The sequence below is a fragment of the Ipomoea nil genome, unplaced genomic scaffold (assembly GCF_001879475.1).
Source record: "Ipomoea nil cultivar Tokyo-kokei standard unplaced genomic scaffold, Asagao_1.1 scaffold1421, whole genome shotgun sequence".
NCBI lineage: Eukaryota > Viridiplantae > Streptophyta > Magnoliopsida > Solanales > Convolvulaceae > Ipomoea > Ipomoea nil.
Genome location: NW_017617849.1, coordinates 4,475,494 through 4,582,500, shown reverse-complemented (window position 1 = coordinate 4,582,500; position 107,007 = coordinate 4,475,494). Strand labels below are relative to the sequence as shown.

The 107,007-nt window shown below is 35.1% G+C and overlaps 14 protein-coding genes and 1 non-coding gene across 20 annotated transcripts; 7 read left to right on the top strand and 8 right to left on the bottom strand.

Moving 5' to 3' along the window:
- The first annotated feature begins 1,867 nt into the window (after nt 1–1,867).
- On the top strand, nt 1,868–5,236 carry LOC109188307. The gene is made up of 6 exons (XM_019338929.1): nt 1,868–2,687; nt 2,836–3,056; nt 3,313–3,532; nt 4,125–4,210; nt 4,384–4,475; nt 4,582–5,236. Exons 1-6 carry the CDS (start codon nt 2,598–2,600, stop codon nt 4,821–4,823), a joined length of 951 nt encoding a protein of 316 aa, XP_019194474.1. The 5' UTR covers nt 1,868–2,597; the 3' UTR covers nt 4,824–5,236.
- A 4,113-nt stretch (nt 5,237–9,349) lies between these two features.
- LOC109188309 (ELMO domain-containing protein A) lies at nt 9,350–13,379 on the bottom strand. 4 transcript variants are annotated; one of them, XM_019338932.1, is made up of 10 exons: nt 13,060–13,379; nt 11,749–11,851; nt 11,111–11,220; nt 10,905–10,973; nt 10,713–10,828; nt 10,428–10,482; nt 10,184–10,304; nt 10,060–10,107; nt 9,873–9,976; nt 9,350–9,711 (listed from the first exon to the last, which is right to left on the bottom strand). In XM_019338932.1, exons 3-10 carry the CDS (start codon nt 11,210–11,212, stop codon nt 9,616–9,618), a joined length of 711 nt encoding a protein of 236 aa, XP_019194477.1. In that variant the 5' UTR covers nt 11,213–11,220; nt 11,749–11,851; nt 13,060–13,379; the 3' UTR covers nt 9,350–9,615. The 4 variants fall into 4 exon arrangements, with proteins under 4 accessions (XP_019194477.1, XP_019194478.1, XP_019194475.1 ...); XM_019338933.1 differs by having other exon boundaries at nt 11,777–11,851; XM_019338930.1 differs by lacking the exon at nt 13,060–13,379 and adding an exon at nt 12,502–12,868.
- A 607-nt stretch (nt 13,380–13,986) lies between these two features.
- LOC109188311 (protein EPIDERMAL PATTERNING FACTOR 1) lies at nt 13,987–15,417 on the bottom strand. The gene is made up of 2 exons (XM_019338936.1): nt 14,869–15,417; nt 13,987–14,430 (listed from the first exon to the last, which is right to left on the bottom strand). Exons 1-2 carry the CDS (start codon nt 14,960–14,962, stop codon nt 14,180–14,182), a joined length of 345 nt encoding a protein of 114 aa, XP_019194481.1. The 5' UTR covers nt 14,963–15,417; the 3' UTR covers nt 13,987–14,179.
- A 4,392-nt stretch (nt 15,418–19,809) lies between these two features.
- Nucleotides 19,810–20,835, top strand: LOC109188310. The gene has a single exon (XM_019338935.1). The coding sequence runs from the start codon at nt 20,098–20,100 to the stop codon at nt 20,734–20,736; it is 639 nt and encodes a 212-aa protein (XP_019194480.1). The 5' UTR covers nt 19,810–20,097; the 3' UTR covers nt 20,737–20,835.
- Nucleotides 20,836–31,753: 10,918 nt separating this feature from the next.
- LOC109187241 (ethylene-responsive transcription factor ERF054) lies at nt 31,754–33,436 on the top strand. Its single transcript, XM_019337393.1, has one exon. The coding sequence runs from the start codon at nt 31,815–31,817 to the stop codon at nt 32,955–32,957; it is 1,143 nt and encodes a 380-aa protein (XP_019192938.1). The 5' UTR covers nt 31,754–31,814; the 3' UTR covers nt 32,958–33,436.
- Nucleotides 33,437–35,966: 2,530 nt separating this feature from the next.
- LOC109187984 (protochlorophyllide reductase) lies at nt 35,967–38,222 on the top strand. The gene is made up of 5 exons (XM_019338436.1): nt 35,967–36,116; nt 36,205–36,291; nt 36,740–37,265; nt 37,356–37,714; nt 37,794–38,222. Exons 1-5 carry the CDS (start codon nt 36,063–36,065, stop codon nt 37,947–37,949), a joined length of 1,182 nt encoding a protein of 393 aa, XP_019193981.1. The 5' UTR covers nt 35,967–36,062; the 3' UTR covers nt 37,950–38,222.
- Nucleotides 38,223–38,575: 353 nt separating this feature from the next.
- On the bottom strand, nt 38,576–42,047 carry LOC109187983 (protein STABILIZED1). The gene has a single exon (XM_019338435.1). It carries the CDS (start codon nt 41,850–41,852, stop codon nt 38,790–38,792), a length of 3,063 nt encoding a protein of 1,020 aa, XP_019193980.1. The 5' UTR covers nt 41,853–42,047; the 3' UTR covers nt 38,576–38,789.
- A 2,188-nt stretch (nt 42,048–44,235) lies between these two features.
- LOC109188047 (clathrin light chain 2-like) lies at nt 44,236–46,234 on the top strand. Its single transcript, XM_019338537.1, has 3 exons — nt 44,236–45,021; nt 45,095–45,248; nt 45,577–46,234. Exons 1-3 carry the CDS (start codon nt 44,558–44,560, stop codon nt 46,105–46,107), a joined length of 1,149 nt encoding a protein of 382 aa, XP_019194082.1. The 5' UTR covers nt 44,236–44,557; the 3' UTR covers nt 46,108–46,234.
- Nucleotides 46,235–46,939: 705 nt separating this feature from the next.
- On the bottom strand, nt 46,940–49,077 carry LOC109188048 (expansin-B3). The gene is made up of 4 exons (XM_019338538.1): nt 48,791–49,077; nt 48,400–48,700; nt 47,803–47,932; nt 46,940–47,455 (listed from the first exon to the last, which is right to left on the bottom strand). The coding sequence occupies exons 1-4, from the start codon at nt 48,939–48,941 to the stop codon at nt 47,249–47,251; spliced, it is 789 nt and encodes a 262-aa protein (XP_019194083.1). The 5' UTR covers nt 48,942–49,077; the 3' UTR covers nt 46,940–47,248.
- Nucleotides 49,078–52,620: 3,543 nt separating this feature from the next.
- Nucleotides 52,621–54,866, bottom strand: LOC109188049 (tetraspanin-19-like). Its single transcript, XM_019338539.1, has 5 exons — nt 54,578–54,866; nt 54,212–54,311; nt 53,403–53,483; nt 53,215–53,319; nt 52,621–52,812 (listed from the first exon to the last, which is right to left on the bottom strand). Exons 1-5 carry the CDS (start codon nt 54,727–54,729, stop codon nt 52,648–52,650), a joined length of 603 nt encoding a protein of 200 aa, XP_019194084.1. The 5' UTR covers nt 54,730–54,866; the 3' UTR covers nt 52,621–52,647.
- A 2,366-nt stretch (nt 54,867–57,232) lies between these two features.
- TRNAV-UAC lies at nt 57,233–57,305 on the top strand. The gene has a single exon. It is a non-coding gene; the product is annotated as a tRNA-Val (tRNA).
- An 81-nt stretch (nt 57,306–57,386) lies between these two features.
- On the bottom strand, nt 57,387–59,055 carry LOC109188050 (putative ribosomal-protein-alanine acetyltransferase). The gene is made up of 2 exons (XM_019338540.1): nt 58,711–59,055; nt 57,387–57,662 (listed from the first exon to the last, which is right to left on the bottom strand). The coding sequence occupies exons 1-2, from the start codon at nt 58,949–58,951 to the stop codon at nt 57,433–57,435; spliced, it is 471 nt and encodes a 156-aa protein (XP_019194085.1). The 5' UTR covers nt 58,952–59,055; the 3' UTR covers nt 57,387–57,432.
- Nucleotides 59,056–59,446: 391 nt separating this feature from the next.
- LOC109188045 (protein ACCELERATED CELL DEATH 6-like) lies at nt 59,447–61,608 on the bottom strand. The gene is made up of 3 exons (XM_019338535.1): nt 60,943–61,608; nt 60,325–60,860; nt 59,447–60,253 (listed from the first exon to the last, which is right to left on the bottom strand). The coding sequence occupies exons 1-3, from the start codon at nt 61,586–61,588 to the stop codon at nt 59,603–59,605; spliced, it is 1,833 nt and encodes a 610-aa protein (XP_019194080.1). The 5' UTR covers nt 61,589–61,608; the 3' UTR covers nt 59,447–59,602.
- Nucleotides 61,609–74,972: 13,364 nt separating this feature from the next.
- On the top strand, nt 74,973–78,217 carry LOC109188046. The gene is made up of 4 exons (XM_019338536.1): nt 74,973–76,895; nt 77,091–77,345; nt 77,503–77,622; nt 77,789–78,217. The coding sequence occupies exons 1-4, from the start codon at nt 75,774–75,776 to the stop codon at nt 77,837–77,839; spliced, it is 1,548 nt and encodes a 515-aa protein (XP_019194081.1). The 5' UTR covers nt 74,973–75,773; the 3' UTR covers nt 77,840–78,217.
- Nucleotides 78,218–92,232: 14,015 nt separating this feature from the next.
- Nucleotides 92,233–94,672, bottom strand: LOC109188306 (E3 ubiquitin-protein ligase RMA1H1-like). 3 transcript variants are annotated; one of them, XM_019338926.1, is made up of 2 exons: nt 94,375–94,672; nt 92,233–93,253 (listed from the first exon to the last, which is right to left on the bottom strand). In XM_019338926.1, the coding sequence occupies exon 2, from the start codon at nt 93,240–93,242 to the stop codon at nt 92,475–92,477; it is 768 nt and encodes a 255-aa protein (XP_019194471.1). In that variant the 5' UTR covers nt 93,243–93,253; nt 94,375–94,672; the 3' UTR covers nt 92,233–92,474. The 3 variants fall into 3 exon arrangements, with proteins under 3 accessions (XP_019194471.1, XP_019194472.1, XP_019194473.1); XM_019338927.1 differs by lacking the exon at nt 94,375–94,672 and adding an exon at nt 94,177–94,327; XM_019338928.1 differs by lacking the exon at nt 94,375–94,672 and adding an exon at nt 94,199–94,327.
- Between the last annotated feature and the right edge of the window lie 12,335 nt (nt 94,673–107,007).

Below are 107,007 nucleotides of genomic sequence, written 5' to 3'. Positions count from 1 at the left end.
GGGAATTTAAATTCCAATGTTTGGTTGACAAGAATAGAATTACCGAGAATTTCAATTCCAATGTTTGGTATACATGGGAATTGAAAGGGAATAAGTAGTATAATGTCCAAAATATCCATTGTTGTTGTCAAGCATTAATTTTAAGTTAAAAGATGGAGGAGTAATTTTGACTCATCACTATCTTTTTTTCTTCTTAAAATCTCAGGAATTAAAATATCGAGGGGGGGGGGGGGGGAATGGGATTTTAATTCCATAAAAATGGGGGAATTGCAATTTCTTTCAACCAAACAAGGGAATTTTGTGGCCTTTGGAAATATGTGAGAATTAAGTGGGAAGATAATTTAAAATCTCCAACCAAACACCCTGTAAGAGTCAAAATAGTCATTAAACTGTACACAAAATTAAAATTAGACCATCAAATTAAAAAATTTAAAAATTTAAAAATTTAAAAACTTAAAAATTTAAAAATTAAAAATAAAAGCAATTGACTATCTTAACAAGCCACCATTTTGTAATTGGACCAAAATATACAAACTAACAATCAACCGGGAGGACCAGTAACTTTTGGTCTAATTGCACAAATTTGAGTGATTAAGTTAATTGTATTTCTTGAATTAGATGATCTAATTACATTTTTGTGTGTAATTGAATGACTTATTTGACTTTTATTTCTATAATTAAATTTTGGATTTTCAGGGGAAAAAATATGAGAACAATGGTTGCTCCATCGTTTCACTTAACCAAAAAGAAAAAAAAAAGTATTATCCAAAGTGGAACCACAAGATAAAAGTTAAAAATAAATTGTATTTGGATATAAACACAAAACATAGCTTTCAACGCTGCAAATTTGGAAGAGACATGATGAACAGAGCTGGGTCCTCCCTCCATCAGCCCAGAAAGAGCACAAAATTATATTGTGTGTACATTGCACATTAACATTCTATTCACAGAGTTATCCCAAAAATTAAACCCTGGATTTCTTTGTCTAATTGTCTTAACAACAACAACAAAAACCAAGAAACTTATCCTTAATACGATAAAAAGAAAATTATAGATTGGAGTCAGAAGTCACAACTGAATATTGCATTAATATATTGTACATTAATATTCATATGTTAGTATATATTAATATACATTTAAGTATCTTGATTGAGTCTATCGTATTTGGTCTTCCTAATACAGTTTACATCTAATATACAGTAACTATATATTTCATTTGAGGTGATTTTACACAATACTAATTATAATTAATTAATTTAACTGTTATGGAGTGATTGGTCAACAAGAATATAATTGTTTTGGAATTGAAATTCCTAGAATTTGAGGAAAACTTTAATGTTATTTGGTTTATGGGAAAATGGGTTTCATGGAATTTGAATTCCACAAATTGGAGGAAAATATCTTTGGTATTTTATTTTTTAATTTTATGGGGAAGAAATGTTAATTAATGAGACAAAATTACTATTGTGCATATTTGTTAATTATTATTGTGTGGGATTATGTTAGTCTTTGTACATATTATTCATTGAATCAATGTTTAAATAAAATAACTAATAAAATTAATATTTTCAGTAAAATTTAAATTATGTATTCTTCAAAATTATTTTACCCGATCTAAACAATTGTGAGTTTTGATTGATGTGGATTTTATGTAGACTAATTTATGGTCTATTCAATCAAAAATTTTAACACTTTAAATAATTGAGTTTTATGGAATATTTTTAACACTTTTCGCAGAACAATAAGGTTGAAACATATTTATCGCAACATTCTGTGTTGTGAAAAAAAAAAAAAAATCACGAAATTCCGTAGAGAAAAGCGATCATCGGCCCAGGAAGAATTGAAGAGAGTGTATTCGCGTGGAGTAAACGTACTTCAGAAGTTTAAATACTCTCTCTTTCTCTCTCTCTCTCGCATTCTCTTTCTTCTCTCATAGATTGCGCAAAATTCGCGGTGTCATTTTCCCGGAAAAACTCAGACGACACGGTTGAGCTTCCATTGTATTCGAAGACAAGTCTTTCATTTTTCTCCAGCTTGAGTTATCTTCAAGGGAAAATTTGGGTTTCACTGTGCGGCCTTCTGACTTGTGGGTTCAGTTCAGATAATCTTGCCGGAATATTGGGTTTCCGATCGCCGGGATGTCGTTTCAACTCACTGACTAGAGAGCGACGCTAGGGATTACTCTTTTTTTTTTTTTTAATTTGTTTCTTTTTAAACTTAAAGCGAAGAGTTGCGGTTTTTGGTAAATAGTTTTCCAATATATATTTAATATATATATATTACCAAAAAAAAAAAAAAAAAAACTAGCTTCTTCTCATTTTCTCTCGTCGTCATGTATATAGACTGATAGAATCCCGTAATTTTCTCGTTCACTTTCTCTTCCTTGGCCAATAATTTTTTTTTCCTAATTTTTCCTCGCCCGTTTTTGAGGTCCTCTTCTTCGTGTCCTCTGTTCTTTCTTTTGGTTTCCTCTGTTTTGCAGAGCTTGAAGAGAGAGAAATTGCGTCTCTCTCTCTCTCTCTCGCTCGCTCTTTCTCTCTCATATTCTGCGCCTTTCTTCTTTGTAATTATCGCGTGTGGTTTCTCGCTCAAGATTCATGGCAGTGGACAGGGGCTCAATGGAATCAAACCTCGGCAGCTTTCTGGATTGCACCACCCCCGCAGTTTCTTCTCAGTTTTTAGCCAAGGTTTGGTTTCTATCTCAAACTACCCCACCTCTAAATGGAAATCCAAAATGCCCAATTAATTATTTTTTTTTTTAAATTCTGGGATTTCATGTTTGAACATGTGTTTCAATTGTCATATGTCTTATGTTTGAATATGATTGGTTTGCAGGGTGAGATTAGGAACTTTAATAGGCTTTGGCTTCCATGGGACAGAGAGAGGGTTGAATACTTTACATTGGCTGATCTTTGGAGTTGTTATGATGAATGGAGTGTTTATGGTGCTGGGGTTCCTATCAGATTGAACAATCATGAAACTTTAGTTCAGTATTTTGTGCCTTACCTCTCTGCAATTCAAATATTTACCAGCACTTCCTCTGTAAATTGTCTAAGGTAAATACTTCCCTTCCTTATAATTTCCATTTCTGTGTCTAGTTTTCTACGTTTTCTTGTTGTTTGATGAAAGGTCTGAGTATAAACGTATATCACCAGAACACCCCCATTTGAGTAGGTCAAAACAGATTATTCAGCTTTGTGCTAGATGTGATGGTTAGAAATGGTTCATTTCTTAGTGAGAGAATTGTGATCAGTTCAGTTTTTCCAAAGAGGGATTTTGGATTTGGCTGATTCTGTATGTATTTTATCATAGGGACGAGAGTGATTCTGCCTGTGAGACGAGGGATTCGTTTAGTGATTCGTTCAGTGATGAAAGCGAGAGTGAAAAGCTCTCTAGATGGGATGGTTGTTCCTCTGAAGATGGTTTGTATGAGCAGGATGGCCTCTGGCAATTGAATGATAGATTGGGCTACCTTTACTTCCAGTATTTCGAGCAATCTGGTCCCTATGGAAGAGTTCCTCTCATGGATAAGGTATGCCTTTCCCGGTTTTGTATTGATTGTATTACATTTTAAAGCTGATTTCTTTTTTGGCTTTCGTATTGTTATCTGCTTTCCCCTTTTATTCAAGTCTGTGATTTATGCGGTTATGTGTAGTTTTCTTAAGATGTGCAAAGCAAGAATGGGAATTCCAGAATAGTGTACTAATCGTGCAATTTCATAGTAATCTAATATCATAAGCTAGTGATAAAGATTTGCAAGATGAATTATAAAATACTTATTCTACTATATTTGGTTTCAACTCTATAATTAACTTGTCTGGTATGCTCTCTTCTAGCTAGCTTTTGAGACTCCCTCTTTGAATCCTGCTTTTTTTTTTCCGTATCTTTTTGGAGGGGGGTGGGGAGGTTGGGGCGGTGTGGGGAATTCCATAAATGATAAAAAGTCATCATTCTTGTGCTTGATGGGATTTCTTTTAATGCTCATAGGCATATTTGATGTTTTATATGTTTTCTTAGCTAAGGGACGGCACTATATGAGGCATGATATTCTTATCCATACCGTGTTATTTTGTTGTTTTTAGGTCAATCTCACAATTTTTTTTTGTTTTTGTTTTTGTTTTCAGATTAGTAGCTTAGCCCAACGGTACCCTGGATTAATGTCACTAAGAAGTGTAGATCTTTCTCCTGCTAGTTGGATGGCAGTTGCTTGGTATGTTATCTTTCTTTCTTTTGTTCTTTCTCTGAGGCATAAAACAGAGATATCTGTTAGATGGAGATGATTTGTGTAACGAAAAGTGGTGTTAATTAAAAGAAATTGGTTAAAGGGAATAAATTAAAGGCAAGATTGTGTGACATAACTTTATTGATGTGAAAAATATTCAGGTACCCTATATATCACATTCCCATGGGAAGAACCATTAAGGACTTGTCCACCTGCTTTCTTACGTTCCACACCCTTTCCTCTTCTTTTCAAGGTATTATTCATTTTTGAGAATTGGCTATTTATTCACCTTTGCTTATATTCCTTGGGCCTTCATTTTCAAAAATATTATTCTTGTGTAAACTGTTGAAAAAATCCAGATATGGACGTCGAAGATGACTTGGGGAATGGCATTAAAAAGTCGAAGGCACAAGGTGCCATCTCTCTCCCACCGTTTGGCCTAGCATCTTATAAGATGCAAGGGGATGTTTGGGTCTCCGACAAGAGTGGTAGGGACCAAGAGAGGATGGTGTCACTATTGAGCGTAGCAGATTCGTGGCTAAAGCAATTGGGGGTCCAACACCATGATTTTAACTACTTCATGGGCATGCGCCATGGCTGAGGACAAAGCTGCAGGCCAGGCAAGACGAACTGACTGACTTTTTAGAAGCCTCGTTTCGGCTTTTCCCTTTTTGGTTTTGTTTTTGCTTGAAAGTAGTACATATGGCCATCGTCGTTGGGGTTAGGTTTTTACTGCAGGCGATCTTTTTTTTTTTTTCTTCTTTTTTTTTTTTCTTCTTTTTTTTTTTTTTTTTGGTTCTTCTGTTACTGTATTCGCAAGCTAAGCTAAGCTTACTGTTTATCAAACTTAGGGTTTAAGGTCTGGGAATGTTGTGTATATAGGGATGAAGACTTATGTAATATGTTTGAGATGGACAGAGAGAGGCAATTTGGCCATGACTTTGATGTTGTAGTGGTGCACTGAGATTGTGACAATGACAACTTTTGTAATTGAGCCCCCCCAGCATTAATTCACCCCAAATGCTTGCACTGCACGCTTTTGCAACCAACTTCTCTGTTTCTCTTCCTTTAAGCTTCCCTTTTTTCCATTTCCATCTCTATCTTGTTTTAGGTAAATTGGTTTCATGTGTGGTGTTTGCAATTTTAGCATGATCACCTTTCCCCTGCCGTCAAACACGCCGTGTATCCTTTGCATGTTGCTAGCATGCACTATGCTTGAATTGGTGCGTGTGGCCCCTTGTAAAGTGCTGGTTTTGGGACCTTTCTTTACAAATTCGTCTATAAACAAAACCTTAAATTTGCAAGGTTTGTATATAAAAACTCATTTCCCTCTCTCACTCAGAGTCCTTACACCCCGACTGACAGGATAAATGGGTAAATCATAGTGTGACTGAACAACTCATTAGGTGGGGAGACTAACGGCTAGTGCCTTGACTACTAAGACTCAATCCTGTGTCCTTATTCACAATTTATTAGTATTCAAGAAGTACAATTAAGTTGGAGAATTTTAACCTTTAACTACAATTTAAAAAAGTTGAATGTAACATTTATTGTGATGCTCATAGTGTCATACATAGATGAAGAAGGGTGGGGCCCCTTCGTTTGACGAATGTTTAACGTACGTAGTCTTCTTCATTAAAGGGGCGCGTTTGGTTTCATGGTACGGCGTACAAAACTACAAATACACACTCCGTGTCCGGAGTTGTTATAAGAGTTAGGTGTAATTAATTAGTTTGGATAATTTACCTTTTTTTTTTTTTTTTTTTTTTTTTTATTTAATGAAAATCATTCACCATACAACATGATAGCATATCATTTGTATTTAACTAAGAAGTAAAAAAAAAAATAATAATAATGCGATTTGTTTGACTAATTCATGAGAATCTGTGAATAAAAAAATTCTATTACCCTGATGAAAGATTTTGGTGTCTGTAATTTTATTCAATTAAATTAATGCAATTACAAGAATTCCCATTTTCAGGGCTCTTTTAGTTATTACTTAATTGAGATTAGCGTCTAATATGCTAATCATCCTTAATTCGTGAACGATTGGTAGTTTCTTAACTTTAGCGTAACCTACTCGGTCAGAAACAAACACCATTAACCTAATCTTACATCATTTTGGTATTAATTAATGACTTGTCTAATTCCCAACTTTACCAACTTAGTACTTTGATTGCAACAACAAATATATTTATTATGTATTTTATAGTTATTGAACTTTTTAAAGGTGTATATTGACATTTGTGACTTTTATATAATGTATACGAATAGTTTGTACCAAATATTATGAGAACAAATGTTGACAATATTCAATACAACTGAAATAGTATATAAGATTGTACTCTGTATACAAAAAAATTGGTGTTAATTGATGTAGTAAAAAATCTATTGAGATTTATGTTTAATTGTCGTATTTGATATTTGAGTGTGTTTATGTGCCCATACGTGTATTAATTAATTAATTAAAAGATATTTTTTTTGAAAAGAATTTTTTTTATTAAATTAATAAAAGTCTACATCCAAAACATGAAAACTAGAAGAAAAAGAGACCCCAAAACAGTTTACACAATTAGACTTAGACAAAGTGTCCCTAGTTAATAGATGGGTAACTTTGTTCGCAAACCGTTTAATAAAAGATATAAAATGCATTGAATGAAGGGGAAGTGATAATGTTTGAATAGGGACATGTAACATGACACAAGTGATCTCAAAAGTGCAACCACTAACCATATTGGACCAGGGTAGGAAGACTTTCAGCTGCAAACAAACCCTAACACCGCCACACTACACCCACATGGGCATGCTATCCATTTCTTTCTTTTATGTTTCAGTCAAACTTTTGATTTACACAAAAAATTATAGTCGTTATCTGAAAGTGTAACTTTGATAAAATTCACATTATAACATTAACTGAAAAAATACAAGACAAAATCAAACTAAGTTACTCATATCTGACTAATTCATATTAAATCAAGAATGTTAATAAACAATTTTAATAGAATCAAACTTGAAAATTTGTGATTATTAAATGGACTGTTTGACCAAGTTAATTGGGTTGCCCCGTGTTTCAGTCATTTCAGTAAACCGTGGCTCGTGAAGATTGGTTGTATTCCACTTCATTTAATTTGCTTAGCTAATCCAGCTACAAACAACCATATGGATTTTGTAACCCACTTGGATATCAGATTAGGTTGACAATTGACTCAATACAACTTTTTTTTTTAAAAAAAAAATAAAAAATAAAAATATCTTTTCTGGGAAGGGGTGGCTGATGAACACAACCACCAAATCATCCAATAATACTATTAAATTCTTACCTAAAACATGAGATTTTATTTCATATGAAAAACCCGTGCATTGAATTAAGTACACACGTATTTGATACCTTAACTATAAATTTATTTACCACTTTAGACGTTTAATACTATTATGGGGTATAATTAGTTCACGAATACTCATTCTTAATATATGGTGCGAGTGTTAAATATTAAAATTCACTTTAAAAAATACATAAATATTTATTTGGTCATGAGACCGTCATCATCTTGATCATATATCTATTTTTAATTTTTGTTTATATAGAAAAAACACGTAGGGTGTAACAAATTATGACGGCATAGGCATGCATCGAGCGAGGTTGAATGTGAACGCATGGATTTTAGTTTGGCGATTGCGGCACCACTAAATGCCTATTGGCCACTGGACTTTAGCACTGACCATTAGTGAACACTGTGGCACATGGGAGTATTAGGTTGAGGTGTTTATTTATTTATTTTTAATCACTGCAATTTGTTTTAATTTACAACAATACAATAATAAAAGAAAAATACTTTTAGTAACTGAATTGTAGAATAATAATAAACTTGTTCTCATATTGTGGGTATAGTGTTATTACTTTTAATTGTTAATAAGTTGTTAGTGAAGTAATGTTTTTGTCCCTTTGTAAGAAGTAATATTAAAAATTGTTCGTATTTTTCAAATACTATTGACTAATAGTAACATTGATGCCCTAGGCCCTAGCTTCATACTGATAATATGCAGAAATTTAATGCGTTGACCGTCTCTGATCTGTAACCTGAAACAATCACCTTGCTAATGATCTGAGTCATAGATTGCATGCCATCGTTAGTTGAATGGGAAGGGATTACGTACAGGAAGCCATTTCGGAAGCATCGAATATAATCCTTTCCGTGCGTGGGCTTTCTTGAATGCGAAGCCATAGCCACCTTCTTTAGCTTAGGTGCGTTAGCCTGCATGGACTTAGCTTAATGGTTCAATAGATTATATTTGAGAGAAGAGATCAAAGTTTAAACGTCAACGCTAGTATAGATATTATACTCAAAGTAAGTAGATTTCTTGTGCGCATGGACATTTGGTCCTGTCTGATAAGCCATTGAGTCTGTGATTTACATTTTCAAGGTGCGTGGTTTGTGTACTTAAAGTCAGTGGTTTGTGATCAAGTGCTTTGTTTGTGTGCTTAAGATGCATACGTGGTTTGTGTACTTAAGGTGCACTATATGCTTAAGGTGCGTCAACTGCACAACCGCACGGAAAGCCTTCCCTGCACCTGAACCCTTCCCAATATATATTTATATGCATAAAATACAGTACAAAAACAACCAATAATATAAATATGGGACACATTTGTGTGAAATTGTCTCAGGAATCTTTATCTGTGAGATAAACCGGGTCAATATAAAAATGTAATACTAATTAGGAATGAAGTGTTTAATTTGTTACTTAGGAAAATGTAACTTATATGTGAGGGAGTGAATATTAGGAAGTGAAATCCATAGTCAATATAACTCACTCTTTTAGGGATAGAGTTCTACTACATGTATTCCAAATTCCATTCCTCATTTTTTACTCCATAATATGACAAACAAGAATATGATATTTTTATCATGTGATATCCCAAAAAAGGCATCTACATCAAAAATTTATGAGATAGATCAGAGTAGAAGTTGAGAGTAAGAAGTGAGAGTACGTATAATATTTACTCGCTATTACAATTGGACCAAACTTTTATGGGGAGATATGGTTGGGGTTGTGGACTAATGGTGGTGTGGTGTGCAGTAGTATAGAGAGAAAATTAAAGCAGACATGCCAAGAGATGAGATGAAGTTGGGTAGCACAAAAAGAATTGAACATAATAAATATTATTAAGATTAACATTCAAAGCTCAAAATCTGCAGACTCAACTTCATTCTTTCATACACTGCAGCATCAAATCCCCCAAATTTCACATTCACAATCCTCAAATAACAACTATCTTTCCTGCTGTTTTGTTGCTCATAATTACACCATCTCCAGATCGCATATCTTCAGATTCAATTTGTGAGACTCACTTCGCTTTTGTTTCTTTTTCACTTTCCCCTTCATGCAGAGACTTACATCAGGTTGAAGGCTGGTAAATCGGTTATCTTCCGTATGTCCTCTAGAGACAATTCTCTCTCCAATTGAATCCTCGTTATTTGCAAAACTTCCTGGGAAAATACACAAAAACTCTTAACCAAACACAGGTAGATTAGCTAATGACCCGACTCCTGTGTGGTATCAGAATCATGCTCCACCTACTCAACCACCGCCTTTCGGGGCTACACTCTATTTGTATATATATATTAATGAGAGAGAGAGAGAGAGTTACATTGAATTCCATATATGAAGCATGCATAGCCAGCCATTGTGCATCCAACAAAGCAAATGCTATACAATAAAGGACATCAAATGCCTCTTCATCATCTGCAGGTGCTTGTAATACAATTGTTTCAAAAACAGATCAATTCCTGCCCGCTGTTTACAAAATCAAACTAGTCTCGGGAGTAAACACTTACCTGCTAATAATTTAACAAAATTAATGCCCGGAAGACATCTCGGTTTTTCTGCAACAAAAAACACTAAGGGTAAAAATCCAAAATATATGAATGAGCATTGTCATAAGATCGATCATGTAGATACCTGAGCTTAAGTCCAGCATCTGAATCAACATAAACGAAACATTAATCCCAGCAACTGCAAAAGGGTACTCCCATGTTGCCCTGGTTCCAATTTGCTTGAAAAGTAGCCTATGGAAACAATCCTTCATTTTGAACTTCATACTATCAGTTTAAAGTTAAACACTCTGCAACTTAAGCTATCATATAAGACGATAGTTATCTTATGGAACACTCTTTGCTCCTCCCAACAGCTGTAAAAACCTTACCGGATAATTTCTTGCAAAGAACAGTAAATTCTCGAGTGAAAGAAAACCACAACCCCTGATATCCAGAAAATTTAATAAATAACGCTATTCATCTGAGGACTGCAGTTAATCATAGCTTTAGAAATGAATGCATAATCGTTGAATATGAATGCATTTCTAGTCACTTCTTTAACCGTATTTTGAATGAAAAACGTTCCAGGAACACAGAAACCGTATTTTGAAGTAATAATCACCTGGAAGAAAATTAAGGGGAGGGGGGATTAGGACTCAAAGAATTAGACATACCTGAAATCGGTTGCTGGGTTAGATCCTTGCCAACCCATATCCTTCCATTGCTCAGAGACTAGGCCATTAAGCTCAACATCTGGAAATGACAAATTCCACAAGGCTAGAAGCGCTTCCTGAAATGGGAATTTAATGAGCAGAAGCCCCCGAGTAAGTAAGAAAATAAATTGGAATGAGTTTTTGTGGTAATACTTGATGATCAGGCTGAGACTCATCAAAAGCTACTCCTAATCTTTCTTGTAGCTTCTGAAGACTTTCCTCCTGTGATGAATACAAAAGCTCTCTCTCAAGGCAAAGAAAGAAGAAGGCATATAACATAAGATATGAAAAAGAATGGCAATTTTGTATTTTGCATATATAATCCCATTCAACTATTCAAGAAGGCAATAATATTCTACCTCATCAGGAGTTAGAATATAGTCAAAAAATTTGTCACTTCCAAACCGTTTAATGCCCGAGCGGCTGAGAATTCCTCCTATCCATGCTCGTGGTCCAACCATAGCATTAGCTACAGCCAAAAAAAAAAAAAGAAGAAGAAGAAGAAGCTGAAAATGAGGGTGAAACTGTAACATTAAGTCATAAAGATTAAAGTAGGAGCTCCCTTAGAAAAATAAACAGCAGATTCCAAGTTCAAGTAGGCCATTTCTGTTTCAAGAGTGATTTATCAAATATACTCCAACTATTTTGAGCTGAAACTCATTGATAGATAAGTAGAAATTCCCAAATTTCTATAACCTATTTCTCTTTAAAGAGTGATTAAAGATCAAACACGCTCCAGTTATTACAAGCCACTCATAAAGAATCAGGCCTTACAAATTTACAATCCAACATTTTTTCCAAGAATCCTAAGGAAATAGTGCAATACCAAGACCCAAGAACTACTTGAAAATGTTAACGCAAGATAGTGTGACATCAAATAAGCAGAGATAACAATAAAAACAAAAGTAATATATTAATATACTTTGAAGTAATGATAATAATAGAGATATATGGGTAAGAGAACTATCCTAAAAGAGTATCAACAATATGCACTCACTAAAACACTGGGCTAACTGTGATATTACGTGAGCAGAATTATCCGACCACGCTGATTCTGCATCTTCCTTCCTTCTGTCCCAATAAAGTTCATCCTCATCAACCTGAATTCATTATACTCTGTTAGCAAAGTAGGCATGTGACTCTGATTTGGTTTGAATATGATTTTAAATTATTGTTATAAGTAGTTCAGATATGAGCTGCTAGAACTTCAGTGCTTCTAGTAAATTTCATAATTTTAAAGTTAGAAATCTGAAGTGGAAAATGGAAAAAAAAAAAACAATAAGCATCCAGCAAGAACCTCTGGACGAGTTAATGAATAAGTATAGGAATAGAAGAATGAATGCAAAAGAAGATTAATGAAATATTCAGCAATGATAGAAAAGTTGTAATCATTTTTAGCCAGAAGGGAGAAAGATACGAGAATGATCACGGTTAATCACTTTCCCTTGCAAGAAGATATGAACGAAAGGAAATTATATGTTTATACACAAAATCCTAAAACTTCAGAAGGAATTCAAATTCTTTATTCTTACACAATGTGCAACACCCACATCACCGTATATCTATTTCTAGAGCAGACAAAGGCAGGCAGCAGAATATGATTCAATCTGTCTTACGAAGAACGAATAGTGTGTAAAGCCAAAGCATTATCAGCTTCAGCAATGAGTATTGTCTTAAACTGACGTTAATCAACGTGGTTAAGCAAAGGGAGAAGTTGAGAAACATAAGAACACAAGTAGGAACAGCTTACTCTGTGGAGAAAGGCACAAGAGAGCATGCATTGCCTAAGCCTTAGCCTCATTAGAACAGGAAAATGTGAGGGATAGGATTTTCCCCGCGGTTCCAAACGCAGGGGGGGTAAAAGGTAAAGCCAACATGTTTGATGAAAAGTCACCCAAATGATTGCCCCACCCCATGCTTTGTTTCATACAATTCAACCTCTCATCATTCTCTCATCTCAATTACCTACAATTCAACCTCCCATCATTCCATACATCTATTTCTCTCTCCACACGCCCAACCAAAAAGGAACAATTTTTACTAAAATCCATATGGAATGGGAGATTGATAGCGTAATCCAAGGCCACTTTTTGCTGCACTTCATTCACAAAGAGGAAAAAAGATAACTTTTTTTTTTTTTTTTTTTTTTTTAATTTTGGAATTCCAATTCATGAGCTTGCATAAAACATGAAAAAGGAAAGAACATATGTGTTGTATCATCATCTTAACAAAACACCCAAAAAAAAGAAAAAAAAAAAAAGAAATCAGAAAGTGATATATGAAAAAGGAAAGAAAAGCAGAGCAGTACCTCTTATGGCATTCATGTCTAACAGGAGGAAATGGTGAGGGTTGGAAGAAGAAAGGAAATGCTGACGGTGGTGGAGGAAAGGGATGGGCAGGGCCCACAATGAGGAATTGTTGGGGCCAAAACCGGCGGAGGGAGAAGAGGTGCAGAAAACGGATGGCGGTGGTGGCGAGGGACATCCGAGCAGAGGGAATACAACGAAAGAGAAAAGGGAGTATGCATGCTGGGCACATACTGCCCTGCCTTTGAACACCATCCATGTTGCACAAAACGCGCGCTATTCCTACCATTCCCATTTCCGGACCTAAATACCAAAACCAGCCATCCACTTCTACCATATAATTCAATTTTGAGACAAGAATAAGGTATTCTAGGATACCACCATAACATTATTAAACTGTTACAAAATAGAGATTAATAATACTTTATTACCATTTAAAAAAATGATTATATCAAATATTGATGGATCTCAGCTATGCTTAGCTCCCAGGGTCACCCCATCCGGGATTGCTGAAAGTCAAGCACGCTCAATCACAGAATTCTATAGTAGCTGGTTGTCATATCCTACTTAATTAAAATCAATTGGACATCAAAGTTAACATTTTAAAAAATAAAAATAAATTTTAAACTAATTATTTTTTATTTGGAACCAAACCAGGTGATTCTAGACTGCCACTTTCCTATTTTATCAAATTGGAACCGGAACCATTTGGGCCATGGTTCAATTTTTACAGTGTACGGTTCAAACCGAATTAACCATGATCATCCTACTTGTTCAATTTGTTGGTGTGATAATCACAATATTTCAAATCTATGGATTATTTAGCTCTTAGGATTATTACCCCGTCACATATTACTTGAATTATATGAATTGGGTTGATAAATAAATAAATAAAACAAGTTGCAATAAGACATGCATCATCTATCCGATCCTTTAATTTGGCGTTTATATTATAAGAACATAAATTAAACTTGGTACACTAACGTAACATGGAAATACACATGCATGCAGTAGTTTAATTTATTGAAACTACGTACACCGTACCCAACCTAGCCGCTACGCCTACGTAATTAATTAGCTAGCTAGCTATATGTCACGTACAAAAAGTGACAGAAACCGCGATTAAGGAATGGGATAGGACTTGTTGTGGCACATGCATTTGTACGCCATGGGACAAGTCTCAGCTTCTTCCAGAGTGGAGCAGACGAAGCTAACCATCACTAGTCTACAAGGGTGGCACGATCCACATGCGTGAGAGCAGTCTGGCAATCTTGATCCCGCTATCGCTAGCGTATCTCCTCTTTTCTGCATCATCATCGTCGTCTCCCCTCCAACTTCCGCCGCCGATGACTCCTCGCCGCCGTGCCTCTCATCTGCATATATATATAAATTAAACCACAAATGTTCAACATCCACCAAAATCCTATCTTTGTCTATATAGATGCTCATGAACTGCTGCATGTCCATGCATCCATCATACACTGCTGGAAATTATGGAATTTCCGACTAACTGAAAGTGATCCGAAAGCCTTCTTTCGACCACTTTTTGGTATTCGAAAAAATTTTTGTTGCTATTTTCGACCACTTTTTGCTTTCGAGAGGTGATCGGAAATTCCATAATTTCAAGTGGTGATATTAAGTAAGAAAATTAAAGAAGTGGAGCCTATTGACCGAGTCAGCTGTGACTAACCTAAACTGGTCATTTGCTCATTGGGATTACAGGCTAAGTTTACCTAATTCACACCTCAGATAGTGGCTATAGGTTTCTCCAGACACTCAATAAATAAATAAAGAAGTCTATTGTAACTTACTTGGGTTGAACTTTCCGATAAGCCTAGCAGGCATGGCAAATGGGGAAAAAAGGAGAAGAATGATGATGAGAAGAGTAGCAGCGCAGCCCTTCATGGCAACTTGAGTTAATTATATATATATGGCAACTTGCGCTGTTAAGTTGTTGATCATAAACGGAAGCTATATATGGCGGAGGAAGCTAGCTAGCAGCACAACAATGGAAGAAATGCACGGATATATAAATATACGGAGTGTGTATATATATATATATATATATATATATGAATTGAAAGAGAAAAGTAGCTAGAGCAGATGAATTGACGCAGATCACAGGGAGGAAGAAGGTCACATGAAAGAGGGTGAGAAGGTGCAGACATCACAGGGGGAGTGAGCTCGAAGCTATGGTGATCATGCCATGTATTAGTATACCCTGCCCTCTTCACACACTTTACACAGTAAAATTTTGTGAGAGGATAATAAAATGCAGAAAACGGAAGAATTTACTGCGGACGATAAAGATGTAGAGCTTCTTTCCGTGATCGAGTTGGGAGAAAGCAGCCTAGCTAGGTAATTACATATATAGCTTTAAATGCCATTATATTGCCATCCAATATTTATATAATATATGCTACCTTTAGTTTGTGTGAGTCCAATAAATGTTTACCACCTTAGCTTTAACAAAGTCATATGTGTGTGTCTTCCCTGCCACGTGATGTATTTACGCATCTGCCCAATGTACATAACTCCCACTACTCATATATAAGTCTGGTTGATCCAACAATTAACTTGATAATCATAAGACATTAAGTTTAATTTGACGGAGACTAATTATAAGTAATTTAGACTAATTTACTTTCTTGGGTCGAAAGTACAAGTTTAAACTCATTACCGTTACTAAGTATTTAATATTCATTATTGTTTTGATTTCAATGTTTGAACTAAAAACACCTTAAATCTCATCAGTTTTTAAAGTTATCCAAAATGATAGATGGTCTCCCGATCAAGAAGTATAATTCCTGCTACGTAGATTAATAGTAACATGACACGTAAAGTAGACAATTCCTACAACAAACTAATTGAGTTGTTTCATGAAGATACATACGCTACGTAAAATTAACAGGAAAGCCAGAAATGAATAAATGCTTCAAAGGTGAAAATGAAATGAATAGAGGCCCATCCGGCCGCGCCGTACGTAGGACTGTAGGAGCAGCGGCTGTTGCGGAACCCTGAACGTCGTATACAAAGGTGGGTCCCCAGACAATTAAGCTAGCTGCGGGCAAATTATATCGTGCACCGCGGTGCATAATCGATTATGCACTACGCATTAAAACGATGTCGTTTTGTTTAATGAAAAGAAACTGCATCCGTTTTCCGCTGTTCCGCACCCTTCCGCAAAAAGTAACTATGTTATTCAGTTTCATTTTGCATACACTGCAGTTTTAGTTAAAAAAAACTACAGTTTCATTTCGATATAACTACAGTTTCATTCGATATTTATAGACTCAAATATGTTAAAATGTTATTTAATTTTATTTTATATACACTTTTATTAAACACAACTACATGATCATTTTGATATACTTACAGCTTCATTGTACAATATACACTCAAATATGTGAAATGTTATTCAGTTTAATTTTATATACACTGCAGTTTCATTTCACCACAACTACAGTATCATTTTGATATAACTGCAATTTCATTTGATAATATAAAAATAATACGTAAGACAATGTCGGTTTAGATATACTGTATTGTCAATTGGTAATTAACATACAAAAAATACGCGATACGTTAAAACTAACATACGGCGCGCCGTTTCATTACTTAAAAAAACGGCGTCGTTTTGGCCGCGGTGCATGTGCACCACGGTCCACGACATAACAACCGCGAAGCTAGCTGCGCGGTTGGACTTACCAAGTTACCCATTATATTATTGTCCATTGAATATGTATAGTAGTTCTTCTGTTGAAGTTCATGCATGAAAGCAAATAATGGTCATGCCCGCCTGGGGATATGAATGTAACCCACACCACATTAGAAAAAAAAAAATGAATTACTTATTGTGTCACATAAGATGATGATGATAAAGAATTTTTGGTCCTTATAGCATGATTTAGATGTGAGATTTGTAGGAAATGTTCATTAGTTTATGTCTAGACATTGAAATATTTATTGTATAGGCAATTATAATGAGCTTATCCGCCCGAACAAACTTAACAAAATTTGAGTCTTTTTAGATTAAGTCGACATTCATGATGTGATAATGGACGAGGCTGGAGTCTTCGATCATATTTTTTATTGAGTTGGTGTGGAGATGTTTAGAGAGAGAATCCTCTCCGGCCTTAAGATATAAACTGTTAATAAATTATGATTGAATAAACACAATATAGATAAGGAATCAGTGGAGATGTTTAGACAGAGAATTCCCCCTCCTCAAGATTACGTTTTTCTTCTTTTATAGATGGTTTTCTAGTTATTGGCTCAGTTTGGTAAAATATTGGCGTATAGGCCAATTTTAACTTATTTGATTACTATTAATTGTTTGATTTAGTTAAAATATCAATACAAGTGTTTGGCTAATTAACTTTTTGCAACTCCAAAATGCTAAAATTCAAAAAGCTATTCTAAACAACTTTTTCAATTAGCTTTTTCATAAAAGAAATTATACGAAACAGCTATCAACTAACAGCTAATTTACCAAACACTTTTCTACCGTTAACAGCCAACAAATATTTACCAAACAGGACCATTGTTGGATATATGGAATTATGGATGTAATTTAGTAGGATATAAAATCGGTAGCAGGGTAGAATAAATTAAACTGAAATGTTATAAATCTATAACTCCTTATAGTTTTCATGATGACTAATCTATCAATTGAGCATACAAAGTTGCATTACTCCAATGAGATTGTGCATCTTATTAATTCATATATCAATTCGAAAAAACATTATGATATCAAACCTTAGTTAATTTGCTCGTTTTTCATATCCGTATTAAAATAATCCACCATGCAGTTACCCATATTTAACGAACAATTCTCTGCCTAATTAGAAGCTTCAATTCAACTTTGACCACATAACCATTGACATTAATAACAAATTAAAGGAAATATGTATTTTTAGTCTACCGTTTGGTTCTAACCGTGTATGACCTCATGGATAGATCTAGCAGGTTTGATTTTTGGTGAGACCACTGGGTATGACCTCATGGATCGTCTGAAATGGTGTCAAAATACTTCTTTTATTTAAAGTAAAACTAAAGAGATTTATGCTATCTTATTCACATTTTATACGATTTGGCAGGTTGGATTATACTGTACTGTTCATTATATTGCATATAAGTGTAGACGGCAAACTTTTCTCCAGCCGCCATAAGTGGAAGGAAAGTTAAAGAAACAAGAAAATCCCAACCACAGTCAAACCTTAATTGTTTAGACAACATTCGAAACAAAACGACATGCATATATAAAGATTTCATTGTTCCCGGCCACATATATTGAGCAATGGAAACTCTAGTGAAAAGCAGCACGCCGTTACATTTCAGTCGGAGAGTTGATTCCTACGAGCCGTTGGATCAGATTGTAAGGGGAGATGAAGATGAATCTGGAAGAGGGAAAGAGAGCAGTGGTGATGATGATGATGATGGAAGTGGTAGCCGGAGATCGGTATCGGGAAAGATGAAGAGTCGCCGGCAAAGCCCCATCATCGCGTGGACTTCCTTGAGCTATCGGCGTGAACGGGCCAGGAAGCGGCTGATTTTCCTTCGAGGCTATAAGTTGCAGTCGTCGTCGGTGAGGTCGAGGACGGTTAGGTTGAGGAAAGTGGTGGTTAGAGTGATCAGAACGGCTCTGGTTAAGGTTGTGTCTTTCATGAGGCGTTGTAATACCAGGTCTGCAGGTATTAGGGTTATTGGTTCGCCTGCTCGTGTTTTTAGGTGTTGTTAATTCCATCTTCTTAATAATGTACATTATTTTAATATCCATGTATTTGATTTGATCTCATTGCTGGAATGTTCATTCAAATCTACCAGGATGTATGCATTGTTTGTTCCTTTTATTCATTGTTTGTTCCTGGGCAAAGTGAATATATTTAGTATATAGAATAATTTGTTGGGACCCGGTAGCCAAATGGATGGAATGGATCTGGGCCAACTTAAAAATGAGCCCAGATGGTCTATGTGCAGGGGTGATTGGGTCTGGGCTGGAATTGGGTTAATGGGTACCGGGCCAATTTAACAATAGTCTAAATCAATATATCAATCATATATCCAGTTGTTATATTGTGGACCGCAATGCATAATCGATTATGCACCGCACATCAAAACAGTGTCGTTTCTTTAAATAAAGAAATGACGCGTTGTTAGTGTTAACAGAGTGACACTACAGTGTATCTAAACCAATACTGCCTCACGTATTATTTTTATATTATCAAATGAAACTGCAGTTATATTAAAATGATACTGTAGTTGTGGTGAAATGAAACTGTAGTAGTGAAACTGGATAACATTTCACATATTTGAGTGTATATTGTACAATAAAGCTGTAATTATATCTAAATGATCATGTAGTTGTGTTTTAATTAAACTATAGTGTATATAAAATAAAATTAAATAACATTTTCACATATTTGAGTGTATAAATATTGAATGAAACTGTAGTTATATCGAAATGAAATTGTAGTTGTGTTGAACTGTACTGAAACTGCAGTGTATACAAAATGAAACTGAAGAACAGAGTTATCTTTTGCGGAACGGCACGAAACGGATGCCGTTTCTTTTCATTAAATAAAACGACGTTGTTTTGATGCGCGGTGCATGATATAATTTGCCCATATGTATATCACTGTTGTTCTAGTGTAATTTACTTTTATTGTGTGGTTGGTATGTAAATCTATTTTTGGAACCTTAAGCCAACATTCAAGTAAATATGGTATACACTCTTTAACCAAACATATGTAAAGATGAGATATATCGTTGAGGAATGTAACCCATTCTGTTTCTATCTTTATTTCCACCGGTGATATATATATACCTCCTGCAAAATAATAATCACCCTCTGCTTCATATTTGGTGGTGGATTAGCCCAACAAATTCATCACCATCATATCATTTGCACGTACCACACAAAATCAAACCGCCATGCATGCATGCATGTATGTCCCCTGGCCTTAATTACCAAGCTTCAATTCATTAATCTCTTCCTTGCCTGCGCTGCCGGAAGTTAAAACGGAAGGGATATCGGAGCCATGCCGCCTCCTCACCGCCGCAACGTCCCCAGATCGTACCAACCCAAGAAATCATCGACGAGTTGCTGCTGCAAATGCATATGCTGCTGCTGCTGCTTTCTCCTCATCTTCATCCTCGTCCTGGGCGGCTTGGCTTTCTACCTCTACCACGTTTACAAGCCCAAGATGCCGGCGTACACGGTGGAGGGCATGGACGTGAAGGACTTCGACGTGAAGGATGATTTTAGCCTGACAACGGATTTGCTGGTGCGCGTGAAGGCCGAAAACCCTAACGCCCATGTGGGATTCGTGTACCACAAGAACAGCTCCGTCGTCGTCACTTATACCGGCTCCGTTCTCTCCTCCGGCGAGCTGCCTCATTTCACCCAGGAGCCCTTGAACACGACGGTAATGGTGATCGAGATGAGGGGGGAAAGCGAGTTCGGGTCGGATCTCCAGAAGGCGCTTCAAGAGAACAAGAAAACGGGGAGAATACCGCTGCTTGTGAAGGTGGAAGCGCCGGTGAGCATCGTAATGGAGAAGTTAGAATCCAGGGAATTCGTCGTTTATGTCAACTGCTCTCTCGTCGTCGACAATCTCCAGCTGGGGAAGAAGGTCGGAATCGTTGAATCCGAGTACAGCTTTGATGTTAAATTCTAATCATATCCGCCGTGTTACGTTAGTTAATTAGTTTCTAATCAATCTGGATGGCTTACCTGCTTAATTAATTAATTATATTATATTGGTTGAATTATTGAATTGAAGAAGCTAAGGATTCCATCTCAAGCTACGTTATTTCCTAATTAATTAATACCAATACCCCCATATACTATATATACATGTCCATTATGCAGATTTAATTTAGTACCATACATAATAATTACGGATCCGAGTAATATATAAATTTCCAATTTTTTTTTTTTTGAACTGCTTTTTTTTTTTTTTTTTTTTAAAGTAAGAATCTTGTTTATTAACGGCAAACAACCCGAGGGGAGGCAAAACATATAAGATCATACAATAAAGCCAGTTTAGCCTTTTCCGACAAAGAATTAACGGAAGTAAAAAGCCTAGGGGAAGAAATTAAACACTTAGACCCGCCGTTCCAAGACCATCCGCCACTTGGTTGGCCTCGCGATAAACATGTCTGATTGTAGAGCCGCATGAACTCAGACAAGAGCGAATGAAGAGCACCGCATGTTCGATTCGCCATGGAATCTTGGAAATCTCGGACCCCGACAAAGTAGCAAGGGCTAGAGAGTCCACCTCCACCACGAACGGAATTTTGACAAAAGCGGTACACCAGTAGAAAGCACGCTAAAGAGATAAAGCTTCGGCTTCCAAAGCCGACGAGGCCTCCATACGAAAGCAAAGCCCCACTATAAGGCTCCCGCGAGAAATTTCTACTTTTTTGTACGTAAAAATTTCATGCATAATATGAAGTATGAACCTAGCTAGCTAGCTTCCATGCATGTTGTATTGCATGTTAATTTGGTCTTACCAACTAATTAATGATTCTGGGTTCTACTACGTTACTTTTAAATTCTGCTCTTTCACTTTTATCTCTGATGTAGCAGATAAATATAAACTTTTTCTATCAAACGAGTCTCAAAAAAAAAATGTCTATATTTGAAAGTTGGAGTAGAACTTGAAAGTCCACATAACTAGTAATTTCTGATTAATATAATATCAGGTGGTTATTATTGCCTTTCTGAATTGAATATATGATTGACCCGACAGCTGCAGGCAGCCAATTGCAAAACTAGCTAGCCAGCATTATGAAGTTAAAATTGATTATATGTCAAACATTTTAATTCGTCCGTTAATCTACATTGAGGCTCTCTGCCTCTCTTGACAATAGTTCAAAAATTGAAAGTTTAGGGTATGGTATTAGAACTCGGGTGCTTAGAGTCAAGCACTTACTCCATTAGAGAATTAGTTAACTCGTTAATTAGAAGTATTGAAAGCCAAAGTATTGTATGAATATATATTTGACTAGTGTCGTCTATATTGGATTTATCACTGATCTTACTTTAAAAATTAATGAAAGAGATAAATCATAATCTATACTTTTTTTTTATCCTAGATTTGCATCCTGCATCGCAAGTATAAACAGAGATTCTATGACGGACTGCAATCCTATCGGATAGCAATAATTAATTTCAGTAAAACCTCTTATATGGTCATTAACGATTCACTTATTTATTCATGCATATCAAACCGACCAATCGGATTACGTACGTTATTACCTCTTTTATTATTAATTTATCCCTTCCAGTCATTCAATCCACAGGATTTTTGACGAAAACTACTTTTAAGCACGTCAACCTATGACGGATGAACACATCAAACTTTATCGCTCAAACAAATTAATTTTTTAAGACAACCTATTCGAGTTGATCGAGCAATTAATTACATTGGTCAGGGCTAGCCCTGGTCATGTTCGATCAAGGCGACGACACAAGCCCCCAATTTTATTTTATTTTTATAAAAATATTTTATGTATAAGTTATTATTTTTAGAATCCATAGATTGATTTTAATTGTACTTGAAAATAAAATTTTAGAAAGAATTGACATCGAAATTTTGGTGAATAATTTTGTATTTAAATATGTATGAAAATGTCATTTTTAAATTAAATTTTGAATTTTATTTTTTCTTTGTTAAATTTTTATGCATATAGTTGGACAAAATTTTTTTATTACATTTTTATTTGTTGTCACATAATACAATTAACTTAAAGTCCAAATTGATTTATTGGACTCAATTATTTCAGTTATATAGATTTTCTAGATCAAGACTTCTATCCTTATCTTTAAGATTTTTTTTTTTAATTATGTTTCTTACTTTTATAAATAGAGATTTATATGTATCATTATATCGAAATCTATATGTTAAAAAAATCTCTCTCCCTTATATTCGTCTCTCTATTATTGTCTGTTTTTCTCGTTTTACTCTATTATATTTAGATTGCATCTTGGAACAAAAACTATTAAACTATTAGACTGGGCCCTTATTTTTAATGGGACCCTAATGTTGAACTTTGTTTTGGTCCTTTACCAATTAGGGTTACAAGGTGAAACTCTCCCAAAAACGACTTTTCTAATAATAGTTGCTGCTAATTTTTCCGTAAGTTAAATTAATTAATAAAAAATCTCATAATCAAACAGCGTAAATATGTGACTCTACATATCATACAAGGTCACAAATGTAATCGCTATCCGTTATATTTAAAAATAATAATAAACCTCATCACTCAAATCAAGTTTGCCCAAAGTGCGTGCTGGTTAATGTGGGATTAATTAAAGTACAATAAAATGTCACGTTAGTGTTGGAACGACATACATGGCATAATCAAACATCATTAGTTGAAGTGAAAGGTTTGAATTCGACTATATATATATGAGAAAGTCACATCAATTGGAGGCAATAATTGAAACCTAGCTTCTTGTTCTTATCTGCATTCTGCTGTATATATACTTAATTAGAATTGAATAATGGTTCCGTAATTGTTAATTAAACATGTATGCTCCAAGTTCGTGGTAGAAGACTAAGGGTGGTAATGCTGCAAATTTAATTTAAATTTAAATTAATTAATTAATTAATTAACTAATGTATTATTATCAGTTGCTTTCACTGGGAAATATCTAGCCTGCAGACAAGCTATATTTTATATCGATTATTCACCTGGGATAAATTATGGTTTAATTAAATATATTTCGAGGTCAACGTACAGCTGCTCTTCGATCAACTGAGGTTGTTTTTCTTCGGACTTGTATTTTTATTTGTTGTAGTTGTCTGTCAGTGCTGTTTGATATTTTTTTTAAAATTATTTATATATAGCTGCATTGAACTCAATATAATAGTACATTATATTCATCACAAGGGAAATAAATTAAATATCCACTAATACTTATAGATTATTTGCTTTTCCTTGCATGCGTTTTTGGAAATATGATGTGGTTCTGCAGTTTAATGCCGTAAAGGTAGGGTTGATTGAAAAAAACAGATTAACATTTATAATTCTTCCAAAAAGCTGAATCTCAACCCTAAGGGTTAACATTTATCCTATATATAATAAAACTATTTGGTCTTGTGAAAATTGAATGTTGCATTTAATTTTCACAAGACCATATGGCTTTAAGATGTGAAAGTCTTGTGAAAATTAAATGGGCTTTAAGATGTGAAAATTAAATGTTGCATTTAATAATATTTAATTTTCACAAGACCATATGCAGGGACGGAGCCAGAAATTATGTTGATTGGGCGGGGGGGGGGGGGGGGGGGGGGCAAAGAAGTAGGGCTGGATTCAGTGGTGAATTCGGGAATTTTTTTCGGTGGGAGCAAAAAATTAAAAGAAAAGAGAAATTTTTTTTTTTAAAAAAATGAAACACTTAAGTATAACAATAAATATTGTTGGATATAGCGAAAATAAAACATATTAAAATTTTATAAAAATATTTATAACAAAATATGAAACATAATTAATTTGATAAAACAATTCAAATATAAAACACATTATAAATTACACATCCCATTATTAATATAAAGAAAGTTATATATACATCCCATTATTAATATAAAAAAAAGTGATATATACATCTCATTATTATTATAAAAAAGAAAGACATCTCATTATTAATATATATGTATGGAGGCCAAAATTTAATTGTGTTGAAGCAAAGATGTAGAAGATTGTGACATTGCATTAATATAAAAAAAGTGATATATACATCTCATTATTATTATTATAAAAAAAAAAAAAGACATCTCATTATTAGTATATATGGATGTCAAAATTTAATTGTGTTGAAGCAAAGATGTAGAAAGTTGTGACCATGCTAATATAAGGACTCACACCCAAGCCATTTTTAAATCCAAACGCACCTCTTACCACCTTGTCTACTAAAGCTTTTGATTACATAATCTGTTCTGTAATAGTTATACTTATAATGTACTGTATATACATATATATATATATATATATATATATATATATATATATATATATATATATATATATATATATATATATATATAAAGGCTATATATAGGGTAAGGGTGGGGGTCGGGTGAGGGGAGGCAGCTGCCCCCCCTTTGCCTCCGTCCCTGACCATATGACTTTAAGATGTGAAAATTAGATGGCTTTAAGAAGCATGCATGCAACTCCAAAGTCCATATGTTTGAAATTAATATATAGCATAGCTATGTGACTTAATATTTAAGATTGTTGATGTGCATATTGAGAACTACGGTGACAAAGATGCGTTATTCGTGGATTCATCGGATACTATCCAACAACACTCTCCAACTTAATTGACGTGAAGTAGGCTTAGTAATATTAAGATTATATTCTCGAATTATTAGTTCTCATCTTTTATTGATTACACACTTAATTCGATAGTATTTGGAAGAAAAAATCAATGTTCTAACTAAGATTGTGATTTTGGTCTTTAAAGGTCAATTGTATATTGCTACATCTAGAGTTAGAAATCTCAAAGGTCTAAAAATTTTGATCCGTGGTGACTCTAAAATTGCAATTCAATTACTATCAGTTTACTAAGTTTTTAAAAATTTATAATATTAAATACTATGTACTAAATTTTTAATATAGTTTAAGACATGTAGTAATCACCCACCTTAGCTTAAATATTATTTTAATTGTAAATATATTTATGTTCATAATTTTATCATAGGAATTCACACATAATAATTATTAAATAACAAAAATTTTATATATGAATAAACATCATATAGTGTATATTTTTATAACATATTTTTCGTGCATCGCACGGGACAAATACTAGTAATTATATATATATATATATATATATATATATATATATATATATATATATATATATATATATATATATATATATATATTAAGATGAGAATTGAATTCGAATGCCAAAGGGGCAAAGACTTTATGATTAAGTGGCATGACTCTCAGATAAGAGGTCACAAGTTCGAATCCTAATTGGGGTATTACTACTTTCGATAAACTGTCATCTTGACCTTGACCCTGTATCACGGAAGAACATGAAGTGACTCACCCAGATTAGTGTCAAATTTTCTTTGAATAATTTCGAATGTCAAATGGAGGGTATTGGGGTATGAATCAGAGAGTTAAAGGTAGGCAACCCGGAGAAATGGAAAGATTAGAGGAACATGCAATGCATGTTTGGATGGTCAAATGATGTTTTAATATATAGTTAGTTGGACCACTTCAAATATCTGGGGAGCGGCTATTGTTGTTTGTGGCATTATATTCAATATAATTAATGAAGCGTTTGTTGTTGACAAATTAAACAGGCAGGCTCAGCTCGCATCCGCCGGCCTGACACTTTCATGCATGCTTTGCTTTGAATCATTATTCCATTTTGAAGAGATTTCATAGGTTGGTAAACTTTTGTCTTTGGTCATCAAGAAAAAAGAACCCTCCCATCCTCTTTCTTCTTCCCCATGCATACCTCTATTTAGTTGCATCTCCTTGAGAGTTGAGACACCACACCCATTTCTATCTCAATCACAATCATGCAAAATGTGCTAACTAGGGTGGTGGTCAAATAGGTAGTGTAGCATCACTTTCGTACCTGATCGAAGTAAAGTTCAATTTTTGTCAATACTTTATCAACCTGTACATGATTTTTATGGTGTGATTTACCTTTAACTGCGTAGGTGGTGATGACTGAAATAAAAGGACTATAAAGTCAGTGAGTCGAGTGAACTGTGAAAGGACTTTAATACCAGTAAATCGAGAGTCGCTTGCTGACTCGAGTAAAAGATTGTAATCTTGGTGGGTCGAGGCTGACTTGCTTGCAAACTCATTGACTGTTTCAATTGGACCAAAGGTTCAAAGAAGCTAGCAAATAGAGAAAGCAACAACCTAGATGGAGGAATATATAGGATGCCAGATGTGTGGCAATACGAGGATGCACCAACTAAATTCATAACGATTTGATACGAAAAAAAAGATGGGAAGTTTGAAACAGTTGAGAACATTATAATGGATGATAGATACGTGAAGATATTTATGGAGAAAGAGAAGTGGCTTTTGTATTGGGGTGCCGGGTGGGGTCAAAGTACTGTATTATTGTTGATAGAGGGGGGGATGAAGTAAAAATTGTAGGGAAGAAAAATGAATGAAGCGACCGGTGGACCACCGACACGTGCCGATTCCCACCGACCCTCACAGAAAATGGTTTGACTTTTCGCAGCAAGTCGTTAACTATTTCTATTGCTTCGCCGAAAGTAGTGGCCTACGTGTATATTCATATTCTAATTCCATACTTTTGTATTTCCTATTTCCCATTTCAATTCTTTCGTTTTATCTTATAGTATCTCAAAAATTATAATATTTTCTAATTCCCACTCAACTACTTGCGCCATTTCTGGTTTAAATATACTTCATATATTACTATTCAATTTTATTTTAAATAAAAACTAATAAAATTCTACTTTCACTCGATAATAGGGTGAATGTTCGAATTCATCATGATAAATAAGAAAATATTAGTCTTGAGAACTACATAATATAACACTACAACGGATCGGAAGATTATTAGCACGCTATAAAATTAAATACGTGTTGTTCTTGACTTGTCTCGAGTGACTAAGAACCTTTTATTATTATTATTATTATTATTATTATTATTATTATTATTATTATTATTATTACTTTGTCATTTTACACCTTCTGATGATATATTTACCATAGAGTTTATGTTGATATTGTATGTCAATAAACACCGACAAAATTATATTACTTTCTATTTTGATTTATAAAAAAAATGTCTCAAATTTTAGAGAATGATTTATCACCAGTTCTTAGGGTTAAGATCACATTAAAAGAAAGGGGGTGAGGGGGTGGAGAATACAATTTTAGCCTCTCAATTGTTTCTTGCAAGCGGTTTTAGTTCCTAACTTTTTACCATTGCAATATACACCCCTAACTCTTTAAAGAAGTTGCAGTTTTAACCCCTAAAGCAAAAACAAAAAATTTATGGGTATTTTAGTATTTTTTAAAATATTTTTTCTTTAATTATAATCTTGTTTAGTCTAGATATTTCATTTGTAAAATAAACAACATGATTTTAACATAGTTATGTAGGAAAAATATGGACGATGTGCCAAAATTGAAATTTAGCGAACAATGTTTTCAAATTTTATAAAGGACACAGATAATAAAATTTTAAAATATTCATGTACTGAGAAAAATTTTAATAGAATTTAATAGTTTTGCTGCTCTAATAGTTAAAAATGCAACTTTTTTGAAAAGATAAGGGTGTTTAATGTCATGGTAAAAAGTTAGGGACTAAAATCGCTAACAATGAACCATTCATGGACAAAAATTGCATTTTTCATGTTAAGTCAATGTCAATAATTTAAAAAATACACTTCATATGATAATTGTGGCCTATTATTATTAGTAATTTATAATAAAAAAGTGCTAATTGCATTGTATATTGAATTCGATGAATTATTTGAAACTTTTTTAATTCAAAAGTGTAATTGTAATTTTTAAAATGATTTAAGAACTTATTTCACAATTTATATCTAATACAAAACTATTATTTATGAACACACCCAAAGTTGGGTTTGACTTTGACCTTTGGCAGACTTCGTCAACCGCCCAATAATTAATCGCCACGTTTGTTGTACGGATCAGCGATCGCTATATACAGAAGCAAAATCTATATACACAGCCCTGTCCATACAGTGTCGTTGCTTCGCATTTCACCAAAGCAAGAAGCCAAGAAGCAGCTTTTTATATTTACGCCTTGGTTCGTGGAAATTGTTATTGAAAAGGATTTGAATTCAAATTTAATTGAAAATAAATTATTTAAAATATTAATTTTAGTTTGTAGAAAATAAATTGTTAAAAATAATTAATATTTAAATGTCTTAATATATATGTGTGGCCCTTCCGTGGAGATTATTAAGTATATCTTATATTGTTGAAAATGAAGCCATTTTGATTTTTGGAGGCCCTTAAATGAATATTATGTTGCATATAATATCTTTATTGAACAAGTCATTTAAATTCGAGGGCTATGGAATATATAAAATATTTTATTTTATCAAATGTATCCAAAATAAAAAATAAAAAAATATCAAACATAAAAAATGCAATGCATTAAAAATGAAATAACAAGTTTCTTGTAACACTCCAAAAAAAATTTAAAAACTAAAAAAAAAAAAAATATGTACCAAAAAATTGATGTCAATATATTACTATAATTTCTTACAAAGAAATGAGTATAATAAATTAATAATGGGACATCAATATAATTAATTAATTAATTAATCTAACAAGGTTAAATTTTATCTTCAATGTATAGTTTACGATAAATATAACAATATTTCAACCTAAAAAAGAAAGAAAAAAATGCACAAAAATCGTAAGGAAAAAGAAGTATGGAGTGCAATACACATGGAAGGTTAGAGTGGAAGCTAAGCTACGGAAACATAGAAAGAAGCCGTGTGGGACCAATAAAGCAGAAGAACCCACCAACCATAAGGACATTTCAGATGCTTCTAAATCTTTTTCTGCCTTCCTATATGGGATTTTTATCAAATAGGAAACTGTGCGAAAAAAAATTATAAATTAATTAGAGTTATCTATTTAGTAAAATTTAACAGTTTTAAAATAAGGAGGGAAGAAACAAATGAAGTGATAATTTTTAAATAATTCAAATTTTAAAATATAATTAGTAACACAATGAATTACATTTAGCAACATTATAGAATGCATTTCGTGATATGTAACAGAGTGGAATGATTTATCATTGAGAGTTTGTGATTTAGTTTTTATTGTATAGTTAAGACTTTAGAGTTTAAATTTTTTATTTGATTTAGAAGTTCATTTTATAATTTAGTAACTATTGTTATAATTTAGAAGTAAACACAGCAATAGTATAAAGTGTAATTTTTTTTAAGTTTAGTTTATTATTTAAATATTTAATATTTAATATTTAATATTTATGATTTAACTTTGTGTTTACCTTTTTAGCTTAGTATTATGAATTCATCAATAGATGAACTCTATAGTGTTTACTAATGCGTTTTATAGTATTATTATTTGTACTTTAAAGTTTAAATTATTTATAAAAATGTCATTGTATTTTTTCTCAAATTGCTACAGATCAACTATATCTTTTTAGATGGATGACTTTAATTGTTCAAGGGGAGTGGTTCTCATAAGAGTGCATCCATACACACACACATAATGTGCACGGTTTTTATAATAATGTGACAGTATCTATGTGTATACAACATCACACCAACACCCTTTGAAGAGTTGCCCAAAACGGGCTCTACTAGATTAATCCGACTTTTTAGAGTGCGGGTATATAAGCAAAAAATAAAATAATGTGGCATGATATCCTAAAATATTTAATTTTAATAGATTACATTATATTAAATATATAATTTGAAGAAGAATTTCTATTTAAAAAATAAAAATTGAAATGATTTTTTTCATCTAACCATAATTATTCCAAAAGACTGAACCCCAAACCGACAGAGCATTCCATGACTCAACTGAACATGAACCAAGAGGTTAAACCGGTGCTCACTGCACACAAGGAACCCCCCCACACTGCCGCCGGTGAGACTCAATCCCTGGTCATTATTCCAAAGTTTCACCTCTATGACCAGTTGAGCTACCCATGCGGGCATCTAACCATAATTCTTTATACATTAGGACGTCATATTATAAGTTTTAAGATAATTGCATTTCTAAAATTTGAATCACATGTGTTTGGTTGGAGGGAGGAAATTATGTAGGAAAGGAATTGCAATTTGATGGGAGATGAATTACCGGGAATAAAGTGAGAATTTAAATTCCCGTGTTTGGTTTATAGGAATATAATTACTGAGAATTTTAATTCCAATGTTTGGTATACATGAGAATTGAAAGGGTATAAGTAGTATAAATCCAAAATGCCTCTTGTTGTTATGGGCATCAATTTTAAGTAAAAAAAAAAAAAAAAAAAAAAGAGGAAGGAGTAATTTTGTTTCATGATTACATTTTTTTTCTTCCTAAAATTCAGGGAATTAAAATTTCACAGAGACATGAGATTTTAATTCCATGAAAATAAAAAAATTGCAATTCTGTAGAATTATAATTTCTTCAACAACTAAATTAAAGAATTTAGTGAACTTTAGAATTAGGTGGTAATGAAATTTAAATTCTTTCCAACTAAACGCTCAGTTAAAGTTTTAGTTAAGCAAAATGAAATGATTTTTATTTGAGAAAAAACTTATCCCCTATGATAACGAGAACAGGACAAGATTAGATATTTCCAAAAGAAATAGTTGAGAAAGTTTTTCACCCTTATATAGCCTCGTTAGCTTGTTCCTCTCCCTATTTCTTATCAAACTAAACAACAGAGTCCCCTGTTTCTTCTTCCGCAGCTTTCTTTCCATTCATCTACAAACATCAAATTGAATTTTGTTCTCTACTGGATACCTTCGACGCCGTTCGCTCGCTCGCTCTCAGCTCCTCAATATTATCTCTCCGCTCTCTCTTAATTCTTGATTTCAATTAGCTTTTCTTTCTCTGTTTCTAAAAGTTTTTAGTTTTGACACGCCAAGATCTTGACTTCAGATTTTTAAAACCAAATTAAGATCTGGGCTTTAAAGATTTTTTGTTCTTAAACTTTGATTTCTTTTTTTCCCTTCAATTTTTGATTTTCTGGGAAAAATTGTGTGAATTGAAGAGAGCGAGCGGCGAAATGGCTGCCACGAAGGACAGGGGAAAGTCGAAGAAGGCTATGGAGGAAGAGGCGGATTGGGAGAGAGATGAAGGCAGGGAGTTTGAGAGGCAACAATGGAGGCCAGTTTTAGAAGAAGCTTCCATGTCTGATAGGCCACTCAAGAAGATCAGAAGTCCAGACCACCAATCTTCATCATCCATGGCCTGTCCTCCTCCTCCTCCGTCGTCATCATCGTCTTCCTATTCCAATTCGGGCCCTGTTTTTCCTTTCGCCTTCGATGGAACCCAGCAATCCATGGAGAGTTTACGGCAATTAGGATCCGTTCCTCTGTTACAGCCGCAGTATCAGCAGCAGATGATCTCATTCTCTCCTCAGCAGCAGCAGAGTTTCGGTTACCCGCCGTATTTCGCCGGGAACTTGGCGCCGTCGCAGCAGCAGCAGCAGCTGATGCAGTACTGGAACGACAGTTTGAATTTGAGCCCGAGAGGGAGGATGCTTATGAGCAGGTTCGGGCACCGCCCGCCGGTGCAGCCGCTGAATACTACGAAGCTCTACAGGGGAGTGCGGCAGAGACATTGGGGGAAATGGGTGGCGGAGATTCGTCTCCCCAGAAACCGGACACGTCTCTGGCTAGGCACCTTCGACACGGCGGAGGACGCCGCCATGGCCTACGACCGAGAGGCGTATAAGCTGAGAGGGGAGAATGCTCGCCTCAATTTCCCCCAGCTCTTTCTCGGCAAAGACAGAGGAGGAGGAGGAGGAGCTTCCACGGCGCCCAGTTCGGCTTCTTCGTCTCCGACCACCCCCAGCAAGAGATTAGCTTCGTCTTTATCATCGAAGGTGCAGTGTGAAGAAGATGATGTGAAGAAATTGGCGGCGACTCAAGAGGAGGAGTCGAGCGAGGTGACCGGAAGCGATGAAGTTCAAGAAAACGTGGAGAGCGCATCATCGGAATTGGTGTGGAATGAAATGGCGGAAGCTTGGTTGAATGCAATGCCGGCGGGTTGGGGTCCAACCAGTCCGGTATGGGATGATTTAGACGCCACCAATTCTCTCATGTTACCCTCTAATCTTCCATTTTCCGATCCCGATCAACAAAACCACGCAACTTCTCCATCTTCATGCCCCATGAGACCTTTCTTTCCCAATGATCAAGACTAAACTTTCTCAGCTCACCATATATTTCTTCTCAAATCTCACTGGTTGTGGGTTTTTCATGGAACAACCTGTGATTCATCATCTCTCGGCTTCATTCTTAGCCTTTATTTGCATTCCTCAATCCTCATGCCATCTGCAAAAAAGCTGCGTATTAAAGGCTTTTCGCAATGGCTAATTTCATGCTTCATGTTTTTCACTTTTGTCGCATATCATTACTACACACTTCAGTTCTTCATTTCATTATGTTTTAGCTGTTTATGAACACTTAGCAGTTGTGAATTGTGATCACACTACTATATCAGAAGCTTAGGATCAGCTTTGAGGGAGACGCTTTTATGATCTTCTTCTCAATCGATTCCTACATCACCACCACTTCTTCTTCTTCTTCTTTTTTTTAATTTCTGTACATTTTGGTATGGTTTCTGGGATCACAGTGTATTGTAATGTTTCTCTTGTTTTCTGCAATTATATGGTTTTTGTGTATAACATAGACCTATTAACTTATTGGTTTGAATTGATTAATTATAGATAACATATACTATTTTATCTCTGATCATTTGTAGACTAGGTTAGAATATAAAGTTTCATCACATACACACTTGGAAAATAGGTTACATGTATATTTTTTTATTTATACGAAAGAGGATACCCAATTGCATCAAATTGTCTTCACTAAGGCTTGAACTTATCACTTCACATATAGGGGAGCAACATGGTACCATTGAACTACAAGGTCCTTGGTACATGTGTGTATATAATACACACACACATATATATATATATAAAGAATTAAGTAGAAATGAGAACCTTTAAAAGTTTGTGTATTATAGATTATGTGCAAGAAATATATTTACAACTTCCCAAAATAAACATGCCCATAAAGTTTACAAAAAGGTGTTCAAAATTGACTAAATAAAAAGGTTTTAAGGAACAAATTAAGTGGTTGTTTAATTCAATAAGTTAATAGTATTTGAACTTTTAAGAGCCAATTGAGTTATATCTGTCAGATTTATTCATTATATAATGAGTTTGAACTTATTTGTTCTGTTATAAATACTAATGTATAAATTTTTAAGAAGTTTAACATTACTAAAATATATTTAACTATTTATTCCCTATTAAAACTTTAAAATAAACATAAGTGAGAGTATTTTACATTTAAAGACTATACAATCAAGATTGTGATTTTGGAAAGTATGGACATCCCTATAACTTTGCATTTCCCAAAGTATTTCAGAACATTTTGGGAGGAATCTTATAACGCTTATCTTCTTGGAAATGGTTGTTGTTAGCATCACTCCAAAGCTTAGTGAGTTTCAGTACTAAATTCTGCAGCATAAACAAAGTAGAGTAAGTGGTGTAGTAATCCCATAAGTAGCACACCTTTCTTGTTTATTAATTATTTTAATCCTCTCAAATTAAGTATAATAATGGAGATAACATTTTGGTTAGGCAAAAGGTGGGGCCACTCACCGGCCTATTAGATCATCTTAATTTCTTAATTGGAACGTCACAATATGGATCAGTGCAGTCTGTGATACTGAAAATGACATTATATATGTGCTTATATTATCAACACTTAAATTAAAGCAAAAACCTCATTTTTTTTAGTATTGTTATACTGTATATTTAATCTATCAATTATTCGTGGATATTAATATAATCTTAAACTTTTAAAATTTTAACTATGTAATGTTTCGGTCCTTAAATAGTTAAACCTAATGCCGCAATAATAATTGAGAATCATGTGATTAAAAGTGTTATTTTCTATTGATTGAATGTCAATTATCTCAATTGTTTTCTATTGCAGTTTACACTCTGTGTAGTAGAGACGTAGAATTTACACCGTGCACATTCTCAAACAACGGCGACAATTTCTCTCTGTCATCCAGAATAAATAAATAAATAAATAAATGCTAAATATCTTTTTTTTTTTAAAGAAGAAAATGCTAAATATATTAATGTTGTGGTTGAATCATAATCCCTGGATTACGGTAACTGGTCTTATCTTTAGACCTAAAGCATGCTCAACATTGATGCCATGGTGTGGCGGGCCGGCGGCTGCCTTTTGATTTTTTGTTTTTTTAATTTTTGAGAACAAATAATAAAATAGTAGAAAGTCAAATTTATCATGAATTATAATAATTGCAATGGTCACGCAGAAATATATAAATGTTGACTTTGTTTGCAATGTGACACTAATTGTGTTTTTTTTTTTTTTAATAAAAAAAACCTAGGATATAATACATATAATGAGCTAAATTTTAATGTTAACAAATTCAAAAGTCATCCGGAATGTTAGGAAATTATATTAATTAGGATAGTATATATGTTCATCTCCTTCTCATTTAGGGTACATATGAGAATTGAGAATAACGAGATTTAAACGTAAATCTATTTATTGAAAAGTAGTGTAGCTCACGGCCAAATTATAACCGCGTTCATACATAAATAAATAAATAACAAAACAAATTAAAAAAAAAATGAGGAGAGTTGTGCATATAGCAGAACCATCCAAGAACTAGAAAGCAGTTATGTCCACATCTCATTAGTTGAGTGTTCATTATCAAGCTTGGTTAAAGAGATTCAATTGCAATATATATATATATATATATATATATATATATATATATATATATATATATATAAATTATGACTACTTGATAAAATTGCAATAATAATTTATTTGGGGCATATTGTATTTTTTAAAAAACAAAAATTATAAAAATCTTGGTTAATAATGATAAATTAGTTGTTTTCTGGGCTTAACATGTGGGTCTGGGAATGGGCTCTAGCATGGGCCTGAATCTGATCCTCCAGGCCCAGGGCCCAGATCACAGCTACAATGGTATACACTATTTCAGCCAACCCCTAAAAATATCAAAGAGAATCCAAAACTCAAAATTTGATTGGATGAGAAAGATGACATTCCATTACTAGTAGATGACCATCTTATCCCCACCCCTACCCCACATCCACCACCCTGTTCCTATCCCAACAATTATTCAGAACTGGCTAAAACTGGGACACACAGACAGACTAAAAAGGATTTTTTCCCCATTTCCAGACATTTACAAAAGATTTCTTTGGTGTAGTAAAGCTCTAATAATGGCACTCCAATCAGCTTCTTTTCTCCCCTCTGCTCTCTCCATTCACAAAGAGGTATTCTACTATTCTGCAGTTTCTAAGCTCTAACTCTCACTAACCATTTCTTGATAAAGCTTAGATTTTTGGACTAATTTTTACACAGGGTAAATCTTTGAAGGAGACAACCTTTTATGGAGTTGCATTGCCATGCAACCCTAAAGCTCAATTTAGCCATTCTTCTTGCACCAAGGTAAAGTTCTTGACATGGCTTCTGTCAATTTCAATCTGCATACTATAATTGGCAATTGGCATTTACTGTAATTTTCTAGTGTAAATTACATTCTGGGTGTGGGTAAATCCAATGAATTAGTCTATTTCAGAAGGAGAAAGAGCTGCTGAAGTCATAAATTAGTTCCAAGAATCTATGTTGCTAATGTTAATCATTGATAATATAATAAACCCAGATTTTGGCTTCATTTAGTTGATAGGGGCATCTGTCAACATATAGAGATTGCATACTAAAGTGGTACACCAAATTGAAGCATGTGCTATATCTCAACTAAAAGCCTAAGCTGATAAGCAACATGTATGGCTCTGATACCAAATTGAAGCATGTACTCCATCTCAACTAAAAGTCTAAGCTGATAGTTTGGATTGTACATTAATGACTATATGCTCAACACACCATAACATTGTAGGAATGGGGAAGGAAGTTAGTAGTTGGACCTGTAAGAGCACAAACTGCTGTAACTACTCCAGTCCAGTCTATACCAGAAGAGAAGAAGACATTGAGGAAAGGCTGTGTGATCATCACGGGAGCCTCCTCGGGTTTAGGACTAGCGACTGCGAAGGCTCTTGCTGAAACGGGGAAGTGGCATGTGATCATGGCGTGCAGGAATTTTCTGAAGGCTGAGACGGCTGCTAAAAAAGCCGGGATGCCAAAAGAGAACTACACGGTTATGCACCTCGACCTTGCTTCACTTGACAGTGTTCGCCAATTTGTAGACACCTTCAGGCGTTCCGAGAGGCCACTTGACGTGCTGGTCTGTAATGCTGCTGTCTACTTCCCCACTGCCAAAGAGCCGACATTTACTGCTGAAGGGTTTGAGCTTAGCGTTGGGACTAACCACCTCGGGCATTTCCTGCTTTCAAGGTTGTTGCTGGATGATCTGAAGCAATCAGATTATCCACAAAAGCGGCTCATAATTGTTGGCTCCATCACAGGTACTAATCTACTCTCATCATTTTCTGATTAGTAGATAGTCTGCAATGGAAGGGATTCAAAATCAGAACTTGGCATCAATTTTCAAACAGGAAACACAAACACGTTGGCTGGAAACGTGCCACCAAAAGCTAATCTTGGAGATCTAAGGGGACTAAAAGGGGGGTTGAATGGAACCCAAAGTTCACCCATGATAGACGGGGGAGAATTTGATGGCGCAAAGGCCTACAAAGATAGCAAAGTCTGCAACATGCTTACCATGCAAGAATTCCACAGGCGTTACCATGAGGAGACTGGCGTCGCCTTTGCTTCCCTCTACCCCGGGTGCATTGCTGAAACCGGCCTGTTTAGGGAACACATTCCCTTGTTCAGGCTCCTCTTCCCTCCCTTCCAGAAATACATCACAAAAGGATATGTATCAGAAGACGAGGCTGGAAAAAGACTAGCACAGGTTAGTAAAGAAATCACAATGCATTTTTTTTTTGTCTTCTGCTTCTTATGAGAAACTAATTCACCTACATTGATTTCAGGTAGTAAGTGATCCAAGTTTATCAAAATCGGGCGTCTACTGGAGCTGGAATTCTAACTCTTCCTCGTTCGAGAACAGGCTCTCTAAAGAAGCTAGCGATGCAGAGAAAGCAAGAAAACTATGGGAGGTAAGCGAGAAACTTGTTGGATTGGCTTAAATGCTACCCAGAGCAGGATATGAGCTAGCCAAGACACCCATATTTCAGAAACTACAGATACCAAGGAAAACTGAGAAATAGCTCAATTATAAGTCTAGCTTAATACTGTAAGGTCCCTTGTATGCAATTTTTCAGGAGTTTTAAGAGAGTTTCTAGCTTTCCTAGCTTGTGTGGAAGGCTATTAGTTTGTCTACTTCAGATAGTTGCCTGGTATATTTTGTGTAGCATCAGCAGATACAAATCAAAATAATATCCTATCAACAAAATTAATTACACTTGGAGCAATCCTAACCAACTTGGTCGAGCCTGTTGGTTTGATAACCACAAAATTCTAAATTCGACTTTCAGAGAGAGTAGCCTATTCACCTTGTTGGTTTCAGCCAATTAGCTATGGACAACCTTGGCTGATTTACCTTCTTGTGATTCTTAGGGTGCCTTCGAGTTCTCCTTAGTACCCAAAAATAAATTTTAAAAAATCAACTAGACTTGCAGAAGTGTTTATCATGCAAGAAATTACGGCATCAAATGAACAGACAAAATGGAGTTAGGAGTAATCCATTCTCAGTAATGAACTTTAGAAGTATCAACAATCCATCAATGAAACATCAAGATCAAAGAAGTACAAGAAATTGAAAGTAGTCCAATGCAATTCATCCACACTGCCAACATTGCGCCTGCTCATAGAATAGAAAGCAAAGGCAAAGGTCCACTCGTGTTCACACATGAAGATATAGATTGATGAGCAAAATTTAATACCTGAAAGAAATAAACCACTTGTACTTGCTATTTAAATGTCAACTAGATAATAGATCACAGAAAAACTATCAAAGTTACAGTAGACTATGGTTCATTGATCTCAGCAGCATTCTCTTCCTTCTTTAGGGCAGCTACCACTTGACGCAGGATTTCATCTGTTGGCTTGTGAGAGTTCTCCACAGACTTAGCAATTGCTTGCCATTTTTCACCATGTTTTGGCTCCGCTGCAACACATTTCCGTAATACATCGTTCCGTCCATCTTCGGAACCAAACTGCTCCTCGAATCTGTAAAACAAAGCCCAGAAATCACCAATATCTGGTGCAAGAGTGACAGCTCTGCTGAACCAACTCCTAGCTTTGTCAACCTTCCTGTCATTCCAGAATAACTTTGCAATGGCAGCAAGGACATAGGGATCCTGGTTGCACTTTTTATAAGCATCTGCACTTGTGGATCTTCGCTGTGGACGAGGTGCCATCTCAATTGAAGCAGCCAATAGTATACCACTGGTTGGGCACTCTTGTAATGCCTTTGCCATCAAAACATCAGCTTCCTTCTTGTAGCTATGCCGAGCCTCAGCCCGCACTGCAGCAAGCCAGAGTTCAGGATTCTTTGGGTTCTTTTTCCTGGCCATCGTAAGAACTGCTCGAGCTTTACTCAGCCCATTCATCCTCTCCTCCAATTTTGCAAGGGATAGCCACAACGGAATGCAATCAGGGCAGTGCTTCAAACCAGACTCGTATGTACTCTTTGCCTGCTCCAAATTGCCAAGTCGTTCTTCAAGTTGGCCAAGCATCAACCAGAGTTTGAAGAAAGCAGGGAATCTTTTCAGCCCTTCATCAAGCAGCATTTTCTCTTCCTCAACATTTCCTAGTTCTCTCTCAACTATGGCAGATTTCATCCAAACACGCTGGGCATGAGGTATCCTATCCCGAGCCTTAGCAAGCAGTTTTCTAGCTCTCTCAGTCTCCTTGTTCTCAAACTCAAGCTTAAATGCAGCAAGCCAAATCTCTTCAGAATCAGGTATTGCAGCAAACGCTTCCTCAAGAATTGCCCTAGCTGCAGGTACATCACCAGCAAGCCACTTCTCTTTGGCACCCATTAACCATAGAACCTCAGCATTTGGAATATAAGTAACTGCTTTACGAAGGAGAGCATCGAGACTTTCCCTGGTGCCATGGCTTTTCTCCAGTTGTGCTGCTTTAAGCCAGATGCTCTTCTTTGTTCTGAAGACGGTAAGGGCATGAGAGTATATTTGCCTTGCCGTCTCAATGGAACCCCTCTTTTTGCACTCTTCAGCATCAGCAACCCAGGTCCTTTTCCTATCTTCTTCTTCCACTCCAAGCCCAACAGTATTACTAATTATAGCCTGGCAGGTCAGAACAGAACCAGCTCTTTCACAAGCCTCAGCTTCCTTCATCCAAACTTCACGATCAATTTCCAAGCCTTCTCTCTGCAAGGCCCTAATACCTCTTTCTATAATTTTTGCTACAGTAGCAGTATTCCCATTAGCTTCCTCCAACCTTGCTGCAGTGATCCAAATAGCAGGTTCCTTAGAAAGCTTCTCTCTTGCCTTATTAAGTACCTTCTTAGCATTTTCATAGGTCTCCAACTTAGCAAGAGCAAGCCATAACTCCACATGCAATGGACAGCATTCAACGGCCCTCTGAAGCAAAAGTCTAGCATCCTCCTCGTTGGCCAACTCCACAACAGCTTTCCAAAGCCTCACTGAATCAGGGATATGCTCTAACCCTTTCCTCAAAACACGACTTTTATTCACGTCATCTTCCTCTAACTTGGCAGCCTGCAGCCACAACTTCACTGAGGTTGGATTCACCTTGACACCACTCGCAATAACTGCCTTTGCCTCACTAGGACTTGCCAGCCGGCATGCTTCCAACCATACATCCTCACTCTTAGGGCACTCTTCACAACCTTTTTTAATTAATTGTCTCGCAGCCTGCAGCTTACCAGCAACCTCCTCCAATCTCGCAGCTGCAATCCAACCTGGTGGGTGCTTAGGATTTGTCTGAGTAACAGATTTAAGCAACAATCGAGCCTTCTTTATATCTGAAATCTCAGCATCACTAGTGATTTTCATACTCTTTAAGTCAGTCAAGTAACCCTTTGGATCCACCACTGTCTGCCCAGTAACTGAGTCCAAAATTCGATCCAACCTCACTGACAACACAGTACCCCTCCCTTCACCCATAGCAGTCAAGTCTGCAACTGGGGTTTGAGACCATGGCGTTTCAGTCCCACCCACTGCCCTACTCTTTGGATCCAAAGCTGAGACATGCTCTTTCTCTTGCTTTGCCTTCTCCAAAAGGGTATCAGGAACGGGCACAAAACTCTCAAATCTTTTCTTTTTATTCCTCAAAGAATAATCTCCAATCTCAGGTATACTCTCCCACTCCTGATTTGACAATGTGTGCAGCTTTCTCTTTAAATCTGCAAACTGTTCAGTAATCTTAGGGTTTGAAGCACGATACTTTTCAATTTCCTGCTTAAGCCTAGCTTCTCTCCTATCTTTCCTCCTCGAATCCATTCTCTTATCAATAGCCTCCCAAATTGCATCGGCTTCCTTGTCATCCTCATCATATTCTGCTGATGCAAACAACCCAACATCATTTCCTTCAAACTCATCAAACTTCTGATTCTCATCATACCCCTTGTCATCACTCTCATCCTCTTCATCTTCTTCACCGCCTCCCTTCCCCCGGCCACGACCAACCCCTGTGGCTGCAGCACCGCCAATGGCCGATCTATCCGGAAGATCTGGGGCAGCTCTAGCCGGCCCAATATCAGACCTGGTGGTGAAACCAGTGGCACCACGACCAAGCCCGGCGACATAATTGGCAGGAGGTTTGGTACTAAGAAAATCAAGCCTGGTCTTGGGTGGCACAGGTGCCTGCATCCCGCCAAGCAGAGGGACATGTAGGGTTAGCGTGGAATTGGGAGAAACACCGAGATGGGAGATGGGGACGGCGCCGTCGATGAGGCGGCGGCAGCCGAGGAAGAGTCGTTGACTGGGGAGGGGTATGTGGTAAGTTTCATGGATTTTGAGGGTCAGTGATTGAAGAGTGGTTGTGGAGGGGTTTACATCTAGAGCTAGGGTTCCATTATCGGGAGTTTTTATGAAAACCATTTCTGAGAAATTGAAATAGGAATTCGAAGGAAAAGAGAGTACGAAATGAAAGAGATTTAACCTGAGAATCAGTCCTTCAAAGTTCAAAACCAGGGGAAGAAGCACTGCCTTCACAGCTTCACACCGCTGCTCCTCCTTTCGGCTTTCGCAGTTTCGTAGATTTTACACCGCCTTCACGGCAAAACAAGACTTTTTTTTTTTATTTTTTATTTTTATTTTTTTTGGGAGGAGGTGAGGGGTTAAGGGCAAAAATACTCTATGGGAATGCAATTGATTTTTTTCAACTTAAAAAAAGTTCCAAATAAACATTTTAAGAATAATGGTCAAATAGGTTATTGAATTAAACACAATAATATAATTAGGCCACTAAATTTAAAAAACTTATAATTAAATCTCTAAACTAACCATTTTATGTAATTAGTCTAATTTATAGATTTTTCAGGTTTCTAGCAAGTCACACTAATTTAAAATATTTTTTTTAACTTAAAATTAAAATAATAATAATAAGATCAGAGTCTTCGTCTCCGGTCATAGAGTTCATGGCCGGAGACGAAGAAGGTTTCTTCGTCACCTTCTTCGTCTCCGGCGGAGACGATCTGGTTTATTATTATTATTAATTTTAAATAATTATTTTGAATAATAATTTTTAAAATAAAGGTGACCTCCTAGAAAGTTGAAAACCCTACAAATTGAATTAATTGCATGAAAATGATTAGTTTAGAGATCTAATTGCATTATTGTGTGCAGTTCGATAACCTATTTGACCCTTATTCCAATATTTTAACTTGTAAAAATATAATTAATACATATTTATAAAAACACTCTTGGAAGTCTAAAGTGGCTCATAAGTCATAATTAACATATATCTTTACATGCATCTTTAAATGAAGACAAAAATAAAAGATAAAAAAATTTGAGCATAATCTCCACTCTCTAATCGAAGATTGATTATCTCTGAGTGAGATTGTCAATCGGGATTGAGACCTTTGATTTTGTTCTTCTTATTAAATTATCTATCATATTTGTTATCCAGATAATATGTTTACCAATATTTATATCAAGCAATAAGTTATTTGGCGTATGTTGCAATATTTTATAATGTTTTATGTTTTATTAATTCAGTAGTCTAATTATATATTTGCATATGATTCAGCATCTTATTTGATCATTTTTTTTTTTTTGCACTTTTGATGTTTTCACAGTAAGCATGGTTATATGTCTGCACGAGCTTAGCTCAATGGTTTTAGTGGACAATATTTGGGAGAAGAGACTAAGATTTAAACATCAGCGGCGACAGTGTGGGAATTATGTCCAAAGTAATTATATATATTCATATTTTGGTCTTTAATTATATGTCAATATTATAAGATGTTACTTTTAATTTTTTTTATGTTCAAAAATATAATTTGATTTTACCAAATTGAAAGCATTGTTAATTTGGTGTCATTTAACAATTAGACATAATAATTTATTTTATCACATTTAACAATGTAATAATTTATGAATATTAATTACATGACTCTATAAATACCAATTTGGAAGAGTTTTGAATTGTGCTAATCTATTTTTCATAATATCTTTTCACATTTTACTCTAAGTAATAATTCAAAATGTTTATTATAGATCTCACATTACATGACTCTATAAATACCAATTTGGAGGAGTTTTGAATTGTGCTAATCCATTTCTCATAGTATCCTTTCACATGTTACTGTAAGTAATAATTCAAAATGTTTATTATAGATCTCACTTTTGAAGAAATTCAAGTGATAGTCTCCAATTAGATATCGACAATCTCCATGCAAGACTGCCATTTTTATTTTATTTTTTTGAATGGAGACTGATGCGTGGGTGGGGGTAGTTAATCTGAAATCGCCAAACGTGTTTTTCTATTTTTTTTTATTTGTTTATAAAGAGTGATTTGAGTAAGTTGCTACCATATTTTGTGAATGCGAAGGGGTTGCAATTTTAAATAAGCTAGAGAATTACACATTGTTGTCGATTTATCTTTTGTCTTGCAGTTTATACGTTTGTCTTTTAACGATTTATGTTGGTTAACCTTTGATTTATGAAGTTATAAATCAATATAAACTTTTGTTTTGTTTGTAAACTCCAATTAGATTTTTTTTCCATATAATATATCATATTAGATGTTTATTGTAATTTATATGAAACAACTAGTTATTTGGTATGCATTATATGATTTTACAATGCTCAATGATACGATTCAATTATTAATATTATTTTTAATTCAGTGGTCTAATTACATTCTCTCGATTTAATAATCTATTTAATGGATTATTTTTCCTTCATTTTTATAATATAAAATATGGCTAAAATGACGACCTTTTATTAAGACACATGCAATTTAAAAGATACAATTTAAATTACATGTTTGATTATACCATATATTATAACTACATATTATAAATCCCAAAAAATATTTTATTACCTTGTGTAAATTGACACCTAGCATTTTCCTCACATACATGTAGTGAAAAGTTTTGGTCAACGATATGGCAAGATTAACACGTGGATAAGAAGTAACCTCAGTGCTGACATCTTTCTTGTTCAACAAAACTGAACTGCGAAAACGGATCGAGTTTTCTTCGATTCATCATGCGTTTTTTAGGATCTCGCCAATGTTTCATGTATTCATCATTCAAATCTGTTCGTACGAGGCATGAGTGGTAGAGGGAGACGGAATGGATTCGTTCGATGAGAGCTACGGGACGGCGGAAGGCGACGTCATCCACCCCGCCGCTTCACGCCCCTTCGACGATGACGGTTACATTGCCTATGATCCTCGACTTCAATCGCAGCGCTACGAATTCGACGTTCCGCCAGCGCCGGAGGACGACGACGGCGGCGGTATCCATAATCCGCCGCCGCCGCCGCCGAACGATTACTTCGGCGGCGATAGCATGCAGTCGCCTGAGAGTTACGGCTTCGTAGCTTCTGTCAATCAGGAGTACTCGCCGTCGCCATTCGAAGCCTCGCCGCAGCCGCCGCAGGATTCTCATGCGGCCAATGTCCATTCCAAGCCTTACGATATCGGAGCTGATTCTGAGGGCCTCTTCAGCTCCGCCGCCAGCGGCGACATTGGTCCCCTGCTTCCTGACCCTAGCCAGATGAGGGAGGAAGGAGCCGCATTTCGCGAGTGGCGCCGGTGAGTTTCTCTAGCCATTCGGAAAGCTAGCATTAATGGTTGAATAACAAGTGAATGTAGTTTTAATTTGCAGTCAAAATGCAATATTTCTTGAGGAGAAGGAAAAGAAGGAAAAGGAAATGAGGAATCAGATTATCCATGAAGCAAATGAATACATCCGAACATTTTACGAGAAAAGGAAGCAAAATGGTGAGACCACCAAAGCACACAATCGAGAAAGTGAAAAGGTATATAAATAATGACCTTATTTGATAACATAGTTAGCTTATCACTCAATTTTGACGTGTTTTAACTAATTAATCTTTTGTAGTAATTTATTGTTTTAAAACTGACAAAATCATTTTACATGTAATCAATTATCAGCTAAAAATTAATTTATCAAACATCTTTTTTACAATCAGCTGTTATCAAGTAGTCAAACCCATTAACACAATCAGCTAACAGCTATTTACCAAACATCCCAATATCTTAATGGTCTGCTTCCACCTGCATATCATGCGGGAATTGAATGTGTTCTTACTTTATTAAGTTGATGAGAACATTTTGTACGTGCAGCTGTATCTGGCGAACCAAGAGAAATTCCATAAAGAAGCTGATAAACAATACTGGAAGGCGATCGCAGAGCTAGTACCTCGGGAGATAGCTAACATAGAGAAAAGGGGACGAAAGAAGGAAGAAGAAAGGAAACCTGGAATCACTGTGATTCAAGGTCCAAAGCCTGGGAAGGCAGCTGATCTATCCAGAATGCGTCAAATTTTCCAGAAGCTCAAGGTAAAGCCCCCACCGCATATGATACCTCCGCCTCCTCCCAAGGATGGGAAAGACGACGCCAATAAGGAAACAACAAAGAATGCAAAAGACGGCAATAATAAGGAAACAACAAAGGATTCAAAAGATGAAGCCAATAAGGATGGAAAAGGTACAAATGAGGCGAAGAAGGACGATAAAGTTGTGACACAACCTGATGACAAGCCCGTCGTTGAAGCACCTAAAACGGAGATACCTGCAGGTTCTGGTTCTGGTTCAAGTGAAGGTGAGAAAGAAAAGAAAGTTGACACTGATCCAGCCTCCTCGCATGCGTCATAAGTTTTTTTTTTCTGATCTTCTTCTTTTCTAGATACTCACTCGTTTTGATTTTCACTTCATTCATGTTAATTAGCTCCTAGCATTACAACCAGGTGGAGAAATAAGATAAGAGTTTTAATTTGTTTCTCAAGTTGTTTAGTGTAATGACGACAAAAGATTTGATCCAATCACGATCTGATCGATCTCCAGTTGTTTATGTCTTATCCCAGAAAATTAAAGCTAAGGGACCTCAGCTCCTGGATCATATATATTCACTATAGGGTTCACGAGAGGGAATTGAATTATATTCTCTCCATTATTCCTGGAAGATTTGCACACATGGCAACTCACATGGAGAGAACAGTAGTTTAGTTACGTTGTTGCCAAAGCCAAAAGATACGATATATAATTAGCTGCAGCCGTTGGGACCGCTACAACGTGCGGTGGGGCAAAACCATTTTCTTATTAGTCAAAAGTTTAATAAACTACAAACACTTTGCATGTGACTGGATGAACTCACTCACCACTACCAACATTCATAGCTTCTGTCATCTCTGTCCCCTCCCCTGCAAATCAACCACACCCCATTTATCACTAATTCTTTCTTACTACTCCCTACTATTCAAGATTAAACCAATTTTCATACAGTCAAATTGTACCTAGCTGACACGAAAAAACCCAGACAAGTTGGTCAGACTAACTTGAAAATTCTAATGTTTACGTTCTCAGTCAGAACAGCTATTAATTTTCTTGGTTTGAGCTAATTAGAATAGTACATGTGATTACGTGACACAAATGTAATAAACAAGACAAGGACCCACAACAATACACTGCTTGTTTCCGTTGGTATATATAACAAAGAACAAGGGAAACAGTGGATAACATTCATTAGTCCAAAAACAAGAGGACCCACAACCTTAACTCTCACCCAACAAACAACTGTAACTGTACGTGGTACGTACTATAGCTGGTAAACAACACATGATGATCAGAGCGCTCACTCTCCTTTGGAGAGGGCTACTGTAAATTAAAACGTACATTAACCAGTAAAAAAAAGGGGGGGCATTGGATTCTTCTTTAATGCTCTCCAATGGCGACCCTTTCTTCAAAAACAACAAATACAGACCCACCCATAATGGCAAATTAAACACTTTTGGATATATCATATGTGGAAGTTAAGGCGAGAAGTGTAAGTGGCCTTTGGAGACCAGTTCCTGGGAATCACATCTCTTGCAGACAGGAGCCTTCCGGTTGAGAGTGTGGTTAGCTTTACTGAGAATGGTCCCTGTAAAGCCCCTCCCCCTTGACCATTAATCACCCAGTTGGCTCCCCATATATGCGTCATCTCCAGCCACTCATTAGACATCGCCTGCCAAAAGTTCCCCACGACAAAACCAATCAATTAACACTACGTTGAATTGAATCTCACAACATTGTACTTTAATTTCTACAGTAACACACGACACAATAATCAATTGGTTGGAAAGATAAAGTGAGATAAAAAGGAACGGAGGAAAGTATGTAGTGCGTGCAAAAGAAAGATGGCAATATTCTTTTTAAGTATCAAAGTAGGGCAATTGAATCTTTTTATGTTCGCGCTTTGTCGGGATTCCTTCTAAACCTTCATTAACCTCCCCAAATTTTCGGATTTCTGCACATATTAACTCCGACCATTTCTTGATTTCTCCTACGAAAAAAAAGTCAAACATTTTTTACCTGTCTGATGTGCATGGATCCAACATCGCCATCTCCATCCTCAAATTCCACCAAGAGCGAAAGCCAGAAATCTGTCGAGCCCTCGTTCACTTTGAAGGCAATATCCTTTCCAGGATACTTGCACGGTGTCCTACATCGCCCAATTTATTACAAGTACACAATTAATATAAAAATTTGTAAGTTCCCATGAAATACCAAGTTAAAAAGGTGGTCAACGGTCACAGCACAGCTACTTTTAAGCAAACCAAGAAACAGTTAAAAAAGAAACATTTTGACCAACGAAATTTCTTAACTAAATGGGTAATTGTTTCAGGGAAGACAAACAAAAACTAAAATGGGAACTAGAAATTTGTTTAGTAAAAAGTAATTGAGCTAAAAATTACTAGCACAGTACTGTTAAATATGTCGTTTTCAGTGTTCCGAAGCTTCAGAAAACCTTAAAAAATAGAATTTTATTTTTACCACTAGGTTAATTAAGTTACTATGTGTACACACAGGAGGCGGACAAGACAGGAAAAAGAGAGGACAGTTAAAAAGTAAGTGTACAGAATGAACAGGAATAGGAAGGAGCATTGACTAAAAAGTAAGAGTACCCACCGGCGGTAAATGACGGGGATTTCACCGCGGTTACGGAGGCTGCCGCCGTTGCCGGTGACGGCCATGCGGCCGAAAGCGGCGCCGCTGAGGTCGAAATGCACTCTGTCATTGGCGCACCCAGGACACTCGTCAGTGATAATTACCGTCACTGCCCTTCTCGAGCATATGGACCTGTCCAGACACTTGACCTTGTAGCAGGCGCCGCAGCCTTCGCCGCCCTTGAACAGCACCGGGCTCACCGCCCCCACCCTCGCCCTGAACGGCTTCACATCCACCATTGTCCCGTACCCGCACGCGCCTCCTGCTCCCCCCCAAATTAACCACTTTCCACATCAAAATTTTACCCAACACATACATTGTATTAATTATTAACCAAGGTTGAGGAATTTACCATCACTGCCGTCACCTTCAGGGCTGCCGTACCAAGTGGCGGCGGCGGGATACCAATGTGGGTCCTCCACCCGTCGGAGAGGGCCGGCGGCGGCCACCAAAACCACCGCCAAAAAGCAGGTGGCGGCAAAACGAAAATGCCGACCTCCCATGATGTTTTGGTGGGAAATGTAGGTTATAGAAAACCGGTATATACGTATATACGTAGTGTATGTATAGGCGGGAGAGGAGAGAGAGAGGGGGAAAGCTCTGTTTGTGCCGACAGTAAGTGTTAGAGAGTCGGAACAGAGCCTACGAAGACCGAGGCTTCCGATACCATTATATAATAAAAGAAAACAGAGAAAAGCTTGATACTACTTTTGTGACCATGTGGCCCTTGGACACTTATTTTATTCACGATAGTGCCACTATCTTTTTTATTTTTTTATTTTTTCCTTGGACCCCACCGACAGTTAAGGCGTTAAATCCGCGACCCCTTGGTCTTGGGTTCAATCTCAATGCTCAACTGTCGATGCCCGAGGGCATACGGGTCATTACACCCAATCATAATACTATACCGTTATTCTTGTTTGGCTCTGCATTTTTATTTTGTTGTGTTTGTATAATTGTAGATTGTAGATTGGTGTGAATGGACAAGTCTGTTTTTGTTGACTTATTTGTATATTTCCATTTTTTTTTTGCGAGTTTTGAGATCAACAAAAATGAATGGCGAAGATGGTGTTTGTAGTGATTCTAAATCTTTTTAAAAATTAGAGAAAAATGTAACTTTGATTCTTTAATGGTTAATTTTTAGTTGTTTTAATTTCTAATTATAATAAATGAATAGATGTCATCATTAATGTAGATAATTCAGATTGAATTGGTTGAATAGTTAATTTGATAACATTCAGTCTTAAAATTACACTTTCATGCTCAACAATTGTAATAAATAAAAAGTAGGAAAATCTTTAACTTAAAATGCTCCCTTTTTTTTTCTTCTCTTTTGAGATTTTAGTTGAGCAATGATTGTTGACTTGCGACCATGTGCTCTAATTTTCCCAACCAACACTACATTCATCTTTGTTAGGTGATTCCGCAGTATAATAAAACATTCTGCTAATGTTTTGCTACCAAAAAAGACTGATTTGAGCACACTTTTCTTCTTCCAATTTTGGCTGGTAATGGAAATTCACCATTACATGAGAGTATGTATTATATAGATCTCGCTCTTGAGAGGTTAATTGTACTATAAAGATTTTTTGTAACAGACTTGACATGGAATGTGCTGGTAGAACTTGTGATCTTCAAATAAAAGAGTCATATTTTACTCATTCAATTATTATTTTCGGAGTTTTCTTTTTCTTCTTATCCCAAAAGGTTGAATTCCAAACTCCAAGGGGCTCACATTCCAGTCCGACACAGCATTTGGGATGATGTAAATCACAATGACTCAGCAGACGAGACCAAATGTCGATGGGCACAAGGGATCTGTCCACTTTGGTCTCTTCTCCCAAAGATTGCCTACTAAACCATCGAGTTTTTTTTTTTCTTCTTCTTTAATTGTTTGAGGAGGGAGGCTGTCCTGCTACTCTGCATCTTTCACCAAAATAAAATTGATGCAGTAACGCACCCTGTGTGCCCATTTCAAAAAGGCAACACTAAAATGGGGTATTTATTTTCCTGCAAAAATTAAGGCATGATTGCATGAATGGCGCATTTCATATCAGAGGAGATGTCAACATGTTGTCAAAAAGAAAAAGAAAAAAAAGAGAGTAAATATATTATATACATCGTGAAAAGCTCCAAAAGTAAATAATCTTTGAAATAGAACATAGATGTAGACACAAAATAATTATTTACTTTTAAAAAAATAATTGAGAATTGGAATTATTTGGAATACTTTAAATAATTGATGGCCGGATATGTTTGGTGCGTTGGACGTCGAGGCAAAGACATGTCTCACATTTGCACCATATCCTATAAATCCAAATAATTTCCATTCAAAATAATTAAAACTACAGATTTTTTTTCCTTAAAAAAAATCTTCATTAAAATGCATGTGAATTGAACATGAATTGTGCATAATGGTGGCCTCAATCCAACTCATTTGGGATAGGATTAGGCTTGGGCATGGTTGACCCCAATTTGATTATATGTTGAAATTATCTTGCATTATTTCGATTGTCACATTTAATCATATAATATAATATATAGGTTCTATTTAATATGTTTAGTTAGAAAACTGAGAATGTTAAGTTGAATGATATGAGCTCAACTGTTTCATGAAATTAGTTGTTCAATAAACTAAAAATGTAAAAAAGACCATCAAACTCATAAAATTTTTGAATTAATGATATTTAATTTTCACCAATAACTTTGCAGTTTTAATTTGTCAATTGTGACCGATTTGAGGCTAAATATAAGCCGTCTGAATTCAATTTATATTTTCATTTGATGTATGACAAATCATAAATAATTGCACGGAAATTTACTATTGGAGAAACTTTCAAAAAAAAAAAAAACAAAACAAAACAAATAAATAATTTATAATAAGAAAAATAGTAAAAGGCAACAATAAATCAGATATATAATCTGATACTTTGTATTTTAGTAACACGAATGGGAAGTCTTCTCTGTCAGCAAGTGTAGCATGCCATGTGACCACTTGCCACATATCTACCATTGCAGTCATCAATAATCCTCTCCTTAATTGTACCACCATTTTTATCTTATCAACAATTTGAATTTCTAAATTCGAATTTCTTTGCATTGCCATTTGAAAATTTGTGAGAATCGTGATGGTTTAGAACACTAACTTTGACAAAAATAAATTTTAAGGCAGTTCAAAAAATTCTTAATTTAAAAAACAATTTAAAAAAATCTGAATATGAACACAATTTAAAGTACAGAGCTTGAGAACTTTTACACAATAGAATCTAGATCTCACTAGTTAGATTCAAATTAAATTGTAATTAACTAATAATGCTGGTAGACAGTGGATTGCACACGCCCCTCCCATGACCTTTAGCATGACTCTAATACCAAATTGAAGTATGTGCTCCATCTCAACTAAAAGTCTAAGCTGATAGTTAGATTGCATATTAATGTTATATACTCCACAGGAGAGATTAGTATAATGACAAAATCATAAAGGTAGAGTGGCAACACTGCACCGTTGATTAAGGTTCCCTAATTACGTTTAACTTCCAACTATCATATTAATTGATAGGAACTGTTCACAAAAACAGCTTAGATTAGCACTAAAACATAATTAAACTCAGCCCACCACATTTAGACACGTACTAAACTCAGTCAAAAAAGCAGCGGAATCAAATCTCAGTATTTAATTTTGTGCAGACAAACAATGATTTTAAAGCCCTTTTCCCATAATCACGTCTGGTTATTCTCTGGTAGTTTAATCAACCAACCACACCTCTGGGCTCTGGACAAAACCTTTCACTTCCATTCACCTTTGAGCAGAAACAATGATTATAATACTTCCCAGTGAGCTTTCCAGGTAACATACACCACAATAATGTAAAGTGGTCATTATGGGTTCCAATTACAGATTTATGGTCTGTACTCTTTTGGGTAAAGCTATATCAAGACAATGGTGAAAAGCTTGTCGTTTCATAAAGCGCAGCACCAATCTTCAACTGCATCATAATGATTCGGGGCGAGTTCTAACTCGACCAATATGATGATATTATATAACAGTTAAAACAAAATGATGATGATGATGAAAAATACATACCAACTTAAGCTAATACATAGTATGCCATAGAAACTGGACATCCTTTTTTATTTTCATGTCTCTGCAGTTCCTGATGATCATATTCTTACTAAATTTACCTTGCTGTTAATCCCGATATTAAAGAGTCATGCTTGCTTGGATCCACAGGCAGGGTCGATATCAATAACATGAGAAGGTTGAGCAACATAATTTTCCAAGAGTGGGGCTATATCCAGAGCATAATCTTGACGGCCCTCAAGGTATCCGGGTTCAAGGGCTTTCAAAATCAGTGCCAGCGATGCACACACTGCCTGCATGTGGAAAATAATTCAAGAAACATTATTTTTTAGGCATTAAATTGTTTTGAAAAAGAAAAAAGAAGGAAATTGACAGACATGACAAGAAACAGGCTTCTATAAATGAATTCTCAAAGGGGAAGCTCAGTGTGTAGTCCATGTGACAAGATAAAGAAGTTGATATGAAAGTAGGGATAACTTTATTTCTTTTTGTGTGTTTCAATATACTATATTTAGTACCAGTTTCATTCTTTCTTTCTTAATCAATCAAGGCAGTACAGATATTAATCTTGTTATAATCTTTCTACTTCCTGATAATATACGAGAATTGATACACAGTATTAATATCAATCAACAGACACTAACAGAAGCTAAAACATGTGGTGATGTGTCTGTGTGTTTCAGGGAGAGAGATACCGGGACAGTCACTGCTAACAGGCCAATCCATTTGCATATCTCGTAGTTATCTTCAATAAAATCTTTGATCTTATCAATGTTCCCAGTTGTGTCCTTTGGAAAGCCCTGGTTTAATCAAATCAACACTTGTTAAGCTATCCATAGTGGTATTATTTCAAACGTAAAGTGCAGAGTTCAGCTACAAATACCTCTTCCCAGTTTTTGTTTAAGAATACATTTGCCACCAGGTTAGTTTCCAGAAGGTGAAAGATGTAGATGAAAAACACGTACTATACCAATTAAGGAAAACAATGGAATCTCAACACTTCTCTCAACAGGGGTCCACAAAGAGTGTGTTTTGGTAATGAAATTTGAAGAATAGAACTAATGTACTCAACAAACCATCTGATGAGCACTTTCCCAGAATATATCAAATTAAAAAACTTTGATAAAATGTGGCTTCATTCAATATTTTACCAAAATATGCTTTTCGGGTACCCAAAATGTGGCGTGCAATCTGAAGTTACCAAAATACAATATCATGCTGCATTTAAGCAACGCGGCATGAGATAGAATACAGGGAAAACAGAGAGGCTCCCATTAACAACAACACAATGATTTAACTCACCCTGCCACTGCCCACTTTCAGCACATGAATGTTGCACTTAAATGAAACATAAAGTTGCATTATTATCACATGACACCACATTCTTGAGATGCAAAGTCAACCTGGGATTTGAGAATATGAAAACCAAATCTCACAAAGTCTTGAAAGAAACCACATTTTAGTAAAATTGTATTAAAACTTAACATATTTTGGAAAGGACTTTGATTCTGATGCTCTTATCACATTGCACTCGAACTTCCCCTCTTCAATTATTCAAAAAACCTTTCAACCATTGCATACACCACAAAACCTCAAATAAAATTTACTGCAAACACACAAAATGCAGGTAAAAATTCCCAAGTTTTCAGTGTCTTTCCTTTGAATTGACATGAAAATTAACATAGAGGATACAGAGTACAAAGAACAAGTATTACAAGTCTCGGCAGCAATATGACCTGTCCAGGCGATCAAATCCACAGAGAAGCCCACACCAATAGTAGTGTAGATGAACCTAGCATAAAAATATATAAAGATACAAGCTGGAAAGTTAAAAAAGCCATGTTTGTGATTTGTGAATGAGAACATAACACCCAGATCAAAAAGGTCAAGCAGCTCATCTAACATGACATGTCCAGAAAAGTTACAGAACAAAAAAAGGATCAATAAACTAAATAAATACCAAAGATTTCCCCTTTCTTCACTCACCTCCATTTTCCAGAAAAGCAAGATACATACATATACACATAAACATTAGAAATTGAGAAAGCAGAAATGTACCAAAAGCAAAGGGCATCATCCGAGCAGGTCACGTGCGTTTGCAAGGTGGTAAACATCCAGCAACCATACAAGATCATGAGGAGCCCTGAGAGACCTACCAGCGAATTCACCACCTTCAGCATGTGCTGGATGCAGCTCCGAACTATATCCATTGCCAATTTTTGAACGCCCAGATGCGATTAGGATGAATTGGAGACTGATCGAAGAAGAGACCCTAACCCTGGGAGAAGAGAATCGGAGTGAAATGCGAGGAACGAGTGAATATAGTGTGAGTGGGCTCTGAATTTTTCGCTGGTTTTGAGTGTAACGGCCGAGAGTCCGCCATTGGAGAAGAAAAAGTTGAGCAACTCTGTTGTGGCGCCGACACGTCCGTAATGAGCAGACATCTGTCCGCCATGTCATTCAACATTGCTGCCACATCAGACTCCTATGTTTCATTCTCCTTTTATACTTTTTCTTCTCCTTCCGTTTGACCTGTAGCCAATTGCCATTTTTTTAAAAAGATTTTTTTTTTCTTTTTTTTTTTTTTAGTGCTAGGTGCCTAGGTACTCTGTTACAATGTAGTATCTGTCTATAACTACTCTTTCAACCTACTGAAACACAAAGAGTCAATATCGCCTTCCACTAAGGTTCAAATCCACACTCTCTCATATGGGAGTGCAACCTTAGTGCAAGGCTTTTTTGAAAATAAAAGGCTAATTCATTAATTACAAGGTCTTGGCTATTGATTAATTACCTGCATGGGTAGCTCAACTGGTCATAGAGGTGAAATTTTGGAAGAATGACCAGGGATTGAGTCTCACCAGCGGCAGTGTGGGAGCAACCTCTCAAAGTGAGGGGGGTTCCTTGTGCGAGCACCGGTCTAGCCTCTGTGGTTCATGTTCAATTGAGTTATCATGATTAAGAATAAAAGGCAATTGAGTTAACCTGAATATTTAGGGTTGTTCTATGAATCTTTATTATTATTATTATTATTCTTTTAGTGTTTTCACCGTCAAATATATTGTCTAATTTTCTCGTCAAATTGTAGGCATATCTATTAAATGAGACAGCTAACCTGAATATTTAAGGTTGTTTTATATCTAAAACATTGAATCATTGACTTTTGATTAACGAAATAAGTCATTTTCACTCAACCAAACTCTCCAGATTTAAAAAAATCTTTATAGTTGCATGTGAAATTGTCAACTTTTTTCATTTTTTCCAATTCCATTATTTTCTTTTATCACTCTTCTCATTCTCTATTATAATTCCAAATTTAGTTGGGGTGACATCTCCATTATTCATCAAATATTTAAGTTTTATGACAATTTAAGATTTAATCAGTTTTTTACTAATTCTGCTTTTAGTACTAAAAGGTAAATTGTTATAGTACATTCATCAACATTAATATCTGTCACTTTTTAATTTTCTTTTGATAGTCACATTTAGGTAGGATTCGTAACACCCAAACTTCATACTTAATAGTCTAGTGTGTATAGAAAATAGTTTCAATGAATCAAATAAGAGATCAGTAACATAAGACATATACTAGAATACACTCCGTAGTAACTTAATTTTTATGTACTCATGATTTGATGTAATAGTACTTTCTTTAGTTACTTTCAAAAAAAAATTAATTGTTTTATTTATTGACTTGCCATTTGCATGAAAAGTACTAGTTTATGTCACACCCACTTAAATCACCAGAATACATTGATGCCATTTGGATGAAAAGTACTAGTTTATGTCACACCCACTTAGATTACCAGAATACATTGTTGTAGGATATGTCTGTTACACTCGTATTACTATAATCTATGTTCCGGCCCGTTACACTCATATTACTATAATCTATGTATTCGGAACATAATAATTCCCCAACAACCTCACACCCACTTAGATTACCAGAATACATTGATTGTAGGATACGCCCGTTACACTTGTAATCTATGTATTCGGAACAGAATAATTCCCCAACAACCTCACACCCACTTAGATTACCAAAATACATTGATTGTAGGATACGCCCGTTACACTCGTAATCTATGTATTCGGAACAGAATAATTCCCCAACAACCTCACACCCACTTAGATTACCAGAAGAGTTAATTACCGAAATGGTCCATTGATTATAGCAAAATTACCAATTTGGTCCTCTTAACTATTTTTTTTTTAACCAATTAAGTCCCTCAACTTTAAAAATCTTAACTAATTTGGTCATCTATTTGTTTGACCGTTAGTCAACCATTAACTTGGGACCATTTGGTCCCAAGTTAATGGTATTGGTTGCTTATGTTGTTCGGTACCAAACCATAAGCTATTGTCCTTAATTGTTTCACTTTTTAAAGTACATGGACTAAATTAAACAAAATTAAGGTAAAAGGACTAAATTGAACAAAACACTATAGTACAGGGACCTCATAGGTACTTTGACCGAGTAGAGGTCACCGCGATTTCGATTTGATTCTAGTTCCGAATCAACGGTTCATTTTTTTATTTTATTTTTTTTGTAAATTATATATTTTTTAATAGTTTAAATTTAACAATTTTTTTTAAATTTTTTCTCTGGATTTTTTAATTGTTATATTTAATATTTAAACTTTAAAGGAAAATAGTAATTGTACTTTTGGGGAATACGTACTAATACGATAAGATAAAAACACCCAACATTAAGTTGCTGTGGTGTAGTGGTTATCACGTTAGTCTTACACACTAAAGGTCCCCAGTTCGATCCTGGGCAGCAACAACTTATTGCATCCAATTTTTAGGTCTCTTTCCACATTTCGTGATTGTATTCTCTGTAAATAGCAAGGAACTTGAAATCTTGTCTAATATAAACATCATAACTTTATAAATTTGAAATTTTCATTTGGTTATTCCGAGTCAAAATCCAAATACATTCTATACGCACTTCTATCTGCAGAATAATAGCCCTCCACAAGAGTATCCACTTGGAAACCAAGCTTCTGGTAAAGCTTCATGGCTGCAATTCTCGAGGGATCAACATGAAGTGAAACACGCTGAACCTTTCTTGTTCTGCACTTCTGAATTGCTTCCTTAAGTAAGGCTTCTCCAAAGCCTTGCTTTCTGTAGTTCTCTTTCACTGATGTTTGTTTTCATACACAACAAGAAGATCATTAGTAAAAGACTAAATACTCTAGAATTTTCATGTGTTTGGATCTAACCATGAAAACCCAATCAAGCCAATTAATTACAGCGGGAAAAGAAACTGAGACAAAAGTTTACTCTTTGCAACGTTACTAGAGTCACAAATTGGTTGCTTATGTTGTTTAAGTTTATCAAGTCAGCATCATCTCCACAAAACCAATCAAAAGACAACTTAGAAAACAAATTTGTTTGTTTGTTTGTTTTTTTTCAATTCCTTGTGAACCAAAATGAACTAGAGCTGAGATATCCGCTATCAGCAGCAGAGCAGGCCAGAAAGGTGATCTATATCTTGACCTTCTTTGATAATCTTAAAAGTACACAAGACCATAATTCCTATATACAACTGCTACCAACAATATTCATACAACATTGCTCAATCAAAATTAGCATTAACCATGTCTTTTATCGCACTTCATTTTTTTATGTTATTCACCGACAAGTCTTGAGAGTTTAAAACGGCTAGGAATAGTGGCTTACTAGTTTAGAAGCTTAAATATAGAACCTTTCCATTCTGTTTTAAAAATGGAGGAATATACAAGTAAAGCATTTTCTGTTTTCATTTCTCTAGAAAATGAAGAATTTCTCTGTTAGTAAATGCCCTTTCAGGTGATAGGATAAATGAGTCATTGCTACTCTAGAAACCAATTCTGCTGCCTTCGATAATACAACTCACAAACAAATTATGTAAATCCCAAAAAACAGAAGCACAGAACATTTACCTAAACCATGAAACTATATATTCTCTTTCATCTCCACAAACAGCACATTTACCTTAAGTATAAGTGTTATAAGTATAAGCATTCTTATAGCAGGAAGTCACAAGCTAAATCAAGTTCAACGCACAAAAAACAATCTAAAAAATGCAGTATGCATATATCCTTTTCATTCCTCTTTCCTTTTTAGCAAAAACCAAAGAAATCAGATAAAGAAAAGCAGAATCAAAGTTTAAAACTATGCAGAAATAGCATCGCACACAGATTTACCTGCTAATTTGGTGATGCAAGCAGCAAGGGAAGAGGGCCAAGAATACATGACATAACCAGCAACTTCTCCTGCTCCGACCTCCATGTATAACAGCCCCCCATTCTTCTTCCTGAGTTCTTCATCGAATGATCGAGCCAGAGATTCGTGTTTAGGGAAGACTCGTTTCTCTATTCTCACTATTTCGTCAACAACTTTAGTCCATTTCGCTGAATTTTTCTGAAGTTCAACTACAGTCGCCATGTCGGAAAGTTGTCTGCAATTTGCAAATCACTCAAAACCCTCAACACTTAACCCGTTTATCTGAAACGGCCGGGTCAAAATGGGTTGCTCATTCCCCTAATTCAACACTTCCATTCATACAATATTTGGATTTTGATTTTATTTTGGTGATAAATTTATTACAAAAATTAGGTTTAAAATTTGTCACCAAATTAGATAATTTTTTAATGATAATATATTATCAGTCCATTCATAGACAAAGAATGGGTAGGCAAAATTTGTAGAGTAATTATTAGGTAGGAAGACAACATTTTTTTTTTTTTTTCAAATAGGTATGCATGTACTAATGTATATATATATTTTTGAATATACAGTTTTTTTAAAATAAGCTATTATTTTAAGTTACTAGTTTATTTTGAAAACATTATAAAAAAGAATAGTTTATTTGTAACTTAGAATAAAGTATAAGTTTTTAAATAAGCTATGCTAAAAGCATAATTTGATTATATTACAGACTTTATGCACATATTCATTAATTATGGACATCAACTTTACATTATATTACAAATTAAATTCATCTTTGGATGAATTGCGGTTGTAATCAACTTCACGTTCATGGCAGGCGACCAATATGAAATTGGTGTCCTTGCAAGCTTGGCTATGTACAATTAATTAACCAAACATGGCTTCTTCTTCTTCTTCAGCGTAGCTTCCCAGAGCAAACAGGACCAGACAGAAAGGATAGTAAGAGAGGGAACGAAAGGAGCGGTGGTTTGATGGGCCTAAGAAGCAGAGAGGCAGAAACAGCAGGGTGAGCAAGAAGATGAAGTTTGAGCCCATGAAGAGCACGACGTTTGCCAGCCAACCGATCTTGCTTACAACTAAGTACACCCCCGCCATGAACGCCGCAGACATCATGGCCAGGGAGATCCACAGCAATGGCAGTGCTAGCCTGAAGGCGACTTGCATTGAGCTTATGTCGCCTAACTGTGCCCATATCATTGTCACAGCCACGATGATGGCGCTGTACATTGCTATGGAGTCGCAGATTATGAATTCTTGGAACTTCACTTTTTCCAGCATTGTTGCGATGCCTTGGTTTGGACTGGAGTTGTTGGAGCCGCCGGGGATTGTGAACCCCGCCGTGAATGTCACCGTCACCACCAGCGTCGCCACCAGCAGAATCACATTCACCCGGTCTCTGTAATCTTCCATTCTTGGGTGCTGTCTAACCATGAATCTGCCATTTCCATTGCCATTCAAGACCTTACTGTTTGGTGCTCTTGGAGCTCCTCCAACCCTTAAGGCCATCCATGTCAGTCTCTGCATTATGTGCCCAAAAATTAGACAAAAATAAACTAGCTAATCTGTTGGATTCAATCTTTATCATATACCTTCTGAAAAGATTCAATGTCTGTTCTCATGTGATCCTCAGCAATATCAAGTGCAGTGAGACCATTACTATTTTCCAGTCCAACCCTCACTCTTTCATCCCACATCAGACTGCTCACCACTTTGGGGTTTCCATAAATGGTAGCAACATGCAAGGCTGTGTTCCCATCTTCATCTCTCTGGTTTATCAGCCTCTCCATTTCCGGCATTTTGAGCATATAATCAAATGCTTTCAATCTTCTCCCTTTAGCCGCCACGTGAAGGATGTTTTGGCCTTGCAGAGTGAGTAGTTCTATTGAATCAGGGCGGCGCTGAAGCATCATCGAGACTATGTTGCAGTGACCTCTGATAGATGCTATGTGAACAGGGAAAACCCCCTGCTTGTCTCTATGATAACCAAATTCATGGCATCTGTTCAGTAAGAAATCCACCCCATCAAGGTACCCATTATCTGCAGCATAATGGAGTGGATTCCATCCTTTTTCGCACCTCGTCTGGAAAGAGGACTTATCGTATTCCCACAAAAGTTTTAGCACATCTGCGACATAATTAAGAAACAATTAACCAATCTTCATCACATCCAAATGATTTTAGTAACAGAAAAAGGTGAATTAAGTTACCTATATTCCTGCCAATTATTGCAGCATGAATTGGTGACTTGTGCTTATTGTTTTCTGCAATAGCGTAACGTCCCACAGGGTTTTCCATTAGGAGCTTAACGATGGATTCGAATCCTGCTTCTGCTGCCAAGTAAAGCAAACTCTTCCCTTCCTTGTTAACACCATAAGACATGTTTGGATGTTTAAAGATTAGCATCTGAGCCACATCTTTATGATTGTGTCTTAAAGCCTCATGGAGTGCAGTGTTTCCTTCCCTATTCGTTTCGCCTAAACAGCCTTCCCTGTAGTCTGCACCAATCAACAGTTCCACTAGCAGGGAGCTGCCAGTTCTTGCTGCAATGTGGAGGGGAATATCACCTTTCACATTTTTCTCTGCTATAAAGAATGGCAGGTCCTTGCAGATAAGTTTAACGATTTCGTCGTGTCCATGGATTGTTGCCAAGTGCAGAACTGTGTTCTTCTGTGGGGCTAAATGGACACAGTCTGCTGTTGATCCATGATGACTGTATGTTATTCTCTCCTCCATTGCTCTTATGAATTCAAGAAGGTCACCTTTGGTTATGGCTGTATAAAGCTCAGGATCCATGGTGTTTTCCATGTCATAGCTCTCCTCTTCCGACAACCTTGGGTATTTGGGATCAGACATTCTGCGATACGATGAATGGTTTCTTGATTATTTGTCTTTCTGTAATAAAGTACAGATGATACTTATTTATAAAGCCCAGGGTAGGTCCTGTACGCGTCTTCCAAACTCCATGGAACTTGTATGTAGTTTCTTGGAATTGCTTTGGCTGTCAAGTTTCACCTTAGTCAATGTCCCCTCCTCACTACAAAGGGCAAAAAGTTTTTTTTTTTTTTTTTTTTTTTTTTTTTTTTTTTGAGTGACTAAGGAAACTCATAACCATTATTTGAAGTGTGCATGGGATAAATCTGAAGTTAGCCCACAAATAATCACAAAGAGGTAAACCAATTTATATTGTCCATAGCTGATCGGCTCAACCCAAGAAGGTCAATAATCAAACTTGTAACCTCTTAATTCTCATGTCAACAAGTCTTGTCCGGATCGAACAAAATAGGTTGTTATTATCATTGTCTCAAGGTTGCCTGTTACAAATTCTCTTTCGCTGTGATCCAAGGCCAAATCTTGGAGGAGGACCAACCAACTAACCAGTATCGATCAGAATTTGGTGTCTATGGCTGCTGTTCTTCTGAAGTGCGTGGCAGTGATAATGACGGCTTATGGAAATAATGTTGTGTTCTGAGAACATCCTGTCGGAGACTACATTGATGTAACGTGCCACACTGCTTTCATAGTGGTTGGATGCACCAATGCACCATGTCACCATGAATTTAAAAAAAAAAAAAGAAGGAAATTGCGTAGCTGATGCATATAATATATATTCACTTTTATAGTTTCCTTAACTCCCCGTGCACTGTAATTTCCCAGTCTTGCACTCCTGCAATATCATATAATAGAATGTGGACACTATTGACTGTTGACTATTGACCTATATATATATATATATATATATATATATATATATAGTTCATACAATACATACATTAATGGAGTGTGCAAAGGGTTTGTCATTTTGTGAACCTAGTCAATTCTTAGCAAATTGTTAATACGCCCTGTCAGCTTCTACGTACTTCAGCCTGACTTCATTGCATACTTTATTCATATTCCTTTCTTTTTCAATTCTTTAGCGGTAGCAGGCAACCTTTGACGGCAGTCATAGCCTAGCTAGCTAGCTGCGATCAGGAACCGTACCTGAGAGGATGGAATGAAACAACCTTAACAGATTGTTAGTTTGTAGAGGTTGTACTGTCTGTTTAATTTACAGTTGCTTTTTGTGCAACAGAATACCGGCATGCAGTTCGTGTAGTCTGAATCTCTGATGTGAATTTCATGACATTGATCATCATTGGATGCTCTATGTTTTGGACTTAGAATCCAAATCCTAAGTTTGAAATTACTGTTTCGTTGAAGGAACACAATAGCAACAAGGGTGGAGAACTTGGGAGTAGTTAGTGTGCATTCATGTAGTAGATTGTGTGTCCTCATTCAGTTCTCATCGTCTTAGAAAAATGTCATCACATTCTTTTCTAATATGATTTTATTGGCCCAAATTTTGCAGATGTAAGGCTAATATTAATTCTTAGTTTTCTCTCAGGGTGTGGTGTGTTCTCATAGAATCATAAGCCTATATATGTGTGTGTAGAAAAATACCTTGTGAAGGTTGACGAGTTTGAACATAAAAAAGATGCAAGTGTCCTGGTATTAAAGAAGTGTTGTGTGTGTAGAAAGAAAGCCTAACCAAATTTTAGATTTAATTGGGGGAGGGGGGTGGGTGGTGGGTAAAGTGTAAATTACATATTTAGGCTATTTATGAGATAGGCTAATACTACGGGCCCTTGAAATTACTATTCTCGAAGGGAATAGCTCATTTACAGAAAAATGTTTCCGAGAATAATAAAGACATTATCAAACAACATAATAGATTTGTTTTAGGGAATGACATTCCATTTCAAGCCTAATTACTTCTACATCAATAACAACTTGGCATCCAAATCATCCAGAAACACATAAAGTGGCATCCAACTTAGCAATTACCTTATGGTATAGTAAGAGGTAAAATGAGTTGCATTGCATTTTATTTTTTTCAAGTTAAAAAGGGTCTTTTTGTTTTCTTTTTGTTTTTTTAATAGTTTGAGAGCCTTAATTGCATGTCTAGTTAAGTCAAGGAGGGTATCAAACTAAATATCATTTGCTCTCTAAAATGATTCTCCTATCTTGACGGCATCCAACCCTATATTCAAGCGACAAGCCTCTAACATGTATAATTAAATAACTTGTGGTCAAATTACAGATAAATTATTGTAAATATGTCTAATGTCAATCTCCCAAAGGTTTATCATAAGTTGCATGCAAGCATCTAGTAAATTACTTAATGATCTTTGAGATTCCTTAATCTTCTTTAACCATTTGACCAATGTTTAAGTTTATTTTAACTACTATTTGTCTATAACTTTTATTCAAATGTTTTATAACTCCTTAAAGAATAACCCAAAATTGTATTTTTGAAACATTGTAAAATCTAATGTTAAAAGAGAAACCTCATACGATCATACCACAAGCTTTCATTAAGTATAGAACCCCATTGCAACTAACCTTTTTTTTTTTGAATGCCCCATTGCAACTAACCTTGTTATTCTCTGTTAGGAATATAGCGGAATAATGCGGAAGCGAAGAATCGAAAATTGAGAATTATAGAAGTTAAATAATAGGAAAATAATATAAATGACAAAATAATTCTAAGAATGGGAGAACATATATATATATATATTAATGCACGTGAGGACAAAGAAATAAGAAGAACAATTTGATTGATGTAATAATGAGCCATCTACAAAGAAAACACTACTGCCTATTTATACACTCAAAAGAAGAGAGGAAAGAGGTGAACACAAAGATGAGAGCAATTTGCGGAGAACATGCAAGAAGAGGACATGCGGCGATGCGGACGGACGGTTGATGAAATGGTCCCCACGGATTTGAGCCACAATATTTATCATATTTTAACAATCTCCACCTTGGATCAAATTCACGGTGAGAATTAACAACTGAAACATCCGACTAAACTCAAACACTGTTTGAACTTAGTAATAGGTAGAGGCTTGGTGAGCATATCTGCTGGATTCTCCAATGTATGAATCTTCTGAACGGTTATATCTCCTGCAGTTATAACATCTCGAATAAAATGGTATCTGACATCAATGTGTTTGGTTTTGGCATGATATGTATCATTTTTGGTGAGATGGATAGCACTTTGACTATCTGAGAACACAACGGTCTGACCTTGTGAAACACCAAGTTCCATAACCAAACCTCGTAGCCAAGTAGCTTCTTTGACACCCTCTGTGGCTGCAATATATTCCGCCTCAGTCGTAGATAACGCAGCAATAGACTGAAGCGTAGCTTTCCAACTGATAGCACAATTACAAAGAGTGAAAATATAACTGGAAAGCGATCGGCGTCTGTCAAGATCACCACCATAATCAGAATCTACAAAGCCCATAATGTCAGTAGATGCAGAAGAATTTCGATCAAAAACCAAGCCCAAAGACGAAGTACCCTTTAGGTACCGTAGAATCCATTTAACGGCGTTCCAATGTTCCTTACCAGGGTTATGCATGTAACGACTCACAACACTTACAGCATGAGCCAAATCAGGTCTAGTGCATACCATAGCATACATAAGACTTCCAACAGCACTAGAGTAAGGAACTTTTGACATATAAGCCACATCAACATCAGACTTAGGGCATGAACCAGATGATACCTTAAAATGTGCACCAAGTGGAGTAGACACAAGTTTACAATTGGACATATTGAATCGATCAAGCACCTTCTCAACATACTTTTTCTGGGATAGATAAAGTTTACCCGCTTGACGATCCCTGTGAATCTCCATGCCAAGAATCTTCTTTGCTGCACCAAGGTCTTTCATCTCAAACTCATTGCTTAGTTGAGACTTCAAGTCATCAACCAGAGACATATCAGGGGAAGCAATGAGCATATCATCAACATAAAGCAGCAAATAGACAAAAGACCCATTAGAAAATTCTTTAAAATAGACACAGCTATCATACTGACTTCTTGAGAATCCTTGCCCTAACATACATGCATCAAACCGCTTATACCACTGCCTTGGAGCTTGCTTTAGCCCATAAAGTGATTTTTGTAGACGGCAGACACAATGTTCCTTCCCAGGAACTTCAAATCCCTCAGGTTGGTACATGTACAGTTCTTCATCAAGCTCTCCATGTAGGAAAGCAGTCTTTACATCAAGTTGCTCCAACTCCAAATCAAAAAGAGCAACAAAAGCAAGTAGAACACGTATAGAAGTATGACGAACAACTGGAGAAAAAATCTCGTTAAAGTCAATACCTTCACGTTGATCAAAACCTCGAACAACTAACCGTGCCTTCCACCGTGCTTTCTCAACCCCAGGAATGCCTTCTTTCTTTTTGTAAATCCATTTACAGCTCAATGGGCGTTTGCCTTTCGGCAATTCTACCAGCTCCCAAGTCTCATTCTTATGGAGACTTTCCATCTCTTCTTGCATAGCAACCAACCACTTGGACGAGTTGGCACAGGAAATAGCCTCAGAATAGCAGGATGGATCACCATCAACCTCCTGTGCAACTGAAAGCGCATAAGCAACCAAGTGGGTTTCATCGTCACTAGCGTACCTAGCAGGTTTTTTAATTGTCCTCCTAGGCCGATCTTGGGCAATAGAGTACTCTCGCTGTGGCTCGACGAGAGGTGCGGTACTTGTAGATGCATCATCTTTAGTATTACCATTAGTGGTAGTAATACTATCATTAGGCCTGAACTCAAACTCCACCTTATCACCAGTACTCTGCGTCTCACCTGTACTGGAATCTTTTTCAGAAGAAAGTAGTGCATTTTCGTCAAAAGTGATATCTCGACTCAGAATGATTTTCTGAGAATCAGGAGACCATAGACGATACCCTTTTGACTCAGAGGCATAACCAAGGAAAATGCATTTGACAGCTCTCGGGTTTAATTTACCCGTACTGGAATGAGCATAAGCAGGACATCCAAAAACTCTTAAGATAGAGTAATCAACAGGATTACCTAACCAAACTTCCTCTGGAATTTTGAAATCAAGGGATGAATGTGGAGATCTATTCACCAAATAGCAAGCAGTAGAAACGGCCTCGGCCCAAAAATCACGCCGTTTCCATAACCCAGCATTAGAGAGCATACAACGAGCTCTTTCCAATAATGTCCTATTTAGACGTTCGGCAACACCATTTTGCTGGGGTTTACCAGGCAAGGTCTTGTGCCTGGCGATTCCATTTGCCGCACAGAAGTCATTGAAATCTGACTCACAGAATTCCAAGCCATTGTCTGTCCTGAGCTTCTTGACCTTTTTCCCTGTCTGAGTCTCAACAAGTATTTTCCATTTTTTGAAAATAGGAAAAGCCTGATTTTTGTGTTTCAAGAAATAGACCCAAACCTTACGGGAAAAGTCATCAATAATAGACATGAAATATCTACAGCCTCCCATAGACTGGAATTTAGTCGGTCCCCATAAATCGGAATGTATATATTCCAATACATCTTTGGTACGGTGTGTAGCAGTAGAGAAACTAACCCTCTTTTGTTTCCCAAAAACACAGTGCTCACAAAATTGTAATTTACCCGTACCTGAATCACCAAGGAGACCTTTCTTGCTCAGGAGATGCATGCCTTTCTCACTCATATGCCCCAGACGCATATGCCATAATTGAGTGAGATCCGCATCAGACATCGATGAGGATACCGCTACTGAACCTGTCACAGTACTGCCATGCAACACGTACAAGCTTCCAGAACGAGAAGCTTTCATGAGGACAAGAGAGCCTTTTATGACTTTCAGAACTCCACCTTCAGCTATGTACTTGCACCCCAGAGATTCCAAGGTGCCCAAGGATATCAGATTGCGTTTCAAATCAGGAATATACCGAACATTGGTAAGAGTCCTGACAACATTATCATGAGTTTTAATATGAACACTTCCAATTCCACTAACCTTGCATTGGGTATCATTACCCATCAAGACAACTCCACCATCAACTGGTTCCAGAGAGACGAACCAGTCTTTGTGAGGACACATGTGGAACGTACAACCAGAGTCCAAAATCCACTCAGTCTTGCTCCGTTTGTCACCGGAGCTAACAGATAACATAACATCGCCTTCTGAATCACTTTCAACAACACTAGCTTCAGCAGACTTCTTTTCTCTCTCTTGCTTGTTTTTCAACTTGAAGCATTCAGTCACATCATGACCATGCTTCTTGCAGTACTTACAGGATTTGTTGGACTTATGTCCTTTGGACTTGGATCTGGAATTTTTATTGCTACTCCCAGATTCAAGTGAACGACCCCTTACAGTCAAGCCTTCACCTTTGTCCTCAGACTTAATTTCAAAGTCAAACTTTTCTTTGGACAATAGGTTCGACTTAACATTGTCGAAAGTAAGGGTATCACTACTATTACCATACAGCATAATTTCTTTGAAATGCGTATATGATCTAGGGAGAGAGACAAGCAATAAAACAGCGCGATCCTCATCTTCAATTATAACATCAATATTTTCCAAGTCCAATAAAATTGAATTGAATTCATCCAAGTGAGATTTAATAGAAGTACCTTCCGTCATACGGATTGTGTACAGACGCTCCTTCAGGCGTAGCGTGTTCGCCAGAGTTTTGGCCATGTAAAGCATATCCAACTTGGACCATAAATCTGACGCAGTCGTCTCACTTAACACCTCACGTAGAACCTCTTTAGACAGGCACAAAAGAATGGTTGAACGTGCCTTGTCATCCAGATCTTCCCAATCTACATCTGTCATTGTAGCCGGTTTCTTCTTCTTCCCAGCTAGCGCTTTCTTCAAACCGTTCTGGGTTAGAACGGCTTCCATCTGAACCTTCCAGATAGAAAAGCTAATTTTCCCGTCGAACTTCTCGATATCGAACTTGGTAACAGTCGACATCTTTGAAAATAACTCTCAATTAAACCGCTCTGATACCACTTGTTAGGAATATAGCGGAATAATGCGGAAGCGAAGAATAGAAAATTGAGAATTATAGAAGTTAAATAATAGGAAAATAATATAAATGACAAAATAATTCTAAGAATGGGAGAATATATATATATATATTAATGCACGTGAGGACAAAGAAATAAGAAGAACAATTTGATTGATGTAATAATGAGCCATCTACAAAGAAAACACTACTGCCTATTTATACACTCAAAAGAAGAGAGGAAAGAGGTGAACACAAAGATGAGAGCAATTTGCGGAGAACATGCAAGAAGAGGACATGCGGCGATGCGGACGGACGGTTGATGAAATGGTCCCCACGGATTTGAGCCACAATATTTATCATATTTTAACATTCTCATTCTTGTAATATATTCCTATCAATTAAGATTAACCAACCAAAATTTCCTTTACGGCTTTACCCAATCCAAAGGAGGCAGATATATTTTTTTCTTTTACCAACAATGAAACATAAACTAAAAATGACTATAAAGCATCACAACCAAAAATGGAAAATGGTTAGGTATAACTACAGAATAATTTGTTTCCATCCATCCAGTTCATACATGGAGTGGAATCTAAACGTTACGTTGGGCGGAAGAATACAATTCTCCGTTTACTTCGTTCAAAATGTTAACAGTAACAGGAGAGATGATGAGCTGGACATAACGTGGACAGATGCCCATTTGCCGCTACAAAATGCCAACAGCCTAAAAGCCAACCTTTTTCCCATTTTCTTTTCCCTTCCAGTTAGCTGTAAAGCATCAATCTGTTTGAATTCCCGTAGGATGGTCCCCAAGATTTTACGGCAACCAAATCCAACGGCTACATGCGGCCCCCACAACATGACAGCTCCGCACGTCTCTCCCGCTCGATGCTTGCCACGTGTCCATGATGCGTCGGATCCCGCACACCTTACCAACTTAAAACCCCCCCTCGCTCACGCCTCTGCTCTTCCATAGCCTTTGCATTGCTTATTTTCTTTAATTTGTGTTTTGTGTGGAAGAAAAATGGGGAGTTTCGAGAAGCAAGTGAAGGAGAGGGCGAAGGAGCTGACGACTCTTTTCAAGAAGGGCGTGAAGGTAGTGGGAGAGTCTTGCAAGAAAGGGTGGAACAAGGTCAAGCACCTCAGGAAGTAGTATGTAGATGCTCATTCACATCACATCACAGTCTTTGCCTTTATGTTTTCATCATTTTATTAGTTCTGTTTCTGGGAAATATGAAAGGGGTTTCGTTTCTTGGTTGAGAATTGATTGTTCTGCTATGTGTTTTTCTGGGTAAATGTTCTTTTATCTGGCTGAATAGATTTTTGATTTTTGATTTTTGGTTTGGATTCCAGTTTTTGGGATTTATATCTTGTTGATCTGTTGTAAGTTATGATTATTTTATTCGATTAAATCAAGCTAAATTGTCGTTCTGATCCGCTACAAATCAAAGTTGTCTCGCAATGCCGGGAGCACATTCAATTCATCCGCTTGGCGCTTGTAAAATATCTGTGAATAGCATACTAATTCAATTGTGTCCCTATCATAAATCAAAACAGTATGCACCTCAAACAATGAGAAATAGAATAAGATCCTTTTTGTATAACATTATGATTAATGCAAGAAAAAATGAGCCCACGAATGTTATAAAATAGGCCCATGTGGAATCTCGACCGGCCAACCGGCAACCTTGTCCATGCTCAAACAAATTAGAGCCAGCCAGTTGACAACCATATTTGCTTAAAGGTTTACCTTGTTGAGTTGTTGTTCACTCACTCATTGACAGGGACATACAGACAACGCAAATTATGCAGTGGGCTCACACGAGTCCAAAACGACGTCATTTTTAGGGAAAACGCGTCATTTCAGTGAAAAAAAATAAATTGATTTTGTCTAGCCGTTAACGGCGTTATTCGTTTGTGCCATTATGAATGTACAGTTATGGGATTATGAATGTACAGTTATGGAATTATGAATGTAAGTTATAAAATTATGAACACAGAGCTCTAACATTATGAACTTACAATTATGAACATATAGTGATAAAATTATGAATATAGAGCTCTAAAATTGTGAATATCGAGCTTTGAAAATTATGATTTTACAGTTATTGAATTATGAATGTACAGTTACGGAATTATGAATGTACAGTTATGCAATTATAAATATACAGTTATGAAATTATGAACAGAGAGCTCTGACATTATGAACTTACAATATGAACATATAGTGATAAAATTATGAACATAGAGCTCTAAAATTGTGAACATAGAGCTTCGAAAATTATGAAGTTACAGTTATTGAATTATGAATGTACAGTTACGGAATTATGAATGTATAGTTATGGAAGTATGAATGTACAGTTATGAAATTATGAACATGGAGCTCTGACATTATGAACTTACAATTATGAACATATAGTAATAAAATTATGAACATATACTCCTATAACAAAGCGGTCTGAATTTTATATAATAAAAAAAAAAAAAAAAAAAAAGATAATGGTGCCTAACGGCACTGTTACATGCATGCAGGACACGGGTCCATAGCATAACGATGATACAGACAATCTCATTAAATTACTTGTTTTTCGAACTTTCATTTTTTTACGGATAAATTAAGGTACAAGTTAAAGGAAAAATATGCTAATAAAATTTGTATATGCACACACCCCATGTGATATAAGAAATATTTACTTAGCCAAAAGCCCCACAAATATTTTTCTGCTTTTTTTTTTTTAATTATAATACTTATTTATGTATTTATTAATAATGGATTATTGATTGATCATCTAATGGGTTAAAACATAGTGAATGGTGCAATGACACTATTACCTAACTTCATCTTTTGAATGTTATTGACTCTATTACATTGTAATATCTGTTCATAAACTACTTTCTTAACCTACTTAACTTCATCTATCAAGACAACAAATTCACTATTTGAAGGAAAAAAGTGATATTTTGTTTATTTATTTGTTATTGGTAGTTTGTTAAAATCTAAATAGTGATGATAGTTTAAATTAAATGAACAATCGTATTTCTTAATTTACATGAGTTTGAAACAATTTTAACGAGTTAAAGTTTTGTTAGTTTATGTAATGCTTTTATCCAACGCTGTAATGGTTGCGCAAGTGGGTAATATGCATTATACTATTTTTAGAAGGGTAGCGATATTAAAATAACTAATAGTAATATTAAAATGACTAGTGTAACAGTGGTGAAATTAAAGTACTCAAACAATTCTAATAACTCAAATTACAATTTATGATAGCTTTTCAAAAAGCAATTATATAGTAACTAGTTTTACATGCGCATTGCGCGAACGAGTTAATGTTCAATGTTTATAATTAAATCAATAATGGGGTGCGTTAGGCTCAGGGAGGTGCAACTGGTGTGGCCAAGTATACTGGAACAACCACACATGCACTCATGCACAACACAATACACTATGCAAGGGATAATACAAGATTGTGACAATGCAGAGTTTTTTGCACTTTTAGTCCCACGACTATAGTGGCACTGGCAGAATTGATCCACGACTTTTGAACCTTGCAATTTTAGTCCACGACTATTGATTTTTTTGCAAAAATGGTCCTTCCGGCCACTTTTCCGTCAAAATTTCACCGGAAAAAAAAATTCTCTATTTTTAGCCGGGTTAAAATTGACATTTTACTTATCTCAAAAAATTAAAAGAAAAAAATTGATATTTGACTACATACAATATTACTGGGCTACATACTATTGCCCCAGGCGGCGGAGTACATGTACCACTCCAATGCTGCTGCCGGAGCCAGGGGAACGCCACGACCGCTCCGCCACTTACTGACAACCCTGCCTGCTCCAGGAACTCCGCCGCCTGGGGCAGTAGTATGTAGCCCAGTAATATTGTATGTAGTCAAATATCAATTTTTTTCTTTTAATTTTTTGAGATAAGTAAAATGTCGATTTTAACCCGGCTAAAAATGGAAATTTTTTTTTTCCGGTGAAATTTTGACGGAAAAGTAGCCGGAAGGACCATTTTTGCAAAAAAATCAATAGTCGTGGACTAAAATTGCAAGGTTCAAAAGTCGTGGATCAATTCTGCCAGTGCCACTATAGTCGTGGGACTAAAAATGCAAAAAACTCTGACAATGCATGATTGTGTCTTTGGGACACAAATAGTTGAGTTAAGTAGTTAGATCAATAAAAGGTAGCAACGTTAGAGCTACGTAAGCACATCCCATGATGTTTCAAATAGGTGAATGCATTATTTGCCATGTAGTATAGTGCAAGACAACTTTAGGTTGGGATAACTATGGTTCGATGCGAATTGGAACCTAAAAGGCTTATGTTCTGGTTTGATAATATCATGAATTGGAATTGGACAATTCTAGTTTCAAATCAGGGAAAAAAAAGAAGCTATAATTCTATTTTCTCAAAAAGATATGTGGGTCTTGGTTCTTATTAAAATTTGGATAAAATACATAGACAACTTAATTTTGGTAAAATTAAGTGCAAGCCCAACATTATTATTATCTTTTCAATTTAAATATTTAATATAACAATTAAAAATTAAGTGATTTGTGGTCCACTGATATTCGATTTGGTCCCTTATATGAGAGGTTTAGTGTTCAAGCCTTATTGTGTATATGTGGGTGTCCCAAAAATTACAACTGCTAAGTGCCGATTCGGAGTCGAATCGAGGTAACTACTACTCTCAAGGAGTGTTTATGTAATGTAACACTCTTGTAAATCTCACATAACTTTTGGGGGGCGTTTGGTTCAGGTTATATAACATAACCAAGGGAATGTGATATTCCAAAGCTCACATTCCGGTGTTTGGTTCATATTATCTTAGGGAATCTAACATTCCCAAGGAATGTCACATTCCCTCCACATAGGATTTTGAAGGGAATGTGATTCCCTTCAAAATCTTAGGTAATGTAAGATAACCTTGGTTATCTTAAGGATATTATAGTGTGTATAAAAGATAACCCTAAACCAAACATGATTATATTACATACCCCAATTTTAACCAAACACAAGAATCTAACATTCCCAGTAATCTAATATTCCTAGCAATCTAACATTCCCTAAGGTAATCTGACATTCCATGAACCAAACAACCCCCGGAGTATTGTAATTGAAAATTGAGTAAATACCCAAAATGGTCCATCGACTATAGCTAAATTCATAAATTGGTCATTGACTTTGAATTCAACCAATTAAGTCCTTAACTTTGTAATTTTAACACGATTTGGTCCTCCGTCTATTTGACCGTTTGTTGACTGTGATTTTTGAAGTATATATGTAATTTCACGGTCCACCGTCGATTTTTTAAGGTTCTGGTTGCATTTCCAGATCGCACTGTTACATTTGAATCCACTGCCGCGCCCAAAGCAATCTACCAAATCCGGTCGCCTTTGGTAATAGTTGGGCGTAATCATCTCCGTGCTAACCACCGGGGCGTTAGAGTTGGGGTGCACGTACAGGAGGTCAGGAGGTCACATGCGAGATCGATCGAGATCAGGCCGGAGTTGCACCCCATGCCGGAGAGATTATAGCTTTTGATTGATAGATAGATTGACGAAGTCCTTGGAGCGACTCTTCGAGAAAGCCGTGACTCCAAGTAGGCAAGTTGAATCGGTTCGTGATCTCCAAGCAGCAAGCGGATAAGCACTTCTCCCTCCGAAATTCTCTTGAGCTTTGCACGTGAAATTACATATATATCCTCAAAGATCACGGTCAACAAACGGTCAAATAGATGGAGGACCAAATCGTGTTAAAATTGCAAAGTTAAGGACTTAATTGGTTGAAATTGAAAGTTGAGGACCAATTTGTGAATTTAGCTATAGTCGAGGGATCATTTTGGGTATTTACTCTTGAAAATTTATTTTTTTTCAATTAAACTATTATTTTTCTATGTGTAATTAGCAAAAATAGGTGTCCAATATTAATAATTTATATTAAAATTTTAAATATTTCTATTATTATAAATAATAATGTAAAATATTTTTATAAATTTGATATTTATATTTAAAAAATAACTAACATAATCCAATATGCAATGTGAATATCAATATATATTACTCCGTATTATTATTGAAGAAGATATTACAAGATCTTTGGCATAAAAAAAAAATCCAAAAACCAAAATAAAACTTAATATTTTTGATCAAATAATCACGCAAATCGCGTGATTACCCGCCGTTAGGTATCAGATTTCCAACTTCGAATCTTCCTCACACTGGGTATTATCCACTACACAGTCGCACATTTCAAATATTTACAGCATCTGCAAAGAAAGCATATTGACCGTACATTTCTTTGATAATAAAATCAACGGCCGCGTATATCTGGCGCACGTTTGCTACCGAGGCTACGCATACACCTGAACTTAACCCATGAGATTATCCTTATGAACCCCGTCTCATCGGAAACTTGTTAAACGCATTCGTCATTTGGTTTCAATTTCTCCCTCCCTTTAATCTGAACCCTTTTCCCCTTCCCTCCCAAATTCTCCCTCTCCACATATACATACAATTCTGTACGTATACACTAAGTTTCTGTGAACGCCGGCTCTCAAATCGTGATTTTTGGTTCTTTGTTCCCCTCTCTGTTATTTCTCTCTCTTGTATTGAAGCTTTTATGGAGATGTTGATGGAAATGATAGATTCGTGCTCGCTTTCGTTGGTTTTTGAGATGCGTGGAGGACTTGGCGCCGTGAATCGAATAGCTCGACGGTTTACGAAGATACCGATAATACCGTACCCCCGTGCAGGCCGCTATATTGTAAGTTAAGGGCTGTCTAAAAAAACTTCAATCTAGGGTTCGTTTTTAAATTTCGTTTTGTCTATCTTTACACTTTCTGTACAATAAGCTGGGAGAATTGAAGTTTCAAGGACTTAAGTGTGTGTTTTCATTCTCTAAAAACGTTGAAATTTAAGAACTCTGGAGAGGATTTAAGGAGCATCGAGTTGTTGAGAAGAAGAGTTAATTAGTGGAAAATGCCTTGCTTTCCTCTCGAATTGTCTGTTGGAAGTTGAAAATTGGCAGCATTTCTGGTGAATGAAAATTGAATCTTCTAGTTTGTTGTTATAAACAATTTTATGAGTTCAAGCGCTCTCGGTTTGGATCTATATGGGATTTGCGTGTCGGTGTAAGGAATTGCAAAGCACCTGCTTGTGAAAGTTGATTGCACTTTTTCTAAGATTGATTTTAGGATTGTGGCTTGTGAGCATTGAATGGGGGGAGGTAAGGTACTAGGTCTTCCTAAGAAGAGTGGTTGTAGTTTGAAAGAGCAATTAGCTCAGAAGACGTTGCATAATGTGAGGCAGCAGGGGCACACGTATATTGAGCTTAGGGAGGATGGCAAGAGATTTGTGTTTTTCTGCACCTTATGTCTTTCTCCGTGCTATAGTGATTCAATTCTATTTGATCACTTGAATGGTAATCTTCACACTGAAAGGCTAGCTGCTGCTAAAGCTACTTTGTTAAAACCAAATCCGTGGCCATTTAATGATGGTGTTCTTTTCTTTTATGATCATGAGCAAGATAAGCCTCTTCCTCTCTCAAATGGTGAGCAAACCAAGATTTTAGATATAGATTGGAATACTGATGATAATGCTCTTGCTATTGTCAAATATGACGAGAACTTACTGCCTGATGTTGGTGAGAAGGCTGCAGAAGCTGATGCTGATTTTGAGAATAGTACCATTTCTAGTGATGGAGATAACCATCAGGTGAATATTCCAGGTGTACTGCGAAGAGATGAGATATCAGAACTAGTAGTGAAGCATATTGGTACTTCACGGATTGCTACAAGGATCAGTGAGAAGGATGAGGCTTCTAGACAAGTTCGTAGAATATGGTGTGAGTGGCTTGGGAATAAGGATTCTGGTGATGAGGATGACATTATGCTTCCAGAGCATGACTTTGCCGTTGTCATTTTTCCTTATGGTTACAGTTTAGGTAGGAAGGGCTTACTTGAGGAAGTAAGGTGTTTGCTTCCTCCTAGTCCTCTTTCGGAGTCTGATGAAACTGGCAGCGCTAAAAGCAAAAAGAGGAAATCATTTTCTGATCCTGAGGATGTCAGTGAGTCTTTAAGCAAGCAATGTGATTCTTCAGGTGAAGAATCTCAATCTTCAGATACAAGGTTATTGTTAAATGGTTATGATGATCAATTACTGCATTCAAGAGTTATTTCTAGTAAAACCATACGGAGACAATTGAGAAAACAACAGCAAGTAGCCGCTGAGAGAATGTGTGACATCTGCCAACAAAAGATGCTTCCTAGTAAAGATGTTGCCACACTTTTGAACATGAAAACGGGAAGACTTGTATGCAGCAGTAGAAATATGACTGGAGTAAGACTTTCTTCCCAACTCTTGTACTTTTTTTTTTTTTTTTTTTTTCACATTTATTTGGTTGCCTTCCAATTGTACGGTGTTCTTTTGCCGTGTTTTCTCTAATGTTATGTTACATCAAAGATTCACAGTTCTGCATAAAAAGTTTTTGGAGTAATTTTATACATTCTGAGTTGTAACTCTTTATCTGCACAGGCATTTCATGTATACCACACTTCTTGCCTCATCCACTGGATACTTCTTTGTGAGTTGGAAATGTATGGGAAACAATCTGATGAACCTAAAACAAAACGAAGGTCTCGGAGAAAGGCCGGGTCAAATCACAAGGGAGAGAAAAAGAATGGGGCCATTAGAAAACAAATTTCTTCAATCTTCTGTCCAGAATGCCAGGGTACAGGGATGAAGATTGATGAAGATGACTTAGAGAAACCAACTATCCCTCTGTCTGAGGTTTGCAAGTTGCATATTATTTTTGTTGCTTTTTAATGTTCCTCCACATATATTCTACTATCTGAGAGTATGATTCTGTATAATTCCTCTCATAGTATTGTATATTATTCTCACAGGAGTCATTGCCTATCTCTTAATAGTTCATTTACTATTTCAGATATATAAATTCAAAATCAAACTTAGTGATGCACGCAAGGCGTGGATAAGAAGTCCAGAGACACTGAAGAACTGCTCAACAGGCTTCCATTTCCCTCCCTCATCTGAAGATTCGTGTCAGGTTTTGAGATTTTCATATTGAGCATTATTTTGGAGGAAGGATGTAACATTGTCACTGTAGTTTATATTTGTGATTTGATAAGACTGATTTATGTTGTCCGGTAAAAAATTGCTTCAATGGGGGAGGTTCATTGATGTTGATAGTTTTGTGTTTTTGTTGTAACCAGGAATTTGTAACACCATTGAAGCTGCTGCAGTTTTATCGGGTGAATGATTAAAGCTGAGGCCAGGCTGTCTAAGATAGATGTTTGTGTTACTGAAAGGAACCAGAATGTTGATATGTGGAACGTTCAAGTAAAATTGCTGTAAATACTCAGTATTTCAAAGAATTGATGCGTAGAAACCATTTAAAGCATGTAGTAGTGACACATTGACAAGAAGCTTGCTTTTGTACATTTCTGGCGTTTCTTGTTTAAGAGAGAAGGATTAATTAGGAGTTGGTTGGTCTATGCTGCAAAACTTTGTTATTATTATTATTATTTTTGGTTAAATATATAGATATCTATGTATGCCTGATTTGGACATGTTTCTAAGTACCCATCCAATTGCAGGACAGTATCTGCTATCTGACCTGAAATGTAGAGAAATTTTTACTACTAGCATGCGTAGCAATTTGATAATGTTTACATGCTCTGTAATTGATTGTGATTTATTTGATATATATCTCACTTTTGTCCTTCGTTTTGATTAAAATAATACGGAGTATATCCCGTAACAATATTTATTCATTTAATTTTAAAAGACGTCCCCATTTTCTCCGAGCGTGCATGGGGACAGTCATTATGAGATCAGAATTGAATTGTCTTTTGGCTGCTTCAGTTCAGGGCATATGAACATATAATGGTGAAACAGGAGACAAGGAGTAGGGGCTACAGCCGTGCCTGTACACATTTATGGTAATACTAGTATTTTTTATGCGCGATGTGTAAAAAATAGGTGCCCAATATTAATACATTATATTAAAATTTTAAATTTATTTAGATTTTAAATATTTAAATTATTCTAAATAATAATAATAATGTAAATCATTTTTATACATTTGATATTTATATTTATGTAATAATTAACATATAACTCAAATATTTAATGTGTATATATTATTATTAATGAAGAAGATAAGAAAATATATGGTGGATGCATGTGCATGGTAACAATAGTGGAAAAGATAACGGAAGTTATAACGGTAGGGGTATGTTTGTCAAAAATATTTTAATGTACAACCTTTATAGCATAATGTACAAAAAAACTTAACGGAAAAAACGGACATAACTCAGGGGTATAACTTCCATTCACACTTATTATGTTTTTAGAATACACATACACATGGAGCTTTAAATTATTCAAAAAGTGTTGAAATGGAGATCGATATGATGATACGATGATATATACCGGGACGGAGCTGGCCTGGGAGCTCTCTACCTCTCTCATCGCTCTCCGCTTCTCTCGTTGCTCTCCGGGCTCTCTGCCTCTCTCATCGCTCAGCAAACACAAGCTACTGTATCTTTCGTCTCCTCTCAGGACTCGCTCTGTCACGTCTGTGCCTCTGTTCTCGCACGGACGGCACGGTCGCACCTCGCTAGTCGCCACCAAACACGGAACACCGGCAACCGGTCACCGCCTCACTGGTCAGCAGGCAGGGCCGGTCCTATCATTTTATAGGCCCGGGGCAGGATTAAAAAAAATGGGCCCCAATTAATATATATTTCATGCCTAAAATTTAAATTAAATAAGAAAAAATTATTAATATCAATAACTTTAAATAAGATTAACAAGTTTTTTAAAAAAAACAAGTTTTTAACGATTTTACATACACAGTAATAATCATGAAAAAAATTCTAGGTGATTTTCATAATGCAAAATAATAAATAATCGTATAAGTGCCTTTATAAATAAATAATATTGTCATTTATAAAAATGAATAAATAATTTAAAATCAAGTAAACTTATAAACAATAACATTGTTATCATAATAAATAATAAATTAATTATTATTAAAAAATTTATAAAACAATAATTACAAACATATGTGAAGCTAAAAATCTTTTTTGACTAGGAGCAAAAAATTAAAATATTTCAAAACGCAATAAAAAAACGCAAAAAGATATGAAACATAATTATCTAGATAAGATAGTTTGAACATAAAGCATATTATAAATCATACATCTTCTATATTATTTATATGATTTTTATAAATACTTTTTCTTTTAAGTAGATAAATTTTAAACTTTTTTAGAATAATTTGAATACAATGACACATGATAGAAGCTTCTATATTACATTGACTAGATATTCTTAAAAAGGTACGGAGTAAATTATCTTTTTTTTTTTTTTTTTTTTAATAATTCAATCTCAAAATATATCATATAACCCCCTTGGTCCTATTTTTACGTGTCTTGTTTGGTTAACATGAGTTGATTGCAGTTTTTTTTTAATTCAATTTTTTCATAATATGTTTAGTATAAGTATATAAAAATTTACAAATTTAGAAACTGCATTAAAAATATAATATAAAAATTTATATAATATAATATATTTAGTATAAATATATGAAAATTTATATATTTAAAAACTACATTAGAAATACAACTCCGTATTAAACAAAACAAACCAATAAAAATAAATTTTTAAAATATACATCAGAATATAAGCAAAGAAATAAAGTTGAGGAATTCTAAAATGTGAAGGGAAGGGTTGGATCACTGACTTCTAATTAAATGAGGTTAAAATTCAAGTATTTTACCATACAAGCTAATTCACCTTATTATAAAACATATGTATATAAATTACTTATACTCAATACATATATACTACATATATAAGAGATAGGATGGGGCCCTCCCCCAAGCATGGGCCCTGGGCAAGGGCCCAGCCTGTCCTTGCCCCAGGGCCGGCCCTGTCAGCAGGAGTCATCGTTGGTTCCTAATCTAGTAATCTCGCTCTTACACTTTGTCAATCTCACAATCACAATCAAGTTCGTAGTTTAGCTAATTATTTTTTGCCTTAATTTTCCTGTTTTTGCCCTAATTTTCTTAAAACTCTTAGACGTATGAAACCTTGACAAACTGAGAAAGGCTCTTGCTGTTCTTGGAGGATTGGTTTATTAACAAATAATTGAACATCGAAGTGCAAGTAAAATGTATTTAAAAAAAAAAAAAAAAAAAAACTTCAAGCTTGGGCGTACGTAATTTAAAAAGCCCAATTAGTCACTCCCTCAGCTTGTTTAAGGGAAATTATACTATTGACTATCATATTATGGTGATTTATATCGTAGACCATAGTCCACCCTTAAATCAAAAGACCTCATTTTTAATCTTTAAATTTTAATGGATTCTCAATTTTTTCGTTTCTCATGTTTCTACACAGCTATTAATCTATTTCAAATACAGAATTCACACTCTTAAGGTACATAATTTCATAAAAAAAAGAGTCCCAAAAAAACTCACAACACAAGACACATATACATATTGCATACTCCGTATTTATTTATTTTCAAATATGATTTAAGTAGATAATTTATGTTCTATAGGCACAAAATTTCATAACACGACATAAATTCATAACATACGACACACAATATGTTACGTGTTACACAATTACTAATCTATTCTAGGTACATAATTCATACTCTTAGGGTAAATAATTTCTTAACACAAGACACAAACTCACAAGACAAGACATATACCCATGTTATATATTTGCTTATTTTCAAACCTAATTTAGGTAGAGAATTTATGTTCTATAAGCACAAAAATTCACAATACAAGATATAAATTCATAATATAAGACACACTATGTTGTGTGGTACACAACTACTAATATGTTTAAGGTACAGAATTGATACTCTTAAGTTACAAAATTTCATAATACAAGACACAAAAACTCATAACACAGAACACATACACATTCTTTATAGTTAAAAAGAAAATATAACGTAAATTAAACTACCAAACAGTTGCCGTCAAAAGTAAATAAAAAATGACGTCATATAAGATCAGGGTCCACGGTATAATGTTCTTCATATTATAGGATGAATTACTGATAAAATTTTATTTTTAATATATTGAAAAAATCATTTTTAGTACTATACTAAAAATAAATTTGTATATAAGTGATCCATAGTATAATACGGAGTAATTGCTTGTTTAAAAACTCTTCCTTCACCATTAGTCCATTACACGTGGCCTATCAGGCATAATTGATAATTCAAAGTAACATTTCAGAAATTATAAAATAGTGGATTTTTGTTTTCACTTTTTCATGAAATTTTCAAATTATAAAATAAAATTTACAACATGTTATTGTGATTAAATGCTAAAAATAAATCAAATTTACATGTTAGACTGTGTTATTATTATATACTATGTTTTAATATATATAATTAGTTATGTAATAATCTGTTAATGATGTAGTCTCTAGCCTAGAAGATAGTTCTCTCTCTGTGAGAGTATTAATGTAACTATGATTCTGTTATTCAATTAATCATCTTTTCCCAAGTTCATCTGGTATCAGTTAGCCAGTAGGGATCTCTCCTTTTTTTTTCTCTCTCTTCTTCTCCGGTCGACAATGTCGTCCAGTTCCGAACGCACACTCACAACCACCACCATCTCCTCCCCAAACACCCACCCAAACTCCCTCCCTAGTGCGCACCATTTTGTGTCGCTTAAATTAACCCATCGGAACTACCTGTATTGGAGAACCCAAATAATTCCCTTCTTAAGAGGACAACGACTCCTCGGCTTCATTGATGGCACACGGCCGTGCCCCTCTCCGGTCATCGAACTGCCGGCCGGTAGCCCGGCAGATGCGGCGTCTGTTGTCGCAAATCCGGAGCATGAAGCTTGGATTGAGCAGGACGCCTCTATTTTGTCGCTGCTCATATCCTCAATTTCTGAAGAGGTTATGTATCTCACTCTCGGCCAGACAACGTCTCGTGCGGTGTGGCTTGCGGCGGAAACGGCGCTCGGCTCCTCCTCCCAAGTCCGCTGCCTCAACCTCATGGGGCAGTTTCAAGCACTCCGGCAGGGAGATAGCTCCACACCGGAGTACCTCGGCCGTGCTCAGCATCTAGTGGAGGATCTTGCACTCGCCGGGCGACTGCTAACGTTGACGGAGCAGAACTTGTATGTCTTCCGGGGGCTGCGACCGGAGTTCCGGTCTATGGCGGTCACCGGTACGCCGGTGACGATTCCGCAATTGGCGGATTACTTGCAGGCGCAGCAGTTCATCCATGCGGATGACTTCCCAGCCTATCAACCTGCCACGGCGAATGGAGCTCCCTCGGCATTCTATGCCGGTCGTGGTGGACGCCACCAAAACAGTGGAGGCCGTGGTGGCCAGTCTCGCGGCGGCGGCAACCGCGGAGGCAATCGCGGAGGTGGAGGCCGCGGAGGACGTGGCCGGAACGGTGGCTTGCGCTGCCAGATTTGCAGAGTCCAAGGGCACTCGGCGGCCTTCTACTACAAGCGATATTCGGAGCCACCACCTTCGGCGCATGTTGCGGTTGCTGGAGACGGAGGCAGTGCAGGCGCGACGTCGGCAGTCACCTCCTGGCTGCCGGATACGGGCGTATCCACTAATGCATCGCCGGATCCCGGAGTCATATCGCAGGCCGAAGAATATCACGGTGATGACGTTCTGAGAGTGGGTAATGGCACAGGTTTGGCAATCTCGAGTGTGGGTCGTGCAGTAATTCCTACGGTCATTAAACCTTTACAATTGTCTCATGTCTTACATGTCCCTGAGTTGTCGGTCTCATTATTATCTGTAAATCGTTTTACAAAAGATAATAATTGTTACTTCGAATTTCACCCTGATTTTTTTGTTGTGAAGGATTCCATCACACAGGCAGTTCTGCTTAAAGGTCCGAGCTCGGGGGGACTATACACATTGTCAGTTCCAAGTCCGCATCATGCGTTTGTCTCTGCTCGTGCCTCTTCCACAATTTGGCATCAGCGTCTCGGTCATCCCCACGAACAAGCCCTAAAACGAGTTTTACAAAAATGTCCGGTTGAATCAAATAAAAATGTAACTCGTAGTTTATGCTCATCTTGTCAACTCGGGAAATCCTCTCGATTCCCGTTAGATAGGGTAGCTAAATCTAGCAATAATATCTTAGACCTTATCTATACTGACATTTGGGGTCCCGCACCTGTTATTTCTGCGGATGGCTCACGTTACTTTGTACTCTTCGTAGATGATAATACCCGCTATTGTTGGTATTATCCGCTACGACTCAAAACCGATATATACAAAATTTTCGAGGTTTTTCGGGCGACGGTAGAACGTACATTTTCACGTTCTATCAAGTCCATCCAGTCTGATTTGGGGGGGGGGGGGGGGGGGGGGGGATATCAAAAGTTACATAAAGTTTTTACCTCCTTAGGAATTGTGCATAGGCAATCATGCGCCTATACGCATGAGCAAAACGGGCGCGTTGAACGCCGGCACCGGCATATTGTCGAGACCGGTCTTGCCATGATGGCCCAAGCCTCTGTCCCACAAAGGTATTGGGATCATGCCTTTGAAACAACAACGTACTTAATAAATCGGTTACCGTCGTCTTCACTCCAGTTTGATACACCTTACCACCGATTATATCAGTCTCCACCCACTTACACATATTTGCGTGTATTCGGGTGTCGTTGTTTCCCATACCTTCGTCCATACAACCGTCATAAAATTGAGTATCGGTCAAGTCCGTGTGTCTTCTTAGGTTACCCACCGTCCTTTAGGGGTTACCGCTGCATGGACCTAAACACCGGGAAAACTTACATCTGTCGCCATGTCCGCTTCGATGAAAGTCACTTCCCTTTTGCTAACAAGGACCCGGTACAGTCTGGAGCACGTGAAGTCGTACCCAGTCTACCTTGGGGGTCTAGTCCCATCTTGCACCAAAATACGACTGTTGAGGCTGCAGCCACCGCTCCGTGTCCGGTTATAGAACCGGCTCCAGCTCGGCCTCCTGTGGTCAAAAGACGAGGACGTCGAGCTCAACCTCAGGAACGGGTCCATGTTATGCGGCTCAGGCGCATGACACAAGGGACTGGGGAACAGTTTCATGTGTTAACAGCATCCACGGATGACCCGACTTGCTACTCTCAAGCGGTGGGCCATCCACAATGGCGAGACGCAATGGACCAAGAGTTCAACGCGTTACTGCATAACAACACGTGGACTCTTATTCCAGCTACTCCGGCCATGAACATAATAGGGTGCAAATGGGTCTTTTGCACCAAGCGAAAAGCCGATGGCACGGTGGAACGTTATAAGGCTCGGCTGGTTGCCAAAGGCTACAATCAAGTAGCCGGTGAGGACTTTTTTGAGACATTCAGTCCGGTTGTTAAACCGACCAAGGTTCGGCTATTACTTTCTTTGGCCATTTCCCGTGGGTGGACACTACGACAGCTATATGTTCACAACGCCTTCCTGAATGGGCGTCTGGCTGAGACAGTCTTTATGCGGCAGCCACCAGGCTACGAGGATCCTGATCATCCTGATCACGTCTGTCACTTACAGCGTTCCCTATATGGGTTGAAACAGGCACCCCGCGCCTGGTTCAAACGCTTACATGATTTTCTGATTCTCACAGGGTTTGTTGCTTCCAAAACAAATGTGTCTCTGTTTCACTACTCCGCTGCTGATGCTCGAGTATTCTTACTTTTTTTACGTGGACGACATCATCATGCTCGGAAGTGACACAGGCTTAGTTGATTCTATACTAAGGCAACTGGCGACGGCCTTCAAAATTCGGGATCTAGGGCAACCGACGTTCTTTCTCGGCATAGAAACCATTTCTATAACCGGGGGTATGATGCTTTCACAAGGTCGTTATATGCGGGATATTCTACAGCGAGCCGGCATGTCTGATTGCAAGGCGTTAGCCACTCCGGCTTCTGTGACTCAACCCGTGTGTCAGTCCACTGACTCCTTCGACAACCCAACACAATATCGCCGGCTAGCTGGAGCTCTTCAGTATCTCACCATCACTCGGCCGGATCTGTCTTATTCGGTCAACCGGCTATGTCAGTTCATGCATTCACCGACTGATGAGCACTGGGGTCTACTGAAGCGAGTCCTTCGTTATATAAAAGGAACTCTGGAATACGGTCTACGCATCACGGCTTCAGGGGTCTCGGATATTCATGCCTACTCCGACTCGGATTGGGCCGGTTGTCCTGTTGATCGCAAATCCACAAGTGGGTATGCAGTTTTCTTTGGCGCAAATCTTATCTCCTGGGTCTCTCGGAAACAGCGCACCGTCGCACGCTCGTCGACTGAGGCAGAGTATAAGGGGCTTGCAGATGTCTGTGCTGAGGTTACCTGGGTTGTGTCCTTGCTGCGAGATCTCGGATTAGGGCCTGTCTCTACGCCCACGCTATGGTGTGACAATCTAGGTGCGACGTATCTTTGTGCAAATCTGGTGTTCCATGCGCGCACCAAACACGTTGAGGTTGACTATCACTTTGTCCGAGACAAAGTTTCAGCTGGAGACCTTCAGGTTCATTTTGTATCTACCAAGGATCAACTAGCGGATATCTTCACCAAACCGCTTCCAGCAGCGTGGTTCGCAACTCTGCGTAGCAAGCTCAATGTGGTTCCTCACCTACCTTGTGCTTGAGGGGGAGTGTTAGACTGTATTATTATTATATACTATGTTTTAATATATATAATTAGTTATGTAATAATCTGTTAATGATCTAGTCTCTAGCCTAGAAGATAGTTCTCTCTCTGTGAGAGTATTAATGTAACTATGATTCTGTTATTCAATTAATCATCTTTTCCCAAGTTCATCTTACAAAGTATATATTAACATATACTTTGTAGTTATCATAAAAATGACATCATATCCTATTAAGTTAATCTATATCATAAAATTGGTTTATTATCAAACACTTCCAATTCAATCATTTACATTATTTTTTTGGTGCGTAATCATTTACATTATTAATTAAACACCTCTTAGGATTGTAATTTGCAGCTCGTCAAATAACATGCTTGAAGTGCACCACCACTAAGGGTACTTATCCGTAAAGAAATTAATTTTCCCTAGCTAAATTCTTCCAAAAGATTGAACCCCAACTCTAAATTTTTCCTAGCTAAATTGGTCTGGTAGTTAGTTGAGTAATCACAAAATTTCAAGTTTGATTTTCAGTGAGATTTACCTTTTATTTTTATTTTTTAGTATTATTGACTTTATTACAAGGTAGTAATTGAGAACTAGACCATATTTTATAAATATACCACACAAAGAAAGTATATATTAAAATAAATGAATATATCAATTATGGTCTCTATTTCTTTAAAACCCCTTCAAGAAGCATTTTAACTTTTTCTTTTTGTTAATTGTATTGATGCTGCTTGGTTTAGATTTATCTTTCTTCTTCCTTAATGCGTAAAAGGATGATTAGCACGCACGAGCAGCTTAATTAATTCTTCAATGGTAAATTAGGAATAAAAACACAAAATCTAGAGATTCATTTAATGTGGTGGGCTTTTTATGAGCACCAAATACTAATTCTTTCACTTAATAGGTCACTAAGTTACCATAATTTACTCTTCTACTATCTTGTTCAGCTAGGTGTAAAGGCAGAATTTGACCATTTGTGAAAAAAAAAAAAAAAAAAAAAAGAAGAGGCATGATAAGTACATTTCATTTTAACAAAAAAAATTTATAACAAACTATTCTTTGTATTTTTCTAATTGAACATATACGGTCGATGGCTTTTGAAAAATAATAAAGAAACCAACTCTAGAACCACTATATAATTATCAATTAATTTTAAATTAGGTTATATGTACACGCTAGTCTATATGCAATGATTGAAATTTTAAAAATAAAATAAACGATGGGGATGGATTTATTCGGGGAGTCATTATGCCCTTAAAATATAATTAATTATTAATACTAAATTATGTTATTCGAAAGTAATAATATTAGTGAATGTATCCATTGAGATTTTTATATATTATCCCTTCACTTGGTGCTTACTTTTCCAATAACAATCGACCAATAAATAATCAGCGAAATAAAATATAAATAAATAAATAGTAAAGCAATCGTTGGCCTGTTACGATAATATCAACATATATAAGATGTGGAGGATTTGGACTTCTCTTTCTAATAATAATTATAATATAATTATTATTTAATTAATTATTCTTCGAGAAGGAAGACGTTTCAACGTTGATACTCCCACATTCGGCACCGACACCGGCCTAGTAGTCTATCTAAAATTGAGTTTTTCCTATTTTCAAATATATACCGGGTTTGGGTTTGTGTTTGTGTTAGGAATTATGACTTCTTAGATTTATTAATGGGTTGTGTTAGTACTAAGTGGCTTGTGGTTCATTGGTATTGGATTGCTCTTTTATGTGGGACGTCTTAGTTTCAAGTCTCAGTGTAAGTGTAGGTTGTATGATTATTGTCCCTTTTTTTTTTTTTTTTTGTAATAAAAAAAGGATTGTGTTTGTATTTAATTTTAACGGAATATTATTAACTTTGTTACAATGTATTTGTCCATATATATTTTTTGGGATTTGAACCTGTTATCTTCTATTTATGAGAGTTACAATTATGTCGTTTGATCATAATTATTTATAATTTATTTATTTTAAAGAAATTTTTATTCTTTAAAATTTCAATTTCTTCAAAATTATTTTTACAAATTTCATTTTTAATGTGTGTGTGTGTGACAGATCAGAGAACCACATGCCTAGGAGCAGTGTTGCAAAAATCGTGCCTAGGCGCTAGGAGGCCGCCGCGAGTAATGGCCTCGGCGGCCTCTTCCGCGGCCGGCCGGTTCGGCGGTTAGGCGATTTTTTTTTTTTGAAATGTCGGTAAAATTTCGGAAGGCATAACTTTTGACTTGGTTGTCCGATTTGGACAATTTTTTTTTTCAAATCGCGTATTTTTTCGAGATCTATACACCACAAACAGCCAAAGGCAGTTTGGTCCACTAATTTCTCAAAAAAATGCTTCTTTAGCTCTTAATTTTAGTTTTTTATGTATTTAGATGGTTTAAACAATCTTTTGAACACTTTTACAACCACTTTCGTAAATAGTTTCTAAGAAATAACTATGGAAACCTTAGGTTTTATTACTAAATTTTAAAAAAAATTTATTTTTAATTTTATTTTTAATTTAAAAAAAAAAAAAAAAAAAAAAAAAAAAGGCGCCTAGGCGCCCCCTTGCCGCCTAGGGGGCGCCTAACGTGTTTTGCAACATTGCCTAGGAGAGACTGAGAACCAATCACAACCGTCCACGTGTCCAAATTTAACGGATCAGAAACATTATTTTTTACAAAAACACGGTGACATTTTGCAAATAATTGAACTTTGAAGTGCAAGTAAATTGTGTTAAAAGTGCAAGTAACAATTTCATATAGTGCACCGAAGTGCAAGTAAAATGTATTAAAAGTGAAACAAATAATATACATTGAGCATTAATATTAAGTTCACCTAACGTTAACGTTAAGTGCACCAATGTGAAAGATGTTATTATTAGGTGCACCAAAGTTAAAAAGGTAAATTACTTGCACTATTAAGTAAAAATGGTTGCATTTTTAAGTGATTTTACTTGATTTTTTATTTGCACACTTGCACTAGTTACTTGCACTTTTAATACATGTTACTTGTACCAAAGTTCGAGTTTATTTACGATAATGCCGCCACGTTTTTTTTTTTTTTAAAAAATTACATCTGATCCATTAAATCTGGACACGTAAACGACTGCGATTGGTTCTTAGTTCTCTCCTAGACATCCGTTTTCATCTTAGCACGCCCCTATGTGTGTGTATTGCTTATTAAAAATATAAAATTATAATTATTATTACTTGTTTAGTCAAATCTCTAAAATAACAATATTATTCCATTTTTTTTTAATTTCTAGTAAATAAAAACTGCATGGTTATAAAATAAAAAGGTTAAATATAATCATATATCTTTTAATTATTGTCCCTTTATAAACGTCCACATCAAACTTGCGATGAAGCCTACAAGTTGTAACCAATATAATTGACTAGTGATTGGTAGATAAGTCACAAGTGGTAAGCAAGATTACATATAAATTAATATGTGGGTTAGTGTAGTGTCTTTATAATGCTCCACTTCATAATTTTAAGGTTGTCATATATCTCAAATTTCAAATTTAATTTGCTCAAGTATAAACAATCATAACATGTGCAATTAAATGATCTAAGAAGTAGGCTTGTACAACTTAGTTTTACATTTTCTTGTTCTAAAATACGTTTATTTCAATTCTTTGTTGTTTTTTTTTTTTTTTTAAATCTGATTTTCTATTTAGTTTTTTTTTTTTTCCAAATGTACAAGTAAATACATTATTTTTTCTTTAATTTTATGTTTCTTTAAAAAATAGGGAGTTTTTAATTTTAATAGAGAGGCAACTTAGGCTCTGTTTGGCAGAGCTTATTTAGGAGCTTATAGCTTATTTTAAGTTACTAATATGTTATAAGCTCTGTTTGGTAATGTTCTCAAAATAAGCTCCTAGCTTAATATAGGAGCTTATTTTGGAACGCTGGCTTTGTTTGGCAAACCTAGCTGAAAGCTGAAAAGCTATAAGCTCGGAGTTGAAAATTGAAGAGCTGTTAAGCTAGCTATTATGATTGAAAGTGTTTGGTAAAATTAACTTTTTGATAAGCTGATAAATGTAAAAAGACTAAAAAGGACATCTTCATGAAATTTAAATTAGTTTCTTTACATATTAAAATTTAACATTTTGTCTTTAAAAAATTAACATTTTAAAATAAAACTACTAGCATAATCATGATCTAGCATCTCATAATGAAGTAGCAATATTGTTGTGAATCTCATAATAATAATAATAATAATAATAATAATAATAATAATAATAATAATAATAATAATAATAATAATAATAATAATAATAACATTTTAAAATAAGCCCCTAGCTTCCTAACTTTTTTTTTTTCCATCTTTATCCTTATTACTTTAAAGAAATGACACAATTAACCCTTTCCAATTAAAACATTTTTCTCTTCTCCTTTATCCGCAACTTTAACCTCAAATATTATTATTATTATTATTATTATTATTATTATTATTATTATTATTATTATTATTATTACAATATTGCTACTTCATTATGAGATGCTAGATCATGATTATGCTAGTAGTTTTATTTTAAAATGTTAATTTTTTAAAGACAAAATGTTAAATTTTAATATGTAAAGAAACTAATTTAAATTTCATGAAGATGTCCTTTTTAGTCTTTTACATTTATCAGCTTATCAAAAAGCTAATTTTACCAAACACTTTCAATCATAACAGCTAGCTTAACAACTCTTCAGTTTTCAGCTCCGAGCTTATAAGTTTTTAGCTTTCAGCTCCTTTTCAGCTTTCAGCTTCTAGCTTCTAGCTTTTCAGCTAGGTTTGTCAAACAGAGCCTTAAACAATCCTCCATTGACCGTTTTCCAAACACGTATTAGCCACCTACTATTGGGCATCAATCCTGCTGATGTTGTTATTATTATTTTTCGGGTGATAAAGAATTTTGCAATTATTATACCTGATAAATCTTGTTTGCGTAATAATCCGCATACTTCACATGAGATGCATGTATGACAATAGATAAACTCTGTATGGTTGGCTTGACTAAGAGTGTGTTGACAATAATTAAAACTTGTAACATTTTGACACAAAAATCATATTCTATCCCTTCAATCATTTCTTTCACGCCGTTGATGTTATTTGTTATGATGATAAATGGACACTTTTTGTCAAATTTTCAGTGGGAAAAGAAAAGAAAAGAAAATTTTTAAAACATAGAAATAGAAAATAAAGACCGTGACAATCAATGTATGGGCAATCCCTAATTTTTGCCAAAGAAAAAAAGACAAAACAAAAGAGAAGAGAAACATCCTCCCATTGTCACCTTCTGCCCACCTCCCATTATTTCCCATCAGTCGTCTCCGTGATGTCTACTACCACCGCCACCTCTACCCACCACTCACCAAAACCTCTCACCTAATTAAAAACCGAAAAAGACTCCCATACACTATTCTTTATCAGAATAGGACAGCTTAATTACTATGAGATATGGATGAGTTTTGTTTAATGTCACCAAACTTCGTATACCAATTCATTTAAATTTTAAACGTTAAATCGGGTTTCGTTTAACGTGACCACACTTTAATTTATCAAAGTATTAACTTTTACAAGTTGATGCTTAGATTGAATTCAATATAGTGGAATCTGCTTTGGCCTTTGGACATAAAGAGGCCATACCATGAAAGATTAGATAAGACTAAGGGAGCATTTGAAGAGTACAAGAAAAGAAGGGACCACCAGGCACCAACAATTGAATGCATTTATGAAATGGTCCCTTTGCTTGCACAGAAGTCTATCCCCGGATAGTGAAAGGAGAATAAAATAAAAATACCCAAATCACTCAGTTGATTCTTGACTGATAGATTATCGGCATAGACACAAGATTGAGCTCTGACAACCTTAGTGTCAGAGTTAGATTCTTTGTGGAATCAAACACTGGTCCTCCCACTTAGTTTACTGTTAGGTCGGGCCGGATGTGGAGGCTTTAAAGGCGAGAGAATTTCGCCTTTTGTGTGGGCAAGGTGAGAATAAAATAGAGAAATCCATTACACTCATATGCAGTGGAGAAGAAACCAGATGCCTTTTAGTTTTCAAAATTTTGGTACATCATAGTAATCACATCTTCACCTTCTCTACACAAGCTTAGACATGAAATCTTTAATTGGATGGAGGGAACCAAGGACTGAAGCTTTGTACCCATGATTCACTAAACAACTAGGGGGCTTTTTACAGGTATGATAAGAGCAGGAGGGGGGGGGGGGGGGGGGATCAAAACAAGAGAAGACATAATACTACACAACAGCAAAGGAAAAAACACAGCCTGCCAAGTGATCTATCAGCCTGCAGAATTTGCCTTCTCTGCCTTGGAGTAGAGCCACCAGCAGCCAGATGATAAGAGTTGGGATACGTGTATAAGTTCGATCCCGAGTTCCTAAACATCCCTGAATAAACCATTTCCCCAATCATCCCAATCATTGGATGGTTCAGTGCATTAGTTGCAGTGCCACTGAGGTTAAGCATGGGCGGGACGCTGTAACTGCCAGGATAAGGCTGGTACGATGGAGCGTTCTGTGGATAGCCTCGGTGATGGAGATATTGGGAACCGTTGGGGGTTGCAGCCGGTATCAGGACATGACCCTGACCCTGACCCTGACCACCCCATCTTGGACTTGGAGGCCTCTGTGGTATCACAATGCCAAGATTGGGAGCCTTCTTTGTGGTTAGGCCACGGCCATAGAGAGGAATCAAGGTCTTCTCTGAAACTTCGGCCTTGCAAACAGGGCACTGTGGGTGTTGGTGATCACCATCTTCAGCACAGTTATTCTGGGAATGCATCCATTTGTATATGCAGGGCCAACAGTAGAGATGGCCGCAGATCGTAACCACTGGATCCTGCACAAGATCCAGGCAAATATTGCAGTCGAAACCTCCAGATGGATTGCTTTCCAACTCATCCGCCCCGGGTGCGAGGGATTTCCACCTCTCGCTCAAGGGGATTGGCGCAACCTGTCGTTGGACCTGATGTTCCATTGCCATTCACGAGTTTCCTGAAGAACAAAACCGAAAATTTGTCAGATTTGTTCTGAAAGAGAACACGCAATTACTATGATGCACCAAGATCATAACACCAATATGAGCATTTAAGCACCAACCGCGTGATGGATTGTCACAAAACTGATAATAAAGTAGGGAAGAGGAACCAAACAATCACAGCATTTACAATAACTCTATCCTCTCAACGCCTACCCAACTACCAATTTCTTTCAAATTAAATGCACATGCAGCAATAAATCTTCTAAAAGAAGGCAGCAACTAAATTCCCTCAATTCTGCAAAACAAAAAGCACCCAAATAGTGCATAACGTGGAATCACTGTTATGGCACCATGTGGATCCACCACCTACACTCATACACCCAGTCCAGTTTCTTCATCAAGAATAAACTTTTTTGGCCAGAAATTTAGTTAATGGAAGCAAAGAATATCAACCCCTTTTCCATATTCCTTTTATGCTCAAAGATAATTAGTATAATTAGTATGTTATTGAAGAACACAAGGAAATTCAAAGATCTGATTCAGATGAATGGGTGATTCATGTGGCTTACAATAGATCTGTAGGTATGATGCAAAAAGATTCATTGATTTTGGTACTAAACTCAGAAGAGGAAACCCTCATCTTTATCCAAATAATTATACCCCGAAGAAACAAAATTTAGTACTAAAACAACAAAACCAGGTGCGAAAAACAAGGTGTGAACTAACAGTTTTAGGCAAAACATACAGCATAATTGTTAATTAGGCCAGCCGACAGATTTCAGGCTTAAGGCTTAAGATACGAGTACTCATCTTCACTCAAAAGCATCAAAAGCTTGGAAATTACCGGCCAAACCAGACCAACACATAAAACATCATCAGAAAAGACACAGACATACATAAAACTACAAGATTAAGAAACCACAACTAGTGCAAATCCCTGCAGCCTGCAAACTACTTACAAATTGGTACTAGGATTCCAAACGAAATCCAAAAATTCGATCTTTTCTCCAGAAGATTGATGGGTATTAAACCAAAAACTACCGCCTAGACTTAAACAATTCAAATAATGAACAGCACCACAAGCGCACACAGAAAACACACAGAACCCTCATATAAAGGGAAAGAAGTCGCATACCAAGATTAGAGTGTGGGTAGAGTTGAAGAACGCCGGGGAGCTTGAAATGAACGGTGAATCAAGAGAGCGGGTTCTTAAGGATTATAGTGAGAGAGTTATCCGCAGAGGTTAGAATGGAGCAGAGAAGATGAAAGAAATAGGTTGAATGAAGGCGGTATTATATATGGAGTAGGAAACCGCAATGGTATAAACAGAGAGTTGTTCTGGATAAACTATGATTTGTAATATGTATTATGTAGGCCACTCCTTACGTCGTCTCCAACGTGGCATTTACGTTGCCTTTTCATGTGACTCTACCGCCGGACCCTACCCTAAGTAACGTACCGACGTGGTAACGAACTATTGGTGTCACGATTTTTTATTTTTTGGAAATTTTAAAGCGGAGATTTTTCATTCGTACACGCTCTTTCTTTGATAATGTTGTACACTCCTATTTTATCGCAGCTCAAACCCAAATTTGGTCGTCTCAAGTTGATTTTTGACCGAGCAGCTTTCGTGCGGCTCACGAGCAACTTGACTCGTTTGCGCCCCTAGTGCCTAGTATTTTATCATATCATGGAGTAAATGTTTTGTGAGTGACAATTGTAAAGGTGCGTAGCATTTTCTTTCTGAGTAATATTATCAGTACTAAATGTTTCATCGTTTGCGATAACATAGTATGATTGATTATCTAACAAAGTAACATATTACTTTTATAATTAGTCAACTATAACGTATTACATTTTCTAACACGGAGTTGAATAGATTAATGAAATGTATCAGATATATTTCTAATAACTAGATAAATTTCATCTAAAGTGATTTTTTTTTTTGTTCTATGATGATCAAATTATGAAAATATCAATTTAATAACTGATGAATTACAACATGTTACACTCCCACTAAATAGTAATTTCAAACCTTTCTTCATGTTAAATATTCAATTTTATATGATATCTTTACTTTTTTTTTTATACTTTTTTTTTATTAGTGACGAGGAAAACAAGTGGTCACTAGTCAAGAGAGGTAACAAATTATTGGTGCCACGTTTTTTTATAAGTTTCTAAAGCAAAAATTTTGCATACATACACGCTCTTTATTATGACAATGCTATACACCTCTACTTTTACCACGCGCAACAAACACCACTCCCAATTATATAATATTAAAGATTAAAAATTAAATTAAATTAAAAAAAAATAGTGTCAAGTAATGGGTGTAAACGAGCCGATCCAAGTTCAACTCTTAGGTTGACTCGAGTTCAAGTTCGAAAAAATTTATGGCGGCTTAAACTCGAATTTGACCGATCTCGAATTGAGTTTAGACCGAGCGGCTTCCGTGCGGCTCACGAGCGACTTAATTCATTTATACCCCAAATGTCTAGTATGTTGTCATGTCATGGAGTATGCACATGTTCTGTGAGTGACAATTGTAAGGGTGTGCAGCATTTTCATTTCGGGTGATATTATTGACACTAAATATTTATTCGATTACGATAACATAGTATGATTGATTATCTAAAAAAGTATCGTATTAATTTTATAGTATACCAATTATAACGTATCATACTTTTCAACACTAGGTTGAATAGATTAACAAAATGTACCATATATATTTATGACACGATAAATTTCATCTAAAAATGATATATTTTTGTTATATATGATGATGATCAAATTATGAAAATATCAATTTAATTAGATGATGATGAATTATGACATATTACATCCCCGATAAATTGTATTTCAAACATTTTCCCGTGTCAAATACTTAATCTGTCTCATTTTATATGTCATACTTATTATTTATTGGTCAAACCAATTCTTTCTTCTTTGTTTTTTTTAGTATTTTTTTTTTGTGTTTAATAGTACTTTTAGTGTAGTTTCTAAATATATAAATTTTGTATACTAATACTAAATTTAATATTATGAAAAATTAGATTAAAAATAATTTCAATCACGCCTCTCGTTAATCGAACCAGACACATAAAATGAAACGGAAGTAATATAATTTAATTTCTCAATCCAATTTTATATGGGATCTTTATTTTCTTTTATTGGTGACGAAAAAAATCAACGCCCACTATTAATGCTGAGTAAACTTTACTCCTATGTAATATCTTGGTCTTATGTAACAAACCATAATAACAATAGTCATATCATCCTCAATAAATTTCTAACAGGGAATTGGATATCAACATGATGCACCTAAAAAACAGTAATAATGTAAATTTAACCTTAAGATACCAATATGCCATATAAAATGAAACAGGAAAAAATACTTAATTTGACATGATAAGATTGCAGTGTCACATGTCATATCATATAGATAACATTCAATCAAATAAATAAAATGATAAAAAAAAAAAGGTATCTTTAAATAAATTATGTTTATTACTTTATTACTAAAATCAGTAAAATGTCCAATAAAAATTTTAAAAACAACCACTAGAAAATACATAAAATATTTTTCTTCTCCAAAATGTTGAATCCCCAATTTTAAAGGGCCCCGACACCTAGTTCAACACAGCATTTGGGATGATGTAAATCACGGTGATTCAATAGCTCAGCATACATGGTCAAATACCGATGCGCACAAAAAATTTACCCACTTTAGACACAAGAGTTCAAACATTAATCTTTTCTCCTAAATATTGTCTACTGAACCATTGAGCTATGAATATGCGAATATACATAACATATTTTTGTCTCAAATAATAGAGGTTAGATGTCGAATTCATGAATCTCTATGTAGGAGCCTAAGCCCTAATGGGGTTGTTGCACCTAAATTCCACCATTTTGGTGGTTAGAGCCTCGCTATTATAGAAGTAGATTACTTTATTTATTTATTTATTACTATTATTATTATTTATTATTATTATTATTATTATTATTATTATTATTATTATTATTATTATTATTATTATTATTATTATTATTATTATTATTATTATTATCAATTAGAAGAAATAAATTAAAATAAATAATTTCTAATAATTCAAAGTAGTTTACAAGAAATAACCTATAAATCAAAGTTAGTATTTTATATTATTTTATAAAAAAAAAAACGTATAAATAGAACCAATAATAGGGTTTTGCTCATTTTATAATCAAAATAAACAACAGTTCTTTTAACTTGATATATATTTGCATTATGTTAGATAAACTATATCACATACTAAACCAATCATTAATTCATTATATTATGGAATATAAGGTGAACCACTGAAATATATGTTCATTTTAATTTTAATATGTTTCAAGTTTATATATATATATATATATATATATATATATATATATATATATATATATATATATAATACAATAAAAATAAAACTTAATATACTAAAAATAAATATTTATAATTGATTTACCATTCGACATGAATATGCCCTACTAAACCATACATATCCCTCTTTTCTTTCTTTCTTTTTTTTTTTTTTGGGGGGGGGGGGGGGGGGGGGGGTCGGGCGGTAATTAAACAAAAAATTGTGCATAAAAAATTTGTTTGATTTTGCAAGTTGGCAAATGGGAAGTTGAGTTCAAAACGGTAAGTACCTTCTATATCACACAATTTTATCAAGAAATGAGTTATATGAAGAAATATTAGGCAAATTAAAACCAATTTTGCTATTTTAGACTAAGTTGATGTGACATTTCAAGTTGGCCTCTTGTGCTATATTAAGTGATGCTATCGATTAAAAATATAGAGTCACTAACTTGTGAGACGAGCTTACAGAATTATCTGTGAAACGAGTTTGGTCAAGATAGAAATGTAATATTTATGTTGAAAAATATAATACTAATAAAAAATATAATATTTGTTACTTATAAAGAAAATTGTAATATTTTTAGATGAAAATGTAAAAGTATTACATTTTCCTTTATAAATAACAAATACTTTATTCTTGATTAGTATTATGTTTTTTCCATATAAATATTACATTTTCATATTGATCTGGATCGTCGCACGAATAAGGATATGTCCGATGGTGTCACACAATATTTGTCAAAAATCTTACTCTATATAATAGCAAAATGTTTTTGCCACATCATTTTCCCGCCTAAATAATAAGGCGTCGTTTGGACTGTTATTAATTTTCATATTTATGAACCCATTGGATGACTACTATTGTAACTTTCCATGTGTATTAATTGTTTTAACATTTGTTCAAATTTATTATTAGAACATTTGGAATCCGCATAGCCATAGGGATGGCTTATCATACGTACATCATTTTCAGATCTGTGAATCCGTTGGATGACTACTATTGCAACTTTCAATGTGTATTAATTGTTTTAACATTTGTTCGAATTTATTATTATAACCTTTGGAATTCGCACAGCCACATGAATTGTTTATCATATGTACAGTGATCATTTTGAAAAAAAAAATTAATATAATAACATTGATTCAAGATATATAGATACCAGAATAACATACACACGTATTTAATGAATCAACATATATAAAATAAAAATAAAAAATGTAATAATATAGTCAGTTTTTTCCAATACTAATTGCAGAATATGTATAGTCCCACTTTTGAAATGCCCCTTGAAAATTGTTCAATATTCTAATCAAATTAATAACAAAGCATTAATGGAGAGGCACAATTGCTACTCAAAAGAATGGTATAAATATGCACTAATCCGAGAGTGTTCTTCACCATTGAAACTTTCTGCAAAAAAAAAAAAAAAAAAAAAAAAAAAAAAAAAAAAAAACTCTACAAAAATACTTTTCCAATACTATCTTGCATCTCAGGTTAGCCGTATGCACACCCGGGGAGCAATCCGGGTGCGTTTGGTGAGAACTTATAAAGTCCCTGAATTACGTGGAGGAGCACCGACAAGCACAATAATCCAAATGTTGAATTATTAAAAAAAATATTTTGCTATTACATAGAATAAGAAGATTATTAAATAATCTTAAATTATTAAGAGGCCATATTTAATGACCATGCATCGCACAGGAAACTTACTAGTTAATTATATAACAAAAAAGTTTAGTTACAAATCAGTTAAAATGGATCACATCACGTGACTTATCTTTTGTATTATTTTCAACGAGTAGTTGAATTCGAGAACTTTGCATCCGTTAAATACGTTCAGTGCATGATTGTCCGTGTAACAAAAGTTTTCTTTTCCTATTTCCTATATAAATTCCATGTGCTATACGGTTACTACTTAGCAGTAATTTTCTGTTCCCAATAGGTAAAAATGAATATAGCTTAAAAATGTAAGGGACTTTCAAACTTTTTTCCATTTAAAAATAATACTTTTTATTTTATGTTTTTATTTATTAAAAAGTAAAATATTTTTCTCCCATCTTATCTTTTTCTTTTGATGTATCTTCTATTCCTTGGATTTCAATGAATTGACTAATATTACTACTGATTAAGAAAATGAATTTAATTAATAATTAAATAATGGAAAATCTAATCAAAATCTAATAATGAAAAAATAAAATGGAGAATTTAGAAATTGTAAAAAAAAAATTAAAAATTAAAAAATTATATTCAAATCCTCTAACCAGGACTATGTGGTCTAATGGTACCCGGGTTGGACTTCCATTTGGAAGATTATGAGTTCGAGCCTTAGTGGAGGCGTTATTGGTTCTTTGTGTTTCAGCAGGTTGAGAAAGTATATGAACAGATACTACAATGTAATAGGTCCAATAACTTTCAAAAAAAAAAAAAAACAAAAATATTCAAATCCTCTAGCTAGAGAAATATACAATAAATAGAATTTTCTATGCTCCTCCTTTTTCTTAAATTATACTCATTTTTTTTTTTTCATTTTACCCATAGGAATTAGACCACCGATTTACAGAGGCTTTGTTTTCTACGGTGTTTAATGGAAAATTAAGACCAGTTGAAAAACACAAAGAATATAATCTCTCACATAATTAATTGACTTAATTCCATTTTTGGTCATAGATTTATAGGTGGTAATTCACTTTAAGTTCTTTTTTATTAGAACATTCACTTTTGGTCATAGTATTATTGTGTCATGACCATTTTTGATTTTTTATCAATAAAATAATTTTAATATTGTTAAATACAAGGGCATTTTGATATTCAATTATAGATTTTTTTCAAAAAAATAAAAAATAAACATAAAAAAATATAGCGGTTCGACATACTTTGTATAAAAAAGATTGAAATGTCTTTGTATTTAACGACATTTCAACAATTTTGTTGAAGAATGACTAAAAATGATCATGCCACAATAATACTAAGACTAAATGAGGATGTTCTAATAAAAAATGACTAAAAATGAATTATCACCTATATATCTATTATCTAGGACAAAAATAAAATTAACTCTAATTAATTTCATCTCCAAAACAATGTTCCATAAACTACCTTCTAATCTAAACCTACTCTGCCTTTAACTCTATTGGCGGTTTTGTTTTGGGACCTCATGACATTTGATAGTCAATTGAAACCTAATTTTTGGAGTCAATCATCATTATTTCAATAAAATATGTTTGATAAATAGCAAATTATATTAACATATTTAGGTCAAAGCGGTAAAAACATTAATTTTTTTTGAATGATAAAAAAAAACATGTAGCTACTACTAGAAAGTGTGTACTTGACAAACTCTATTCGTGCATAATAGCTCATAAATCACACATGATAATTGAACTAAACTCATTCTTTTTTTTCTTTTTTTTTTTTTTTTGGTACGAGAATCACGTTCTATTTACTCAATCAATTAATTTTTATATTAACGAATTGAATTTGTTTAGTTCAAAAGACTAGTTTACCTACTAATTTATATTTATATAATAATTTAAAAAATGTAAAATCTAAAACTTATTTATTTTGTATTTTCATTTTAGTTTAAAATTGTGATTGATAGTAGACAATTACTATACCATGAAACATGGTCCACATTGTAAATAGATCACCGACATACATGTTCATTTATCGTATATTAAAAATTTATTTTTTGAAGGTTCATTTGTAGTGCACTACATGTTTATTTTAATATATTACTTAAAAATAAGCTTATATAAATTATGAAAATTTATCCGCGATTCATTTTGTGATGTGGACCACTAATTTGTTAATAGGGAATTGCTCCCAAATCTAGTTAAAATAGATTGGTCCATAGTCTAATTATCAAATCTAATATAAATTTTGGTAAAGTCTTTGTGTTCACACAATCACACTTCAAACTTATAAGTTTCTAACCAATAATTAACATTTATTTTAATGGTTTGTGAATACAAAAAGATTATTTTTGTTAGGTCCTTGCTTAGAAATTGTGGTAATATATCGTCAAAACATATAAACAAATCTTTTTTGTAAAAGACGACAGAAAATGGAGAGAATTAGGCAAACTGTCCAATTTTGTAGGGACCATTCGGACAGTGACAAGCCACACATATAATTCAATTGTTGTTTGGAGCTAATTTTTAATTATTACTTAATTAATAATATTTATTTTTACGGGTCTTAATAAAAGAGCTTTCGTCTTGTCTTAGTCTTAGTGGAAGACAATTTTCAGACAGTTGATAGTGGATTAATGGATAAAGATTTACCTTAAGGTTAACAAATTAATTCTGTGTCATAAACTCAAATGTCTTTGAAAATAAAATAAATTTAATAAATATTTTAAGTAATAGTGTCAGTCCATCTATATAGAATATAATTTGTACGGAGTAATTTATTACCGGGTCTTGCACAGTTGCACATCCAACCTTAAATCAATTAGAAGTTGACTCCATAAAATTAAGCTAAAATATATGGTAGAAATTATATTATATTTTCCCCCCATATAATATTAGATAGATTTGACATCAAATCAATGGCTTTTGGGGTGCTTAAATATATATATATATATATATATATATATATATATATATATATATATATATGGTATAATTTTGTGAACAGTGTGCTTAAAAGTCAAAATTGTAACACCCCATATTATTTTAATCCGGACACATACTTACATACATTCATAGTTGACATTATGCTTGGAGGATTTTGAGGAAAGAAAATTCATGTTAGGTTTGCGCTGCATCTTTATCGCTTTCGCTTGATATCTATCTACATTTACAAACCTAATAAAAGCAAATAAAATTAAGATAGAACTAAAAAATTTTAGTATAATTGTTGGTTGAAATGAATGTATCATATTATTTTGATTTTTTTTTTTATCTCTTATATTTGACCCTTTATATCATGTACTTTTCCTAAATATATCCACATTCTGTCATTGTAAACTTTAGTAACATAATATTCCATTAACTATTTATTATTAACTTACTTATTGATTTTCATAAGAAATATTTTAGGTTTAAACATGATCACAATCAAAATTGACATTATTGTTAAACATATACAATGAATATATTAGAGTGTATGAAAAAAAAATACAATATAAAATTTAACATGAACTTTGGCCAATTAATTAAAATCACGCATTGAGCATTATTGATGAAACGACACACCTAATTTACAGTACAATATATATTCAACACATGATGAATTATGCCTATTATCATTGTCTTTTTGGAGAATGAAGATTTGGTTCTGTTTTTTAAGGTGCACTGCGCTGAGGCACTAAATTGCACTGAAGCACACCAGAGGACTAGATAAAATCAAGAATTCATTTCTGACAAGAGTGGCAACAAGAGGAAGCATAGATCATGCCAATTAATAGAGTTTTGTTTTGTAAAAACTATGCTTCGGTACTTTCGCCGGGGGGGGGGGGGGGGGGGGGGGGGTGTTTGTTGCTAAAATTGGTATTGCACCAGTTAATATAACATTTCTATCATAAGTCATAGTTATGAATTCTTGAAATATTTACTTTTATGAAAATTTTGATAATCTTGGTACATCAGGATACCAAATGATACTTTGATAAATTATAAAACACTAATTTGAAAATACGCATAACGCATTGGACTATTCGCGCAGTGCACGTGTGGTAACTATTGGTTAGATAAAATTATATGTACTACATACATCTTTCTGACTTATTAGGATAATAGGGTCAACCCTTTTAGGATGAAAATGCATAAACTGAAGTTCGACTTCTTTTGAGAGTTATTTATTAGTTGTCTTGATTTGAACCGATTATGTATAAATAATTTAGATTGATTTATATAAGTCAGGCTTTACTCAAAATATACCTTTGAATAATAGCATTGAGATTTTTCGTAAATCAAGGAAAACAATGAAGAAAGAATGAGATCAGAGGAATTGTGAATTTTGAATGGAACCAGGGGCTAGCTAACGACTAAGGCGGTCCTTAACCCAGAAATTCTAGGGGCTAGCTAACGACTAAGGCGGTCCTTAACCCAGAAATTCTCCCCACTTTCTAGATGACATGGCTTTTAAAGCTTTTTTTTTTTTTTTTTTTTTTTTTTTTTTTTGCCATATTGGATAGAAAGCTTTCTTATCTTGTGGCAGCCTATACCTTTTTCTTTCTTTCTTTTTTTATTTTATTTTTTTAAAATTTTTTGTTTTAATTTATAAGCTATTTATTATATTATATTATTATTATATTTATAATATAATAATATAATATGAAAGTGGGACCATTTTAGAAAGTGAGAGAATATTGCAGGGATGTAGTGTGAATAGTAAATAATTTGCAAATTAGGTGATCTGGGAGTGTGACCCATTTTAGAAAGTGGGAGAGAAATGCTGGGATGGGGTTAGCCTAACTGGTTTGGCTACATCATCAAACAATTGGCAGCAACTACTTGATTTCTTGATCAGTTTTCATGCTTTAGCCGTTACACTTCAATTCTCTCTTCTTTTTACCAAATTTTTGACCAGTTTTCATGCTTTAGCCGTTACAATTCAATTCTCTCTTCTTTTAATTTTATCGGATTTTTTTAATTATCAACTTTCGTGCTTTAGCCGTTACACTTCAATTCTCTCTTCTTTTTACCGGATTTTTGACCAGTTTTCATGCTTTAGCCGTTACACTTCAATTCTCTCTTATTTTTATCAAATTTTTTTATTATCAATTTTCGTGCTTTAGCTGTTACACTTCAATTCGCTCTTCGATCTTATTTTATCGGATTTTTTTAATTATCAACTTTCGTGCTTTAGCCGTTACACTTCAATTCTCTCTTCTTTTTACCGGATTTTTGACCAGTTTTCATGCTTTAGCCGTTACACTTCAATTCTCTCTTATTTTTATCGAATTTTTTTATTATCAATTTTCGTGCTTTAGCTGTTACACTTCAATTCACTCTTCGATCTTATTTTATCGGATTTTTTTAATTATCAACTTTCGTGCTTTAGCCGTTACACTTCAATTCACTCTTCTTTTGATGAGAGAGAAGATTGATTCCGATAACAAACTGAATACAGATTACAGTGAGTATATCCAACCGAACCTCTAAACACTCCTAAGAGATAGGATGTAATATAATGACTAAGTCTAATGCCACACATTAATACTATAGACTATACATTATTAATTACAATAATAATAGTAACACTCACACTTTTTACCGGATTTTTGACCAGTTTTCATGCTTTAGCCGTTACACTTCAATTCTCTCTTATTTTTATCGAATTTTTTTATTATCAATTTTCGTGCTTTAGCTGTTACACTTCAATTCGCTCTTCGATCTTTTTACCGGATTTTTAATCAATTTTTATGTTTTAGCCATTACACTTTAATTTTTTATGTTTTAGCCATTACACTTTAATTCTATCATCTTTTTACCTGATTTTCATGAATTTCTATAAAATATTCTTCGGTCAACTTTTGCATCACTTTTATTGAATATATATATATATATATATATATATATATATATATATATATATATATATATATAATTTTGAATACTACTCACTTTATTACAATCAAAATAAGTAAATAATTAAAATATAAATTTCTTATTACTTAAGTATATTAATCAATTCACTAGTAATCTATGAAACTTTTTAATCTTAAAATAGAAATTGTAATAATAGAAACTTTTAACATTATATATATTGTACGTTCTCTTTCAAATGTAATTGCGCACAAGGAGCCTCCCTCACTTTGAGAGGTTGCTCCCACACTGCCGCTGGTGAGACTCGATCCCTGGTCATTCTTTTAAAATTTTACCTATTGACTAGTTAAGCTACCCACGCGGGCCAGTTGAAATAATTCAAATTTGCTAATAATTATAATAAATTTTAAAAAAATAAAAAGATGGAGTGAAGACGTTTAAGTAAATGATGGAGTGAAGAAGTGCCCCAGATTTTAGGCTGTGCAAGCTGGGCTACCACAAAGGGCCTCTAAATTTTAGAGGGTCCAATATTTAATTTTTACCTAGCTATTTAAGAAATAAAAACGAAAAGTTTTCAATTGAACTTAAAAGGCTCCATGGAGGAATGGTAGGAACATGTGTTTATTTTATTTCAACTTAGAGGTTTGAAACTTGAGTGTTGCTCCAACTTTAAAATTTCTCCTTTTTCATTGTGAGTTGCGCCCGCACCCTATTATTATTGTTTTTTTTTTTTAAAAATACTTTTGCATTGCGAGTTTGCGCACACTATTATTATTATTATTATTATTATTATTATTATTATTATTATTATTATTATTATTATTTATTCCATAATATGTTTTTTTTTTCTTTGCGCACAACACCATTTTACCACTTTATTATTATTATTATTATTAGAAAAAAATACGGTATTGATTTTAAAAATTGTGATTTTGATAGTGCCTCATTTATTTACTAGAACAGAGCCACCAAAATCTAAAAAAGGCCCTAGATTGAAGAACATGCTAAGTAAAGATGATAGTAATTTAATTTTCCATAGCACAACATTTTAGAAAATAAAAAGCTTGCACCAGTCTTGAACACAATAAGACCATTCTTGAAGACGTCAGATCAGGAAAGAAAATTCTAAATGGACAACAAGAGAAATAATATTTTTATAATAAAAAAAGTCATGTTATTTTTTGCCAGAGTAATTAATTTTTTAATAAATAATTTATGAGAAATTTTAAAATAATATACAAGTTATTTCTGATGCACAAAAGTAAACCTTCTAGAAAAAAGGTATTATCACGAATTAAAGAAATTGACGTGAGAGGTTCATATTTTTCCACATTACCAAATTACAGGGTGACAACAATTCAGTCCGCGGGAAAAGGGAGGGCAATTATTGTGCACCACTAACAAATTAATAAATTTATTTGTGCAATTAAAATATTATAATAAATATATGCAAAATTGGACGCTAAAATTGCATGTTATTTATGCATGCAATATTATATTATTCATTCATGAGGACAAAAAAAAAAAAAAAAATACTTTGAAAATTATACATCCCACCTATGACGTACGAAAACTATTAAAAGTTAACATCTTTATACTTCGAAAACATTTCGTTCTGAAACTTTTTAAACGTTTAATTTATTAAAAAAGAAATTAGAAAATGATTAATATTTATGCACATTTAATAAAAAAAAAAATAATTGACAAACGTACTGTGTACATTTATATTTCTTATACTTATATATTTTTCTCGTGTTTCGTATCTTGCATTTTCTTGTTTCTTGTTTTCATTCAACATAACTTCCAATGATATAATTTATAGATATTGTAATATATTTTAACATACCGACTAACTAATGTAATAGTCATTAATTAATTAGATCACTA

Coding starts and splice junctions, on each gene's coding strand:
- LOC109188307 (XM_019338929.1), top strand. CDS start 2,598: ATGGCAGTGGACAGGGGCTCAATGGAATCAAACCTCGGCAGCTTTCTG. Junction 3,057..3,312: donor TCCTCTGTAAATTGTCTAAG/GTAAATACTTCC, acceptor ATTTTATCATAG/GGACGAGAGTGATTCTGCCT. Junction 3,533..4,124: donor GAGTTCCTCTCATGGATAAG/GTATGCCTTTCC, acceptor TTTTGTTTTCAG/ATTAGTAGCTTAGCCCAACG.
- LOC109188309 (XM_019338930.1), bottom strand. CDS start 12,552: ATGAGGCTAAGGCTTAGGCAATGCATGCTCTCTTGTGCCTTTCTCCAC. Junction 10,483..10,712: donor AACCCAGCAACCGATTTCAG/GTATGTCTAATT, acceptor TCTGGATATCAG/GGGTTGTGGTTTTCTTTCAC. Junction 10,305..10,427: donor TCTTTGCAAGAAATTATCCG/GTAAGGTTTTTA, acceptor TTCAAAATGAAG/GATTGTTTCCATAGGCTACT.
- LOC109188311 (XM_019338936.1), bottom strand. CDS start 14,962: ATGAAGGGCTGCGCTGCTACTCTTCTCATCATCATTCTTCTCCTTTTT. Junction 14,431..14,868: donor TATCGGAAAGTTCAACCCAA/GTAAGTTACAAT, acceptor ATATATATGCAG/ATGAGAGGCACGGCGGCGAG.
- LOC109188310 (XM_019338935.1), top strand. CDS start 20,098: ATGCCGCCTCCTCACCGCCGCAACGTCCCCAGATCGTACCAACCCAAG.
- LOC109187241 (XM_019337393.1), top strand. CDS start 31,815: ATGGCTGCCACGAAGGACAGGGGAAAGTCGAAGAAGGCTATGGAGGAA.
- LOC109187984 (XM_019338436.1), top strand. CDS start 36,063: ATGGCACTCCAATCAGCTTCTTTTCTCCCCTCTGCTCTCTCCATTCAC. Junction 36,117..36,204: donor CTCTCTCCATTCACAAAGAG/GTATTCTACTAT, acceptor ATTTTTACACAG/GGTAAATCTTTGAAGGAGAC. Junction 36,292..36,739: donor GCCATTCTTCTTGCACCAAG/GTAAAGTTCTTG, acceptor ATAACATTGTAG/GAATGGGGAAGGAAGTTAGT.
- LOC109187983 (XM_019338435.1), bottom strand. CDS start 41,852: ATGGTTTTCATAAAAACTCCCGATAATGGAACCCTAGCTCTAGATGTA.
- LOC109188047 (XM_019338537.1), top strand. CDS start 44,558: ATGGATTCGTTCGATGAGAGCTACGGGACGGCGGAAGGCGACGTCATC. Junction 45,022..45,094: donor GCATTTCGCGAGTGGCGCCG/GTGAGTTTCTCT, acceptor TTTAATTTGCAG/TCAAAATGCAATATTTCTTG. Junction 45,249..45,576: donor ACAATCGAGAAAGTGAAAAG/GTATATAAATAA, acceptor TTGTACGTGCAG/CTGTATCTGGCGAACCAAGA.
- LOC109188048 (XM_019338538.1), bottom strand. CDS start 48,941: ATGGGAGGTCGGCATTTTCGTTTTGCCGCCACCTGCTTTTTGGCGGTG. Junction 48,701..48,790: donor TGAAGGTGACGGCAGTGATG/GTAAATTCCTCA, acceptor GGGGGGGAGCAG/GAGGCGCGTGCGGGTACGGG. Junction 47,456..47,802: donor GATCCATGCACATCAGACAG/GTAAAAAATGTT, acceptor AACTTTTGGCAG/GCGATGTCTAATGAGTGGCT.
- LOC109188049 (XM_019338539.1), bottom strand. CDS start 54,729: ATGGATATAGTTCGGAGCTGCATCCAGCACATGCTGAAGGTGGTGAAT. Junction 54,312..54,577: donor GATGATGCCCTTTGCTTTTG/GTACATTTCTGC, acceptor TTTTTATGCTAG/GTTCATCTACACTACTATTG. Junction 53,484..54,211: donor ATACTTGTTCTTTGTACTCT/GTATCCTCTATG, acceptor TAATTGGTATAG/TACGTGTTTTTCATCTACAT.
- LOC109188050 (XM_019338540.1), bottom strand. CDS start 58,951: ATGGCGACTGTAGTTGAACTTCAGAAAAATTCAGCGAAATGGACTAAA. Junction 57,663..58,710: donor TTGCATCACCAAATTAGCAG/GTAAATCTGTGT, acceptor AACAAACATCAG/TGAAAGAGAACTACAGAAAG.
- LOC109188045 (XM_019338535.1), bottom strand. CDS start 61,588: ATGTCTGATCCCAAATACCCAAGGTTGTCGGAAGAGGAGAGCTATGAC. Junction 60,861..60,942: donor AATAATTGGCAGGAATATAG/GTAACTTAATTC, acceptor ATTATGTCGCAG/ATGTGCTAAAACTTTTGTGG. Junction 60,254..60,324: donor ACATTGAATCTTTTCAGAAG/GTATATGATAAA, acceptor CACATAATGCAG/AGACTGACATGGATGGCCTT.
- LOC109188046 (XM_019338536.1), top strand. CDS start 75,774: ATGGGGGGAGGTAAGGTACTAGGTCTTCCTAAGAAGAGTGGTTGTAGT. Junction 76,896..77,090: donor GCAGTAGAAATATGACTGGA/GTAAGACTTTCT, acceptor TTATCTGCACAG/GCATTTCATGTATACCACAC. Junction 77,623..77,788: donor CATCTGAAGATTCGTGTCAG/GTTTTGAGATTT, acceptor TGTTGTAACCAG/GAATTTGTAACACCATTGAA.
- LOC109188306 (XM_019338926.1), bottom strand. CDS start 93,242: ATGGCAATGGAACATCAGGTCCAACGACAGGTTGCGCCAATCCCCTTG.